Below are 101,342 nucleotides of genomic sequence, written 5' to 3' on the forward strand. Positions count from 1 at the left end.
CTCTCACAGCAGAGCCCTCAGAGGGCAGCTGCTGAGCCATGTGTGACTGGAGCAGGCTCAGGGAGCTGGGGCAGTTACACTGTGGCCCAGGGTGGCATTTTTATTTAGTCTCTAGGTGAGCACTGGAGGCATGATGCAGTTTCTAAAACCTGGCTAGGTAATGGAGACCTAAGCAAAAAAAATACCCCAGCCTGTTTTAGCTCTGCTGCTGTTCTAAGGAGTGGAAGTCAGCTGATATGATGGGGGAAAAAAGGCAGACAGGAAAACCACTCTTGCAAAAGCCAGGAATGTGACATAAAATGTGAAATTCAATGAATGTTGCATTTCAGGTCTGTTCCCCCAGCTCATCCTTTCCAGCTGGGCCCTTTTGTGCCAAACAAGGAACTGGACACTCCTGGAAGCTGAGTAAGAGCAGAATACATTTCATGGAGCATCCCCCTACCAAACAGTGGCTTTTAGTTGTGTCAACAGTAAAACGGAGTTGTCTGGAAACACACAAGAACTCCAAATGTGATTGCCCATTTTAGTTAGTGCCTCTGAAGGACACGGAGGGTGGGCTGGAGTGGAGCCCAGAGCAGCCTGGGGCACATGGAGTGCACAGCAGTGCCTTGCCCTGGGCTCCTGCTGACATTACAGGGGCCAGGGTAAGGACAAATCACAGGGACTTGTTTGGTACAGGGTCATTGCTGAGAGCTTTTTCACAGCACCTTAAACCAGGAAAGGGAGAAATTGGCTTGATCTAAAACTACAGCAATCAGTCAGCATAGCTAGTAGGGTATGAATATGTACACAGGTTAAGACTATAGAGTTATTATTTGATACAATGACATACTGTAAGGATGTTAAGTTGAACAAGAGATAGAACTTTTCATTGCTTTAAACTGTAGATAGTTTGTCACCTTACATTTTTCCAGTTCTTGAGGGCAGAGCCTTTCTTCTAATCAGAGAATAGGTTGCTGATACTTACAGAGGCAGAAAGGGGGGGCAGGTGAAGCATTCTACCACATTTATGCCCTTCCTGCTCACAGGGAGCTGTGTAGATGCCAGCTAGAGCTGTGTTTTCTCTGCATGCTGCTTGGACTGGATTCCTTTAGAATTTTACTGTTAAGAATGCCAAGCTTAAAATACACAACTAGCTCTGGGCCAGCAGCAGCTTAACTTAGAGTAGTCAGGTGTATGCCATGTTCTTGCAAAACAGTGATGTAAATGTGCCTTTCTGTATTCTTAGAAATTTAAATTTGTAATCTTCAGCAACATTCACTTATTTTAATCAGCTTCTACTTCTCAGTAATTGTTTGGGTCAGAGTAATGTTCTCACTTGAGCATATTCTTTCAGTACCCTGCAGCTCCTGGGCAGTGGTGTCTCCAGCACAGCCCGAGTGGGGCTCAGCCTGGGAACACAATGCAATCACAGCAGGCTGTCCTTGCAGCAGGTGCTGATCAGGACTCAGCCATATGCTTTGCTGGAACGAATACATTGTAAATCCTTTCCTAATTTAACTTTCTCCCACTGCAAACCCAGATGGACAGTATGAACAGTTTGTTGTGGCAACACAAGTATTTCTCTTCCTGGTGGAGAACTTTGCTTATCCACTGTATTCTATTCAGTGTGGTGTCAAAAAGAAAAAAAGTAACTGAGCACTGAAACAGTAACATATACTGCACCTGGCCTAGTATTACATTTTTAACCTTACTTGTATATCCTATATTTATCTACTAGCTTGTGTGGGGGGGGGATATCTCTTTCATTTAAGCCAAATGTTTCTTTTCTACTTACTGCTGATCATAGTACACACTAGCTGGCAAGAATTTTTTTCTTGCTTGAGACTGCTCTGCAGGCAGCAACTGCTCTCTACAGTTCAAAGACTTGCGTATTTTTCACCAAAATGTGTCCAATCAAAGGTTGTCCTTTTGTTAGTAATTGTTTAGCCACGTATACAACTGGAGCCAAGATTTATGGCAATCAAAACTGCAGAATGTCCAGCTCCCAAATGTCAGTAAGAGAAGAGAGTTTAAAACTTTGAGACAAGTAGGGACAGTGGACTTGTATCAAAAGCAGGAGGCCATTTATGAAGATTTTACTAAATCAATGGAAAGTGTAACACGTGGTGTTCAAAAGTTCCCCCAGCAATGTTTCATTACTGATGTGTCTGTGTCTTACTGATGAGGTAATGGGCACCTTGACAACTGATTCCAACGTGCTTTAGGATATTCTCAAGTACTGTAGTGCCATAGTTGTAACTGTTTACCATTAAAATCTTGTGTGTAATTTTCAGTGAGGATTACTGACTGTGCTCATCTTGTGTGTTTCTGGAGCATTTCCAGGATGAATGTGAATTATATCTCATCACACAGTGTGTTTATGGAAAATGTGCCATTAAAGTGTCTCCTTTCCTTAGAAAATGAAACTTCTCTTGTCCTTGTACAGGCTTGCAGAACATTAGTGTAAGTCCTCTGAACACGGTGCCAGAGTATTGTACCTTGTTCTGGGAAAAACAAAACAAAATAAAGCCATTGCAGTGTTCCTAACTCAGTAACACTTCTACCAAACTTGGCAGCATCTGACCCCAAAGAGAACCTGCCATTCAATTCTGAAGTGGCCTTGTCACACAACTGATGTTCATTTTGATGTCACATTGTGGCATGGCCTCTCTCTCTGGCAAGAATCCATCCTAACATCCTTGTCATTCGGCTTTGCTGGACAATTGGTTTGTTGTAAGTAATATTTTTTAAATAGTATTCCTGTATGTATAACTGAAAAGTCTCAACTGTTTAAATCTGCTCAAAAATGAAGGTAAGTTCTTGAGAGTTGAAAATGCTAACATGAGAACGAAGAACAGCACCTGCAGGCACACCTTTTAAGCTGCTGTTTTCCAGTGACTGCTTTACCTGGTATGTGCAATCTTCTTGTCCCTTTCATGGCTTCATAAAGTACTCCTGGCACTGTCCAGAGCCTGTTTCTTAGAGGGGGAAAGGGGGCACAGTAATCTCCTTATATTAAATGACAAAGGCTATGAGACCAAAAGACTGGCAATTGTTAAACACAGCTTACTGTATATATAGTAGAAAATTACTAACTAAAGAATGAAGCACAAAGAATTGCCATTTCTGTGTATGTCAGCTGTGTGCAGACATACAGGTGAGTCAAGCACTTCCTCAAGCTATGAAGCTACAGTTGTTGCAGACTACAAACAAATTTCAGATCTTGGTTTTCAGAGTTAAATTTTAAACTGCATTCTCAGGGTAAGAAGGAAAAGGTAAACTTGAGTCTTAACTCACCCTTGTGCTGTATTAGAACACTCCTAATTAAAATGCAGAGGTACAAAAACTCTCCCAGCCACTTGAAATCAACTCCCTCAGTGCTGGTAGCTGTTACTGTCTGTGGATTAGCTGAATATAATGATCTTGTTTAACACAAGGCAGAAGATGAGTATAAAATACCTTCCTCTCAAGCATTTTTGATTCACTAGCAGGAGAATTAAAAGGATGCTTACTGCTTTTAATTCTGAGCTGCCCTTGCTGTAGCTTTATTTTTCTTCTAGGAGCAACCTTCTGTTACAGTTTCTCCCACTACTGTAAAACAAATACTTTTACCTGGAAAACCACTTTCATATCTCTTTTTTCCACCAAAGGGTGGAAAAAAGGTTTCTATGGTAACAGAAATAACCTCCAAAACCAGAACAGCCCAGCTTGTAAAACTCAAGCCAATAGAAGACATCTATTAAAAGCACAAGCCCACAGGGAACTAAACATAGCCTCGCTGTTCCCATGTGTGGCTGCCTCTGTGTCACTGCTTCCCTCCTGCAGAAGGTGGAGACACAGCCAGCCTTGTTTATAGAATCACAGCTCAGCCTCAACTGTGCAAGAAACTGCCCCTAACTCTGAGGCTTGTAAACTGAACCTGCAGACTGTTGTGTGTGTACTTCAAGGCACACACAGAATTTTTCAGCTCCTTTTAAAAGGTGCTTGTGAAAGTTCATTATCCATGTAACAGTCCTCGAACTCGTTGAAAATGCAACCTCAGAAAAATCAATGAAACAAATACAGACTAGAAGTGATGTACACTGCAAAACCAAACTGCTGCTCAGAAAGCCAAATCCCCAGAATGGGAAACACTGACAAAGACACTCCTGCCAGCTGTAGCTACACCCCCACTCCACTAACTCAGCACATGAACTTTGCTAAACTTCAGGAGAGTCTACAAGGGGAAAAAAAAAAATCCCTTTTAAGGAAGCATTTCAGGACAGTCAAGTTGTACATGCCCATTCCATTCCCTGAGACAAAGGCAACACGAGCTGCATGCATGGTTCTTTTCCTTTCCCTGTTCTGAGCTTCTGCACCAGTTGTCAGCCAAAAATAAACACCATTCCACAACCATATATGTGCAACAGCCTTCTGCTGAGTGCAAGCCCCTCCAGCACTGCTGCTACTCCACAAGGCCAAGAGACTGCCACTGCTGCCGGGCTATGCACATAACCCAGCTCAACCGGGAATGCCTTTTACATATCTTCTCTTTTCTGGACAAGAACAGTCGGAAAAATTTAGCAAAAACATGTCACATGCTGCTACAAGTGTTTCAGGATCCTTTACTGTGGTCTTTGTTGAACTTTCATTCTCCAGTGGAACTAAAAAAGGATAATTTTCTCCTGGGACCTGCTTTAAAATACTTATCCATCTGCTGGTATTCAGAGAGAGTCAAGGTGTGTAACATTGAGGACTGGATGAAAAACAGTCTCCAGAAAGACTTCTGTAAAAGGCATGAGAACACTGTCAGTGATTTTTTACTAGACGTTTGCAACAGGTACGTTGTGTGGGTGTGAGTGTGCAGTAATGCCTTGAAATGAGTGAAGTGAGAGTTATTTCAAGTACTCCATAGCACCTGCCTGAAATGGAGCATGAAGTACATGAGTGCATTGCATTTACAATTTTAGTGTAATGTTAAGTTCATTTTACAGTGGCAATAATGTATACTTCAGATAGATTTTCCTTAAGCCTGCTTCTTCCTTCTTTTTTCCTAAGAATGAGTAATTAAGATGGGACAGTGCATTCCTGCCTCCCACACTGCTGCTTAGCTGAACTGCACCATTCTGGCAGTGTCGGGGTGCCTGGACCAGAACCCTGATTTCAAGCAGTGAACACACCTCATAACAATCAAGTTGATGAAACAAGTTACTAAATGTCAGCATTAGTTCAGTCTACGAAATAAATATTGCTATTATACTGAAGTTTAAACTCTTAGCTACTTCTAAACTACAGTAAGGGAAGAGAAATGGCACCATGGCAAAGCAGCTCTGGGTGCACAGCATTTATTGCAACAGCCCTGCTTTACAAGGCAGCTCTAAGGGAAGAACAGATCAGTTGCAGGAGGAGCTCATGGGTAGAGCCAATGGCACTGTGTGGGTGAGAGCAGGACTGGAGCCAAAGGGCCATGGCAGTGCCTCCCCTGCCAAGGTGCACCTGAGCCACAGCCAGCAGCTTTGGAAAGAACAACTGGAAAAAGCCTGCAAATTATGGGATACTGACAAGACTGTTTTGGTGAGAGCTAGCTGCAATGCAGTCTCAAGGACTAAAAGGCAGCTTCTAAATGGGGATTAAATTGCAAGTACCAAATTTCTGAAGTAACTGTTCTAGAACAGTTGATAAAAATCTGGTTAATTAGGAGAGATCAGCACACCTGTGCCTACAAAGCATAATACAAGATTTGCCCCTTTCTGCAGCAACCCACTGAAAGTGAAAGCATTCCCAGTCAAACAGAATTCCCAACATTATGTACAAAAACCCCTCCAAATTAAATATCCAGCTTTTCTCCCTGAGTTTGAAGTCGTTTTATTCTGTTAGAGCCTTTCTCGACCTTGCCAGCTATTTCCTCTAACTCTTCATAATTGAAGAGTTTAAAAAATAATTCTGTCTAGAGATCTCATGAGAGCAATGCTAATACAGATCTGTGCTACTGCAGAAACACCAAGCTCGATGTAGCTAACCAGGTGGATGCTGAAGTGCCACTGCCTGGAGAGGGGTGTGAGCCAGGAGGCAAACAGCACAGGTTTGCAGGCTGCTGCACAGCCCTGCTCAGCACAGCAGCTGCTCCAGGACAGCTCCTGGACATCATCAACAGCCCATCTGGGAAAGGTCTTTTCTGTACTTCCCCAGGACCACCCAAGCAGCAAGAAAAAGCTTTTTACATTTGCTGCATCACTGTTTTTAACAGTCGAGTTCCTACCAGTTTTAGTGACTCAAAGGAAATTTTAAGAGCTGTGTGAAGTTCAAACATCACCTTAGGAAGCAACTGGCATATATTCAGTAAATCCAAGGAGCTAAAATATGTCCCTAATTCCTGAAAATTAAGAGTGGGAGTGTCTTACTTGCCCATGCTCAGCAGTCTCTTCTCTCAATTGTCCTCAACTTCATCCTGAAATGAATCTCCTCTCTACTGGGTCTCCACTGGCTGTGCCTGGAGAAGCACAGAACCATCCAACTCCTTAAGAAAAAACATTGTAGCTGCAGCTTAAATAGGCCTCCACAATCCCCCTGTGCACTCTGCCAGCTGAGCTGGAGATGTGGCCCAACAAAAAAAGCAAAGGAGGTAAGCTCTGACTTTAGTAAAGCTGAACATTAAGATCTACATATGCCCTCACCTACTTGTGCCTTCCTCCCCCTCCTGATGAAGAGAAGGCATTTTTCCAGACTTCATATTTATTCTTGATGCTATTTGCTTCAAGCTCTTATAATTTATTTCTCCCATCTCACCTGTCACCATCCTGCTTTCAGATGTCCAAATTTGCTGTCTCTGACCCTCTCTGGATGTGGCCACGTTACAGATGACTGCATTTTGCAGCTTCTCAAGAATTGCCCAAACCTGAAGAACCTCAAACTGGAGAACTGCGTGCGAATCACTGACCACACGCTGGAGGCAGTGACCCTCTACGGGAAATCGCTGCGAACGCTGCACGTGGATTTCTGCCGCAATGTAACACAAGCTGGGCTAGAGAGAGTCAGGGAAAAGTGTCCTTCAGTAATGCTGAGAGCAGACAGAAGTGCTAACATGATCCCAGACAGTAAGCCAGGAAAAAAGCTGATGCTTGAAAAAGCATCAAGAAAATTGGTTCAGCTTTAAGTGCAGCAAATTGTATAATCGATGTGGGTATTTTACCTCACTCTGAGGTAGCAATGAACTGTGGCTACTTCCATGAGTGCTGGTCAAATCCAAACAAACAGCTGATTTGATTTGTAAAGGGTGCACTGAGAAAAGGCATGTATCTCCTCCCGGACAGGCTTAAGGAAAAACCCATTTGCTCTCTGATGTTCCTCAAAACTGGAAAAATCCTGCATTGCTGTCACAAAGTGCCAGACCTGCTCAGAACTGCAGTTCTGGTACCTTCCTGTTGCAGATGCATCCTTCTCAGAAGAGGGAAGCAGCACTGTGTTCACTGAGGCCAAATAATTTGATGGAGTTCAATAAATTTTATGGACTTTTTAACAAAGTTTAACAGGAATTTGACAAGGTGCAGTAAGTTGATGGCAAGGTTCACCTGACTGCATGGAAGAAACACACAAACAGTTTGAAATGAAGTAGAATGAGTCACACAGAGACCCAGGAACACAAACATTAAGGAAGAGCCTCCCACTGAGTCATGTGGTTCAGACTGGACCCCACACTTTGTACACTCCTTATGTAATGCGTAAGGGCATAAAGCCACAGCAGAGAGAGCCAGAGGCATTGTATAGTGTTCACAAATTTTAGGGCAAGAGTGATGAACAAACTTCTGTTCAAGGCAGTCATTCCATCCACTAAGGGGGATAACCACTCCTTGAAATGTCTTTCTAGCAAAAGCAGAGTATTGACAACCAGCACTTCCTCAGTGATTAACAGGGGCAGCCAATTTACTAGGCTTTTTTATGAAATGAGGGAAGCATGTATTCAAGGCACACAGAACACAGTTTGGCCCTCTGCAGGATGTACTTACATAATGTAAGATACGCCAAGTTATTTTTTAAAGCTGACATTAAAGGTAGTGCAGTATGAACAAATGCTAGTTCAGAGAACTAACCCACAGGAAAAGACAGCAGCTAGCAGCCTGTAGCTTTAAATGCTAAATTAGGAACACACTACAGACCAGCTCTATATAAACACCCACTTCGTGCTGCAAAGTACAAAACAAATAGCTATTTTCGCCCCAAAGCACAAGGCTGTCCCTTTCCTGCACGCTGCTCTGCTACCTGGAAGTGAAACTTTTTTTTATATGCTTTTAATCCTATGCCACCATCTACAAAATTTGACACCAAAGATGACTTTACAGCTCTCCACAGAACTGAATATACTTACTCCTCCTTCCCATCCTGGTTAATTGATCCACAGATGTCCTTGGTACTCTCTAATTTGGCTGAGCTAAGAAATAAATCCCAGCATTACAGCAACTTAGTCACACAATGCTGCAATTCTAGAGAAATGCTTGATCAGTATGAGCATCCGTAAGAAACACCCAGAAAACAATCAAGGAAAATGGGTTATTTCATCTTCATAACTCAGAGATATTTAACAGCATGACACTATAAAACTGGAATTTCATTAACTGATTCCTAAAGTTAATTATGGCCCTTATCCGCCATGAAGGAAGGAAGAAAACTGGAAGTGTGGACAAGGACAAACAGCAATCCTCACCCAGCATTTACAGCTTGGGAAGAACACTGCTGAGCTGAACAAACTTACTGTGATGGGGAAATTGGCAAGTTGACACAATTCATACCTTGGATACACAACACCAGTTCCACACATGGCTGACAAGCCAAAACAAGGTAGGAATTTATAGTCACAGCAGTAAGCAAAGACCTCCTCACGCCGCCAGTTCTGCCAGCACTCTGTGGTGAAAGACACGTCTCTGTAGGTGTAACAGGAACAGAATTTCAAGCAGCTACGAGATATGAAAGCACATTTGCATCTGTCTACATATTACTTAAGCCTTTCTGCCAGTTTCCTACCAGGACTGGGGGGAGGCGGGGTATCCTGGGGAGTTTGTGGCTTGTTTTGTTTTTTAATTTTCTTTTATAGAGCTACAAAGTGGCTTGAAACACTCTCCACTTGGTTTCTTTGCCTATTTGTATGCAAATGCTCTAACTCATTACTTAGCTCATCCCCTCTTTGAACGGAGATATTTGTTCATGACATGGTAAAATCTGAACATGATTATGTTGATATATCTTTATATCTTTTCAGCATCAATAATGAATTTTCTTACTTTGCAAACCAATTTGAAAATTGAGTATAGAAAATGATTACATTTTACTTAGAGTATTATGCAAGGACAGAAACATGTCCATGGTTTTCTTTAGTTTCAAGCCATTAAAGTTCGTTCCATCAAGCACAATCCTTTAATTGACTTACTCTCATTTTACTGTAAACTGCCTCCAAAAGTATCTTCATTATCCAAGAAGCCAACTACACAGTCCATATAAAACTGCCATTTTTAGGCACAGTTCTATTACTGTCTGTGGCTAATTGAAACAGGCTGGCAAATCAGTACTACTAAGTCAGACCCATCAGTGAGGTGGAGAAGGCAATAATACAGGACTTAATACAGCAGTTTCCCCATTTAATTTAATACTGTAATTTTTACCTATTACACCTACAAATTTAGACCAAGATATGAATATAGATCCTCACAACGCAGTGATAGGACACCAAAATCTCAGTCCAATTTGGCACCTAATACACAGCGAGGCAGGAATCCAAGTCTGCAGGATTTCAGAGCCCTTTCTTCCTCCCAGACTGCTGATCCCCCCGAGATGTTTCACATTGCACTGTGGTCCTTGATCATAGCTTGTTTTCAGGAGCCAACAACTAGTCCTAACTGAGAGAACTTCACCAGCTAAAACCCAGACCTGCAAACTTTTCCAGCTCATCAAGCCCTCCCTTTGAGCACTGGCAGCAATAAACCAGCTCAGTCTAGGACAACCAGGAAGTTTCCCAATCAATCCTTGATAAAATACAACAAACACATGAGAGAAAACAGGCATTTCTACCCTACACCCAGACTCAGATGGAGCAGTCTTGCCCCAGATGAGATGACACTAATGAACATTTTTACCAGCCCTCAGTTTCCACAGTGTCTTCCCAAGGAGTTCAGGGAGGAAGGTGGGAGAAAATGGGGGCAGAGCAGCTCTGACTCTCCTGGGCACAAACTCTCCCCTTTTCCTCCACCCAGGTAAATCCTGCTCTGAACACCAAGCAGCATTTGTAGCTTGACACCAATGATGTCTTTTATAGAGACAGTGGGCAATTATTACCCATTGTCCAGCACTTCCCTAAGACACAGAGCAACTATTTCTTTGTGCACTACATTGCTGTCCTAACCAAACAGGACATTACCACGTAAGCCAAACCATGCTGATCACAACACTTACAGCTGCAACAAAATGAGATCAAAGCCAAAACTGAGAATGTGAATTAAATCCACAGCCTCGACTACTACCCTGTCACTTCCATTGTCATTTTTTCATACTCTGGGCAGGAGTATTACATCAATGTGTCTATTAAAAATTATTTTCCTCAAAGGATTTACAGTTTCCTAAATCAGGGTGGCAGCATGTTGTTACCATCAACGGCTGCTCCTGAGGAGCAAAATGTTTTAACAAAAAGCAAGAAGGAACCAAGCCCAACATGAACCTGTATTGCAGCACGAGGAATGAACAGCAGTACACCTGCACAAGGCAGGGCCTCAGGGCCAGCAGAATGCAGAGCACAGGGCTACACAGCACAGTCCAGCAGCATAAACATTTTAAGGTGCTTCAAATGCCACACCCTGTCTAAACACTGTAAGACTGTAATTTCCTGAGACAAAATATAGAAGTATGAAAATTGAGTAAACCAACCACAGTTCACAAATGCATACAAGCAACCGATTCTTGAATTTGCTTTATTTTTCTCTGCATAAGGAACCCTGCACAGGCAATTCAAATTAAAACAAAATAAATATGTGAATATTCATGTAAAACTGTCCTGGCTAATGAACAATTATACACAATGTACAACTCTTCATGTTCACTGGGAGGGCTTACAAATGTACTATTCCCAACAAAAATGCACCAAAATGTCTCCATGCAAACTTATCAAAAGTGACCAAAAAAGGAGAAAAAACTTACCGATCATACTTTTTTGTTTTGTTTTTCCTTTTTTTCTTTTTTACAATCACAAAAAAATAAAAACATCTAATTTTTTGTTACATTTAGAGTAACTAAAATGTGGCCACCATCTATTAACATCTGGTTTTATGTTCCTAAAACATCTATGGTTACTGTAAAATTATGTCAACGATGAATTGGACTTAGGGCACTATTTGTAGTAAAAGGAAGATGATTTTGTTCACAGAATGTTAATAATCTGTGTCTGAGCCCTCTGCATTGTCCACATTCCGTGAGAGCATGTAATTGTCCATGTCTATAGACCTGCAATTATTGATTGCATAGCGCAAACGCTCTGCCATGATTAGTTGACTGGAGTAGGGTGGGAGCCTCAGTTGAAAGAAACAAGTCTGTGAGGTAGGCAAGCTGTCGTAAGGCTGTGGAAATGGATAAAAGGTGGGACACTGGTAAGTTGTGAATGAAGGAAAAAATGCAACATATCCACATTTCATTGCTCCTTCCCTCCCTTGCCTCTATCATCCACCATTTGCACACTCTATCTCCAAATTCCTTTTAAGAAGCAGACCAGCCTCCCTTGTTTACAGCATTTGTTTCATCCTTATTTATGTGCAAAACAACTGTATCACCTCCTCTGTAAATAGTTCAACCCACTACTGAAATTCAACCTTTTGAAAAGTTGATCACACAGCTGTTTAGCAGCCCACTGCAAGATACCAAACAATGTTCAAACTACATACCATAGTGTGCCTCATCATAAGGCAATCTGAGAGACACCTAACCAAAGATGACAAACTACTGTTAGCTGAGATTTTGTCAACTTTTTGTTTTGTGTCGTTCACAGAGAATGTGCTTTCCCTGCACAAAAACCCAAAGTAATTCCAAATGAACGCACCCTGTATGTGAAACAATACATTGTAAACTCATTGCAGTGGATTTAAAACATTGAGAGTTCACTAGTGGTCATATGGTGCCACTTACACAAAACTAAAACTTAAAAACAGAATGAAAATTACCAAATGAAAGAAGAGATTGGAACAGTTAGAGCAGACAAAGGTTTGTTTCTTGTCTTGATCTCCAATCACCAATTGCACCAAATTAATTAAGATGCAATTCATGCAGCCTTCTACACAATTAAAATGTTTGAGTTTATATCCCATCCCATACTTTTTTGGTGAATTTACAATTACATAAACTGTCTCCCACTGCCAAAGCACAGACTATACTAGAGAGGGATAGATAATATTAATAATAATAATAATGATAACAACAACAGCAATAATAATTAAAAGAAAAAAAGACAAATAAAACCAGTGCCTTACCCTATCAACCTTCATTATTTGGAATCGCTGAGAGATATCAGCTGTGTTGGCTGGCAATCGAGATCTTCCCGACACAAACCTCATGAAAAGGACTCTCTCCTCGTTTGAAAACTCTTCCAGGGTGTGCCAGAACCACTGCACCAGCTGATGCTGCTCATCAACTTCTCTGTATCGCACAACCTTCTTCAGAACCTCAACTGATATTTCTGGCATTCCACAGACCATTTGCTCCAACTGCTTGGCAGTCAGAAGGGACAGCAAAGGAACGGGAACAATCCAGGACATTCCTTCCCTGACAGCAGCCACCTATTGGCCAAGAACAGGAGAGATGTTAAAGTGCAATTGTCTTATCTCTGCCACTTCCTGGGCCACCCAAATACAAAAGTAACTTCTCAGCTGAGAAATGGCACAGACAGAATTCCCAACATCTGCCAAACACAGCCTCCCACACACGCAGGCCCTGCAAGGGCTGCATTGTTTCCCAAAATCCTGGAGAATATTACAGATATTTTAAATTGTAATTGCACGTTAAAGAACACGTTCCAATACAAACCAGAACTACTTAAAAAATTACAAGTTAACAGCACAAATAACGATGGCTAAATCAAGAAACTGTGTGAATACAAAAAAGGCTTTGTTTCAGCTCGGATGTATGGTAAGAATGCTGTATTTGTTCTGCAAGACTTGGGATTTGGTACCTCTGATAAGGAAGCTGTTTTCTAATGCAGATAATAACACACATGCATCTTTACCTTGTAAGTGGCATATTGCTTTCACAAGGGTCACTATACAAATGACAAAATATATAGAACTACGCAAATAGGTAACGAGCACTTCCCAAAACATACAATGAAATATTTGCATGTTTTGTGTTGTAACAGAAGAGGAACAGTTTCAAGTTAAACAAATGTTTGTCAATAATATTTACTTCAGCCAGTCTCTGTGTTTTTCACATGTCCAGTTACAGTGCCCAGCATGCAAAACTGCAGGGTTTTTGTCTCAAGTGGGGCTACTCAAATGGAAGACCAGCTCTAATTTCTACTGCTCTTTTGCCAACTGAGCAATTACTAGGAATAACAGGACTAAATTTTAAAAAAAGCCAAAACAGTTTGTGGGGGAAGAAAAGCCATGGGGACCAGGGGAGATGCAGAAAGCCAAGCTTTTTTTACCACTGAATAAACTATAATGGGAATGAGCACAAATCACCCCCTGTTCCCACCAACAACAGGGCTGGGTCACAACGAGATCCTTACCTGCCGGTCCATTTCATGGAGTCTGTACTCAATTGCCCTCTCCACATACTCTTTCCTGTTTGAAAAGGTAAGTGGGATACTGTTCCCTCCAGGGATTATGGGAACCATTTTACCATCAGCACTTTGGCCAACAAAAGAATCTAATGGAATCATCTGTTATGCAAAACAAGAAAAGCAAAAGTCACTCCAGTGATCCAAGTATAGCAATTTACTACAGGTCACCTAGAACTATATATAGTAATATCATAAACTATTCTAAATGCACACGAAGTGCTTGTTATCCTAAGAATGGAGATTGGAATTAGATAAATACTGATGTGAAGGTCAATCTGATAAAGTAACTGCTTTCTGAATAAACCTAAAAGCTCTGACTTTCTTATCTTACCTCATGGAAATTTTCTTCAGTAATCCCACTGTCTTCAATGTGAAGAATGCTGTTGAGGGTCTGCACATAGAGCAGATCTACCTCCTCCAAATCCTCCAAGATGAGTGGGATACAACAAAGTTGCTTCCAGACCATTGGAGCCAAATGAAGATCTAATGGCTTTTTTGTACGAATAGCTACACCCATGAGAATGCCTAAGAACTTAAACTGCATCAGATGTTCATCTAAACATGCTGAAGGGTTAAAGAGAAACCTGAAAGGACAAAGAAGCAATGAAAATAGTATTATTTCTGTGCCACTTCATTAGAAGTGAAAGAGAAAAGGTTTCTAAGCACAGCACAGTAACTGCCAGCATATTTATCAGCAAGGGCCGTCCAAACAAGATTATTGTTATCTTTAGCTGTTAAAACATTGGAGCTGAGGGAGGCAGAACTCCTGAGCACAAAGGTTGGCATCTTGATGTTACTCTGAATTCTGCCATCAGCAATCCAGCAAGCCCATGTTAAAACCATGCCCTCCTTTCACAATAAAGTAACATCACAACCTGAAGGAAAAAATATCATGCAGACAATCCCAAAGCATCATCAGTTGGTATAAAACAGTCAACAGAAGATTTGGATTTTCACCTACTACCATCTGCAACAAAAGCAAGTCCTATCTTCCTTTTGTTATCTTACTTACCTATCCCTATTGTAGCCTACTTCAGCTGTAGCATTTGGGGAAGGAATAAGCAGGTCTACTATTCCAGTTTCCAGTTCCTTAAAAATCAACAACAAAAAAGCCTCCTTAGGAAGAGGGAAAGCAAACCTATGACAGAACTATTAAGATACTATAGCATTACAAGACAGAGTATTTCACTACAGTGATGATTCCTCCTTACAAATTAATATGAAACACTGACAGTGAACACAGTAAGATTACTTTAAGTAATAAAGACACGTTCATTTCAAGACCTGCCTTTATGTCAGACTATAATGTTATTTCCCTCTGACTGCACCATGACACATTCCCATTACACATTTCCAAAATACTCACAGACATACCTGACACATTTCTGTAATGGTGTCATCAAACACTCCCCCTGCATCATCAGCTCCTTCTCCAACCAGTTTCACTTTCCAGGCACGGGAGGGTAAGCGAAGGTCTGAGGCATTCAGCTTTACCACTTGCCTTGCTATCTGTACAAAAATGGGCTTGCACTTCCGACCCCTTTGGGGGAAAAAGACACAGCCATAAATGTCACTCACAATCATGTAAAGGCTACTGAGTCACTTGGTTAACAAAGCTGTACAGAGAGATCTCAGAATGCCAAAACAGAAGGAAATACATGAATCTCAGTATTGACATGAGGTGCAAGCCAAGGCCTGTGGAAGCAGCACTGACCTGGTTGATATCCTTTTCACAGTGATCTGGGGCCCATAGTTCTTGCCCTGCACCATGGTTTTGCCGATGGAGCGCACCATGGGCAGGGTGTACACCCGTGGTGCCAGCAAGGGCCTCAGCTGTCCCTGAACTATTCCCCACGTTCCAGCATTGTAATGAGATGTACTGTTCTGCAATAGAGCAAGAATGAGAATAAACATATCAATAAAGGATCTAATTCCATTCTTGACAGAATAAAACCCTTCACAGCAATGACTGGCACTTCAATGTTCCCCGGAAACAGGTCAATATTTTTTGTCTTAGTTTTGAGGCTAGTAAGCTTTTGGAAACCAGAACACTGACATGTCAGTGACAGCACAAGTGAAAATACAGAGCAATACCTTCAAAAAGTTTGCTGTAATCTGGATTTTTATTTTTAATTTTTTTAATGAAATAAACTATAGGCCTACTACTAAGGTCCAGCTAGATCTAGTCAGAAACTCTCTAGTATAACAACACAGCCAAGCCAGTTTTTTCAAATGGAATTTTACCTGGTTATTGGGACTGAGGTTAAGTAATCTCCATGAAGAGTACATGAGGTCAGAAAAGTGGTACAGCAGTCTCAGCCTTGCTCTCACTGTATGAATGCTCACTTCTTTCAGTGCCCCATACTGGGGTGGAATGGCATCAGGTAAACCAAGCTGCAAAGGCACTGAAACACCTGCATAGAAAGAGAAACAGTAACTGTTTGATAAACAGCTGGGATGGAGTTGATTTTCCTCTCAGTAGCTTCCTCAGTGCTCAGCTGCCTACTGAGGTTAAACCACGACAGAAGCCAAATTTCAGACTAGATAATTTGAAAACCAGCATGGATATAAAACAAAACCAATTTTGTCCCAAATGGCCAGAAATTCTTGTTGCACTCACAGCCCAGGAGACACCAAGACTGAAAGAAAAGGCCACCCACAATGCCAGTGGCTCACCTGGAGCTCGTGGTGGGACGGGCGGAGCTGTCCAGGCGGCGCTGTGGCAGCGGCCGGCCGAGATCTGCCGCACGTTCTTCCCCTGCAGCACCGTGATCAGCGTTGGCTCTCTGACGTGGTTGGTGTGGCCCAGGCCCAGCTGGCAAAGGGGGCAAAGAACAATCAACAAATGTGATGATACTTCTAAAACTCGCCAAGCAAAAATTCAGAGCAGACAGTAGAAAATTTTATTTATTTACAGCATATATTATTGTGATAAAACATATTTACTGTATATATATTTCTTCACCTTTTGTTTTTTTATTAAATATTGCACCTGCACCCAATGGGAGCAGCAGATCCAGGTGTCAAAGGGACCTGACAACAGCTGGAGACCTCTTGAAAAATCTTTCCCAGACTGAGGAACTCATCTGTGCTAAGGCACCTGTATTGCAGTCTCTCATACACAGACAACAAAGCTCCCACATCTCCTCTGTGTTATTTAAACACCATTTTTGTTCTAGCATGCACTGACTTTAAAAAAACCGCTCCTTTCAAAAGGTTAATTTATATTTTCATTATGAAAAGCATCTGAAGAGTTCACAGATCTGACTGACATCAACCGTAAGTTTTATTATGTTGAAAAAATTGATGGTAGCCCAAGAATTAGGAGAAAATCTGCAATTTTTTAAAAAAGGTTGGATTAGAGTAATTTGGGTAGCATGTTTTGAGCGCTTTCCCAAACTGCTACCATGTAAGAGCACAGGAAGTAAACAAGAAAATAATGGAAATTGTCTGAAACATCATTATGCTGACGGGTGAAGGAGGAGAACGAAAAGAAAAGCCTTCTTCCCACCAAAAGGAAGCCGTGCCAAGCACATGTGTGAAGTACCATCAGAGCCCCCCAGAGGTCAGAACAGGACATACCTGGCCCTCGGAATTGCTGCCCCAGGCATACACATCCCCCGTGGAGGACAGGGCCAGCGTGTGCTCAGCGCCCACGGCGATGTCCTCGATGAAGATCCCTGCCAGCACGGGCACCTGCTGCGGACGGTTGTGGTTGCGCGCGCGGCCCTCGGGCAACCCGATCAGGCGATCTGCAAGGGCAAGCAGAGCCTCTGTGGGCAAGGAACTCTGCAGGGGGAGTTCCACTCACAGCAACCAGTAAGGGAGGGACTAAAAGCAATTCTATACTCCTGGAACTGGGACACAAGGGTAACCATTTAGGGAGAAATGTCCTGGATCTTTCCTACAAACCGGTGCTTCCTACAGGCCTCATTTATATCGCTAAAGCTGCCATTTCCACAGTCAGTCTGACACAAGATTAATTCTACTAAACCAAGACTTCCAGATCTAAAGGTATGGGTTTATAACAAACATGAATTAACTTGACTTGAGAAGCTTCCACAAGTTTCATTCAGTACACATGGAAATCCTCCTGCCCAGATTTTTAAATGTATGTAGGTATATGCTTAATTAGACAATGTAAACTTTGAAGTAGCCCAGCGTTTTCGGATGTATGAAGTTCAACGAAGTTTTAGGAAAATGCTGTTCAAATGAAAGGTTGTTCTGATATCAAATTAGAGCAGCAAATCTGGATTTTAACTGTATGTTAAAATTACACTGTTGAAGTCTCAAAATTTAGATTAGGTCAACATGCTTCTAAAAAGTAAGTCTTAGAAATACATCTTAATATTCTTCCTTTTCACTTGTGATATACACAAGCCTATAGATAGATGGAAATATCTGAAGAGAAGATTGTCTTACCTTGGCCAAAAGTATATACATGACCATCTTTTGTCAGTGCAACAGAAAACTGAGTTCCACAGGCAACCTTTTTGATTCCAATTCCACAAAGAATATCCACTTTCTAAGGGGTAAAGTGAAAGGAAAACTAGCTGTAGTATTACAAGGATATAAACAGAAAGCAAACATGAATTTAATCTGTAACTCCTGCTTTGAACAAAGAAATTTTTTATTCCCACTGTCCAGTGTACAGACTGTAGGATTATTCTAATTAACACTTGGAAATAATTACAGGAAACAGAAACACATGGTTTTTTCAATGGAATTAACACCTTATTCTACATACAATGATTCAAAATACCTTTTTTTTTTCCCCCCTGGGAGTGAGGGGGAGTAGCATGAGAAAAAGTAAATGAGCGTGTAAATAACCTTCTCCCCAGTTTCCAAAAGAAGAAAGCTAAATCTCTTTTCTCTAAGATAAACCTCAGATTTTCACTATTTGTACTGCTACTGAGATACTGTCACCATGATTTACAGGAAATCCTTTAGAGTACTAGGCTCAGCATAATGTGCCATCAGAATTATTTGTGCCAGATTGTACAACAACATCATGGAACTAATAATAACTTCTGGAAATCACACTCTCAACACTGTGCAACACCTTTAACAGCACTGAAAGTTTACACAAAGAATAATTTCCCCTGGAATTCTAACCTGTGGTGAGGACTTGGCAGTGGAATTTCCCAAACCAAGTTTACCATAGTCTCCATCTCCAAAAGCCCAAACCATTGAGCCATCTGTTGACACAGCCACAGTGTGATTGAGGCCACAGGCCACCTGCATGAGAGAAATAATGTTATTACCACTACTTTTGCTGACTTGCTAACTCAAACATTTAACTAACTACCTTTAAGAAGACTAACTAGATAACTAACACTACCTTTAAGAAGAAAAGTTGTGTTTTAAGAATTAAGTAACCTTGTAAAACTACCAAAACTTCCAGTGCTTATTAGAGTGTCTTAAAGACTCTTAGGACCATAGTAGTATTTTTTCAACACTTGCTTCCTCTCAACTCATATACTCAAAGACAGTATTATGCCACACATGCTCCTTGTTTAAAAATTAAAAAACAGCTCATGAATTCATGCTTAAAAACGCCTAATCTTGAAATGCTACAATGTTAAAAACATGGGCAGTTTTGCAGAAAGAGGATCAAAAGAGTCAGAAAAGTAATTATTTTAAAAACCATGTGTAGTCAAATTCTGCCATCATAATCAAAATAAAAGCCAAGGTTAAAAAAAAACTGAAAACTTAGGTATGTTAAAAACATGAGCTTTAAGCTGAGAGACACTGCTAATTTTAGATAAACCATGCCTGGCCAATCTGGTAACCTTCCAGCGCCGTCACTCTTTCTGGAAGTTTCTTGTTGGAAGTATTTCCAAGTCCCAATCGACCATAATCCCCATTTCCAAATGTAAAAAGTTTGCCATCTGCTGTCACCACAGCTGAGTGTTTGAAACCACAGGACATCTGGAAGCAAAATAATCATTATTTTTACACACATTTTAGATTTGGGTGGAAGTTTATAGTGACTATTAAATGTACATATGTAATACCTTTTTCAACCCTAAACTATATTCCTTTTTAAAGAGCTAAATTACAGACATTTTAGTATTAATGATTTCTCCAGCATCTCATCTCTTACTCTTTTCAATGGTAATGTTATTGAAGGGGACCAGAGGATATTTGCATGAAGAATTTGCTGTGTGATTATCTAGTTTTTAATAAAGGAATCTCCAGTCAAACCCACTATGGTTCTGTACATTGTTAGTACTTAGGAGGAGTGACCAGCTGGTGACCAGTTTTGTAGGTCAAAGTCACCTGACAAAGACAAAGGGAAGCTTATCAATCATTTCTGCATTTTGATCATCTTTAAATCACCCCTTTATTACATGCTCCTTCTATTTTTAGTCCTCTCCAGTACCAACTGTCAGTTAACATCTCCGTGTCATTCACATCCTTCAGCTGGAAATTACCACCTTGGGGTCATAAAGCCCAGAGAAGTAAGAAGCTGCTTGTTTTCATTCAGTTAGACAGCACTAGGTTACCAGGCCTGCAGCTTGAAGGACACAAAAATATTTTGAAACCTGCACGACTTCTTCTCCTTGCAGAGCCTCAATCTGCCTGGGCCTGCGCTGTCTGTCGCTGTTGCCATGGCCCAGCTTGCCATAGTCCCCATCTCCCCAGCTGAAGACTTCCCCACTTTCTGTCAAAGCCATGGAATGGCCATCAGAGCCACACGAGGTCACCAGCTGTGTTACAACAAAGCCTGTTGAAGACAAGTGAGAAAGCAAAGCTTAATGTAACTTATAATGGACTCTTAACATACATTTATCCAAATGTGCCAAGTGGCAGCCAATTAAGTCTGGAGAAAGCAAAAAACCACAATAAGGCTTCTTTTTATAGCAATTAAGTTACTTTTACTTTGAACAAAACCTTCATTTTCTCAGGTAGAACTTAAGACTTCTGTCCTGCCATTGGTTTTGGAATTAAACGTTCCTAATTTGCACACAGCTCTCCCTAAAGCTTTCTTAAACTTAAGGAATTTTAGCATAAAACTATTAAAAATCTTAAGGAAATATGAAGACTCGTTTATTTGTTCAAATTTTTAATTAAAAACTACATTATTTTAATGAGTAAATCTGCAAGAAGAGCATCAACAAAAATGATTATACTAACTACTCAAATGCTTATTTGTGCTCTATCACTGGATTACTTTCAAACCCAACAGTTTTACCTTGCAGTGCTGAAATGACTGTTAAGACATGAAGATCATCAGAGTTTCCTTGTCCCAGTCGCCCATAGCTTCCTTCGCCACAAGCCAAAACTGTGCCATTGGCTTGAATGACAAAAGTACAATTCTGACCACAAACCACCTAGGTGAGAAAGACACGAAGGAATTTAAACAAATTGCACCTTAAATGCAGCAATGCTGTAACACCGGCATTACAGTGCACCATCTCTTTTCAATTTGTTTCCTTTGGAATTATATCAAGAAAATATTATATCAAGTCAGTGTTATTTCAGAAAACAAAACTGCCACGTGTATTATGTGAAAGCTGTGCAGGTATTTTCAAGTCATGCTCATTTATAATTCTTTGTTGTCAGATTTCAGTGGCTTCTTGGTTTGAATTTCTCAAATAATTTAATATTTCCTTTCCAGCGAAACCCATGTTCTGGGATACTCATAGTAAATTCAAACAACAAGTTGCAAAGACATTTAGACAGAGATTTTGGCAAGCTGTACGAGTAATAGATGGCAAATGACTAAATCATGACTGGATTGAAGTTATCACCTGCTGAGCCTGGGAGAATGATGGTGCTGCTACTGGGATCATGACATTTCTGCCAGCCTCTGCCAGCTGCCCGTGCCTTCCTGCTCCCCACAGGTACACATCACATTTACCTCCCAAGTGCCAGTCCTAGGGAAGAGCAGGAAAGGGAGCTTTAAAACAAGAATACTTTCAACAGCTGCAATGTTGCAAAGGAAAAAAAACCTCTAAAACACCCCAAACCCTCCAAACCACCAATTTTACTAACCTCTGGCCTAGATGTTGCCCAAGACATGATCTGTTCATCCATGCCATTGATCCATTTACTGTTATCCTACACAGCAAAAGCCACAGTTACCACATTCTGCTCAAAAGATGCACATAATATTTGTCTTATAATACATATTTTTCTAACAACAATATTCAAATTATTCTAAACAATTTAGCAATAAGAACAAATGTGTGCAGACTAGCAATAAGTCTGTTGTCCATGACTTGCAATCCAAATCAAAGAAAGAAAAACAAAATTCATGATGAAGCAAATCTTTCCTACTTAGTGATGCTTAGGGCTTTTTGAAGTTTCAATTGCAAACTGGCTTAAAATGTTATAAGCTTGCACATAAAAATGCTCAACCAAAAATTTCTGTTTTGGTTTACATATCGTAACAAGTCACAAGGAAAACTGACATTAGCAAAATAATTTCATGTAGGAATGTGACAAAATGGTACTCTTAAAATAGCATTACAAAGCTCTACATTTCTTACTTCTAGCACCTATTTTTCAATATGCAACTGACTTGCACTCATTGCACACACATACAGCAATCTTAACGGTATATTCTAACTAGTTAATTCAAAAATAAACTTACACTTGGTGCTTATGGTACTAAATATAAATCTTTACAGTTCAGAGATGCTAACTGCATCATACCACGTGCTCAGTAACAACACTTGGCTGTTGAGACAACACATCAAACTTTACCATCAGGAGAGTAAGCTCATCCTCTGGAACAGGCTCCAGGTCTGGGACAGTGAAGGACTCTGGGAACTGAGCTCCCTTGGCCAGGGCTTCAGCAGCTTTTATGGTGGTGGAGAAGCACTCCAGCCAGGCCCATTCCGTGGGGTTCCAGGCCGAAGGGTCGGGGAGGCAGCTCTGGTGGTGAGGGGGCACTGGGGGGTTGCAGAGCAGCTGGTCCAGGTGCAGCCCCACGGCCAGGGATGCCAAGCACTGCATGTAGGGACTGTGAACCAGCTGGTCACCACACACCACGTGGGGCTGGAGGGCAGCAGAGAGAGAAAGGGAACAGCCAGTGAGAAACACACATCAGTCAATTCAAAACACGAGTCCTTCAAGGCAAGTCCTGTCGAACAATACTTTCCTCCATGCTCAGTCAAACTTTTAATATTTTAAATATTTTCATATTAGGAGACTCCTAGCTTTGAGAATACTGAAACCAGCTGAGATCCAAACAGAGACCTCATGTCAGACATGGATGTTGAACATTTGCATTAGCTCTTACCTTCTCATAGGCATACTGCTCCTGCAGCATGATGGGCAGGCGCTCCAGGAACGCTCGCATGCACGGAGCCATGTTTAAGCCCAGCACTCCCTGCTGTTTCAGGGCAGTCCTACACGTTGCCAGGACATGATTGGCAGAGATCCACTCCGAGGTGCAGTTCACCACCAACACATCCTGTTTAATAGCAGTGACATGACACGTTAGAAATTAAAAATTCACAGAGCAGGACCATCCAGCTCCACTGATTTAACACCAACCATCTTGGTTTCCATTGGGGTCAGAAAACACACAGGTTCAAACATTTGTGTCTCACCTTTGATCTGTTAGAGCAGGCAGCTACTCCAACCTCAGGGATCCACACTGCAGTCTGGATAGCTCCAGATCCTATCACAACACTCTGCAACACTGAGCCATCCTAAGGGGAGAAGGGGTTTAAGTCAGGTGCAGGCACAGCTACAGTTTCCGTTTAAGTGCATACAACACATTCCTAAGGCATCAAAGTCTCACAAACTTTCAATAACTAGTTAAAAACAGAACTGTTTAACCTAAAAGCAGAAAGCCCCATTTTTAAGATATCAAGGAGATAATATAACTAAGGATTTAGAAGTGTTTAATAATCCACATTTAATAACTCTTTAAAAAGTCCTCAACATACAAGAATATTGCTCCTAACTATAAACAAAGTACCTGGTCCTGCAAAGCCTAACTAATGTGACCAGACCTACAGAATCAATCAACATTGAACCACAAATATAAAGCAGTTCAATGTTAAGTATAATTTTAATTTATATTTTATTATGCTCAATGTTATAACATTATTTTATGCCATGCTTTCTCTAATGTATCTAACACGTGGGAGGGTGAAAGCTGGTCTGATACCTTGACCATTTCAGATACTCTGACTACATACAAGACTCAAACCACCCCAAAGATTATCTTACCCGTAAAGACCAGATATTCATGAGGCCACCGAGTCCCCCAGACACCAATGCCAGCCCATCAGGACTGAAAGCAACAGTCCTGACAGGAGTGATGTGTCCTCTCAGCTGGAACACACACTTCACTTCTAAGGCTTTCCTGTATCCATCCTGCAAACAATTGCACAGTTACGGAACACTGGATTACTTTCAGGAAATGGAGCAGCATGACAGTGTCTGTATTCCGCAATAAATACTGATCATCCACAGAGATAAGGTAAGTTCCACTAAATAATTTTAAAAAACCCAGTATTATGACAATATTTTATAGATATGCTGATCACATTATCAGCTTTCCTTCCAGGTACAAAATGCCATCAACATTACAGACTATATTACAATTTATGTAGGCGCAATTAGTCTTGACTCTTTATCTAGAAAAAACTTTGAATAAATTTTAGGCTAAACTGATCAACTTTTAAAAGAAAGAAAACAGATCAAAATATAATCTTTGGCCAAATAAAATTTTTCATTTCCGGTTCTGAAAATGCCTACATATACACAAATGCAATGCAAACTTTTTTAGCAAACTTCTTCTCTCAGAAAACGCTGAGATTCGAGTAACTCTCTCTCATTCTTCTCCTCTCTCAACTTCACAATGAGCAAAGAGAATTTCTTCCACACCAAGTTTCCTCCTTTTACCTTGGCACTTGCTTCCTGCTCCCACCATCCTTCAGAGCAAGCTGAACTGGACTGCAATGTGATTACCATGTCCTGGGGAACAGTCCAGACACACACCAAACCATTGTGGCATCCCCTAAAGCAGGTCAGGAGAAATTAGAAAAACAAAGATATTAACTAACAAAATATTAGTGGTCTGGTATTAACTTACAATATCAGTAGTCTTCACCACCTTCTTATAAAACTATATTGCATCAATCAATCTAAAGTAGAAAGATACAGATAAATGCATCTGCTCCCAACAGATAAATGCATCTTTTTCCTATTCCTCACACCCTGTAGCTTTTCCATTTCTACTAACAACATATTCTCAGAAGAAATACTTGGATGAAGCAAAAATATTTCTAGCAGGACCAGCACCCACAGGTCATGGAGAAAACAGCTGGTAATACAATCAGGGTCACTCTTTTCATTAGAATTCTGAAGCCTTACAAATTTCCTGGCAACTGACTTAGTGAAAGAATGTTATGGTAAAAAAAAAAAAAAACAACCCTTTTCTTTGCTCTGGACACTACAGGCTGGTAGAAAAGACCTGCAAAAGAACTACAGAAGCAACAGAGAAGCAGTGACTTACGTAGCTAACAAAAGCTGGGCCTTGGGTCCTTTCCCTGGCAGAGCACACCAGGCAATGCCATTCACCAGAGCCGGGTGGGACAGGGAATGCAGGCGCCTCCAGCATCCTCCCAGACAGCCCCAGAGCTTCACTGTCTCCTCTTTGGCACAGGTCAGGAGAATCTTCCCAGTAGGATCCCACTTCATACTAACAACCATATCCTATCGGATTTGAAACAATGAAAAGCTGGTATGAAGTAACAGTAAGGAGGAGGAAATTTAATTCTCAAGAGCTAATGTAACTTTTAATTACTAATTACACAAATTTTTTATTCTCAAATATATCACTATGGAGAAAGTGAGCTGCAATTATGAAATAATACTTTTCAGAATTATGGAGTTAAAAAGACTTGTACAAAATTTGCTGAAAGAAACTAAATGGAAAGCATAGAAAAAGGTGTTTTCTTTCCACTGCAAACCTCTCTTGATTACCCTCCCCAAGGAAGTAGACAATATTTCCTTTTTTTTTTATGTTATGAAATTGTAGTACAAATTTCTGTAATGGTGCATGGTTCAGAAACATATCAGGCAATGGCCAGATGTAGCTTAGAGTCTGAGGTAGGAAACAGCCCATACTAAGAAGCCAAGCACAGATTTATGACCACAGTGTGTTCCCTTCTAAGACTGCCCTCCTTCACACACTCAGAGCAGCTCATGGAAGCACTCAAGATGCTTTTACTACACCCTACATTTGAGGAATTCTCTTCTTCACCTAACAAATAACTCATGGACTTTTAACTACTCTTCAGTATATATTGGCCAAATCAAAGGTTCTAAAACTTTGCAACTGCATATTTACAAAAACACCTTTTGCTTTGCACAAGACTAAACAAAAATTTTGATCATGGGACATGATCAAAATTAAAATTCATTATGAGGACTTTTACCAATTAGAGCAATTAGTCTTTTAAATCCAGCCATGCACAGCTGTGTGCTTAATTCACTCCTGTCACTGTATGTACATACACTTCAGTCTCTGATAGCAAAATAGGGTATCAAGTTTATCTTTCCTTTTTTTACATTTGATAGAGGGTTCCTTTAAAACACATTATGTTAATATGTGTATTAGAAATAAGTGTGAGTTTTTAAAACAAACTGCATTTGTCTTTATAAATAGCTTTCAAACAGAGAGAACAGCTTAAACAGACCTTACCTACAAAAATGCTACACTAGTTTTAAAAAGATCAGCTCTACCTTGTGTGCATCAATGAGAACAACTCCTCCTTTCTCAGTTGGTTCCTTTGTTCCTATGAGCAATTTTCCATCTGAATAGCCAACAGCAAATGGTCTGTCTTCACTGAACCAGGCCAGGCATGTGACAGACACTGCATGAACAGAAACACAAACATTCATTAAACTGAACTTCACTTCTGCCAAAGAGGTTTTTGCAGTGCAGTTGTCTAAACGATGAAGTGTATAACAATGTCCCCCACCACCAAGGTCACTTAACATACTTTTGGTCTGAAAATTTTCTTGAATTTATATGGTAAAGGTGTAACTGAGTGCCACTGTAACGACAGCTGTTGAAATTATTTTGTACTAGTTTCCTCATTCTTCTCTTTATTAAAATAATTGAATTTATATTCCTGGCATAGTGAAAAGAAGGGCAAAGAAAAAAAGGTAGACTGAATCCTATACAAGTATCTGAGATAGCGATACTTATAAAAACCCTCTGAAAACAACTTGCCTTTCTTAGCAAGTAGATATTGCCTCACTTGATTCTACTAAAAAAAAAAATCTGTACATTTCCTGAAGAAGCAATATGTAAAACCACACAATACCACCAAAGATGTACTACTTGATGTCCTCTGGAACTGGAACTATAAAGGAAAAAATGGCAATCACTGAGCAATTCAAATGACACTGACTGCGTGCTATGTGCAGACAGAGCAGACACTGCAGGGGATCTCTACAGATTGTCCACAATGGCAAGGAATGGCAGGATTTGACCAGTTTGCTCCAAACTGTTTGCTTCTGCTGTGGGGGCAATCAGGGTGCAGATGGAGATCTCACAGACTTTTCTCTTTTCACAAACCAGAAACTACATCCCATGAACAATAGCCAAAAATGGTTATATACTTGCTTAATAACAAGGCGGAATGTGTTCACAAGTTTAATTTCAAACACCGATCGAGTCTCTTACCATCCTTTCTGTAGCAGTGCTCCAGTTCCAGCCGGTGCATGGCTGAAATATCTACCACTTCAATAAGAGCCAGAGATCCATCCATGCGCCCAATTAACAATAATTCTGGAGCATCTCCTGTCCATGCTGCAGCTGGTCCTTCTTCTGGCCAGGCTAGAGCAGATACCCAGTGAGGCTGAAGATCTAATAAGCCTTTTCCTCCTAGGAGACCAAAATGTCTTTTATAACTACATCTTCATAAAGAAAAGCAAACAATAATACTTTCCATGGGGAAAAAAATTCAAGAGATCTTATTTAGAGCTAGGACATAGTACAAGTTCTCCAAAGTTAAAAGAATACAAAGCAATGGCTCACTAATCCATGCAGACACAAAATCTAGGTAACAAATCTTAATTATCATTCAAGTGACATAGTTTTGTTAAGAAAGGAAGCTGAATTCTTCAGCACTCAGTAAATTCACACTTTTCCTGGGGACTGTCTATTACCATGACCAGGGTAACTGGTGATTTTCTTAAGTGCAAAGCAACAGAATGAAGCTTCCAGGATTACAAATGACAGGGAAAAGAGTCTTCTTCTCAAAGATGTAAATCACATATTCATTTGGGGCTAGTTACTTTCTCTGACTAGAGAGGCTCATAAGACATTGTGGTAGATGGTAGGCATTTAAACTGGAGAGTAAAACACTGGGGTAAACAAACACGCAGTGACTGAGCAGCTCCCCTAGAAATATGCTGTACCAGAAGTGCTCACAGGTGGTTAAGAACATACCATTGACTTGCCAGATGTTCACCATCTTTTCTGTAGCTCCAGCCAGGTACTTGCCACTGATGCTCCAACAGACAAGAGATAAACTAAGGTCACTGGGTGACCCCAGACTTTCTTCAGAATCACCTTCTCTGTAATAGAATTAAGTAATGAAATTAAGAGGGCATTTCCTTTAAGCAGACAGGAGGACATAGAACTCAAAATATCCAAACTAGAATCTGGAGACCTACCATCATTGCAGATTTACAAATGTATTTTTTTGTTCACAGTACTACATTACCTCTAAAACCACTTCAAATTACAGAATGAGATACTAGTTACTTCCAATAAATTTCAAGTTAGGTTTCAAATGGAAACTCTTTACCTTTACCTACTTAGTGCTCAAATGTAACATCTTCAGCGAAGGCAAAATTTTCAGAAAAGTCATGAAATGAAACAATAGCTTGGACAAGAAATGAAAGAGGCGCATCTTGCTACCAGTTCTACTTTAAATTCTTCCTCCTGTTACAAGGTTGTTACACTGTTGTAAAATTCCATTTTAAAGACTGCTTTGGCTAACTCTTACAGGGTCACTGATACATTTAATTGCCCGTACAACAGCCACATTTTTTATTGCTTGTAGTACCAGAAAAATGAGTTTTTATTTAACCCATTTCCCCTTATATCAAATAAATAAGGATGTTTTTAAATAGTTTTGACATGCTCTCTTTATACAGACTCTTACCAGGTTGATATTTAAGTTCTGTTCTCAATTTTAATTTATTTAAGTTGTTTTGCATGCCAGAAACACAGCAACAGGAAACAAATGAGCGCAAGAGATACTGCAGGGTTGACTGTTTTCCTCATCCTGCACAATTACAGCTTAAATTAAATATCTGGCTGTTGTAAAGATTCAACTTACAGCTTGTTGAGCACACACGTCTGTTGCAATGAATATTGCTTCTTTGTCACATTCCACACTCTGATGGTGCCATCATTTCCACTTGTTGCCAAAAGTCCTTTTTTATTGCACCAAACACATGTCATGACCTACAAATATCAAAATAATCATGGTAAAACTGGAATTTAAACTCAGGTATGTTTGCTCACTAATATTAAGTGAGCAAATGAGACAGTTATTGAAATACTCTCTAACAATCAAACTAGATTTATTTTTCTACTTTTACAGCATTATTTAGTGCAATTAAACAGGCTTGATAAGGATGCCACACTTCATACACACCCATGCTCCACAGGCTGTTATTACATAGAACACTGCACAAAGATGTTAACTACTATGACAGAAAAATTAATGCAAATTAAGACCTAGCCTGACGAAGTATTCAGGGTGGTTCTGCTGACTTCGTGTACCGTAAGAACACTTTCATGGCCCCTTTAATTAAAGCTTCAAAGCAGCTGAACATCTTAGTGCAGCAGAGATGCTCTAGCGTGGCAGAGAGAGCACCCTGTGGATGCAGCCCCGGGGTAACTCTGCTTACCCTGTTCTGGTGAGCCTCGAGCTTGATGAAGGAGCACTTGCGCAGGTCTCCGCCCATGTCGGCGAGGGTCTGCGGCACGCTCTGGTTGTCGCGGTCGTGCGCGGCCAGCGTGCGCACCAGCTGCTGCGCCGCCCACTGCCGGTGCTGCGACGACAGGCGCGACGACAGGCAGCACGCGGCCAGCGCGTTAGCCAGCTCCAGAGGGCCTACAGCAGAGGGATCATAGGAAGGATGGGCATACAAATGGGCAATTAAACCTGCTTAGACAAAACAGTGAGATGATGCCTAGATGAGTACCACACAGAGTTACACACGCCAACACAGCAATAGCCACAATTTCCAGAAAGAGATTAGCGAGCATCTTATTAGAACGTTGCAATCGTGTCATCTATTAGAACGCTCTTCTGATCCTAACAGAAAAATAACCCCAGCTCCATTTTCACAAAAAGGCCCTTAGGAATAGAATTATAAGTAGCCTTATTCCCACCATATGGAAAATGGTTGCTCAAAGAGCGAGTGCTTTCTGAACAGGAAAAGCCTCCTCTTGACAGAGACCTGCCACTGTCACTGCCCTGTCCTCCCCTCTCTATCTCAGCAACACCCTGAGGGGAAGGCACAACGGTTGCTTTGTGGCTCCCTGACCTCTGGAAGCAGAGGCAGCACAAATTTCTGCCTCAGACAAGGACAGCATTTGTGTAGCAGCAATCAGCTGTTACCTTCCTTAATTTCATCAGGAGGCACAACCAGCCTCAGCGCCTCAGCACTATGGCTTCGAATACACACATGTTCAGACTTTTTTTTAAAGTGATGAAAGATGCAATTATAGAATACGATCATATTTCTAAGTAAAATGTGTGTTATAAACTGTAACATTCCTTTGATCAAAACAGCTTTTGTACATTTTTGAGAGTGCATCTATTTATACATTATTCTAGCAAGTCTCTCCCCTAAATATAAATCAGGAACTGAAGAGCTAATGATTAATATTTAAAAACAAAGCTGTATCATACCTTTCTTTTCAACTTCAGCTTTATCATAATTTGGCCTCAGTTTGGCCCCTTTGTCTGCCAACAATGCTACAAGTGCTTGAGTAACCACAAAATTTGGAGATGTAACAAGTTTGTTTTCTTCTGCAATTCCTCTTAAAAAACTTGGCAAAAATTTTCGCTGAATTGGATCATCAACTGTTGTCAAGTTCACACCAGTTGCTGCAGAAATCAAATTCTAAAAAAAAAAAAAAAAAAAAAGTGAAGACAATAAATAATCAGAACAACCAGAACTATGAAACTTAGAAATATTTTCAGTGGCATAAATCATGCATAGTTTTATAGATTTTCCTTGTTTTTCCTGTGCTCTGCATAGAATTGATTCAACTGAAAAACCAAAACCTTAACAGAAAAGCCCTATGAACATAAAAAGCACATCCCTTTTTCCCACTTGAAAAGAGTACTCAGCAAAGACACAGACAGTTACTTGATTTTTACCAACAACCAAACACACCCCTATGCAAAGCCAAAAACAAGGACTCTAAGGAGATCCTCAGACTGAGGGCAGCCTCATCCCAGTTGAGAGGGTAAAAGCACACATGACCAAAGCAGTCTACAGTAAGTACTGAAGTCCTACCTGTGTACACAACTGCACCAGCAGCTTTGCAGCACTGGGAGTGTTAGATGCCAAACAGCCAACTGCAGTGCTCAGGTAGGCAAGGCAAGAGATGGGCTTGCTGGTTTTGCTGTGGATGCCCCTGGACCTCTCTGTGGAGCTGGACACTGTGGATGGGCTTGTGGACAGGCCTGCCCTCCCTGCTGCTGCCAGGCACATCAAACGGACCAGAGTGCGGATGTCTGTTAACCCCAAGGATTCCAGACCAGCTGCCAGGCTACAGCTGGAACCACTGTGAAAATGGAGATAAAAGCTCATGGTTCAAAAGAACAAAATCAACGCTTTTTCTCTTAGCAGTATTATGTAAGTACATAAACAAGAACCCCTTCCCCAATCAGTTTAAAAATGCATCCTTAGCAAACAGAACTGGGTAACTGGTTCCAAAAGAAAAGGGGAAAGTGTTGCCAAGGATGCCACAAACCTGACAGACAGAAGTGAGAGTGCTCTCATAACCATCGTTCTTGCCAGGAGCACTTGGGCAGCAGCTGTCACTCTTCTGAGAGCCATGACACGGTCGTGTGGATTTACCAGGGCAGCTGCTTGTTCTCCTAAGGTTATCCTGCCAGAAGAACTTTTTTCTATTGAGCCGTGACAGCCTTGGAAATAATGATGATTTGCATTAGTGTTTAAAGAAAAACAAAACATTATCATATAGTAATAAGCACAGAAGCAAAGTTGGCCTAAGTTACTCATTTTTCAATATTTCATATATGGAGAACTACAATGATAATGACCAAGAGGAAAACACACTCCTGAAATACATTCCATAATTTAATTATTCATTATTTTCAAAGATACAGGAGCACAACTTGACATATAATTCCTCTGGTTCCCTTTCCCATCAGAGAGGACTACTTTTAAGTCCCAGTTTAAATCCATTCACTGAGTTCTGAAAAACATGTTACTGGCATCCACTGTTGAAGTATGGTCACAAATTTTATTAGCAAAATTCAAGCTTTCTGTCAATTCATACTGCCTCACACTCCTCTCTTTAGTTTCCCCATAATAAAAGGACAATTTAGAGCCTCTCTTCACTTCCTCATGGTGGCAGGCAGGGAATACTGTCAGAATGCTCCTGCCTTGCCTCTAGAAAAACCACACCAAAGGGGAGGAGGTAGTGATAATGGTATCATTATTGTTGTTGCTGCTGTTCTTGCTATTATTACTATTTCATTAAATGAAACACATTTCAGATGTACCTATTTGCATCAGTGTTTCTTCCATGCTGTTGGTGGCTGTCACCATTGCAACTGAAGCACCCAGAGGGTCACTGTCAGGGAACTGAACAGGCTCGGGTACAATGCGTCGATCATTTAACCCAAGAGGTCCAGCCAGTAATTCAAACTCCTCTTCTCCTGTCAGCTTTTCATCTTCGTCTACATCTAACATATCCCAGTCTTCTAGAATGGGAGAAATGTAATTAGACTTGGTTACAAAAGCTCAAATATTAAATAAGTTCAATTAATTAAAAAAACAGTACAGGTTATAAAATGTGTGTAATCTACAGCACAGCAGCATTAAAAACTCATCTTCTGATGTTGACATAGACACAACAAAGTAAATCAGAAAAAACAAACCCTACTCTTCCCCCTCTCTATTCAACTTGATATTTATTGTGCACAAAAGTTTTATGGAGGATTCTCTGATTTATCAAACTAGCTGTTCTTTAAAAATACAGATGTTAGAGGTCATCACACACAACACAAGGCAGCTCCAAAACCTGGCATACAGTGAAAAGTGCAGACATACATTTGTGCTTGAAATCATGGTAATGAGTGTGTATTCCAAAGGACTGAATAGTAAAGACAGATGTTAGAAATTTCTGGTCTTCATATTTATCAAAAAAGCATGCATTACCTCATGGGTTATAACCGTAGACCCAGGCTTTTGCTTTTCCTTCCCAGGGAATTAAAAAACCCCCAAACAACAAAGAAAAACTACTTTAACTGCAACTCAGTGAGGCACTTCCTTCACTTGCCAACCATTTACACACAAGTGAACTTGTATTTACTGACCTCTTCTGCTCTCTCTCACTCCACCCACAGTAGAATCAGAACATCTTTGATCTACAGCAGACAGATTTGCCCTAAGTTCTGGAGAACTCACTTAATCTCAAATAGACAAATGTGGTAAATCACACAATTGTAATCATGGGAGCTACAGAAAGGACCAGAGTCAGCCACTTGGGAAAGGTTCCCTAGAAACACTAGAAATAATCTGTTTGGAGTGAAAGCCACCCTCAGGACACTCTCTGCTCAGACAAAGGGAGAAAAATTAGGAACAAGACTAATTGCAGACAGTGTTTTAGAACACTGACTTACACTAATTAATTTCTCCCACAAAGACAGCTGAAGAAAGGTATTTGAACATAAGGCTTTGCATGTGCAGTTCTGGGCATAACATCTCCTCACAACACCTTATCACCCCAAGTTATGTACTTGCCATTTCAGCTGCTTACATGAAAGACAGGGGAAAGAAGTCACTGATTTTTTTTTCTGATTTGACTAAAAAAATCCCCCAAACTAAAATACTCTACCTAACTGGAAGAAGATTTTAAAATACACCTTCAAGTTTATTTGCATGAAAGTACCTTTCTGAAAAAGCAAAACCCTTTGCAACTTAAAAACATACCTTCATAGACACTGTCTTGTTTACCTATTAGATCAGGAGCCTGGCCTTTGTACCTGTATGAAAAGATAACAAAGAAAATTACTGAGTGGCTCTAATATTTTATAAATATGCATAACAATTTTTAATTTGGTTCCCTGTTTAGTCTAACTTTACTCTTAGGTCTACATGTATTTATGAATTATTCCAGAAGTGGCTAGTAACAGAGAAATAGATAAAAGGGCTTCTAAGAGTGTGTGTGGAGGGGGGAAGCACTTTGCAGTCCTAATGTGTAAAAGGTCCATTAAAAAATACTGGAGTTGTCAGACAAAACCAGTAAAGAGTTTTCAAAGTCACTAAGTAGGCAACATCCCAAAAAATTATTCCTTGTTTTTCATTTAAAAACCAGAAATATCAGTCAACCCTTTTTTTTTCTAAATATGCATTTGGTGAATACAGAGAATGATTTTAAGTATCAGAAAATCCTGCTAGGAATTCTTATCTCTTAAACCAAACTTTTAAAATGTTGATGGCTTGTAAACAGGGTTTGTTTCCTTTCTTTACCCACTGTCTTATATTTCTGTACCTTTCAGAAGTTGATGCTTTTGATTTGCTCTTGAGGGCTAAGTATTTCTCCCTGCAGATGCCACACAGTAAGTAGTAGGGGTTTCCACTGCCACACTCCCCACCGAACCAGCCATCCACGTAGGAGCCGTTGCTGCGGTAGCCCTGGCGATTGGCACTGCGACCACAGCCAGGGTGGTTCCTCTTCATGTGCTGGTTGAAGCTGACCACACTGGACTCACACAGCTCACAAACCACCACTTCTTCTCTGTCTTCAGATTCACAAACATGCTGCACAAGAACGTTTTCACACTTATTTGTACAGAATAAATATCTCACCTTAGATATAAAACATGCCAATATTCTTAGGTGGGTGTCCCTGCACATTTTGTGTCACACAGTGATATTTATATGGTTAACTTGTACAAAAGCAAAGCAAAAAACATACAACTTATGAAAAGCACACCATTGCAGAGCAGGAAAAACATTTGGAAGTAAAGTCTCAGATGAGACAATTTCCTGTTTCATTTCAGATTGACTCAAAATTCTTGACAGTACAACTTTTCATTTGTAACCCTATCACATTCAACTGTCTTTATCTGGTTCTCCTCAGGACTTGTCTGAAACCAGATCTAACCAAGGAAAAGAATCCTTTTTTGGTTTCAATCAGATTTTACACATGCTGAGCATTAACAATTACCATGTGTCAGCAAATATCAAGGTTTTACCTCAATATGAAGTTCATGTTTCATAATTACATTTCTGTCCTAAGTCAGTAATTTCATTGAGATGTGTCAGTGAAACAAGTGCTCTGAAAAATTACATATGCATACAGACAATTGCTTCCGTATCAAAGCTAGGTAACATTGTAATTAGGAGATGAAAAGCTGAGTCGGATGTGTTGATTGTCTAATCTGACATGGATAATCCAAAGACTGACAAACTGCTGTTATTGTTTTTCACCTCAAAAATTTAGTGCTCCATACAACAATTCAGGGAAGACTGTCACCACATCCTTCCCAGACAATGAAATACGTGACATGATTAAATTAAGAGAAATTGATTTAAATGCAAATTATGTTGCTGCAGATCAGATACTGTCAGTAGTAGCAGGAGAAGAAACATTTACGACTGTGTTTGTTATCTCACACAGCTAAGCCATCTGGAACACCTACTTGATTTCTAATTGGTATCATGAGAACAACTATACTACTTCTCATCTTTCAGAGGAGGGAGAAGAAAAGCTACACACACGTGGAAGTGCAGAGCAAGAAACACATGAAATCACTATTTTTAATCTAGAAGTGATGCTACAGAACACAAGATTTTAAGCACTGCTGGCACTTAGTAAGGTATTTTCAAACAGGATATAAGCATAAATGTTACTTTAAATTTAAAAATATGAGCATGCAGAAAGCAGTAAGTTAAAGCAGCCCCCGCTGCAGTCACACACACCCAGGTAGGCCAATCCAGTACCTCTGGGATCCACATTCCCAGAATATCATTATCACTAGCCAGATCTTGCCCAAACATAGCTTCCATCGCTTCATCATCAAGGTCTATCTCCAACTCCTCATCCAAGTTGAAGTCATAAAGTGCCCCTGGATCTTGCTGCAAGGATATCCCTTCCCTGCGGCTCTGGTTCCTGTGCGCCTGCACTGAGCGGTACAATCCCGCTCAAGGGAGGAAAAGAGATAAACAGCAAAGGAAGACTTTTATTTTCCACAGCAAAGACATGGCTGTACTTTCAATTTCCCTTTTGTCTTCAACTCCTCTGCTAAACAATCTATCCCCATATAAAACTCTTAAATATACATCGGCACACGTAAGAGAAGGTGTTTTCTAAATGTCATGCCAAGTCCCAGTCCCCCTCCTATTCATTTCCTGGAAAAGCCAAGCCCTTGAAATTCTTTCAGTCCTTACCAGCACGTGCCAGCAGGGTTCGGGCAGCTAAATCAAATTTGTGTCTCCGTGTGACAGCTGACCGACTTCGAGAGGGAGGTCCACTTGCAGCAGCTGCATTATCCACATGATCCATATTATCAGGGCTACAGGAATTCAGAATTTGCAGGTAAATCACAGCAAGTTTTAAACAACCACATACAGTAACTGAATCATATTTATTAGCATATTTTCCTTTCTTTAATGAAAGAAAAGGAATTTGGAATTCAAGGATCTTCAGTTTCAATAAGCACGTACATACTGTCTTTTTGACTGTGAGATTTACCCCAAACAAATTAGATGCAGCCATGTGAACACCTATTGGATCCTCCAGAGTGCCTGGCACAAATTCTGGGAGAGCACTCATTTTATACTAGGTTAACTCAGCTTGACCTAGGCTTTTTTCCTGCTCTTTAAAAGAAATAAAATCAACATCTCTGTTGTTTCTGGCTGAGTAAATTCACCCTTGGCCCTAAACGTGAATTTGGCAAAACATGAATTTAATGGAATTTTGCTTTATTACTAGGTCTTTTATTTAAAACGCAACTACAAGTCCCCCCCCCTTTTTTTTTTTTTTGTCATGAAGAAAACATGCTCAGTTACATTCTTCCCCAGTACTGCACACTAACAGTACTGGAAAACAAATGCACTATGTACACCTAATTTAATTGCCTCTTTGCCTCTACTCATGCTGTAACAAAATTCAAAAGCTGGATTACAAATTAAAACTCAGCAACAATGGATTTGTGAGATTTCAAGTTCCAGGAATAGATTACAAACAATTACAAGAAAATTATTTTACCTTTCACTAAAGCCTTCCTCCATTTCAGTGGCATCAGCAGAAGGGATATCACCTGGAGACTGCAAATAGCAATGATCACTGGATTTCCCACCACTTCCAGAGATGATTGTCCCATGCCGCGACTCTGCAGTCCCCTCTGACTGGGGCTCTTCATCATCTTCATTTCCAGGGTGTTCTATCATCCACATGGCCAGCACTGTGATATTCTGTGCATCTGCTTCTCCCCTGGCACCTGAAAGCAAGAAAACCACACTTCAGAACTGTATTTTAGCATTGAAGGTTAGAAAAAAAAAAAAGAATCAATCTGTACTTCCACATAAACCGTTACAGAACTTAAAAATTAAGTATTCTATTGGAAAAGAAGTGTTTCATGTGTATCCAATTTTTCAGTTTAAACTGATATTATAACTATAGATTACCTGTAGCTTCCATAGCTTTTGCAATTTGCCTGAGGGAGAATCCCATTTCTAGCAAGGGAACAGCAATGGCAGGAGGAGGAGGGGATGTTGAAAGTCGGCTGCTTGGATCAGACAAAGCTTAAAAGACAAAAATGATAAATGTAAAGCTCATAGATCTTTCTCTAGTGTTACTTCATTACACCTCACTTTGATATATCAGCTTCAACTAAGGGAACAACTGTTCTCAACTCTTCTCTCAATTACTTGCCACAAAGTAAGATACTTTCTACAACAAAACCAGATAGTGTTCATTCTTATTTGTAACAGATTACGTTCACTGATTCTGTTTGATCAAGTAGGATACTGATGATATGCAAAAAACTGTTGAAGAAATTTCTATTGTTTTCATTTGGAACTATATTAAATTATCTATTTGATCTCTAGGTAGCCTAGAAAAAGTTATCCTTGACCAAATCAGCAAAATTCCCTAATGGTGAGCTCACTATACATTTCTCTTAAGGTACAGAAAGAGACCTCAGCTAAACTGGTAACGTATTTGCAAAGTCTCTCTGTGGACGATGGCTGTATTTCTGAGCAGAGTCCTTCAGGGGACTCTAATGGGGCCAGGTACTGCCCCAAAACCACAGCTTCTTTATGACATGCCATAAAAGTGGTGTCTGACCAGTGAAAGCAAAAAATGTACTAACTAACAAACACTGGTCTAAAGGCACTATCATGACTAGAAGCAACTCATCTATAATTAAACCAAAAGGAAAAAAAAAAGGAGATGTGAAACTGAGCAGACCAGCAACACATGAACCCAGTAAATCCCCGAACTAATAGCACAGAGGTAAGGGCAAGAATAAAAAGTACTGGCACATGTGCCCTAAAATACATCAATTCTTGTTTTCTGTGTGGTATGTGATCTAACAAAAGCTAGAACATTAGTGCACTTACCAGCAGCACACAACCAAGAAAACAAGCCCAAATCAGATGAACATTTTGAGGCAATTACAAATTATACTTCATTATTGTTTTATACAAGCAGTTTGTAATCCAATCAACAGCTTTTAAGAACTCACTTTATTTGCTTGATAAAGCCTACAGCTACATAATCCATATTTTTTTGTCTGAAGGTAGTCACTAAAAGGTTTTCAACAATGATTTGCATGTTAGTTTGCCTTAAAAAAAATTCTGCTGGCTTTCCATCTCTTGAAACACAGCCCCTGAACTCCTGTGACTTTACTAACTTGTCCCCATTTCTACCTACACTGCCAAGTTTACCTGTGCGATTGGCAGGCCTTGCAGACTGGGAATCAGGAGAGGTCAAACTTTGTCTTCTTCCAACTTCATCTGAAGGAGATGTTGGTAAAGAAGATATTGGAGGAGTCTGAGCACGTCGTGCTGGAAGTACAGTTGTAGTAGGGTAACTGGAGAACATTTGCCTTGAAAAAAGAACAATATACATTTATATTACACAGACCTGTGCTGAAAAAGGTCTCACACAAGAAATACATCAAATTAGAGTGCGCTTGGCAAATCCTACTTTATGCAATTGAGTTTTTTAAGGGTAAGACACAACACGTACATAGAGGAAACTGCTCATTGCTATCAACTTGATCTGTACAGTTACCTTCTAAGCAAGCACATTAAAAAAAACCCCTCACAGACCAGGAGCTGTCCTAGGAGATAAAAGATAAATAAACACTTTTCCCATTTCCACAGTTTGTTCAGAACTCAGGCTAACTAATAAATCAGGTGAGTATTTGATTTCACTGTTCTAATATGAGGATATTGTTCTGGCTTTTATCAAATTCCATCTGCAAAACCTCGATGAATTAATAAACTTAGAAAAGGATTCTATGCAAGGTAAAGCAGATTTCCTTCGACAAGACAAATTGCCTCTGCAAATTCAATAGTTTATCTTTCACTTCAGTATGTAACGGTAAGCTGAAACAACATCTTAGCTTACAGAACGTTACCTACCAAATAAAAGGTATTCTAGTTTGAGAATGAAAAATATAGAATTTCAGATTTACAATTTAAACTATACCAAATAAACATGAGAAGTGTGGGACAACTTAAGAAGATAATTTTCTCCTTAATGAATTCTGGTATTATATCTATATACAGTGTATAGTAAATGCTTAACAGCTTTCTAATAAAAACCAAAAAACCTGCAAGGCACAGTAACATTAAACTGTGTCCTCTGCAGAGGCAGTTCTTGACAGCATTTTCAAAGGCTTAGGCAGCTAAAGACATATATTATATATAAACCTCAAAACTAGTTCCACACACCCTCAAAATCATATATGCTGATAGGGTATTTTACCTTAGAAGACTGAGAGGCATAACACCAGGTGATTCTGAAGCTGGAACTGTTTCTGTATCAGTTACTGGAGTAGTAGCAGTGGTGGTATCCTCCAGAGAGCTGCTCATGAAAGATGTTGTGCTAGAAGCAGAAGGGCTGGTTGTAACTGGTGTTTGGGCTTGCTGAGACTGATCACCTTCTTCTACTTGTTGCTCCACTTCTGCAACAGAAAAAAGGATGTTACAGCAATATTAACATAATTGTGTATTTCAAAATAACTAGCCACAGCTAGGATTACTCTCAAAACAGGCAAAAGGGGAAGAAGCCTTAGACATAAAAATAGAGCTGATTAACTATAAAGCTATTTTTAATTCAGCAAGCAGAATTTTTAAGGGTTATTTTTTTGTTGGTTTAGAAGAAGTGAAAAACCTCCTGACAAGGATATACAGTACTGTTCATTTTTTACAAGTACTAAAGACATATTAAAAACTTCTAATTGATATGCATTCACTTTTCAGTCAACTAAAGAATTAGGAAAAAGTAAAAAAAGTCAGTATTATATCTATAAAACAGGAAACCAAGCTTTGCAAAATTTCTCTATCCGATTAAGATTCCTCCACAGTATAACCATTACAAAATGACGTTTTTTTTTTTATTTGTATTTTATTTATTTTTTTTTTATATTTATTGTATTTTAATTGTATTATCACTGGTACTATTAATTCTAAGATAATTTGAAAATGTACCTTGTTTAAGTCTGCCACCAAACTGGTCCTCCAGCAGCCCATGAACCACTAATTTGTAGATCATGGCTTGTGCCCGTTCCAGGTCTGCCAGCCCCAGCGCTCTCTTGATGGGCGAGCGCATGACTGCCCGCTTGACCATGTGCTGCATCAGGAACTGCAGCGCAGCTCGCATCTCCACGTCCTCGTGCACCACCGGCGAGCTGGCACAGTCTGAGTTGTGACCATTTTCTGCCAGCACCTTGGGTATTAACAGCAGCTCAGCATACTTACTACAACTAAGAAGAACACTGAGGGACTTCATAGCACCAAGATAAAGGTAAGAGAGCTGTACAGCTCGAATTTCTGACTGCACTATATCATGACTTCTTGGGGTGTGTTCATGATTCTTTTTTCTTCCTTCAGCGGGTTGGTGTTGGGATTCCATACCTAGTGCTGATGGTTCTAAAGAAAAGGAAACAATTTCATTTTCTGACTTAGAGGTTGTAGCACCGTGTCCTTTGTTATCATCAGCACTTTGGCCTAATCGTGTATCTGATCCAACATCACCCTCCATTTTCTGGTCCATTTCCCCTTTATCTTCAGATTCATGTCTGTGTTTTTTCTCATGTCTCTTGGTGCTTTGCTTTCCCGTATCTTCATGAATGCCAGTCAGATAGGTAAGGTCCAGCAACACAGTAGCTGTCAGCCCACGAAATCTTGCAACATCAAAAGGCAGTGGTTCGCAGGGCTCCAGATTATACAATGGAGTATCACTAGGCGACCAAAAAGTTGGGAAGCTTTAATAAAGATCAGAATGACACAGGAAAAAGCAAGTGAGGGAGAGACAGGAGGAAAGTACAGGAAATAATGTAGGCAAATAAGATGCAAAATATATTTAATAAAACAAACCGATTCTAAAAATTAAATGCAAACAGGGGAAAATGAGGTTATGATCAGAAAACAGGGAGATATGGTTTCAAAGCAAATGCAACAAAGCATACACAGGTTTTCAATAAGCACTGAAACCCAGAAGCCCCACAGAAGCTATCCACTCTGTGCTGATACAGGCCCTACCCATATTATTTATTAGAAATATGTAACAGACTTCTTTTAAGAAATACTACCTTAAGGCAAGTATTACCATCACACCTGAATCCAAATAGGTAAAAAAGCTGATAAAGAAAACTTTATGAACGTTAAGGAAAAGCATTGATTGACCTCAACTATCCATCACCAGGAGCACACTGCTGAGAGCTCCAGACAATTCTGTTTCTGGTGTCAGGACACATCACCTGGTGAGGACAGTGACCTTTGAAAAAGACAGGTCAGAAAGCCCAACAGACACTTATCTATCTGTTCATCTATATTCAGTGGTATTTTCTATTTAGGACTGTTACACTTGACCAACTTTCACTTGAAGCAAGACAAAAATTCAACAGCCCTTATTTCCATACACTTTGTATTTTCCATCCATCCAGAAGATAAATTACTTTTAAATATTCCTTTTATTATCCTAAAACCTTTTCCCATCTTACAGTGTAAACGTCTACTTTAAAACGAAAGCAAGCTTTAGCCTGGTTTTAATAAAGAAGGAGTATTCTGAACCTAATTCAATGCTTTACTAAGAGTTTGACTATGTTCAAGTGCTGTACCACTTCACTCAAACAAAGTTTCAAATTATTTTAAGGGCACTCTCACTTTATGGCTATACTGTCACATGGGAATACTTGAAAGAATTTATATCTGGAACTAAATCAATTGTACTTCAGTATCTTTAGTTAAAGTGACAACAGCCTTTGCAAAGACAAAACAGACATAATGCTGCAACAGCTCTGAGAGTAGTGACCTCGGCTATTTCAGAATGTAATTGTAACTGGCAGCAAAGAAACAAACAAAGAAACAACCCAACAAAAACACAAACAAAAAATCAAAACAAAACTACCAAAAAAACCACCACAAAAAGCTCCCCCCAAAACCAAACACAAAAATCCCCAAAACAAAAAACCAAAAAAATTTACTGCTAAATGTCTTCAAAAGAGTTGTTTAGCTATAGGCAGAAGGAGTTTAAGAAATTAATCTAATCAACACAGCCCCTGTGAGAGCACCAAAAAGCTCAGAGAAGCTTTATTTCAGAATTTCCTTCCAGGTGCTTTCCTTTTGAAGGCATTTCTGCAAGACAAGTGGAAAAGGAGCATCTCCTTTCAGCCTTGAGCCCTCTATGGCAGGTCAGAAAATGAACGAACACTACTTCAAGGCAGCATTAACTTCAACACCACTGAAGTCTAAACTTGCAATAATTGATCAGCACAACTTAAACATAAAATATATGTCACTTCTGAAGATTTCCAACCACAAACCACTACCACCAGATTGTGAAAAGTGTAGGAAATGGGCATACCTGATTGTAATCTCAGCTTCATCCCACTGGACCTTGGCAGAGGTACTGCCCTCCTTCACCACTCCCAGCAGGGTGGCATGACGGCCAGTTTGCTTGTGGACACATCGACCTCCAACTCTGAGACCAGCATCCACCCCACCAATCACTGCCAGGACAGGCCACACCTCCACACAGAGCATCTTCAGCTGCAGCTCCGAAAGCTCCGCCAGGCCATGCCGGCTCTGCTTGCTTTTCTCCTCCTCTTTGCTTTCTTTCTCCTCTCTCACCTCGTTCTCTTCTCGACTTTGAACAGAGCGACTTTTCTTCAGCTTTTGGCCTGCTTCCTTAAGACATGTCTTGATTTTATTCAGCCTTTCCATCATTTTTTTATTGATGCAGTGTGTCCAGCGTTCTGTGCGATGCAGGATTCGAATCAGCTGGATTGTAGCTTCTGCCAGCACTGCAGCAACAGGACTGCAGATGGGGTCACCAGGCAGCAAATCTCTTGGTGTCCCACGCATCTGCATATCACAGATCTTCACCTAAGGGTTTGAAAAGAACAGTTTACAAGTTATCTTCTCAACATACCTGAATAAGCTCTTTTTACAAATACAGGAGTCTCCTGCTGAATACAAATAACTACTAACACTGTCTTTTTGTTTCCTGTGGGATCCCTAGGAAATCCACCTTAACACTGAGCCAAACCTTCATCCTTCAGACTCAAGGATGCTGAAATTACAGTAGTTCATGGTTTCTCACACAAAACTATCCAGAAATCCTAATACTACATTCTCCTTGGTTTCTGGAGAATGGAATTTTGTGTAGAATATGAAGTCTTTAAATCTATTCTAAACAGTAAAATACATTTTAAATTTACAATAGATTACAACAGTTAAAACACCGTGTATCATCAACACTGTTTTGGTCAGTAAGTCAAAGCAGCACCATACAGACTGCTAAGATGAATACTGATTTCATCTCAGCCAAAACCAGTACACCTACACAGACAGACATTTAAGTTACCTTCTCTCCTGGGTTACTGCTATAGAACATAACACAAGGGTATAACTCAGCTGCATCCACATCTTCAAAAGCTAGTTTTGGCTCCTAATGAAGAAACAACAAAAAACCCCCTCAATCTCAGAACACCTTAACAAGCAAAAATATGAAACATGAAAAAGTTATGCCTGTATTATAAACCTTCAAGTACTGAAACTGCCACATTTTCCCTCTCATGCTTATCCATGCCATATTACCATTGCAAAAAAACCCACCAAAAGAACAATTGATGTTAAATACCTCTCCATTCTTCCCAAAGGAAATAGTTCTTGCTTCCATATCTAACACACATGTGATGAAATCTCCTTGGGTAAAGCTTGACAGAGTCAAAGTCTGCTCTCCATTGTGATAGAGGTTGCCACTGTAGGCTCTGTACAGCCACATATCTGAGGTGGTGCGATGGTTGAAGTCGTGCACTGGCCAGCGAGACACTCCAACACAAGTGCCTTCATTGCCTCGGTTCTCCTTCACAATGTAGAACTAGCAGGCAAAACAAACACACAGGGAAAAAAGTCAGGAACATGCACTTTAACACAATAAAGCAATGAAAATCTTCCTTACACATATGTATGTCTACTTTTAACTGTTTTTCACTAAAGCTTTTAATAAGAAAAATAGTAAGCTTATATAGTAAAACCATTAAAAAAAAAAATCACTCCAAATGATGTATTAAACACTGTTCTTGTCAGTCAGGCTTATGTTTCTTTTTGCAAGTAAACAACATGTTTTGTGAAGTGTTTTTCTACAGAAAAAAATCCTAAATCTGCATAATTCAGTTGGTAACTTCTGCAAGACTATGCACATACATGCTGACTATAGATCTTAGGGACAAGTACCATTACCTCTAGAAATGCAGAACACACATTCACAGTCTGCAATCTGTGTGTTGAAATACCAAAATGTCAGCACTCAAAGCAGCCACAAACTCTTCTCTTTGGATTGAAAATCATAGAATCACAGAATAATGTAGGTTGGAGAAGATCCTGAAGATCATCAAGTCCAACCATAAATGTAACAGTGTCATTTACTCAAGAATCTTGTCATAAGCGAAAAGCACAGGCAGCTGTTGTCAATAAATCATAGCACACTTCCAAAACAACACGAGAGAAGTTAAGAAATACACATTTTGCACCCTACCTTCCACTGGTAACACCCAGAAGTAACTCCAGTGGATGCTAAACCATATCCTTTGCCTCCACTTCCATGAGTTAGAATCTGTCCATTCTCCACTATGCAGCACTGAGCTTTCTCAGGATCAAAGGATACTTCCTGGATGGGAAGATTCTCATCTTCATCCTCAGACTCTCCTTGCTTCTACCAGAAATAGGACAAAATATTTGTGGTAAATGTAATTCAGCTGCATTCAGTCACGAGACAAAGTGCAAGCATTGTTACCTGGAGCTTCATTTCTTGTTCTTTCTCCTTTATTTGGATTGCATGTTTGGCCTGGGCTATTGGAGTCTCCCACATGCAGTCAGACAGAAGTGAGAACAGTCGTTCAACAACCTGGGGCATTGGGACAGAATGGAGATCATTCTAACTCCAACACGAGGACAACAGCGACATTACATTGTTAAACTTTGCTTTGTAGGTATCAATGTCAAAATACTTAGTGCTCTTAAATTAACAAACAACTGAGCCTTATTTGATTTGGATTTTGAACAAATCTATGAAACATTTGTAAGTTAAAGAGACATTTTGAAGAAATGAGTGTAAATTTTATAAAGACCTGAGCCATTTGATCATCTTCAACGCCAGATTCACAAGCAGGTAATACAGCTTCTAGTACATGAAGTGCAAGCAGTCTAGTCCTCAGATTGCCAACCAAGGGAACTCCTGAAGATGGAACAATATGTCAATAATCTTAAAATTACTTCTGCTTCAGGCTTGCCCCTGGCTCCATGTCCCCAGTGCCCCAAAGTGTAACCCCTGTACACATCCACTGAAGTTATTTTTAGCTATTCACTATGTAACACACATCCTAACAGGGCTCAATTTTTGGAATTGCGTGACAGAAATGCAAAGTAACCATTGAGCACATTTTGACATGATCATACCTGAGCAGCACTTCTGGGAAGCAATGTTAAGAAGGACTTCTGTCCACTTTGGAGATGCCATCTTGGACTGAATTGCTTTTGAAGACACAACTCTACGCAGGAAAACAAGGAAGTCTCCCAGGTGCAATTCTGCTGCATGTTGCTTTCGGAGGGCAGCTAGGAAGTTAAAGCAAAAGTTTTCATTTACAACCAGAATATTACAACTTGACTAGCAGTCCTTGTTACTGCAACAACCTGTTCAGCAGGTAAAAGCACAGTGATCAGCTATTACATGGTGGCTGGCTGGCAGGTGCCCACCAAGCTGTGCTCTCACTTCTGCTCCTTAGCAAGGCAGAGAGAGAAAATAACATTAAACTTTTGGAGGGCAAGGGAAGGGAGGGAGACCTCTGTGGGAAGACCTCATATTCTAATTCCTGATTAATTGTCTTATTAATTCATCAGCCATTACATCATTTATAAGTCAAGACCGTTAAAACCATGAACAAAACATATGTACACTTAAAGCCAAACTACAATTAAAAATTCTTCAAATACAATTTCCACAGAAATTCAAAATGCTCATTAAGGGACTGCAAGCTATGTGAAAATACCAGTATTTCAGAAAATCTGTTGTTGCAGATTTTTTCATACGACACAGTAGTGTCACCTTCTTGCCATCCACTCAGACTGAAAAATTGTGTAACACAAAGCAAATACAACAATTTCCTGAAGGAAGCTACATTTATTTGCAGATTGAAATTTAGATAATTAAATTCCTATGACCACATTTATGAAAAACACTACCACCACCACCTCATTTATCAAGGAAAACTGTACTCTCTTCCTAATTCCCAACCAGATGAAGTAATTCTTGTTCTCAGCCTGCTCCTATCCTTGCAGCTTTGTGCATCAATTCTGTACAAATCTGAACTGATCACAAAACAATTTGATGACTTTGATCTAATTTACAGAGTTAAAAATGACCCAACAAAAGTCAATACACAATAGAGTGGATGAGGACCTTATCATTCAGTGTTTTCCTCTATTATGTTTTCTGGTATTTTTGAATTGTAACAGAAATTATGCAAGATAATTACCTCTGAAGTCTCTCTTCTCATTATCCCCGTTTGAATCTGCCTTTTTTGATTCCACTTCACCTTCCTCACCTTCCCCTTCCCCAAAGGAAGCCATCAGCATCACACCAGCTTGTGACAACAAGTTCTTCAGTTGGCTGCATAATAAATCTAGCAGGGACTGCACCACCTTTGGGCTCAGTTTATCAGCATAGGTTCTGTACACACACAGAAAAAGAAAGAGCACTCAAGAGCTGATCCAAGGAACAATAATGGCAGCAAGTTACTTTTCCTCATCCTTCACCGTAAGTTTAGATTCTTATTATTATTTTAACCCTCTTTTTAAAACACATTAAAACTGTCTAATCTGTGGAGTCAAAGGATATGTATTCACTACTTTCTAGGGAAAAAACAACTTTGTTAATCAATCATAATTCCACTGCAATTTCCAAAGATGGAGTGTTGCTTCTAAGGGTTTGGGGGTTTTTTTTGGGTGTAGGATCATTGGATTTTTTAACATAACAGATTTGGCAGATAAATGCAATGTATTGTACAAACACTGGAAGGAAGATGCATGCACTGAACATCAAATAATAATCTTGTTTCATATAGAAAATACTTTCTCCACTGGCGTTTTCTTTATTAAGACTAAATATTTAAGTATTGACAGGACTTTGCATGCTGTTCCATGGTCTAGCAGAGTTCCCTATTCCTCAGAAAATTATTTCATATTCTGGAAAGAAGCACAATGTCCTGCTTTGAAGAACTCCTACCACATTATTGGTATTGCTTTTATACAAATGACTTTTACACAGCAACAGAAATCTTATCACATCAACTGAACACACCTACATACAAAACTAAAGTAGGAAAATGGGGATTACCAGAATACAGTTTTTACAGACCACAAAGTTGGAACTATTCAGATGCAAACACACACAACCAAAAATACTTAAACACTAGTTAGTCTCATATGCAACTTACCTATGAATAATGTGACTACTCTTCCCCCCACCCTTCATGTATGTCCTTCTGAGCAACATTTATTGTCCTAACGAAAGCTCACACAAAAGTTTTCAAGGGTGCTGATAAAGTCAATGATGAAGCTCCCCAAAAGCAAGGGACACTCACCCTGTGGTGATAGCCAGGATCTGCAATAGTCTTGTGCTGGCTACTTTCAAAGCTGTGCTGAGCTGAGAAATACCAGTTTTGGGCAGCAGCTGCAGGGGTTGTCCTAACATGGTGTCTGTGCCACACAGCTGGGACAGAACATTCAGCAGACCAGTGGAAATGGCCAAGGAGACATCAACAGGCTGATAGTGTACGCTGAGAGCAAAGACTGTCACCAACAGAAGACGCTGTTGTGCTTCTAGGATGAAAATGAAAATAAAGTTGATTTTAATTAATAAGATGTTCAGAATAAGAATACTAAGACAGAAGAACAACAGATTATTTTTAAAATGTAATTTAGTTAATTAAATTATCAAGGAAAGAGTGAGTCCTGTCAGACACTTTGAGGTAGTCTTTCTGACATACCATTGCACTCCTCTTAACTCAATGTAACTCTCTGTGTCAAGGTTATCATGCAGATCTAGCTTGTGATATATATGTTCTGAGGCTAAATATCAAACCAGAAACTTCGCTCTAAGTTAAGGATAACTGGGTGAAATACTTCATTTTCTACTTGTATTTTATGTTGTTTCTCAAAGTGAAAGAACAAAACAACTCAGGTAAGAATAGCCACTGGGTTCTATCAACAAATTCAGATTCCTCTCTTTTAGGAAAAGAAATCAGACAGATAATTCAGTGAATTCTAGTCACTAATATCAAAGCCTGCCTCAGTGAACATACAAACTGTTGCACTCTATATTAGAGAACATCTGCTTTGCATATCTGCCCTTCACTTACCTATGTGATGCTTATTAGCTTGCAGAGCTCTTTCTAATGTAGCAGACAACTGCTGGTAAATTTTGTGCACAGCCACCTGGATTTCAATTTGAATACTCCTCTTGGCTGCTCTGATACCATCCTGGGCCAAACAAATAAATAAATATTATAAGAACTGAGACATTTTTATCACTTGGTTATTGAAAAAGCAGAAACTGCTGAAGTACACACCTGGTAGTGATGCAATCTTACACTCTCTCCTTTGGCCCCTGCATGTCCTACAGTGCCCAGACCAAAGCAGCCAGCAAGAAACTGGAGTCTAACAGAAGTAAGCAGTGAAGACGACTGAAATCCTGGTACTTGGCGACTTCCCATTAATGGCACACAGCCTTTTTCCTCCATCCCTGATAGAAGCACCAAAATCTGATGAAGTGCTTCCAGACGAAGCTAAAAATAAAGGCAGGCAAAAGACAATATTAAGTAAGTAGCCAGTACCCTTAGAAATTGAAATTGGATCACACTGAACTGTAAGCAAGGATGAATGAGGTCACTGTTTTCTCTTCTACACATTTTTAAAAAAGGGACTATTTTCAGTTTTGGTTTAGCATTTATTTACATAAAGTTCTCAGTTCTAGTTAAGATGTATTACAGAAAAAAAAGAAAAATGTCTTTAATAGATAGAATTCAGACACCATTTCAATAAGAAAATTCCTATAATGAGCATAATGTATGAAGAATAAGAAGAGTTGTTGAACTGAAATTTACCTCAGCCCTCAACTGCTGCTGCTCCATTGCAATAATAGATGCTTGTGGACTGGTGGACATACTTTCCTCTGGCTCCTTAAATCCTGGGGAGTTTCCCACATCTCCACTTACAAAACTGACAGCATTTTCAATCAATGTATGAACGCCAAGGGATCTTGAGAGATCAAAATCGGACTCAACAAATGAGTAGGAGGATGTGTATAACCAGTCTCTGCTGTGTTTCAGGCGAACCCACGAGTCACTCAGAGACTCCATTTGACTGTGAATTGCTCCTAAAGATACACACAAGGAAGTCTCATCAATTCCCATTCACCAGGTAACACATTTTGGCAGTAGGTAAAGACTGAACTGCTGCTACTGATACAGGTGGAAAATGAATATTCATGTTAATTATATCATGCATTAAGCAACTTAGAGCAAAACACTTGATTTAAATTTACAGCAATTTCCCTAAAGAAAAGGCTGTATTTCTTTCAAATGTTAAGCACTATTGCAACACGCTGCCACGTGAAAAAACAAAAAGAAGCCACTCAAACTGCTCAGCTTAAAGCTAGAACACTGAAGAAAAAATGCTTTGCAGCTAAATGACAAAATAGTAAAGAAAAGATTTTCTACCAACAGAAATCATGTACTTGGATATTTATTTTAAGGTCTAAACATAAAACAAAGTGGGTCTGGTTTTAACCATGCTACTATATTTCACAGTTTTAAAAAAGCACAATGTTACTTTGAATGTAGTATTTACAGAATTTGTGACTGCAGAAGAGAACAGAAAAAAATTTTAGACTAACAGAGAACATTTACTTTGATTCAAGATAGATACATGTATATTAAACACTATCTAGAGTAAGAATTAGATCTCTGTCATCTGGCAGTTTCACAAGTCTCTTTTCAAGTATTTCCTATCATCAGCATGTCACTGCACTACCTGGAACTTTACTGCCACTAATAAATGGACTTCTCCTTCAAAAGAGCATCAGTCTGCAGCACTAGAATTTATTTATCACTGTAGGTTTGATCTCATTTCCTAGAGAGTTTTGCCAGAACTCTCTCCCTGGCACAAGTGAGTGACATGCCCACCCAAGTCATAACATGATTAGTAATTAATTGATTGGCATCAGTCAGTATTTTCCTCCTTTTTTAAGTGCTGTTTGCCCACTCTGAGCTATGGAAGATATTACAAGAGGGCAGACCCTGCTCAAAAGAACTTCCCATCTGTACAGATAGGCAGTGCCTGGAGCCCTTTGTGGAAACCTAAACTACGTTTAAACTCACTTTGAAACTTTAGTTTAGATTATTTACATAATGTACAAAAAATGTTTACATATTTATCTACCTTGTATACAGTAAATTATAATTTGGAGAATCACAAATCACCAGTTCACAATACGCATACAAATCTACATTACTTCAGTTTTTAAACACCTTTCTGCAGGGTATCAGCCTCAAACATTATTAAACAGACATTTTCAGGGAAAAGTCACACAAATTCATAAGAATTCATCTGTTCAAAGCTTTTTTTTCACCAGCAGGACTGAGTTGCAAAGGTAACAGCCAGATCCAAATTTCAAGGCCTCCTTTAAATGCTACCTACCTACAGCAGTTGCTCATAGGAACAAGGACAGATAGACACAGAGGTTTTCAACTTGGGCTAACTCTCCTAGCAACCTACATAATTTTTTTTCCTGAAGTAAATGCAAAATGCTGTTAATCTGCCAACAAGTCCACACCTGCAGGTCACAATTTGTACCTTCATGCAACTTATAAATTCAAAATACTGTGAAATTTTGCTTCTCTTTTGTAAGCCAGGTTATCTCTACTTAGTAGCCTAAAATGTAATTGTCAGGTCTATGAATTAGGAAAAGCTAATTCACATCTCATCTTTGTTTTCAGTAAACAGTGTTAATGTGCATTTGCATAGTATTCCTTACACTTGCTACTAAGCAGACTGCTATGGCTTCAGAAAGAGCCATCACAGTACTTAGGTCATACAGACTCAAGTTTATTTTGGATAATGCAAAGATTAAGTTCAAACACTACTTTTCAAAGTGGAATCCAATTTCCTAATCTCTGCTGTTTTATGTAACACAGTAATACTACATGGTTTATGGAGAACAACCTATTTTGTCATGTTTACTAGGAAAAATTGTAAAGAAATTCTGTTACTTGATTTTACTATTTATACCGGGCAATAATATTTAAAACAATACTGAAGACAGGTATCACCTTACTCTAATTTTAACATTAGTTCTTACAACAGTTGTTTTAAAGCTCTCCTTTAAAATCCAGGTTATATGGGGAAGTGGCAGTTGAGAAACGTAAGATAGATAAGACAGAACAGAAGAAATAGGTACTAAAATACTCAGTTTCACATAAGAAGCAGTTTCTTGGCATGTGCATGGTGAACAGAGCCCAGGGGAGAGGAAAATGAAGCCTCAGATGACCCACAGGAAGCACAGCTAAATAATTTCTAAGCCCAAACAGCAACAACTCTTTCAAAAACCCCCATAAGCCCTAGAGCCTTTGAACAGCAGGAGACCTCAAAGCACCTCACAGTGACTTCAGCTTCCTCCCCTCTAGCTGCCCCAGACTGCACTGTGCCACAGCACAGAATCAAAGTATTTGTAAAGAAACAAAAACCAATTCCAGTGTATTAAATCATAAGCTAAAGGAGACCTTTCAAGGATTTACAGAACATCAGCAGAAAACTTAGTTTTGACAGGCAACAAATCTTACAAGAAAGAGACCTGACCATGTATTAATAAAACCCTGAATTATTTAATATTTGAAATTATGACGTCTTAGCTAATTGTTTTAGTACAAAATGCAAGAATGTTTAAATATAAGAGCAATGTAAAATTGTTTCTAATTAGCAGAAAAGTGTGACAATTATGAGTTACAGATTAAATGTAAAACAATAGAAGTTAAAACTGAAAGTACAGAGTTTAAACACCAATATGTCAAATCAAAGGAGCAAACTTCAGAATTAAAAACATTTAACAGGGCACAGAGATCCAAGTGTATTTTTTTTCTCCTGAAGTTATTAAATATCAGTAGAAGAATCAAATGTATGACTATATTGGAGCTCAGCATGATTCTGTGTAACATTAATCACACAGAACTGATTGCAGCACAGCACTTCCAGAAGCTTCTACAATCACATGAACAGAGCTGCACAGACGAATAAACCTGAAGCTTACATAAAAAAAAAAAAAAAGTTAACTTGTCCTTATAAGCCAGCTTGTAATAATGAGTTTTCTAAATGAATGTGGCACAGCTGCAATGCACACTTCATAAAACAAAAAAATATGTAGGGAAGCTATAGAGACAAAAAATAAACATGCCATCAGTTACTTGCTTGAAGCTCTTCTTTTTTCTGGGGCTCAACTGGCCAAAAAGGAGTAAATACACTACACCACACAAGAATCAGAAGACAAAAGCAGACATTTGAAACAGAAGGTAACATACTCATAAAATCTCTGCCTCATATTATTCTGACTTAAACAATCAGTCGCATCTTGATCAATACAATTTACCAAGCAGCACGCTATGTGGAAAAAAATATTTACTCTTGTTTTGCATTAATATAGCCTAGACAACAGTCTTTCTAAATTCTCCACCTTCAAGGAAAAAAGAAATAATCCCCTTTAGCACAGCTGTATGCATTCATGTGTGTATTCTTGTATGTCCAAGTCCCTTCCTTAAGCATGATCTGTCAATTTTCAAAGGCAGAATTCATTATTGCAGGAACACTAAAATATTTCAGTTTCATTTGGATTTCATTTAAGTTGCTGTTTTTTTTGGAGTAGCCCAGATGTGTTAGTAAGGCAGAACAGTACAAAAAAACCCACACTGAAATTCACTGAGTTAAGAGGTAAGTGATCAAATCCCTAGAGTGGAGGACTCTCACTGATCTGTAGCTATCTTTGTGACTGTGCTGCTGACTATGCTTTCCTCACTGCTAAGTACCTCATGTGGGGTACAGCACCCCACAGGCACTGTACACAACAGGTACAGCACTTGCACACATACACTCTGGATCTGCGAAACTGAAAATATTAATCAAAGCAACAGAAAAAACAAAGGGCTTAGATACAACGGGAAAACAACAATGTGCTGCTCATAATCCCTTACTGCAAAATTATCGAAAAAGACTTTCTGTATGGATGGAAGGAAAAGCTTACTAATTCAGAAATAACTGAATAATAGCAAGGAACAAGATACTCAAAGGATCCTCAGGCTGAAGTAGGAATAGCCAGTTCTTGTTCTGAACAGACAGAAGGAATTAAGAAGGCAATTAGAATAAAGATTGGACTGAGTGGCTAATATGTTAATTGAGTTAAAGGAGAATGCTTTTCCTTCCATGCTCATCTGCAAGACCATAGGAACTCAATAGTATTATCCCCTTTATTAGTCACAGCACACCACAAGAATAAAGATAAAACTGAAGGGGATTCACCAGTCAAACACCCATAGCTGGCACTGCACTGTGCTGGCCATGTGACAAGGGGTGGACAATCCTAAAAAGCTGCCAGTTACAGCCTCACCAAACACTGGGACATGCTTCAGTTCTAGAAGGTGACCAGGATTCACAGAACCAGACATGTCACAAAACACAAAAGACCATAAAAAGCACTGAGCTGAACAGCTCACCCATTTATCACACAGATGTTTGTAGATCTTTTCCTGACCTTGACATGTATGAAGAATATTTCCCTGTAGAAGCAACCTGGATCCCCTGACTCTGGCATTGGTTACCAACCAAAACTGCTGTATGTAGCATCCAGCACAAGCAGACAAGCTTTCCTTCCTGTATGCTGACTAACTCCCAGTACCAAGACAGAGGTACCAATACATATTGTCAGAGTTCTCAGTGTGCAAATGAGCTATTTGAGCTTCTTTAGGTTCTGGACAGATTCACTGCATTTACCCATTTCTCCTGAATGTTACAGACCTGGTGCAGAATCTTCTTGTTGTAATAAAAGTTTTGCTAAAGTTTACTCCTGCACTATTCCTCACTTCCTGAGGCGTGTGACAAAAGTAATACTGGCCTAATCAACAGCCCAGGAACAATAATCCATGAGAAATATTGTACCTGAGACGTAATGCAAGCTCATTTCCTGGGCTCCTTTTAGGACACACAGGAAATCAAGGACAGATTTTGTGTCAGAGTAATGGCAAAGCTGAAAGTGCTGACTTCAAAGCATGTCCTGCAGATCAGGGGGCTGACAAGGCCTTCTGACAGATCTTCTAACACTGAGAATGCCATGATACATCTGCTGTCACAGTAAAAGCAGCTCTACTGCATTTCTTTATTTGTTCAACTGTTTCAATTGATGATGCATGGACAAAGCATTTCTCTCCACATCACTTAAATATTAAAATCTAACGGGTGCTGCCACTGATAGCATCCTTTACAATTCCAAAAGACTTCAAATGGCATGAAACCTCTAAGCACTAAATGATGAAGCCTTTTAAACTAGAACTCTTACCTAACAATATCAAGGCTTCTGTTATTGAGGCATATCATAACTCAGCCTAACTCCTGTTTGCATACTCCCATGTTTTTACAGACACAACAGACCTGAGTCATGATTCTCACAGATTCTGCATCATCCAGAGAGAAATGGGGCTTTTTGGTCCCTATGTAAATAAACTTCTTTTGCTCCCTCCACCACCTCCTATCAAGGAGCTCACTGAGATTCCCCAGTATGAAGCAGCAACAAAAAGCAACAGAAAACGTGGTTGCTTGGTTCTGTAGGTGTGCTGGTGTTCAAAAGATGCAAAGTAAATCAGTGTTTTCTGTACACAAGTTCTCAAGGTTCAAGCACATTTTATGGCAAAAGTTCATTGTTAGCACAAGAATAGAACATTCCACATAAACTTCTCTGACAATTTTTTATTCCTGAAGTCACCTGAATGAAAACAGAATGAATGCTTCTGATTCACTTAACAGAAAACCTCACTTGTTCCAAAAGAACATTACAATACTAGAAACTAGAATGAAGAGTTATAACCAAGGAAATACTATAAACAAGCCACAAAGCAACAGAACTTCACACAACATACAGTAGGTAATGATTATTTTAAATATTATTTTTAAATGCTCAGTTTTAACACCTGTTATGTAACTGTAAAATGTATGCAACTGCAAACATAGTTTAACTTCAGAAACACTAACATTTATCAAGTCAATATTCACTAGGTAAACAACAGAACTTACCCCTCTTTCTGTGTGATGCTGCCAAATCCAAATCAACATTTCGTCTTCCACTCTAGATTAAAAGATTAATAAAAGCCTCATTTCCTCAAGTGAACATATGTGGTGCATAATATCTGAGTACTTAAATTTCATCCCTCACCCATAGAAGTGAGAAAGTTAACAGAGCTATAATAATTTACTTTTTTTTTTTTTTTTTAGCACTAACACTTTCTCTTGACAATGATGAATTGAGTGCTAAACAAATGTTTCAGATGTACCTCCCATCTAAATATTCAGTTGACAATCCCTAAATACATCATGCTGGCTTACTTACCAGTGAATAACCTTCCTCATCTGACTCTGGCTGAGACAAATCAGATTCACTTCTTGACTTCATCAGTCTGTAGCTTGAGTTTGCATGGATTGAGCGACTTTCTGCGGTAAGACTTTCACTCCTGCTCCAGGTGCAAACACATCCAAGTGCACATGCACACAGAGAAGAAAATACTGATATTAGACAAAGGTAAGAGTTGAGAGCCAAATTTAGCAAGTACCACAGTTTTATTTGGGAGCAGACTATCACAGAACATCACAAGACCACATTAAAGAGGAAAAAAGTGGTCTGATGGCTTCAATTATGCTCATAAAGGGTATTAGTAAACTTTGTTACTTCTTAACAGCCTTACTGGTCAACTGAACAAAAGGTAACCTCAAATGAGTGATTGCTCTAGAGCCTTGGTAAGTATTACACAGAGTAAACAGAAACACTCTGAGCTGAGAGGACAACAAACAGAGACAGAGTAAGTGGGTGAAAAAGCACTGAACTGATTAAAAACCCACCCATAAAATGCATCCTAAAGTTGATATGCTGGAGATGAAAGCCACTTTGACAATGACAGAGGCAGCCACCCATGCTTTAGGGACTAGATTTCCAAAAAGAGGCAAAAAGAATAAAAGGGTACTGAATATATAAAATCTTCCTCTCAAATATCTTAGTATCTTCCCCATCAATATCTTAATTTAAAATATCAAAACAGGTTCTGCACACTGTACAAGGTCAAGTAGACTCAGACTAGTAGCATCACAATTCCTGGGTTATACTCTACTTTAAACCCAAGAATCTTTAGAATAAAAGTTTAAGTAGGTCAAATTTAGAACAAATTTGTACTACACCAAGGATATCTAAGGTTATGAAAATTAAAATGCGTTATATAGCACATATACTATTTAAATTAAACACTTCTATTCAATGAGCTGTCTGGCTTTATCTTTTTTTTCTCTCCTAAACCTAACAAGTCTTACTCATGCCTGTGTTAGGAATATTTGTAAAAAATCATGAACAACACTTTTATCATGATAGGCTCTGAAACTTTTGTTTTAAACATACACACAAACTTATTTTATACTACAGTACTATATAGGACATTGGTAAGGTTCAAAATCCCACAAATATTGTAATAAAAAAAAACCAAACACAAAGTATAGGAAAAATAAATAATTTTTCCAAGTACCTCATACCATCTGTATACCTGATGATCTGAAGTATTTACCACTAAGTCCAACTTTGAAACTTAAATAAGGTCCACACAGAATAAAACTTTTTAGGTTTAGTTAGCATGACCAAGGAAAATTGAGAAAAATCATTATTTTCAACAGAAGCATAACAATGCTCTCAGCAAAAATTTTCTTCTGAAAAATTGCAAGAATCCTCAGAGGAAAACTGGGGTTTTTTAATCAATTCTAAAGGGAGCAGAGAAGAGTTAACCATTGTACAGAGTCAGCAAAGCCCACCTTGTCATGAGCCCGATCCCCTCCGGAGCAGCAGAGGGAGGCTGCTGCAGCTGCCCCTCCTCCCTGCGCTTCTGCAGCTCCTCAATAACAGGGCTCACTCCCAAGATCAACAAGGCACATCTGTGGATCACAGAGTTGCAGGCAGCAGTGTACACATCTTGCCCTTCTGTCAGATCAGTGCTGATCCTTCGTTCCTGCTGGGACTGAGGAGGTGGATCATCAAGTCTAGTCCCTGTCCCCGTGCTCATCCTATCTCGATCCCGACTGCGAGCTACTTCACGGGCTGATAGGAAACATTGAAATATTTCTGTAATGTGCAACACAAAAAGAAAGTCTTAACTTTTAGACAAAGTTACAGAGAATAAAATATTCATCTACATCTTGGGCCAAAAACTGCCCCACTACAAAGAACTAATATTTTTCTAACAGTAAAAGAATACATTAATAATACAATGCCATAAAAGAAGTCATGCAAACAGGTAAAATGAAGCATTTACACAATGTTAATTTTAAAATGAAGAGGACAAGAGCACTTTGACAGAACACCAAACACTCTTTCAGTGTCTTACTGCAACCCAACTCCTGTTTGGATAGCATCAAAGAGAAAAAGATTATTTCATGTTTGCCCTTTAGCAGATGTATAGAAAATAATGCTGTGCGTAAATTAGTATTCCAGGCACCAGAACAGCTCCAATTCGATACTGGAACAGTTTCAGGTTATTATTAGCTTTGGGCAGTACAATGAAGATCCTATCAAAATCCTTAGCCTTCACTTTACTTAATTCTGCTGTAGTCTAAGGGGCCAGATTCTTCTAAAGAGTATGTGTGAGAGACCTCTTCATCTCTGTCCAATGACCTAAAGTTGTCTCCATTTAATAATTTTAATTTTAAAGATTCAGTTCCCCTGAATCTTTGGAAAGGCAAAGGTAAAACTAAATACTTCCTTCATTGATATTAATAGCTAGAGCTCCACACATCAGGTTCAGCATCCCTTAGGAACACAAGTGAAAGAGTAATCATCTTCCTACTTATCTGTGTATGTAACTCTATTGTCTTTCTGACACCCCAGAAACCCCATCCAGATGGAATTTAAGAATTCTGAGCATTTGCCCAGAATAACTGCAAATCAAGCAGCAAAACATACTGCTTGTACTGAGCAGGTGATGTGTAAATCTTCTAGAACCACAAATCATCTCATGAATGTGCAATTCAGCTCCACAGTTCACTTTCAGGAAAGCCCAGTGCACTGTGCATGCAATGACAAGCCCTACAAAACTAAAGGTGTAACGTACATTTTGCTCAGTAAGGTCCCAAAGAGAAATATGGGAGTTCTAATGGGAAACTGTTAGCAAAACAGGTGGTGACAGCAGAGGCTGGAAAAAGATAAATATTCTAACAGCATCCAGAGGAACAATATTTGGAAAAGGAAAAAAAAAATTATGTACCTATGGAAAACATTTCAGGTCAGCCAATTTAATTTTTTAAGCTATGTGCATTCTACTGAAATTTTCCAAGGCTAACACAAGTGTTATCTTCGAGAACACTGAGTTCACAACACAAAAAAATCAACCTCGTGTGACTGTATGTTGCTTTACTGGAACTGGAAAATTTAAGGATTAACTACCCCATCAAGCTGGACTACAAGCCCCAATCAGTATAACAACAGTTTGTGAAATTTATCTTTTTCAAACTATCTTCTGAAGAATTAAACAAGATGCTTAGAAAGCCCATGAGAAAATATGGCAAATAGTGTTAAAAATACCAAACTCTGACTAAAACCTCCACATCGAGAGCAGAGATATTCAAAGACAGAAGTGAATTCCAACAGTCAGTCCACTATTATCAACAGTTTTGTTCCCAAACTTCAGAATAACATTACCCTTCAAAGCTTACTACATAAAAAACAACACATAAAAACACAGCAAAAATTCTATATATAAATACTGATGAAAATTCAGATCTAATGACAAGAACTTTAGAGAAAGGAACACGAAACCAATTAGTCTGGTAGACAGTGCATATAGGAAAGTGTTGGTATATGTCAGATGCCCTAAATTGCAGTGCACATGCTTAGTATTCACATTCCCTATATCTAAGGACTTTCCTGGACCAATAAAAAGCACTACACCATTGTATAAAAATAAATCTCTCTCAATGCTTATGCAGACAAATCTTCCACCATCTTTTAAAAGATTTCTCAGTTTTACCACAGAGAGAAAAAGACATTGTCCTTCCAAAGGACATGGCACTACTGATACACAGAACCAGTACTTACTACCAGCTGTCATAACTTCATGTTCCCTTTCCTCCTCTTCATCCTCTTGTTCTGGGTGTCCTTCCTCTCTGTCACGTTCTGCCTGCTCCTCCATTTCTGCTTCTTCATCAATTGTACGAGTAAAAGAATGTTCTTGAGTATCAACATCAGCAGATTCTTGGTTATCTAGCATCTTGATTTAAAAAAAAAGTACATACATAAAGTGAAATTTTCACCAAAATGAAAGATGAATGTACAAAGATACAGGTATTGAATAAGGGGTTTTTTCCTATCAAAAAGAAACTTTTGATATTGTGTGAAATAAACAACAAAGACAGCTATTTACATTCAAGAATTTAAATACTTAAGTTGGAAAATTTTAATTTTCCTTTTGTAACCTGAGATTATTTGCAAAAAATGTCTCCTTGTAATGCTTACTTAAACACTACAGTCAAACTTTGACACTTCAGCATCAAAGCCTTTAGAAACCATAAGCATGGGTATACTGTACAAAAAACAAACCAGATACTTGTTCCCAAGTATCTGGGAATAGATCAGAAGCATTAGATCAGAAGCAACAAATCTACTGCACGTATCAGATGTGCTTTATTGCATCTGTAAGTCTGAGGATTTCTGGAGTAACAGAATTCACTGCACACATATCCAGCACTTTCAGAAGTGCTCAATCTCTTGCAGCTATGTTAACCTTTACCCTGAGAAAGGAAGTGGCCAAGACACATCCTCTTAATCAAAACTAGGAGACATACCTACACTATTTTAAAGAGCACCACTACTGCTTTGCAACACAGCTAAGAAGCCTCTTAATCCTGACATTACATGAGAATTTTGTTGATAAAAATATCTTGCCTGTAGATTGTAAACCACAACTAAAAATCCTATCAGAGAAACTGGCTTTAAGGAGTACTTTGTAATGTCAAACAGGCCCCAGCCCTGTAATTCACTGAACACTTCCATCATCAATTCTGACCTGGCTTAATAAAGTGATTCAGAGGTTACCAGTTTCAGGGCCAATGCTCTCATATCAGACATTCACATAAGGCTGACAAGGACAAGTTGCCTTTAAGCAAAGCTAGGACTAAGAAGATAATGTAGCCAAGAAGGAAGGAAGAAAGGGTGGACAAAGAAGGGGAAGAGAAAGGTTCAGAGATCAGAAGCCCAGATAATGCAGCTGGATTCCAGAATGGCAGCCAGATAAAGCTGTGGCCTGCTCAACACAGCTGAGCCATCTCCAGCTAAGCTGCAGGGCTCCTATGGGCAACATTCTAGAGATGGGAACAGGGCAAACCAAGCTCAAGGCTGTGCTTGAGTCAAATGATGCCAACCAATCATTTGCTTTAACTGATTTGATATCACATACTCCAGACTAATGGACTCCTAATTATACTCTGCCTATTTGCATTTTGAAAACTCATGGAAGTGTTTCAACAGGATAGAACAAGAATACTGGTAATGTATATGAAATTAACAATATGAACATTTTCCTAGTACCCAATAAAGCCAGAAGAACTGAAGAGAGATGTACAGCCTTACCCATCTGTCTCTGGAGGAAGATCTGGTCTGAATAAGCTCCATGTTCTTGCAGGCAAGCAAGCGACTCCGAACTTTATACACACAGCGGTAAACTTCTGCCAAGGCCTTGCCAGGTTGGTACCTGCAGAAAAAGGTATCCAAGCCAGGAAAAAAATCATACAAACTTCCTTTCAAAAAGTCAAACTGAACTTTTAGAAGCAGCTTTAAGTTACTTGCCTGCTCTCACCACAAGCTTGACTGAGTAAACTTGTATGTTTCAGAAGAGCTGCAAGGACAAATCTGGATACAGTGTCTAGGAGTGATTCATTACTTAAAGTTGCAGTGTCCCAATCTGAAAAGAGAAAGGATCCATCAAAACTGGCTATTGTTTCCAAAAACCAAAAATATTTGCTTTTTCAATATTGTATTCAATATCTTGAGCCATTTAAATCCCCTCTTTTTTTTTTTTAAGAACTGACTTTTTAATTTAAAAAAAAACTATTCCTCACTTTGAAAAGAACCATTATCAAAACAATATTGCTCTACTGTACAACAACTGAGCTGTCAAGCAAACCTTCACAAAGCACCATAATCTTCCATGGGGGGGGGGAATTACTGTCCCCCCTCTTAACAAATACGTGTATAATATTTATTCTGTTAACATTATCTATAAATCCTTGTAAACTGCTGTAGAAATGACAAAACTTACCTGGCCACAGGAAAGTCTGGTCTAACATACCTGCTCTTCAGCAAGTTCCACGACTTTGATGTGATGCTGTGCTAACGTGACCATACAACTTTCAGTCAGCTCAACAGAGCAGACCCACATCAACTTCTAAGGAACCCAGTTCCACAGCCTAAATTATATTAGCCATTCAACTTGGATTTTCCAAATGGATAACCAGTACTTTTTTAACTGGAATTCCTACTTCTGTGGAATTCTGTAACAGAATCCCCTGTGTTGCTCTTAACAGGCACACAACACCATTTGCTCTTTTCTTCATCTGGCTCACCTTGGCCAGAGCTACAGAAAATTCTCCCTGGATACAGCAGTTACAGCACAACTACAATGCTCAGTGGATCTCATTAGAAGGAACCTAGAAAGCTTGACCAGGAAACATGGATTTTAGGCAATAAGCATGAAAAACTATTACTACTGTAAGATCAGCCTCCCAAAGAAGAGACTTGAAAAACAAAAGATGACTTACCCCCTTATTCCATTCCTAACATATTTTGCAAGTTACTTTGCCTTCCCCCATCTCCTCCCCTTTAATTTTTCTTTTTAATTACAAGTTTCACCCTGCTCTACTTAGAAAACAGAAAAAACAACAACTGAGTAAGCAAACAAGTTTCTTTTTACTAGTTCAAAGGGAAAACCAACATTGAGCTACATGTTTGCCAATCACTGAAATCAATGTCAAAAGTAAGTGACAGAAAAAGCAAGAGAAAGACGGTGGAACATAATAATAAAGTTTATCATGCTGTAGAATTAAAAATCATTGCCAAAGAAAATACAGGACTACGCTAGGAGTGTAGCTAGGAGCATTCGACTTGCTTTTAACATACACAGGTATTTTCAATCTCTTACCTTTACTGACAGCATAGTCCTGCATACTGATCCAGAGGCTCCTTGCTGGCTCTTTCGTACAACCCAAGGCCAAATCAACATAGACTGTGATCTCTGGTCTCAGCTTATAATCAAAGGGCTTCTGCTCCTCATTTCCAGACAGGGCCACTTCTAACAAGGAGCTCATGCACTTGTCTAACAGAAGGGAAACACCAAAGAAATTAAACTCTGCAAATTTTGAGGATTACATGCATCTGTCTAAAGCATTTAAACCAGCTTTCACTTTCCTCTTCATTAAAAAATAAATAAAATAATCAAGACTTGTCATTGTCCTACCACAAATTTACCTTACACAGAGAAATTACTTAAAATACAATCTACATAAAATCTATGGAGATTCAGAAGCATTATCCAACTCTTCTTCAGTAGCATAATTCTGTATCATTAATTCTACTAAACTGCATACCTACACTTGTAACTACTGCCTGGATCCATTTCAAAATACTCTGTCTTGTAAATCAGAAGTCTTAAAGCAGCCTACTCAGAACGAGAGGAAGAAGGAGATGTGAACTAAGAGCAACAAGCCACAAAGAAGCAAAAGCAAGTGCCCCATTCAGATAGGAAGGGATGACTGGAACACCACTGCTGAACTGTTAATTATTCTCAGAGATCATAAAGACTGAAGCTTGGTATTAATAGTATTGTTTCTAATTAATAAAAAGTTCATTTTGCAAGTAGAATAAAATGTACGAGATTTTCCAATAATTAATATGAAAAATATAGTCCCTGGAGTGTCTGTTAAATGCTGAGCATCTAAGAGCAAAACATTTTCAATTAACTCAGTGAAGTCTGTAGTCTTTCACTAAGAAACTGCAATTTTTTCCTCTGTATGCATTTCCAAGACCCTTTGTAAACTATATTGTACCCTTAAATAACCATTTTGGAATTTTTGTATTACTACACAGACAGACAAGAATGACGAAAGATAAAACCTTAAGTACAGAGATTGAACACAAATATTTACAGTGACCATTAGCCACTTGCCCTGGGCAGGTTACCTAAATGAGGAATGTCCATCTCCACTCCATCGCTGAACAACGGGGTTTTGAGCCAATAGGCAGTGTCCTGCTCCTCGGGGGATACCGGAGGGCCCTGCAGCATTCCCCCGAGGCAGCGGCCGATGAGCAGCGCCACCGTCCTCTCCAGGTCCACGAGCCACACCCACGACTGAGCAGGCTGCGGCAGGGGCACACCTGCTGGCTCGATCAGCTCAGGGCCACCTGCAAGGATCCACTGCCACATTAGTCACTGATGGCCACAATTTCAAAACCCACAAAATTAATGGCAGATCTTGTTCATACTTCCCGGTTAATGGCAGATTTGCCCCCTCAATCAGCAACCTTTCAACTGAAGAAACAGCAGCTACAAACAGGTCACTGAACATTGTAACTACAGCAGCAGCAGAGGCCACCACCATTCATGGCACAGCTGGTCATGAAGTAAAACTCTTTTAAACTCTGCCCAAGAACCTACTTTATCTAATACACACTTCTCAAGATGCATAGTTTGAAAAAAAAGCCATCTTAAAAGGGAAAGCTAAATTCCACTATAAAAAGGTGCCACTGTTTATTTTTCAGATTAAAAGCATGTTTGTTCCTACACTTACCATGAAGAGGCCATTGTAATTCCTGATCTTCCAAAAGCGCTGCTGCAGGCAAGAGTCTGTTGAGACGATCTAAAGGTGGCAAGAGATCCAACAGGTAACTCAGCAAAGGTCGGGCTACTGACACTGGCAGCAACAGCAATGAGTTGACAATCTGAGAGAGCATACTGCCAGCAGCTGACACATAAATCACATCTGCAAAGAAAAAAAAAACAAACCTGAATTAGTTACCGTTGTGGAATTATGTAAGTACAATTTAGTAAGTCAAAGAATTGCATAAAAACACCTCAGCTATCTCAAAATGTCTTAAATAATACATGTTGAATGGATGTGTTTCTTGAATAATTATCAATCTCTTATTTTAACTACACACTTCTGAGTAATCACAATACATGTACTTTTAAAAAGTGAAATCTAAAACAAAAGAAATTGAAACAATCACGCACATTCTGGATTCTGTTCATATTCACATTCTGGAGTGAAGGTGAACAGAATGGAGAATTCACATTCTCCAATCTGTACTTTTCCTGTACACAAAATGTCCTATCAAAACATGAACCAGCTGCCATTCCTGGGTAGATACCTCATCACGTCCTTTGGGGGAGACTTGAGATGTCTACTTCATGCAGATATAGGAACAAGGCATTTTTAAAATCAAATTTAAGCAAAGAAAAAGTGCCTTAAAAAAGCTTACAGAGCCATCATTACTGATTTCTCCATGAACATTTACCTCTCAGTTTTTCCCCAACACTACCATTCCAAGAGCTTTCCTTAAGCAGTGTTGCAGAACGGGAATAGATATCTGTGGCATGAGGCAATAAAAGCTGAAGGTGTTTGTGAAGCAGTGCCACACTGCTGGAATTCTAGAAGGAAACAAATATAAGAATAATTCTGTAAATATATATAAGGGATTCACTATTTAAATCACTTTAGCTGTCAAACATTCTGAAGATTTTCAACAGGAGCCTTACAGCACTCTGATGCTTATGAACATTGAATTACTTTTTTCTCTCCTAAATGGTAAAAATAAGAACACACACCTCAGTAACACTGTTGATGTGGCAATAAGCTAGCAATTGTTTCTGCAGGGAACATAAAAGCTCATGCAGATGAGCAGGTTGGCTGTTTTCTGATGATGATGTACCTAGTAAAAATTTATCACTGTTTTTTTCCAGTTCTCCAAAGGCTTGGTCCTATTAAGACAAAAAGGAGACAAAAATAACAGTTAACTCTGCTTCAAGTGCTGTAACACTTTACTATGACCTAAAATTAAGCATTTTTATCTTTATTATGTGCACCTGTAACTACAGGAGAAATTGGATAATGTCAAGTGGATCATGGGATAACCAAACTTGAAATTACAATTGTTTTTAATGTCATAAGAGTGATTGTCTGTGATAGCTGTCAGGTGAATATTTCTTAAAATGTTTCTATTAGAAGCAGCAATGCTTTTATTCACCTCCCCAAGGATAACTAGATTAAAAGCCTCACTTCCTAACCTGGTCCCCAAAGCACAATATGTTAAAATTAGCAATGTTTCCTTAGGATCTGTTGTGGGCTGATGCATAAGATGCCTCACATTCAAATCCTTCCTTGCATTATCTAGGATGGCAATAGAAGGAGAACACAAATGGCTGCTTGACTTTCTTTGCAATCCATTGGAAAAACTGAGTTCATTTCAAGCAGCCAATTCAAAGCAGACAATTCCCCCTCACTGACTGCAGGAGGTCTAGAGAGAAGAACAAAACACTGCCACCCTGCCCTGGGGAGCTCCACACTGTGCCAGGGAAGTCCAACCCCCTGATTTCTTCTCGCTGTTGTACTTAACTGGCTGGCTGAATAAAAAGCTGAGTCAGTGGTTTGCTCTCACACTCCCCTTCACTTTCCAAGAACAACAATCTGTCTGGCACACTGTGTTTAATAAGACAGCTGACCTGTTCTTGCTGCACTATTACAAGGTAGTTACCCTGGTGAAGTTAATTAAACAGATTCATGCTCCTCATGTCTGCTTATTGTTCCCTGGTGGCTGAGATTATACTGACAAACACTGCACACAATCAATCCACTTCCTGTGTTACATTTTATCTTCCAAAAAAATCTGAAGCCAAAGCGAGAGCAATAAAATAGTCTGTTATGAAACCAGCTGCATTTACATAAGTCACCTTAAACAATAAATACCACTATACCAACATCAGAACCCCACTGTTAGAGATGATTTAACTGACTTTAGTCCACTTCAGGAGAAATACATATGGCACTGCTACTTTAGAAAAACAAAATGAGCACCATTTTCTTAAGATGGTGGAAGGTAGGGGGGAAAGTTACCCTTCTAAGTATCCAAAATTAATTATAATTTTTAAAAAATTAATTAATACAAAGCCCATACATACTGTATAAAATCCCAAGTTTCTTAGAAGAGTCTTCATTAAGATTTCAGCTAGGTGAGTATCTGGATGACTGCTCTGGACAGCATATGCTTGATCAGAGAGGTTTCCATAGCTGATACACAACGAGGAAGTTTCTGTGGTATCAGAGGGGGAGCTATAGCCAAGCAGGGAAGCTACATGGGTGTGATCCTGCAAGCTTGTCAGAATGATGTCCAACTGCATTCTCTGAAGAAAAACGTTTAGACACAACAATCACTCTTTGTTAATAAAGATACAATAATGAGCTAGGAAAAAAAAAGCATTAGGCAGTTACACAATAGAAATATTCTAATGGGCCTAGGAAATAAGCTGGAGGGCTTTACCAAAATACTCCAGGTTTTCCTGAAGATTAGTACTATTACAGAATGGATAAATATACTGAATTAGATTGACCATACCTAGTAAAAACCTGAGATGAAGAGAGAAAGAAATTAGATTGTCCACATGGTGGACAATGAGGTTTAGACACTGAATTGAACACTTTCTCCAGTCTGTCCTGGTTATCTGGTTATTTGGGAAGATGGCTGGGGGACACACAATTTTTCTACATTATACATTGGAAAAAGGGTACAAAAAAGAATCTTGCAGTCATCTTAGCAAAGCAGGGTGAAATCCATGTAGGGAAAACATTATACAAGTATTCATCCCAGAAAACTGTTTATTTTCTGTTACCAAGGCTTGTTAAATCAATCTAGCTTTCAAAAATATCTAATCTTTAAACCTGTCTGGATATATCACCACAACAAATCCTATGTTCTCTGTAGTCAACCTTCACTTCAGAAAACAAGCAGTGCTCCCTGCCTCACTTAATTCTGGTTTAGCTATCTATCCTACACATTTTGTTACACTAGGGGTTGCACTGCATCTCCCCAGAAATGTGCTTGCACTCTGCAAATGAGGCTCACCTCATAGCTCAAAATATTCTCACAGAAAAACCCCAAGCAAACCACAACTGTTCTCAGGCATATTTTTACTTGACCTTACCTGTCCTTTTGACAAGCTTTCCCATCTATCAGGACCTTGGGGTAGAAGAGAATGGAGCAATTCCATTCTCTCTCGCAATGGGGGAAGTAGCATAGTTGCTCCAACTGACAGAGTCTCAATTACAACCTAAAATTGAAGCAAAAGAAAATACTTCTTCAGCAGAGAAGAAGTAATCAACTCACTGGTATCTTTAAAAAGTACTGTACATCACAAATTATACATCCCAAAGATCTGCCTAATTTCATTCGATGTCAGAATTCTACCAGACAATAGCACACTAATCTTTATGCTGTGATGCAAACGTGCAGTACATTGAAGGAGTGAAACAAGACAAAAAAAAGTAGCTATTTCCCGTAATTCTTAGAAGAATTACTCAACCAAGTTAGTTACTCAATCCACAACAATAACATCTTAGGCTCATTATTACAAAGAAGAATATTTTCAAAGTTACAAAACAATGCAGCTTTTTAAAATTCTTATGTAAACATTCTCCTTCGCTTTCAGATCATAGAACAGTAATGGTGACTACATTTTTTGACTTTAATGAGTAAAACTGTCAAGTCAGAATCATTCAGAAAATCAGATAAATATCTAACTACATAGTCAGACAAAAAGGAGAAGATGGTAGTACAATTTTCACATGTAAACAACGAGGCATTACATACTTCCTGAATTTCATCAGGGACAGAAGAGTCCATCAGTCTGAACAAGAGGTTTCGAAGAGGACCAGCCTGCCGGCCAAGAATGCTGGTGGCTACACCTCCAGCCAGTGCAAGTGCAAGGTGATTAGAAAGCAGCTTCAAGCACAATTTGAGAAAATTGTGATGTTCCCTGTAAAAGAAATACATCCCTGTTAACTTCTTCTATTATTAGCATTACTCCCTTCCACTTATTTGTGCACTAAGCTTCTAACTCTCTTTTGATTCTTCATTCCAGAAAAGTAGGTAAATTCCAACTGGGAGTTTAAGGAAACTCCTCTGAGAAACTGACTGCCAATCTACTTAAAAGAACAAAAACTGAAACTAGAATAGAGAAGTGTTTTGTGGACAATGGTTGCAAGAGGCATTCACTTTACATTAGTAGTCCCATGAATTATGAGGCAAAACCACCCCAAAATACAGAAATAAACAATATTATACCCAGAGTAAAAAAAAAGCTTTTAAGAAGTAATAAATGTAATCTTCTCTAATGAGATTTAGGAGTACAACAATTGGGTTAAAAAAAAAAAAAAAGGTCAGGCTATTAATTTCTAGTCCTCAAAAAAAATTTGGAACACTGGTTACAGGAGTAAGAACTGACAACACAGAAACAGTAAATGCATTCCTTGGAAACACATTTTTCTGTGTAGTTGAAAAACTCTGAAGTAAAGCATTTAATTCATTGCATAATGAAAATAAATTTCAGACTAATGATCTGCTACATTTGAGGCACTATAAAGCTCCTCTGTTGTACAAATGCACTGGAGTAATTCCAAACACATAGCACCTGAGTGAGCAAGTACACCAGACTTACAGTTGCTAAAATATAGACTAACCAGGACTAAGCCATGCACCACTGCTGTAAAGGAAAACACATTCTAAAAATCTGTAACATGCATAAGCTGTATGTACCTTGATGAAGGAAAAGGAAGAGGAGGGATTTCACTGTTAATTTTGTCACAGTAGTGCTCAAGAAAAGAACGAAGATGTGAAAAGGTACTTTCTTCAAGGTCTACACAATAGGGTCTGTGCCATGCCACGACTTGCCTGGAATCAAACATCAAAGTAAGTTACTTTCTGGAATTACTTAAACTGCTTTAATAAATTAATAATTTAAGCAGGTTGAATACACTTAACTAAACCACTGTCTTTCTTAATACAACTATAGCAGCCTGACTTCCTGACCCATGAAGGTATTTTCTGCTCTCTTTTCTGTAAAACTCTTTACAATCAAACGCTCCATATTTATGGACAAAAACACCTCAATGCCATAAATCTGAAGCCATATGCATTTAATCTGATTTGTGCAAAGGCTGACCAGTACTCCCAAAGCTGGTTTTACTACAAATGTCAGATTAGAGACTTTGATAAAATGCAAACAGAACTCAAAAGGGGAAGTACCAGCTAGTCCTATTTGAGTCTCACTATTTTCTTAGTTGATAGCTCCCCTGAAAACAGGGCATTTGAAATTCTTCTTGAATTATCTTCCAAATATTAAGATTTTCTATTCCTTTGTGCTAGTCCATACAAAGAAGTTCACTGGTTCACTGCAATCACTTGCTAACATCCTTGGTGTAAAAGTATTATCTGAGTTATTGTTTACTAACAACCAAAGTACTTATTTAGGCACCTATTTTTAGTTTAACATGTAAATACATATAGAACATTTTTTAAGATCTTTAAATGCACCTCAGTAATTTGAACTTCCCCCTTTCCCAAAGTCTCTTGATTAGCGTACTACATATTACACTAAAAGAAACTTCCCAAGCCATAAAAAATCCCCTCAGAAGCAAAAAATAAAAAATACTGAGTTGTTTCACCTCCCACTAACTTGGCAATTTTTAGTAAACAGAGGTAGGTTTTGTCTAACTGCACATAAGAAACGTTCATATACCAAGAAGAAATATCCAGATTTTTGGTGCTAATATATTTTCACTTGTAACATGCAACAATTAGAGAAGAGGAGTGAAGAAAGAGAAGAGGAGGAATGTAAGAGAAGAGGAAGGAAGACTCGCCAAACTTAAACACTACAACCACATTACTTGACACGAATGAGGGGGGAACACCTCATTTAATGTACATTAAATGTATCATTTAATGAATGTTAAATGTATCCCAAAGTGGACTTGTATAAAAGAACAAAATTACACCTTCCCCAATGTCATTTTTACCTGTCCCTTGGAAGAGCTGTCCAGGCAAGGCTATGGGATGTTCCTGCTGAAATCTGTTGAATTGCAACTCCATCCAAACCACTTACTTTCTTCGGTTTAGTAATGGGGCCAGTAGAGTTTCCCTGACCACACTGTCCCATTGAATTGTTACCCCAAGCATAAACTTCATTATCTATAAACATAAATAAAATAGAAAACAAAAGCTGAGATACAACTGTTGATCAAGAGGAGGATTATGCATTTTTACACCTTATCACTTTACCATGAGAAAGCGCCAAGCAGTGACTGTCACCAATGGAAATGTCCACTATTCTGGTAGCAGCCAACTCCTCAATGAGCTTGGGTCTGAGAGCAGTCGCCTCCGAAGAGCCACAGCCAAGGCAGGCCCCGCAGCCCCACGCGTAAACCTGGAGCAAAGCAACCACAAAACAGCTGCAGCTCAAACGTGTTACTGGGGAGCACAACAAACAGCAGCCCAGAAAAACACCTGCACAGTAACTGCAATTACACTTTCAGCATAACATGCACAGGACTTTCCTGACTGGAACATACATTTCATACAGTGTGCATTCTTTCCCCCAACCACTGAGGTGAGTGGCCACAGAGCACAGTGCTGGGGAGGCTGTTGCAGCAAAAGAAACTGCTACAGACAATGTCAACATTCCTCATCCCCACTTTGAGTCACAGAGGGGAGGGGTGGGGAGGCCAGTCAGGTCACACACGTGGAAATGCTTATTGGATTACACATATCCATCATGCCAGGAAGGGCCCTCATTTCCCACCTCAATATTTACCTCCAAGCTCTTCTGAGATTTTTCAAATTAGAAATAAAATTTTCAGTTAACACCTATATTCTAATATACATGCACATTTTAAAAAAACTATTAAATCACCTAATCACCTGAGTTGGTTAAGGCATTAAAAATTACAAGCATTTCACTGCTGTTTGTTTCTTGAATCCAATTTATTTTACACTGGTTACATTTATTAACCTAAAAATAGTATGTTTTCTGAGACTAAGCAAGAATCTTGAAAAGTGTTTTTACCTGACTCTAAGCACATTTTGAATTACTCTAGTGCATTAGGTACTTCAATCTCTAGTCAAGAACTTCACTTCTACTTAAGTACTAGTTGAACATTTTCTCAACAGTTAAAATAATAAATGCTGAGATAATGTGAACCCACACCCTCTTCACCAACTCTCATCATGTGAGTGAAAATTTGGTTTTGCCTACCTGCCCTGTTGATGTCAAAGCAAGTGAAGACTGGCTTCCAGCACAAACTTTTCGAATAAACATTCCTTGCAAGGCTTCTATAACTTTAGGTTTATATACTCTGTTTGTATCACCATGACCAAGTTTGCCTGCAAAAGGAGGAAACACAACTGGAAGGTAGTTTAAATGGATAGACAACAATTAAAAGTACCACAAAACAATGCTTTCTGGATTTCAAAAGATGTCAGACTGGATTTTTGAAGTTAAAATCTATTACAATTTTTATAAAACTTATTCTCTTTAAATTACAGTAACTACAGACTTAAACATATATTTTTTTATAGTACGTTTTAAAATTTAAATACTAATCCCAGGCAGTTTAAATGTAATAGTTTGTAGCATGTGAATAGCTACTGTCATATCATGAGTGAGCTTATCTGAAAGTCCTTGCACAGCATTTTTTCCAGAACTGTTGATTCATTCACTGACCTTTCTGCTGTGAAACCCCTTCCCTGCTGAAAAATCCTTTTTTTAACCATATCATCTTGCAGGTGAACTCCAGATATAGTATTTAGATTTTATAAGAATCCTTTTCTTGAACAGTTATCAAAAGACGAATAAAAAACAGAACCAAACGGCAAAGAGTACTGAAACTATGAGGCAGATGGAATAAGACATAAATGACTACCAACACATGAGTTCTACCTACCATTGTCTCCTCCTCCAAAGGACCACACTGTTCTTCCATCTTTGGACAGAGCTATTGTGTGTGAACTGCCACAGGAAACCTCTCCTACATTGCTAATATCTTTTACTAAAGTTGGAATGTTGCGGCTGTTGCTGTCACCATGACCTAAGGAGAAAAAGAATACAGTATTTTCTTTTTGTGAAGATTGAATTTCTATTTCTGTTCTGCAATCATGGGAGTTTGCAAATTCCACGCATATTGCAGTCATCACAAAGGATAACGTCTGCCTGCTTTTTGGAAATATTCATAGTAAGGTTTGGAAGGCATCTGTGGTAAAGTTAAGCATTTCATATTTATGACATACTCCAGAACACCTGTTCACATCTCACTGCCTCAAAATCCTGAGATTATTTTCTACCTAGCTGAAAAGAAATAAGAAATATTACTAGTACAATTGCCTTTAACAGCATTTGATTAGGTAGCCAGACTTCCCAACACGGGGCAGCAGGTATCCTGCTCAGCATGAGGAAGCTGCAGTAAGGGCACTCTGTCACTCCTGTAAATATGCACAGACAGAACAGATCAGCTCCTAAGCTGCATTCAGACAGCCACAGTTCTAATGAGTCCTTCCTGCAGAAACCAAATACATTACAACTATCACCTACTTTATAAAAAGTGTTGTTTCTAATAAACTACAGAAGTTCTGTGGATATAGAAGAAAAATGGAGAAGAGAGGAAAATTAATGCCACTGGTATCTGTAACTGATTAAATATGAACAACTTCCTATGATGTAATGAAATGTTACTTCTTAGCTGTATGGTGGAACTCAATATTGCACACTCCGAGATCCCCAAAGCACAACAAAACTCCACATTAACCTAAAACTCAATGAGAACATTTCTAGAATTCCCACCAAAATTCCAATTAAACCTCTAACCCAGTGTTCTTTTCTTAACAACAGGGATACACTCAACACTTCTACTTTACCTTGAAAACTGCGACAGTTTAAGTAGTTAAACACTGTCCTCACCTTCCACTCCTGCCACTTGCTTGCTTTTAACCCTCTATACTTGGTGATTGGGACATTAAAAGAAAAGACAGCAGGAGGGAACTAAAACCCAACCTGAAACAAACAATTTTCTATGCAAAGCCTGTTGGTTCAACTGAACCTGTTCAAGAAGGATGGTTTTATACCAGGCAGAGCAGCTGTAGAGCAAAGATGATGAAACAAACAAGTGAACTTGAAGCAGACAGTGAGTGATACAGTGTTTCTTGTTTTAGCTATGTTTAACTTTTTAGGCATATTAAGGTAAACTGACGATAAGCCATTCTGGCAAACTTAACATCAAGTATCCTTATTACAATCAGACCATTGATATTATCAGCCAGTTATTCCTGACTGTTCAAAGAATCATTCTACCATCACACTAGATGAGGTTTATCTACAATTCCAGTTTATTTAAAATGTCTATATATTTAAAACATATAAAAACAACTTGCCTTGAAATGAAAAATCTTTAAAAAAAAAAAATTGTAACATTAACTACATTAAAAACTTTTAAGAGTCTCTGCACTAAGTCACCTGTATGCACACACCTGAATACATGTGTGTGTGTATGCAGAAGGGACAATTAGAGAACAAGGCAAATAAATGTATAAAATCATTACCAGACACAGGAAGTTTTCCAAAAGCATCTAATGAAATTTTCAAATTACCTAATCTCCCAAAGTCTCCTTCTCCCCATGTGTACAGCTCTCCATCTTCTGTAACAGCAGCACTGTGTCTGTAGCCCGCTGATACACACACAACCACCTGCATTACATGCAAAAAGAAAGATTAAGTTTTTACACATATCAAGTAGGAAGTCTGAAAGCTTATAATAGTCAGGTTTCAGGAGTCTTAATAAATTAACTTGCTCATTCACGTGCATCAAGTACACACATGGTCTTTTCCGCCTTTTCTATTTATTTGGTAAGGGGAAATAAGTACATAAAAAATCAAGTTTATAAGTAAAACTGCTAATGGTTTATTTATCAAGCAGCTTGAACATCATGATATCCTAGCCTCACAGGAGAAAAAAGCAGCATCAGTGGATGTTTAAAACACTAAAAAGCTGTATGTGAAAACCTGGACGTTGCAGCTAACAAAAGCCACCACCTCCTTCCTGGAATGTCACTGCACTTGAGCGAAAGCACCGGAGCAAGTTTGACTCAAGACCATGAAAAGCTTTCCTGATAATGCCACTGCCTACATCACAGGCCTAGAGGCAACCATAAGCTCTAGCATTTTGCTGAAAGCAGACCCAGCCTCAAAGAGAAGTCTAGAAAAAACACACAACCTTTTCTTAGGATTTTCTTAGGATTTTATATATTTCAAACTTTACACAACATCACAAGTGAACAGAGCAAAAACAGGTGCTCTACTATACAAAACATACCTTTCCTTGCAGGGGACCCTGAATAAGTTTGGGATATTTCTGAGTTGAACTATTTCCATGTCCCAATTTTCCGTAGTCACCGTCACCCCAGCTGAAGACTTCCCCTTCTGTTGTAAATGCTAAAGTGTGACCATCAGATCCTTTTGAAGATGACACCTTTTTAATAGACCTATGAGGCTCAAAAGTCAATTTTTTCAATGTGGATTGATTATTAGAGTCTCCCAGTCCCAGTCTCCCATAGCTGCCTTTCCCACAGGCTCTAACAGAACCATCCGTAGAAATGACAAATGTACAATATTGTCCAGCTTCAATCTACAAAGAGAAAAAAGGATGTAACAGAGAAATGCAGAGATTAGAGAAATCCAAAATTCACATTTATGTCTAGAAGTCTGTATTTTTAAACAGAATGTCAGGTTCCTTCATATAACATAATGTAATAATTAAAAATAATTTGGACTTCAGCAAGCAGAACTTAAATTCTTGGGAAATATTTTATGATTATATCTATTTTCATGACTAAAGTATGCAAACAGTGATTATTTTATTTATTTGTATCTCTTCTACAGACTATAGAGCTTGTGCTGCATTCAGATCTCCAAAACTCATGGATACAAATCTTAATTTTTTAAGAACAAAAAAATACTAAAAAAGCATGACAAAACACTGTAGGTTTTGCTTAATTTTAACCAGTACCAAGTGGTAACATTACAGAAATATCTACTCATTTGAGACTATGCATTTTAATTACAGGAACATCAAAGAAATGAAAGCTTTTAAGAAAATAAAAACTCTAAGAAAATAAAAACTTATTGGGAAGTCAGCACTCAGCTGAGGAATGACCCAACAGCAAATGGACTAACACAGAAATAATTCCCTAAAGGAATCCTAACACAGCAGAAGTGCAGAGCAGTTTCCATCTGAAGCATGAAGGCATTTCATAAAACAGCCCCAAGCAGGTGGCCACAGCCCTATTTACTGCAAATTAATGTCTTCATACAGATAATCCTACAACAATCATCAATGAAGGCTAAGTAGAAAATTCACATAAATATGCTGTATAGACGTATACAGAACTATTAAGAGTAGCCTATTCATTCAGATCATGCATTCCATTCTCATGTATTACTGTTTTTAATTTTCCGAAAGTTTTCTGAATGCATAAATTTGCTTTAGGATGTCCAATCCTGCATCCCATTTCCATACAAAATACATCAGTGACGTCCATAGAAACAATTTCAGAAATTGTCTAGTGACCAAAAAGTGCTTTTACTTAAGTCAACACTGCAAAGCCAATACAGTACCAGAAAAGCAAACTATTATATTCTGCATCATGCATCAACAGAAGTGCTCAGTTGCAACTGCAGAATCTGTGACTGAGAGCAGGAAGAGCTGATGTACACTTGATGTACACTGATTTTCAGAAAGCTAATTAAGGTTGCTGTGTCAGCAGCTAGCCCAGTTTGGGCTTTTAAACTCAGCAACCTTGGGTATGAAAACCACCAATGGAAAAGGAGATGGAGTAGTTAAGACCCCTTTTAACTAACAATAAAAAAACCCCAAAAGCAAACCACAAAAAAAATTCCAAGAAAGTAAACTTGTTTCCACAGAGCAAGTCAGGGAATTCAGTCATTCTTATTACATGGATATTTGTATGTGTGTGTCATTAAAAACAAAACAATGTTTTTACCAGGCATCAATAAAAGTAGTGAGATATTCTCAGTAAAATAACCTGTGTGACCAGTTCTGAGCATCATCCCTTCATTACAACTTGATACCCAGAAATAAAGTACTAATTTTCAGTTTCATTGTGTGACTATGAAGCTGCTGAATGTTACATAATGTACCACTAATAAAAGTCACTCACCGTCTGTGCATCAGAAAAACTTGGAGCAAGCTTGGGTTGAAGTATTTTCTCTTGAGTTCCTTCTACCAGCTGATGACTGCTGTTACTTCCCCAAACATACACTTCACAGGTCTCAGAGACTATGGGAGCATCACCCGTCTGAATGCTGTCTGGGCTGGCACATGTCCTTGAATAGTCTGAAGCCATTCGACAAACCTGTTACATGCAGAGATTTATTACACAGTAGCATTTTGTGTTTCTTCCTATACAGTCACAATGTTTAATGCAGCTTTAATTGCCCTCAATATGGTAACTGCCTAAAACACAAATCACCATGGCCATATCACTTGCCCAAATGATTTTGTTTCATTACTCTTGGTTTTTCAATATTTTTTTCACCTCTTCAACCCCACAATAATTCAGCCAAGACTTGACTATACCCACATCTGCACACCAATCACATGCGAGGGGGAAGTAAACTACAATAACATGAAGTTTTTTTACAAGACATACCTCCTCAAATAAACACAGAGCTGCCTCATACAGAGAGCATAGGCCATCAGATGTTCTGGTTGGCTCTCTCCATTGACTTCTATCAGCAGATGATCCCTACAACGTTAAAATGGTGTTATTATGAGAAACACACTTCCAAAAGAGCAACAGTGCACCTGAACAAAATACATTAGGGGTTTGAAACCTACAGCTAAGCAAAAACTAATGGCTCTTTCTATAAGCATATGTAAACTACCCCTCTCGTAAGCTGTGATATCTGCATACATTTCAGGAAAACAAAACTGTCACTTATGCTAGTTTAGTATTCTTACTGATTCCGTTTTGCCCAAGTATCTGGATTCAGAGTTAATTTCTCCTAGTACTATTTCATAACAAACTGCATGTTATTTTTATTTAAAGTGATAATTATTTTAAAATCACTAATCATAAATCATTTTATGTTTACATAATTTCCATATTATATATACATAGCCCAAAACCAACAACAAATAAAGTGGCCCATCAGGACATTTAATCCAATTCAGATACTGTTACTGCCATGCTCTTGTCATGGTTCCCATTCCTTAAAACAATTTTTAGACTTTTTTTTAGAATCTTTTTTTTCATTTTAAAGTTTATGTTTATTAACAAGCACTACAAGCCTGAGAGAAAAGAATGACCACTTGAGGGAAAAAGTCATTCCCTGTTTCAGTCTGAGCACACGAGGCAGAAGTTTGGTAAAGCTTCCGACTGTGTACTGTGCAACAACTTCACACCTTTAAAAGTAATATTCATCTAAGACCAGAAGTAAGCTCTCAACGTTCAAAGCAGTGTGCCACACTTCCAATTTAGCTCATCTTCTTATCACATTCACTTCTGAGCATCAGCAGGACTGCTAAACATCCCAAAGATGTATAAGCAGAGGCCCAGGTGAATTGGGGAGCAGGGATGTCCAAAAAAATAACTGAACAGGAAATGGTGTACTGCAAAACTTTGAATTTCCTAACTTTTTTGCTATGAACTTAAATGTAAATGTGCAAATGGATCAAAAGTATGTCCTCGATTCTTTCCCTGAAGTTAGAACATAACACCAAAAACGACAATGCAGAGACTGTTTTGCTGTTTCATCTTTACCTATGAGGAAACAGGCGGATAGGGAGAGGAAGAGATGGCGGGTAACAAAGGAAATACCAGGGAAAAAATTCACAAAAAAACCTTTTAACATATTCCCCAAACTGGTATTTGGTGTGGAGAAACTATTCAGTTAGGAATGCAATTGGAATGCAATGCAATACAGAAAAGCCAAAGCTGGTTATACCCACCAGAGATCGTCGCATCTGGGTCAATATGCTCATAAAGCAATCAAAGCTGATCATCCCTTCTGGACTTTGCAGCAACTTGGATTTCTCCATGGTGTTCACCACAGCTGAAGCACCTAAGGCCATTTCTATCCATTCAAGAAGGTATCTCAAGGCACCTCGTTGGGCAGCCAAACCAAGAAGCAACTCAGAAGCTAATCTACGACCTAAAGTATCTGCCCCAGAGTTTGGAATCGTTACACCTTTAAGAAATGTTGTTACTTGTGACAAACAGTCCAAACCCATCGGTGGAATCTTGCTCTCATTTGCTAGAGATAAAGGTGGTAAAGAGCTCACAACTTCTATTGCAGTATGGATAACATCATTGCAAAGACTGAGGCCAGGTCCTGCCGCAGGCATCATCCAGCTTTGTCTCAGCAGTGCAAATAACAAGCTCAGCCCAGTCCGAACTCCCATTTCTATGAGAGCATCCGTACTTGACCTCGGGCGTTCACTGACAGAGTGCACATCTGTGGATCCAGAACTGCTTTCTGGTGAGTGCTGTTGCTGTTTCACCTTACCCTTATCGTGGTATTTATTAGAAAGTGCATAGAAGACACGCTGCAGCACAAGGAGACGCTTTCGAAGAGCTCCAGCAAACGGAGAGTCTGAGCACACCATCTTTGCCAGTGCCAGCTGGCTGCTAAGAAGGGCATCCAAGTAGTGGTCCTGCTCATCACTAGATAGAGATTCCCGCTCAAAATCTGGTAACTGAGGTCCTTTGAGGCACAGAACCTGCTGGGGCAATGGCACTACTTCTTTATTGCTAACTAACTTAGCATACAAGACAGAAACTCCCTCCCTTGTTGCAATAGATTCACTGTCTTCTGTGATCCAGGAGCTGTTCAGGTGTTCAAGCCATTTCAGCTTCACAGGTGGGACCATAGCTGCCATGCTGGTTTACTCCTTTGCCATTAGTCCTGAAGATGAAAAAAATTGTCAATAGGTGTGCAAGGCAATCTACAGATCTTATTACAGCAGGACAAATCCTAATAATCTTTTCAGAAGGTAAGCGGCAAAGATTACCCACCAAGAATTACCAGTTTCACCATGTGACACGTGTAAGTGCAACTTCCTTAACTTGATGCAAGAATTTTAGTGTAAGTCTGCATTTTCTAAATCAATACGCACAAAAATTCACACAAAGCAAACTGAATTTTCAGAAGTGTCATGAAAAGCATTTAACAGGTAAGGCAATTCAAGATTTAGGTGTCAAGAACTACAAAGGTGCAGAGTTAATAAGCATATCTCAGCACTATGATGATTTATGCCTGCAGGATGAGCCATGTAATGGCATGTTATTTTGCTGTTCCAGATGGATAAAGGATCCTAATTCCAAAAACACACACTGAGTTTGAAAAATTTCTCACATACAAGAAAACAGACTGATCACAACTAGTTGAGTCCAGGGCTCTTCTAAGTCTATGTCTGAGAAAAATTTTAAGAATTAATAAAGTAAAAGAACATTCAGATCTCAAAGACACACTCAAGTTACTAATTTTAATGCCAGTAGCATTTAGAACTTCAGTTCCTTCAAGAGGATTCTTGATGTCAGCTCTAAATTTTGTCAAGTTAATTTACAACTTAATATGCAGAAAGGGGCTTCTTCAAAGTGAGTGTTTTCAAACTACTCATTTTTTAAAGGATTTCCTTTAAAGTAATGCTTTACCTCCTATTGTACAAAACCGATTTGTTTAACTCCTGTTTTATAATCATTAACCATGGGTTGCATAGGTTCTGAATTATCACTTTCTGTTCTTTGACCCTTTAAGTCCTAATGTATTACAATTTCACCAAAAAGTACTATAATTCCCTGAAGGAGAGGTCTGTGTCCTTTGGTAGTGTGAGCCCTATTTGATCTAATTACAGATGAAATCCCTGGGGGTGGAGGGATTGTTTGCCATGCAATGAGAGCTGCTGTTGCTGCCATGCCATGCTTGTAGGGCAATGGGTAACAGGCAGTGCAAGCTGGTGTTTATCTTGACATTTCACACTTAAAAAACACAAATGAAAAATATAAAGAACTATACTGCAGTTCTTCTGCCAATAAAGCACATTGTATGCTATCGAGTACCGGCTCTTATTCCAGCCAAATTTTCCCTACAATAGATTAGTACCTTCATGAAAAGCTTTATGTGAGCCCCAATGAGTTTTATCCAAATAACTTGTGTTGCACTACAGCAGACCCTTACCCACGTCTATCCCACAGAAACTGGAGCCACAGGCGTTAAGTACCATCCAGAGCAGTGAGCATTCCTTGCATTTTGTTCAAGACACACCTTCCATCTACTCACACCACAAAACTCCCCAACAGCTCAGCCTCCAAGTGACACAGAGAGGTACTCTGACACCCAGCACCCTGTTTACTAAGAAAGGGCAAAATTTTCTCACTTGTCAGAAAGGATTTACAAATTACCATTTGATCCTAATAGGAACTGTAAGGCTAATTAATGAAAATGTCCAAACTCTGGTCTTATGTGACAAAGGTCATGCCTTCTCAAAAGGTAGAACATGGGGATGTAGCTCCATTAAGAAATTCCCTGAATAGACTCATTCATGGGCTTTATGTTATGCTTTCACCAGCTACTCTTCTTCCAGAAACTTCAAAACGTGCTCATGTAACCTCAAAGGTGCAAATACTGCTGCTTTGCCTGAAAACTGATAGACTTTTCCCCTCTTCTCCTTGTATGCATCTCTAAAAATAGAGACTGAAGCTTGAAGCTGAGGTCTTAGTGGTGACCTACCCTCTTACTGCAGCTTTTGGAAGAAATACATCGGTTCATCTTGAAAATAACATTCAGCTTCATGTGACAGGCAGAAAGCTTTAACCAGACACCACTGGTAATCCTGGAAATGCTCTCTGAATACAAATGTAAATGATCTCTGTCTCTGCATGTAACACCTACAGATCACTGGAGTTAAACAGAAACCAGGTAACAGGGGTAGCACAGTGTACAGATAGGGTTTATTTCCTCCAGCTCATTGCCTGAGGACCATAATTACAAGGTTTACAATTGCTCCACAGCCTGGACATGGACATGTCATTTCTTTTTAGGGCAGGCAGAAAGAAAATACATTTGGCTTTGAAAATTCAAGTGAATACTCACTGCAGTTTCACTTTATCTGACCACTCTAGGGTCAGTGAACATGTGGGAGGTACCATATCTGCAGCATGGGCCAGTGTGCAGTCCCACACACTTTCTGATCACACGGCCAAGCACTAAGGGAGAAGCCAGAAACACGTGACAAGTGGGGAAAAGTATTTTTCTTTCATCATCATAAACCTAAAACAGCCTGAATGTACAGCAACAGCTTTATAAAAGTATTTAAACACTGGAACACTTACAGCACTTCAAACTAAAGTGCCCAGAACTTTCTGGGAATAAAAAAAAAAAAAAAGCCCAGGTCTCCTGCCCTTATTCCTCCTGCTCCTCAGGGAAAAAAAAAAACAAAAAAAAAAAAAAACTGTGAGAATGTGCAACACAACTCATTTGTCATATCTTTTAGCACCATAGTTCCTGTTCAGGAAATCACCTTTTTGGGGGAGTAAATGTTGACATATATTTTACTGTTGTCAATTGATAAGCCAGCTAAAATGGGACTTAAAACTCATAGCTGAACAAGGATTCCAACAGTGTTACCAAATTTAACACCTATTTCAAACACAAAACCAAGAACCTGCAAATGTTGGTCAGCAAGACAGAATAAACACTAATGATAATTGATACACTTAAGATTTCCCCTTTTGAGTTAAAATATAGGGGAAAAAAGGAAAGTTGTCGTATTTCAGGGAAAGCATGCAGTCTTCAGTGGCCTAGCAAACAATTTTAAAGGATTTTAAATATTCTGTGTTACTAAAGAGTTTGTTTTCTCTTAAATAGGAATTAATTCAGCCTGAAACCACCAGCTAATTCTTCCAGGTCACTTATAGTATTAATTTTTGTGGTGGAAGCTTGCCTACAACAACTAATAAATCACATGTATTAAAGTGTGAAAAGCCTGCTGCAAGTCATCATTAAATACAACAGACTATTAGGCATATTAAGTTTATATCACTAATGAAATAGGCCCAACACCAATTCTTTTACTGAGAAAAACTGCATCTTTTTTAAGGAGAAAGAACTATTCCCCCTCTCAAATAAGAATAAAGTAAGAGAATGGAGATGCATCTAACTATATTTAAAAGTTATTTCCATGAAACAGAAATAAATTATGAAGAGATAAACTATAAATGCTGTTCTTTTCCTCTCTCTGCCACGACAGCAATTTGAACACAGAAACAGAAAGGAGAACTTGATCTTGCCATTAATATCAGCTTCCTTATTTTATATATACAATACCAGGTCACTGACTGCACGGATGACTAACACCTTAACATATAACTGATCAGGAGATACAACAAAATAGGTATTCTACTACAAATGTTTCTGTATTTTATATATATATATATATATATATATATATATAAGGTATTTATGTACTATAAATATCTCAGTGTTTCACGTATATGTGCCTGAAGCACAAGTAATCTTTGTGCAATAATTATTTATTTGCAAAAGTGGAATAATACTTGTGAAACTTTACAGTAAACATCAAAGTGAGATTATTGGGAAAATTATGTGGAATGTATTTTTGTGTTTATAGAATGTGCCATACAGAAGGTAAAATGGGATTGAAAAATAACAGTAAGTTTTCCAGCCACTTACCATCATCTCCTAAACTAGCTATGGAAAAAGGAGATTTTTCTAGAAAGGGCACAGAGCAAAACACTACAGATTTCTCATCTATCCACTTGGTTGGCTCAGACATGAAGACTGTCAAACCTCTAAGAACAATTTTATTTTTTTTTCATGTTTTTACTACAGCTCCAGGAAACCAAGAAGTTTTTAGGTCTTCTCACTTTGAGGTAAGTGGGACAGCTTTGATCACCTTCAAATGCAAGAATAAGAACTCACTAAAGGGGAAAAAAACATTACTAAAGAAGTTAGTAGGAGAAGTTCTCAACTTCAACACAGTCAAAGGACTGAGGAATTTGGAAACTGCCCCTAATATTCCTAAATTCCAAGGGCACAGGGGGAAATGAAAGGATTTCAGCATGGAGTTGAAGGTCAAAGTCTGTAAGGTTATAAAGATCCTGTTTCTGAGTCCAGCAGGAAAGACAGGTCTTGGACAGAATACACACACTCCCCTGAAGGAATTTCCATAGCCTTCCCTTTCCACGGCAGCTTGGAAATTATGGCAGATACTGAATTTGTCACCCAAGAACCTCCTCCACGTAGCCAACAAATATATCCCACTATAAAGCAAACAGAAAGCTCCCTTCTAGGGTTTTGAGTATAAAAAAAAATCCTAAGAAGTTGCTGTGTGTAGATCTAAAAGAGACTGCTGTAAAGAATGGTGGCGACTGGGCAGACGCTGTACAGTGTGGCTACATCACACTTTGTCACTCCTTCAGAGGGAGAAACAGGAAGATAAGGAACAGCTCTAGGCAAGCCCAGAGAGGTAACACTAAATTTCTGCACGAAGACATGTAAGTATGAAAGCCAAGACAAGAAAAAATGGAGGGGTTTATGTTTTGTTTAAAAGAACGTTGTAGAAAAGACCCTTAAAAAGTGGAAGAGGGGATTATTATCTTGCTGTTTTAAGAAGCAGAGTGTAACAGCATGGTTTCCCTACAAAACATGTTTTGCTTTTTCAGTCCTTAGTGCACACACTCAGCTTATCAACAGACAGAAACCACCAAAACGTGTGGAAGGGAGGAGCTGATTTTAGAGCCCTTTTTACTTTCTTTTTCCCCAAAACAACATCATCTCCAGCACAGTGGCTCTACCTCATTGCCAAATGCAGATAATCACTGGTATTCCAGCAAGGATAATACAAGTCCACAGATAAGGAGGAAGAAGGTGCAACTGCTGCTCAGGCTGTGAAAAGGAAAATCTGAACAATCAGCTCAGAAATGTAGGTAAATGTTGAAGCACAGTGATTTCCCATTGCTTGTACAAACCTGAATCTTCCAGCTTAATTGTTATTTTACAGCTTTGTGTTTTCCTCCCTGTACAAGGTCCAAAGAAGTAAACATTGTAATACAGGGATAAAAAGCAAAATTGATCTTACACAAAGTGCTGTCAAAAGGACACAGCAAATAAGGGGAATATATCTTAACCTAGTCCCTAACCTAGGCAGAACTTCTCACAGTCCATGGAGATTTTCAAACATATAAAATGCATGAAATGATACACAGGATCTTCAATCTGTATGAAGAAAACCCATTTTCTTAAATCAGTGACTCTAGAACACACACTGAAGATATTAACAAGGACAGAATTGAACAAAGCTATATATTACCACGTTTTTCTTTAACTTAGTCTGACTACAGCAGAAATCAAGCACACACAAAAATAATTACTCTGACAAAAGCCAAGTGCTCTGGCTCTTAGAACTCCTAGAAAAGTAGCTGAAAGCTTTACTTTCTGCAAAGCTCCTGAAAAACTGCACCTATAAAGGTGTAAATATTGTATGTCCTAAAAATCAAAAGTTTTCCCAGAGGAAAAATAAACCCCACAAGCACTCACTCACTCACTCTCTCTGCAATCAGCAATTTCAGCAACCTTTGTAAGATGCTGACTACGTTTATTTTATGGGAACCTAATTACAAAAGCTTGTAACACAAGAAGTCAGTCTGTACAGTCAAACCAAAGGCAGGAAACACCAAAATTACAGAACACGCAAAGATCTGCTTGTGAAACTGAATTCTATCCTGCCTGCCTGTGATGTTGCACCATGCACATATGCAGAGCTCTTCACTGTGTGTTCACTGACAATGAACTTCCTAGAGGCTGCAGCACTTCCATTTACTGTTGTCAACACGAGGAGCTCCTAGAGCACCTCCTGTGCTCAAGGTGCCTTCAGGATGATGTCACCTGGGTGGTTTCTAAAAAGGATTAGAAAACTTAGTATTTGAACAGATGGCAACCAGGGCACACTACAGCTCTCAATTCTGCTGCAAGTAGTTAAAGCTTTGTATGCAACAGTGAGAAATTAACTTCTGTGATGGGCCAGAAAAATCAAGCATTTTGTGGCTCACACAAAACACAGGAAAGATTTCACAATCAGAATAATCAGGTAATTCTACTAGCTCATTTAGAATGTAATTCAATTCACTGCTAGTAACACAACTACTGAAAAACTTAATTCTGGAATGTTATTTTAGGTAAGTTTTTGATAAAGTAGAAGTTCTGAGTTCATTGCCAATCACAGCTCTGGAAAGCTAACATACTTAATTTATGACAGAAAACCTGATGCAATACGTTTCTATTTACTGCCTCACTGTGATGACAGTATTACCCCTCCAATATACAACTGGAATCTCTTCAAAGTCACAACATTTTAGTTTTGTAGCATAAGCACTTAGAACCCTTCTAAATTATTAGGTTAATTCAAATAAATGTAACATTCTTACTAGTAAACTAAAGCCTTTACTCTGTATCCAAGTCTACTAAATCATTATCTCAATATTCTGTCAAATTCCTAATCTGTATGATTCCAGAGCTGAATGTGGAATTCAAGATAAGGCTGTACCTTTAATCTGTGCAACAGAAAGATTGTCCTCTGTTTTTGCAGTTCCAGTCCTAACAGTTCTTGACATTTCCTAAAATGACAGATTACCTTAGGTTTTTATCATTCCAGTCTTTCATGATTCTAACAAGGGGGGCACAAAGTCCCAATAAGAATATTGCTTCACATGCTGCCAACTGGTAGACTGCATCAATTTCTGCAATCTTTATTAAAATTTTACAATCTGAAAATATAACTAAAGCAAACTGATTTGCTTCCCCTTTTCTATAAATAAAGGGTTGTATATACAGGATTTAGCAGTAGGTATCACGGCTCCAAACAACATTTACAGCCTTTTACTTGAAAGGTAATTTAGAAACCAAGAATATATAAAAGCAATTAAAACCCTGCCTTGCCGCAGACCAACAATACGAAACGTACAGAAACGCAAAACCTGCAAGGTGTTTCATATTGCTCAAGGCCAGGGGGCACTATGACAGTTGAAACCAACAGGATATAATGTTGCCTAGGAGAGTTATCTGTTCAATATTTCACTGGTGCCAAAAAGCACTGTAGGTCATCATGCAAGGCACCAATCCTCCAAAGTTCTTTTTGGCCAATCCACGTGTTCTACATGCAATGTCATGACAGCTGTGAGGTGAGTGGAAACCATCCAAAACAGTCATGGGAAAGAAAAAGACAAAACAACAAATTAGAAAATACTGACACTGCCCAGAAATTACTACAAATTCACAAAGAATTGAAAGCAAAGAGACAAAAAGTGTCATTAGAAGCAGCAAAAAAAGAAACAAGACAGTGGTGCTAGGTAACAGGAGATGGACAGTGAAACAATACAGAAAAAATGAGCTGTGGTCTCCTACATATCTGGAATGGGAAGCAAGGAGCAAAAGCAACTAACCCAGAAAAAGCAAGGAAGAACAGCAGCTACAGCAGGTTGTTCTTCAATCCTAAAAGAATAAGGTGAAATACACACCAGCATTAATTCAAGGGAACATCTGTCTCCCCTGAGCACAATGGTGACTATCTTTCCTCCTTGTATTAGCCTCTTGCTCAACATATGGAAACCAAATGAATGACATCATAATCCAGAATACAATTAATTATGCAAACAACCATCAACTTTTCTTTCCAAATATTAAATTGCACTAGCCTTCAATTTTTTAAGTGAACCATGGTGAGGTTCTACTTGATATTTTTCCAATTTTCATCTTCCTACCTGATTTTATGTTACCATGGGATTATTTATTTATTCATTATCAGGTACAGTATTGAAACCAGTATAACCCTATGCTTTCAGCTGGTCACAACTGGTCATTCCAAAAACCTTTTGGGAGACAAACTAAAGGAATACAAAGTTATTTTTAGGTTATTATGAAATTAAAGCTGTTTGCCCTTTTGCCCTTAGGTTTAAAAAGAAAGTAATAAAAAAACCCTAATCATGGTTTGTCAGTGTAAACCCCTAGAGGCTGTACAAAATCTACCCAAGCAGAGAAGAAATAAAAATTATCATTATTGTTCAGTAGATAAACTTAGAAAAATCAATTTAATCTATTACTTCTTCAGATGCTTTAAGGTTACTGAAACAAAAGCTGAGAATGCAAGATGCTCCAAATACACAATCATCAAAAGCAGTTAGTGAAAAGAGGAGCTAAGAAGCAGAAATCCCTGTGCATCAAAAACATCCCAACAATTTCAGCAGAGAAAGGTGCCTCATCTCACAACGGAAAAGGGATGAAAACTCTGGTGAGGTTTTAGCACTACCACTGTCCCCAAAAGGTACTATCACCTGTACTTCTAACTGTAGTTACAATATTTTCAACCACCATAACACACAGAAACAGACATTTTCTTGCAAAAACTACAAGAATTTTGAAGATGTATTTACTAGAAATCCTGACTTGAAATTGAACAACTCAGCAACAGACAGGAGAGTGCAGTATGTACAGACAGTCAAAATTCAAACACATTTAACTTAACTTACAAGTTAGCTGTATGTAAGCAGAAAGGTACTCTGCAGCCTATATATATATATATATATATATATATATATATGTATGTGTTATCAGGGCCTGTGGTGACAGAGCACCAGGAAATGGTTTCAAACTAAAAATGGGTAGGTTTAGATTGGATATAAAGAAAAAACATCTCATAATGAGGGTGGTGAGACACGCTGGAGCAGGCTGCAAGGCAGAGTTGTGGATGGCCCTTCGTGTTAACACATCCTGTTAACATTTACATTTCTTGACTCAGACAAGTCTTGTTATAACTAACTGAAAAATAAACTTTTGCTGCATAAATTAATGTAAGGAAATGTTTTGAGAATGAAATATCCATATTATCTAGTCCTGATAGCATAAAAAAAACATTACTAGTAAGGAGGACTCCAACTGTAGTCTCTTCTTTAAGCAGCAAATTAATTCCAGCTCCCAGCAGAGAAGATGATTGCTTGAGCCACCTGAACATACTCCCACCTCGCTTGGTGACATCAGGTCAATCACAACAGGCAGTCCAGACCAGAGAATATATCTGGCCAGTTCCAAGGTCACAATTACACTTGCTGTTGATGGGCAAATCCTGTAGCCACTGGGCTCCAGGGTGGCTTTGTTTTCTTAATATTAAGAATTTACAAGGATTACTTTGAAAGACTCTAATGCACAGCAAGCAGCTGCAGCACACTGCCAGTTATTTCAAGAAGCCCTGTGACAGCAGAGCTTCTGAGGGCTACTTCAGATGATTTTTGAGGGCTACTTTAGATGTGTTTAAAGAGCTAACACCTACTAGATTTGAATGTTCCACTTGACTGTCAGTCACTACAAGGGAGACAGACAAAGAAAAACTGGCAGCAATTTCAGAGCTCGAGTACTTCTGAGAGCCAATAGCGAGAAACACAACCAGCACAGTACTCACCATTCACTAAGGCGACTCTGACAGCAGGAAGTCAAAGCAGCCATAGAGAATTGCATCCTACGTTTGACTAAAACACACCAGTGCAAGATAAAAATCTCTCAAGTTACATGAACAGAAGATTAAATATCTGTACAGGATCTAAGACTGTTGTATTGAAAGGCAGACGACTTCCTAACAACCTATGACCAGAAATCAAACACCTGCTCCATCAAATCTTCCTGAAAGACACATAATTTTTGTCTCCATTACTTACTTTTAAAATGGGGATAAGTGCATCTCTACCCCATGAGTATTACAAGAATAATTACACTAAAAACAGGAAGAAAGATTGAAATACTACGTGTGTCTTAATGTCTTAAAGAAAAGTGCTTAAACATACATAATTTTACTACTCAAACACAAATATCATTGCTAATTTCACATGCAGCTTTCCCTGGTCCTAGTCCAGTAATCTCTCATACTTTAAAATATGAAGAGCACCCCTGTACTGTTTTCTTTGAAAAACAGAAACTATGGCTACCTCAAATTGGTAAATTAAAGACAAAAGGCAACCAAGATCTTTAGTCAGTTCACTTAAACCATTTCCTAATCAACTACTATCCATTTAATTCAGTGCTGAAAAAGCAGAACAACACGTTGTCACTGGTAAACTATTTTTCAATTTAAGGATTAAACCAATAAAAAAAATACTGTGTTACATCTTACTATCCCAAGCAGTCCCTCAGCAAAAGTAAGTCAAAGACTTTACATCTCTACTCTTAATTACCAATTAGATAAACACCACTTCTACAGTTTCAAAAAAAAAATTTCAACACCCCCACTTCCCCTTCAGCTTATATACTTCCAGCCACAAAAACTTGTTTAGTCTTAATATTCACACATAGAACAAAACATACATGACATATTTGAATAAGAACATAGGAGTAGAGAGGAAATGTTCAGTACAGGTTTGTACTGAGAGACAAAAAGCCTTAAGATGTTTCATTTTAAAACAAAACCACTGTGTATAAAGCCACCTAACAAAGTCCTCATAGGTGCAAGGATACAAGAGACTGGCAATGCCCTTCTATCCTGTAGCACAACATTATAAAGCTTTTAATCTTTCATGAAAATAACAGATTCCTCTTAGAACAGGGAAGCAGTAGCAGACTGAGCAGGTATACAGCCTACCTTTTCGGATTAAATACTTATTATATTTCTCCTCTAAACTAGGTGAGACTTAACCCTGAGATCCAAGTCCTCCACAGTCCCACATCCCAATGGAGCCGATGTGGTATATATGGGGCCTTTAACAAGGAGCATTAAATTCAGCACATGTAAACTTATCGCTTTGAACTTTTATTATGAAATGCCAGCATAGAACATTCTGTTGAACTACAAACCTGATCAACCTCATGAGACAATACACACGTGTATATATACACATATATATGTGGATCTATATACACGTATATAAAGCACATGGTCCCAGCTACAGCAAACGACACCACTCACAAAGAAACAATCAGCTTACATCCATGACAACAGAAAATGTTTCAACAACTGCACTAAACCTCTTTTATATACACCGTGAAAGGGAGAGGGCACAACAATAGGGTTCTGCCCTTCAAAAAAAAACATAGAAAGCTGCTTGCATACAGCAACACCTCAATGAAATTAATCATATGCAGTTAAAAAGAAAACAAACATAACAACAAAACACCTGCTGGGACTTCACTTTGAATTACAAAACAAATAATCTCTAAGAAAAAGTATACATATAATATTTCAGTATTGCAAGCAAGAGCCAGCAAATATGCCATGGGAAGACGGTGCAATTCAGATGACAGGTCTGGAGGTACACAGAACACCTACCTACAGGCATGCATACAGTTGATGGAAGGCCAACATGACCAATTTTAGAAAGAATTTTGTGACACCTGTCAGGTCCACCTGGGATGCACATAGCCAGAGATGCATTTAACACTTAGAGGAAAACGCACGGCCACACTACAACCTCATTCACGAGGTTCACGGGGAAAAGCACAGGCTCCGAGGATCTCAGCCGAAGCGCAATGCAGAATTCGTAGAGTTTATACCGCTTTGAAGAGGCACAAAAAGCCCCCGCGAAGGGAGAAGAGGTGCCGGAGGACGCCCGTCCTTCTCCCACCCTCAGCAACAGGGCAGTGACACCTGAGCGGCCCCGCACGCCTCCCGTTTGCCTCACGCCCGCCTGCACCTTCCCCCGCCGGCGGACGCCCGCCGCTGCAGCCGCGGCCCCGCGGTGTTGTCGGGCGGGGAGGGCGCGGGCAGAGCCCCCCCAGCGCCGGGCTCGCCCAGGCCTCCCGCCCCTGCCCGCGCTCCTCGGCCCCGCGCGGCCGCGCGCTCACCAGGCAGCGGCGGGGGGAGGCGGCGGCGCTCGGCCCGGGAGCCCCGCGGGGCCGGCGCGGCGCGGGGAGCGGAGCGCGGAGATCCCGCCGGGAGCCGCGTCCTCCCGGCCCGGATTGTCACAGGGAAAACATGACGCGGGCGGGGAGCCGCCGCGATCTCGCGGGGCTACCGCGCAGCTCTCGCGAGAGCGCCGGCCGCTCCCCGCCTCCGCCCGCCGGGCGCTGCCGTGCGCGGGCACGCGCGGCTCGCCGCCGAGGCTCGCTCCGCGCGGCTGCACCTGCGGCGGGCACGGCGCGAACCGGCCAGCGGGGAGCGGGGCTGCCCCCGGGAGCGGGGACACTGCCCGAGCGGCCGGGCTCGTTCGGCTGCTGCAAGGGCCAGGGAGCGCAGATAATCCTTTCCATAAAAGCCACCAAAGACACAGGTCAGGGGAACGAAGCGCCTGGTTCAGGTGGGGCTCCTGATGGAATTGATGTGTTGGACAGTTCGTGGAAAGAAGAGAAATAGGATGCTGTAAGCAGGGGTAAAAGTGCAGAAAAGGCAGAACGAATCTCACCGGCAGGGGTATATTAAAGCATTTATTTAAACAAAATGAACAAAATAACAAGAAATAATAGCTGAAATTCCAAGTCTAAAGTAGGATGAAGCATACATTGAAGACTGTCACAGGCTTAGGTGGTGGCAGCAACAATGCATGCCAAGATAAGTGAGGCCACAGTGGCAAGAAACAACAAAATGAGAAATCTCAGTTCCACCCACATGGATTGGTAAAGTCCATACAATATTAGGGATGTCATGACCGAATCAGTAGACACTGTTAATGACTAAATAAGTGGGGAAACCGAAAAGAAGCAAGAGGAAAACTGCAAGAAGGGACTGGATATGTTTGGGTACATCAGCCTAAGATAGGAATACAATGGAAGTTTACAAAGATTGGTGATGTGAAATAGGTGAACAGGGAATAATCGTTTACTCTCTTCCAATGGAAGAGCTAGAGGGTAACAAAGGGAGCTAGTAGATGAAAAATTCAGAGCAAGGAAAAGAATCATTATTTCTTCATTGACATATAATGGAGCTGTAGAACACCTTGATGCAGGACAAAATGTAATAAAAGTTTACCTGGACTCAAAGAGAGATACAAGAAAGAAAAAATCCATTGCAGATTACCAAAGACATCTCCTCTGGTTGAAAAATGCCCTGACCCACAGAAGGCTCTACAGTATTTGGGGACACTTTACTCTGTGCTTGCTCTTGCCCTTACTTCCCAAGACATGGGCTGATGGCTGTCCCCAGACATGCAGGACCAATGGACAGCAATCCCATCCTTACGTCCTTGTCCTATGGCCCCTCTTTCCTGGATTGCTCTTCAGTAGCCTTAACAGTTTATTCTGAGTAATGAAGTGTTAGGGGGGTACCTGAGGATAGAGCTCAGCTCCCTGGAGCTGATATTATTATATTTCATGACACAAGTTCCAACCAAAATTGGATTAAATGTCACTGGCCACTTTGGAGACACATCACAGGTATTGATGGCTCTTCATTCTGCCCCCTAAAAGGATACTCATGGATTCACAGATTTTTGCAGCAGAATAAACTCCAAATGCCTGGCTTTGAAAAGTCTGACCCAACCAAGCTAAAAAAACACAGACCAAGAAAAAAGTCTCTGTTAGCAATTTACCCATGTAATATCAGGGTAATGGTCAAGACAGCCCATTTTTGTTTAATAAGTTGTAAGTTTGGGGTTTTTTCTTGGTTTTGTACCTCTAAGTACACCAGCTAATCTTTTGTCTAAAGCCATAGTCAAACTGCTGTGAATGAACAACTTCATTGTTGATGAGACCAACTGTGCTAACAAATACCACCAAAACTGGGGTAAATTATAAAAACATTTTAAAGCATTCCTTAAGTATTTCAAATATGTCAGCTAAAGGATGCTGTGTAAGAAATAAACTTTAAAAATTCAACAGATACATGAAAACACATTCAGTGCAGACATGTCCAGCAGATCTGCCATTCCACAGAAGAGAATGCAGAGCAGACACACTCAGCAGTGTGTACTCTTCTCCATGCTCACATGCCCCACACCCACACACTTACATTAGCCACAACATGAAGACAAGCCTTATCATTTAACTGCAGCTTTCATGGCTTGCAGGCTCCACCAGCTGCCAAGCATTGTACAATTTACAAGGAATTTTGTATGTTTGCAAATGTCTAATGCTTAAAGTGACGTACAAATATATGTAAAGATATTAAGTTCTTAAAATCACAAGGTTTTCTTGTTTTGCTTGTCAAGTCTTAACCCAGCCCATTAATCACTCTGCAGTACTGAGAGTCAAGGGCTCTCCCCTTGCCATTTGCTTGGATGCAGGTGTGGGGGCTGTTTCCACAGGCTCACTGATCTCAGAATTTCAGTTACACTGGAGGACCAGTGCTATTTATCTTTGTGAATTCTCACATGAAGGTTGTGTACTAGATAGCAATTGTTAATATTTGATATTAACCACACTCTTTAATAAGTCAAGTGACTTCCCCAGTTTCTCATTCAGAGCCAGAGCCCCAGTGCCTGAGCTACTGTCTGCACCTACAGCCAACAGGACTCAGGACCTTCTGAACTCCAATAAAACACAGCATGGCAAGTGATACAGGATGAGGAGGTTTATTCCATCACCCTGTACTAAGCAGGCAAGAATTACTGACAACCCAAACAAAGCAAACAGCATTCTAGTCTACAGCAGTACCACTAGGTCTGAAAATAAGGATATGAATAAGGGGAACAAGATCTGTGCTTCCTCTGCTCTCCAGCCACCTGCATTTATATACTAACAAGGTGAAAGTAACAAAAAAAGTTGAAAAGAGTTTTATGGGACAACCTGAGACATAGGCCAAGAGTTCTTGAATCACAGCTTTTCGGTGGGCAACACCATTCATCCTCTCTCCCTCCTTCACAGCAAGCATAAGCAGAAGTATTCAAAACTACAGATCTTAAGAGTTCAGCAGTAATGCCCCTGACTGCAAGACATTCATCCTCCATTTCTATTTCCAAAGCAATTTCCATCTTAGCTTCAAAGCATAGAGGGAGGCCAGGAAAAAGCCCATATGACCATGGAAGTTTCAAGGGAAAGGAGGCTGTAGATAGTGCTTCTGTTATCTCTGTGCTCTCAATTTTTAAAACAAAAATAATCCTTCCTGAGGACTGCAGACCTGTAAGCCCCAACTCCAGTTTTCCTCCTTCCCAGCTTCACTTGGACTAAGGCAGATTTCCTCTCACATTCAGCTCTACAAGACCTGTTTTACATCAATGATTCCTTATTACTTTGCATGAATTGCTGCATTATTTATTACTTTTAAATGTACTGTTATGTAATCCCATCAAATGTACTTTTAATCTACGCAATGAAGAGAAAGGTATGATAATGAAAGAACAATGCACATTTTAACATCAAACATCTTTCTAAAACTGTTAGTAATTATCCTTTATTTTTAGTAACCACATTTAACTCTTTACCCTCTTCTGATCCAAACATTTCATCAGGGCTATGATCAATTCCACTCTCACTGTATTTGTAAGATCTTTTTTTGTAATGCAGTGCCTAGGACAAGACCCAACATCCAGCATGAGGCTGTGCTTTTTATCTAGGGCTTATTCTTAACTACTTTTCCACAATGCAGGATAATTTTGGATCATTACAGAAAATGGGAATTTATACATGAAATACCTCAATTAACTGTGTTTTGCTTTTACTGACTTCTCTTTTTCCAGCAGACTTTGCTAACATTGGCATGCCTTACTGTTGTCATGGCAATGAAAGGAATCTATATGGTTTTGGATGTGACTCAGAAATAATTTTATACAGAAATGGGACAACGATTAGAACAAAGGACATTGAATGTTTCTGTGCCATCAGTTAATAAATGGTAAACGGAAAAAAAAGAAAGATCCCAAATCCAAACAAAAGATATAACAAAACTTGATTGGATAGAAGACACCAGAATGTTACTTGTGACCCACTCTTGTAATTAGGTTTCTGTGTGGGTAAAGCTTTATCACCCCCAATAGTTATTAAAATCACAGTGATCTGCCTGGACAGTTACTTAACCAGAGCAGAACCCAAACTTGCCCAAATAAGTTATGTTCTTAGTCTTCAAAAATATGAGGAGTCTTGTATTGTGGACTTATCCCAGTAAAAAAGGTCTTGAAACAATCATCTCTGTGAGGGCTCATTCAAAGGCAAGGCTCTTCTTATGGTGTACAATTTACGTGCAAAAGAGAGGCAATTTTGCCAATAAAATTATGAGGAAAGGAGCTTGTGTCAGTCACTGAGGAGGTGTGGACAGAGCAGTTACAAGCACCAAAAAACATGACTAAAGCCAAGCTACACCAATCTATGAAGTGTATGGAAAAATTATTTTTAGCTAGGCTAAAAATACCATTCACCTATGTCTTCTATATGTTATTCATGACAACACTAGCTCTTTTCCTGTGGATTCAAGGTATGTGAAGGGAGCTGTTATTAGATCATTTGCCTGTGCAGAGATGCCAAATGTGAAGGCACTGAAATATATGCATCTGTGTCAGTCCTTAATTTCATCTTCTGAGTCATGTTCTGGAGTGACAGTTCCTCTGCCTGGCACTTCCTGTTCATACCAAGCTGAGCCATACTAAGTGTTATTTATTAGAAAGCAATCTAAAGCCACATCCACACGGCCAGCTGGCTCTTACCCCAGTGCAAATCATCACTGCCACATAATCAGCAGTTTCAAAGCTTAGGATTGCAGGTGGTTGTTGTCGCTTCTTTTCTTCTACTGTTGGACTCAATTGTGAAATGCAGAGTAGGAACCAGTCTGAAGTAACCTCAAATTTAAGATCTAGCTCAATCCATGGCCATGTCTCCCTTTCTTTAGCTAGCTGATAACTTTTTCAAACTGTTTCAATCAGCCTAGCTTTGTATCAAAGTTTTGCACCTCAGAAATGCCCTTGGCCAAGCCAATAGAGGAGAGATTCCAGAGAACAACTGGGGAAAACACATGGGAAAGAAGAGATTTGCACTGGAAGACAATGAATGATAATACAAAGGAGAAATTAAAAGGATTATATGTGAGCAACTAAGTAACAACTGAATTCATACACAAGGCTAGTTCCAAACTATGCATGAGTATGAAACATTTTGAGCATTTGTGGCAAGCAGGTTACTAGAACTTCAAAAGGATTAGTGATTCTCATTAGCTTAATATGGTAGCATCTGGTGCAGTCCAAGTGAAGCTTAAATATTGTGTCATAATACCTATATGCACAAAGATACTGGAGAGACCTAAACAATAAGAGAAAATGGCCAATGGTCAAAGTACCATTCATAGGATTGCCACTCCCAGCTGCACTCTTATGGGTTGTTCACTATCCCTTCAGAGCCTCATGAGTGAATTTTGGTGCTCTGCTGTCTTTTAAAAATCCCTATTGCACAATCCTGTAGTGTGTCCCCACTTCCCATGCTTTTAGCAATGCAGTTAGGAAAAATGCCTGCCACAATTGCTTCCCCCCCGCCATACCCTGTAGTCTTTCCTACTCAGTGAGCAAGACCTTTGAATGGAAACAAGGAAAAAATGCAGCACAGAGCTCTAACACCACCTTTGCACTTACTAGTGGAGACTCCCTGTCCCTCCGCATTTCGAGTGGAGAGGTTATCCAGCTTCCATGCCCTGGAGCAACTGGAGCAAACAACCTGGTTGCTCATGGCATGACACGTGGATGGACCCAAGCTCTGCCAAATATAGCATGCAAGAGCTGTGTGACTGTCCTCAGCAGCTTCATGCACAGCAAAGTCAGAGCCCTCCCAAAAGGGAGCACCCGCAGTGTCACACCACTTCATATTTACAGAGTTGCGTCATATCAAAGTGGGCTCAGGAGAAAAACAACGCTTGACCTGTTTTGAGCAAGCAGTAGAGTACTCTGGTTTCTTCAATGGATTTCAAGAGAGGTGAAAAATTTGAGAAAGAAAGACTATAGTTTATGCAATTCATATGCACAGCACTGATCCAGTCTCAATTTTCGTAACAAGAAAAAACCCCATTTATCTAGAGGGCTCAGGCTAAGCAAAAAGCTTTGGTTTTTTTTCACTGAGGCCATCTGACCTTGAGTAAGTCTCTTTCCTCTTATTCCTCTCTGAAGTAAGTTACACATCTAACTACTGGCACAGGCCTGCTTTCAAATCTCTCTAAACTTTTCGCACAAATGCAAAATATTACTATCCTTTTCCACAACTGTTCCATGAAAGATCCTACGCATGATTTTTTCATCAAGAAGAATTAAATTTTGTAACTCAGAATATATAATTAATTTTATAAAAGGTATTAACAAATATTAAACCCAGGAAAAGAAGCATTTTTTTATAACTGTGATTTTTCAGTTTTTCTTTGCAGAACACAAATGCGTAAAAAGGTAAGAGCTTTCCTCAAAACCATCAACATTCCAAGACTATGATTACAAACAGTACTCAAGTAATTGTGCCACATAAAGCCTGAACACCTGAAAGATACTGTAAAACCTCGTCTGTACAGCATATTTTAATGCATTGTTTAGCATTTTTAGAAATCATTTTTTCCACGTTATCTAGATCACTCCTCAATTAAAAAAAACCTTCCTATGGAAAAAACCCCAAACCTTCAACTCTATTTTTGTCCCAGAATTCTTCTTTCTGTACTTGAGCTACAACAAAGCTCAAGTTTTCTTGAGCAATTAATTTTTCTCTGAGTTTATCATCCTTTCCAACTCTGACACGTATGTTGCTTCCTGGCTCATGCTCCATTCCACCACTATTCTCCCTCTTTTCCTATTAGTTATCTGTCTACTCCTCTAACTGGTTTTTTTTTTTACTGACTTTTCTTTGGCTTCTGTCAGTTCATTCACATTTTTCTAGTCTTTAACTCAAAGTGAATATTCTAACTGTTGTCTGAAAGCTGTACAATGAGGAATTATCCTTCTGCTTTCGTGAATCAATGACTACTCTGTAAGGCTAAAAGCAGTTTTTCTCTTCCCATTGTTTTCACATTTCCTCTCATTCCATTTGTTCTTGCACTCAATTTTTTTCCCAGCAAACACCACAAGACAAACAATACCCTCCCACATCTTTCACTTTATGATTTCACAATATTTTTTAAAAGAATCCTCTTTCCCTTAGATAGGGGGGAAAAAGGTACAAATAGGATAGAGTTAACTCATCTGAATATGTCTAGCACAGACTGCATTTCAGTTCAGCATGTTAACTAATATTCTCCTTTTGCAAGAAAACCCCTGCTCATACTGCTCTGTGGAGAAGGAGACTGGGAAAGTTCCAGCATTGCTTTTTCCTGTCCCACACAGCTCCTTGGGCTGCTTCCACCACAACACCTGGCTGCCACTGGGAATAGAATGCATCCACTCACAAGGGAGACTCAGAAGCGTAAAGATCACTTTCCAAATGAGTAGTGGAATGAAACCTTTCACTTGGAGTGCTATCAGCATCTTCATTTCAGAGAGGTAAAAACTAAGCCTAGACAGATGGAGCAACTTTTCCAATACCAGGGTTTAACCAAAAGGCCCAGAGCTCCTCCCACACGTCTGGATTTGCATGTGCCATGAAGTCCTGGACTTGACAGACAGAATCAAAGAGCAACCGACAGACATTTCCTCTTTGTCATAGCTAATTCAGCCCTACATCACTCAGAAAAGAGAGGAGGTAAAACATGTATGTAATGAAACACTAATAAACACTTCAGCCAATTCTACAATGAGAATTATGAAAACGGATAGGAGCTGATAAAAATGATTAGAAGAAAAAAAAGGCAAAGTAAAACAAGAGCAAGGCAAATACACAACAGACAATTAATTTAAAATCCCATCATACATATACTTTTGAATTTTCTACAAATATATTGTATCAAGCTCTACATAGTATTAAATCAATTTAATTACAGAATAACATGGAAGATAATATTAAAAACCTTTTACTCCTCTTCCCAAGAGTGAAACCTAACTACCACCCAACACAACTTACTTTTAGTAATTTTCTCTTTTTGTTTGTTTAACAAAAGCCTGGAATTCTCCTAGCAGAAAAAGAAATGCACAAAATAACCCCAAGTTTTGCTTTGAAATGAAAAGCAGTTCCATTATATAGAAATGTTTGGCTAAATGGAGAGCTCTGTCCATTGCACAAAAAGGGATGCAAAGAGCATCCTGTGTAACCAAGCTGCTGTCCTAAAGGACAGCCCATCAATACATCCTCTGAGTAATTTGCATATTTAGGATGGGATGTACATCACCCCTATCTGAACTTTATGGATCATTTTTTTAATTGGCTGAGAAGTTCATTACGTCAGTTTTCTGCTTCCAGCTGAAGCACTCAGTACTCCTAGTTTGTGCTATCACATACAGAGTTTACCATATCAACGTACAGTTAGATACCTGGTGTGCCAGCCTTTCAGTGAGGAGAAGTCTTGAGATTCTTTTTGGTCCTGCTCTCACGTTTGTATTTCAGAGTGAGGTTATCCAGGGCTGAATAATAGTGCTAAGAACAAAGTCCAAGCCATGGAATCAAACATGCTGATAAGACGGGTGCCAGAATGGGTAATTTCAGCATGGTGACGTGGGTATGACAACAGGCATCTCTTTTCTGTTGCTGTGGGGTGTCAGAGAGATAAAAATTCCTATTGTGTTGGAAGGTACCAGGGCATGGTACACAAACAATGCCTAGGGACAGTGGATAGGCCCACACCCACTGCCCTATCCCACACCTCCCCTAATGTTTGCTCCCCGCACTGTCCAATACAGTGACCCTTTCCCACCTCTCCCAGCTTCTCCTCAGTGTCATTCCCCTGCTGCCCTCATCCACAAACCTTTCTCCCCTTTTTAAGTACATTTTCCAACTTACGTCTCTCTCATCAGCCTGTGAACCAGCCCCCTGCACTGCAAGGCCAGCCAGCCTGCAAATACACTTTATTCCAGTTGGCCTCTGCTCAATATACACAGCATGACAAGTCCAGCAGCCGCTGCCCTGCACTGCTGTGAGGACGTGTGTCCTTTAGCCTGGCATGGAGGAGCTCCAGTGGAACACTGTGAGCCAGTGCTTGGAAAGGCAGTGTGTCCCACTGTAGTGCTCATTCTCATGAACCTTGAGCAGAGGAGGGGCTCCAGCATCGGCTGGATACAAGAGAGAAGTTGGGGGAGGCACAGGACTGAGTCAGCTCAGTATTTTATTTTGCCTGCAATATTTTCAACGCCTGGATTCTAACTGGCCCACCATCATTCACAAGCTTTCTG

The 101,342-nt window shown here is 39.3% G+C and overlaps 2 protein-coding genes across 10 annotated transcripts; one reads left to right on the forward strand and one right to left on the reverse strand.

Moving 5' to 3' along the window:
- Window positions 1-3,420: 3,420 nt before the first annotated feature.
- On the forward strand, window positions 3,421-9,362 carry FBXL22 (F-box and leucine rich repeat protein 22). Its single transcript, XM_085070896.1, has 2 exons — window positions 3,421-4,801; window positions 6,769-9,362. Exons 1-2 carry the CDS (start codon window positions 4,467-4,469, stop codon window positions 7,112-7,114), a joined length of 681 nt encoding a protein of 226 aa, XP_084927022.1. The 5' UTR covers window positions 3,421-4,466; the 3' UTR covers window positions 7,115-9,362.
- A 1,521-nt stretch (window positions 9,363-10,883) lies between these two features.
- HERC1 (HECT and RLD domain containing E3 ubiquitin protein ligase family member 1) lies at window positions 10,884-100,625 on the reverse strand. Of its 9 annotated transcripts, none has more exons than XM_085070884.1 (78): window positions 100,488-100,625; window positions 79,163-80,118; window positions 77,862-77,957; window positions 77,370-77,564; window positions 75,506-75,817; window positions 74,784-74,880; window positions 73,088-73,231; window positions 72,400-72,527; window positions 71,427-71,571; window positions 71,165-71,336; window positions 69,906-70,040; window positions 68,961-69,126; window positions 68,296-68,421; window positions 67,276-67,497; window positions 65,926-66,078; window positions 65,616-65,748; window positions 64,889-65,080; window positions 64,281-64,502; window positions 63,244-63,417; window positions 61,893-62,007; window positions 61,677-61,797; window positions 60,147-60,318; window positions 57,872-58,178; window positions 56,415-56,535; window positions 56,102-56,153; window positions 49,879-50,150; window positions 49,345-49,560; window positions 49,135-49,255; window positions 48,358-48,595; window positions 47,251-47,444; window positions 46,175-46,330; window positions 45,847-45,953; window positions 45,513-45,623; window positions 45,255-45,431; window positions 44,358-44,597; window positions 44,082-44,165; window positions 43,080-43,600; window positions 40,703-41,478; window positions 39,978-40,176; window positions 38,930-39,090; window positions 37,667-37,783; window positions 37,248-37,479; window positions 36,428-36,552; window positions 35,960-36,180; window positions 34,527-34,795; window positions 33,965-34,017; window positions 32,533-32,733; window positions 31,755-31,929; window positions 31,295-31,565; window positions 30,682-30,895; window positions 29,672-29,928; window positions 29,095-29,222; window positions 28,197-28,324; window positions 27,429-27,629; window positions 26,480-26,610; window positions 25,248-25,447; window positions 24,635-24,749; window positions 23,957-24,103; window positions 23,329-23,430; window positions 23,016-23,189; window positions 22,478-22,771; window positions 21,764-21,829; window positions 21,520-21,645; window positions 20,961-21,099; window positions 20,311-20,492; window positions 19,538-19,693; window positions 18,878-19,000; window positions 18,185-18,287; window positions 17,345-17,514; window positions 16,439-16,577; window positions 16,007-16,176; window positions 15,477-15,646; window positions 15,137-15,302; window positions 14,775-14,851; window positions 14,094-14,346; window positions 13,709-13,861; window positions 12,456-12,761; window positions 10,884-11,552 (listed from the first exon to the last, which is right to left on the reverse strand). In XM_085070884.1, exons 2-78 carry the CDS (start codon window positions 80,090-80,092, stop codon window positions 11,367-11,369), a joined length of 14,643 nt encoding a protein of 4,880 aa, XP_084927010.1. In that variant the 5' UTR covers window positions 80,093-80,118; window positions 100,488-100,625; the 3' UTR covers window positions 10,884-11,366. The 9 variants fall into 9 exon arrangements, with proteins under 9 accessions (XP_084927010.1, XP_084927016.1, XP_084927012.1 ...); XM_085070890.1 differs by lacking the exon at window positions 100,488-100,625 and adding an exon at window positions 92,050-92,200 and having other exon boundaries at window positions 57,872-58,154; XM_085070886.1 differs by lacking the exon at window positions 100,488-100,625 and adding an exon at window positions 92,050-92,200 and having other exon boundaries at window positions 45,255-45,428.
- Window positions 100,626-101,342: the final 717 nt, after the last annotated feature.

Source organism: Lichenostomus cassidix, chromosome 10, assembly GCF_008360975.1.
Source record: "Lichenostomus cassidix isolate B80296 chromosome 10, HeHo_3.0, whole genome shotgun sequence".
Classification (NCBI taxonomy): Eukaryota; Metazoa; Chordata; class Aves; order Passeriformes; family Meliphagidae; genus Lichenostomus; species Lichenostomus cassidix.

Bases quoted from the DNA above. Each gene is read 5' to 3' on its own strand.
- HERC1 (XM_085070884.1), bottom strand. From the start codon at position 80,092: ATGGCAGCTATGGTCCCACCTGTGAAGCTGAAATGGCTTGAACACCTG. The intron at 45,624-45,846 runs GTCTTTATAAAA...CCAATGCCCCAG, and splicing joins AAGATGATCAAATGGCTCAG to GTTGTTGAACGACTGTTCTC. The intron at 14,347-14,774 runs GTAAGTAAGATA...TTGTCCTTTCAG, and splicing joins GTAGGCTACAATAGGGATAG to GTTTCTCTTTAACCCTTCAG.
- FBXL22 (XM_085070896.1), top strand. From the start codon at position 4,467: ATGCACATAACCCAGCTCAACCGGGAATGCCTTTTACATATCTTCTCT. The intron at 4,802-6,768 runs GTACGTTGTGTG...TCCTGCTTTCAG, and splicing joins TTACTAGACGTTTGCAACAG to ATGTCCAAATTTGCTGTCTC.